This window comes from Dryobates pubescens, chromosome 5 (genome assembly GCF_014839835.1).
Source record: "Dryobates pubescens isolate bDryPub1 chromosome 5, bDryPub1.pri, whole genome shotgun sequence".
NCBI lineage: Eukaryota > Metazoa > Chordata > Aves > Piciformes > Picidae > Dryobates > Dryobates pubescens.
In genome coordinates this window covers 35,674,748-35,818,926 of record NC_071616.1, presented here as the reverse complement: position 1 = coordinate 35,818,926, position 144,179 = coordinate 35,674,748, and the positions used below count along the sequence as shown (strand labels likewise).

At 44.7% G+C, this 144,179-nt stretch overlaps 3 protein-coding genes across 4 annotated transcripts in view; 2 read left to right on the top strand and 1 right to left on the bottom strand.

Moving 5' to 3' along the window:
* Positions 1-9,974, top strand: part of VASH1 (vasohibin 1) — a 13,181-nt gene extending 3,207 nt beyond the window's left edge. The window contains exons 2-7 of the mRNA XM_054162003.1: positions 2,216-2,304; positions 3,347-3,403; positions 4,448-4,522; positions 5,607-5,988; positions 6,348-6,460; positions 6,986-9,974. Of these exons, the coding sequence (XP_054017978.1) occupies positions 2,216-2,304; positions 3,347-3,403; positions 4,448-4,522; positions 5,607-5,988; positions 6,348-6,460; positions 6,986-7,058 (789 nt within the window). The 3' untranslated portion in view covers positions 7,059-9,974. The remainder of the gene's footprint in view (positions 1-2,215; positions 2,305-3,346; positions 3,404-4,447; positions 4,523-5,606; positions 5,989-6,347; positions 6,461-6,985) is intronic.
* A 6,624-nt stretch (positions 9,975-16,598) lies between these two features.
* ANGEL1 (angel homolog 1) lies at positions 16,599-27,683 on the bottom strand. Of its 2 annotated transcripts, XM_054162002.1 has the most exons (10): positions 27,542-27,682; positions 25,459-26,046; positions 24,709-24,935; positions 24,024-24,093; positions 23,181-23,614; positions 22,102-22,228; positions 21,122-21,232; positions 20,263-20,332; positions 19,686-19,849; positions 16,599-18,821 (listed from the first exon to the last, which is right to left on the bottom strand). In XM_054162002.1, the coding sequence occupies exons 1-10, from the start codon at positions 27,603-27,605 to the stop codon at positions 18,652-18,654; spliced, it is 2,025 nt and encodes a 674-aa protein (XP_054017977.1). In that variant the 5' UTR covers positions 27,606-27,682; the 3' UTR covers positions 16,599-18,651. The 2 variants fall into 2 exon arrangements, with proteins under 2 accessions (XP_054017977.1, XP_054017976.1); XM_054162001.1 differs by lacking the exons at positions 16,599-18,821; positions 19,686-19,849 and having other exon boundaries at positions 20,246-20,332; positions 27,512-27,683.
* Positions 27,684-29,983: 2,300 nt separating this feature from the next.
* On the top strand, positions 29,984-93,320 carry LRRC74A (leucine rich repeat containing 74A). The gene is given in 18 exon segments (XM_009909386.2): positions 29,984-30,031; positions 30,257-30,296; positions 30,299-30,349; positions 34,980-35,090; positions 36,327-36,502; positions 37,089-37,196; positions 38,313-38,409; positions 38,828-38,877; positions 39,671-39,752; positions 41,405-41,490; positions 41,831-42,025; positions 43,607-43,702; positions 48,370-48,513; positions 49,624-49,731; positions 50,338-50,423; positions 51,641-51,695; positions 64,245-64,318; positions 93,158-93,320. Coding segments are annotated over 18 exon segments (1,770 nt in total).
* The last annotated feature ends 50,859 nt before the right edge of the window (positions 93,321-144,179 follow it).

Sequence of the window (144,179 nt, the reverse complement as noted above, 5' to 3'; positions counted from 1 at the left end):
CATCAATCTAAGAGGAGGGTGATGCAACCCCTCCACAAAGGTGAGAAGTGACCAAGAGAGTTCAGTCAGTCTGCTAAGCCTGGCAGAGTTATGTGCTCTGGGGAATCTGGGCTCTTTTCCTAGCTCTCTCTCCAGCTGTCACAATAACTAACAGGAAAGCAAAATAGACCTGATTTTCTATCTTTTGTGTTACCAATAAATTCCTCTTTGCTTTCTGGAGGATTGTGGAGACACCCTAATATTTATAGCCCTTCTGAGGTCTGCAGCAGATGATGCTGGATAAGAAATAAGTGTTAAGGTCTCCCATCCTGTCAGTGTGGAACTGAAGGAGGGAGACCTTATTCCTCTCCTCCTGCTTCTATTGCCCCATTAAAATGCTATGGACTTGATGCAAAAGAAACTGTAGCCCAGTCTGGGCTGCAGGCCCAGATCTCAGAGAGAGAGCACACTGTACTTTCATCAGTTTAATTACTTGAGGTGCAGGAGGCTCTTCTACATTAACTAGTCCCCTGCTGAACTGGTTGCTATTACTATGTCTCAGTGTTGCACAGGCCTTTAAGGAAAAGAGAAGTAGCTCCCCAGAATCATTAGTCTGTGCAGTCAACATGCACTTAATCCAAGCACCTCCACTCAAAAATCATGCAAGTCTGCATGCTGAAGAAATGAAACAAAGTTAAATAGTCAGGCTGCCCTGGTTGTTACTGCTTGCATTGTTTCTGCCTGGAAATGATTTCCTATGACTCAGTGTGTCAGCTCCCAGGCAGCTCACAAACTGACTCAGCTCGTGCAGTTCTAGAGATGGCTCCATCCCTGTGCTGCTCTCTGGAGCCTTCCATGCTCCTGCTGTGGCTGAACAAACCCAGTTTCACATCTGCTCCTGTGCTGTCTCCTAGAAGTGTGCCAGTCACACAGAGTACATAAATGAGACACCAGAGATGGCAACTGGCACCTCCAAGAGGTGCTAGGGAAATGGGTACCAGTGGCCAAATAGTGTTACTTACTTTTTTTTTTTTTTCCTTTTCATGTCAAAACATGGGAGAGAAAATAGATAAAGACTGAGTTTAGCTCAGTGTTTGCTTACTGATGGTGTTTGGAGCTAGTCTGAAAAACACTTAGACATTATGATTTCCAGAGGCAGTGACAGCTCCTCTCTCAAGGTTAAGCAGTCTGTGGCCCCTATGCTGTGTTAGGCACAAGCAGAGTGTAGCTGTGTGGCAAACCAGGGCAGGGAAATGATCTGACTGAAAACTACCCATACTTGCTGGCTTGGCTTCAGCTGGTTCAGGTGCCTGACTTGGTTTACTTGTGCCAACCGAGGGAAGAAGAAGGAGGTATGGAAATGAGTAGCCAGAGAAAGGCACATGGAGGGTGGTGAGTAGCTAAGTAGCACTACTGGCTATAAAATCACGGCCAGCAGAGGCAATTATGCACAGCAGCATGGAAGATCTGTTTCTGACTCATGCTTAGTTAGCTGTGGATAGCCCATCTCTTGGGGAAGTCTGGGGAGGAACTGAAATGCTAAAGCCCAAACTGCTGTGAAAAGCTGCAGTCTGGTGTCGGAGGGGTACATCCGTGAGCTGTCCTTCAGAGGGAAAATGCTGGGCTGTTTCTCCAAGTTCGTCAGTCACACCAAATTTGTGTCTTCTCCATCATATTCATCCTGTGGACAGAACCCTTCCCTTTCCTTAAACACATTTCCTCGGCTGATGACAAGTGTGCAGTTATCCCCTGTGGAGCAAATGGTGAGGAACATCTGACTGAACCCATAGGCTGAGGCCTTAGAATGGGAGACCACTCTGAATGGTGAACTGTCAGAGTCATCCTCTGACTACATAATTCAAAACAATGGGCACTGCAGGGCAGAGGGGAGTTATGGTGCTGTCAAGTCTTTGTGTTCTAGTCAGTGCCAACTCATCTGGGATGCCAAGAGGTAGTGAGGGACCTTTATATCCTTGCTTACAGGGCTGTTGTATGCTCCAATGGCTTTGGGGAAACATTCTCCATTTTCCCTCTCTCTGCTTATATTTTTGTTTTGTGCCCTCCAGTTTGTATACTCAAATGAGGCCAAGGTCCCTCAGGTGATAGCTTTCCAATTTGGGCAGTAAAAAAGGCTTGGTTTCAAAGGAGCACACTCCCTGTAGCTATGTGCCACCAAGTTCAGCAAGAAGGTGGAAAAGTTTGGAAGTAGTGACTTATGTTCTCCTTCCCATTTCAGATTCCTATACCAAGTGTGCCTGCGTTCCAGCCGTCCACCCCCATCCCTGAGCGCCTGGAAGCTATACAGCGCTACATCAGGGAGCTTCAGTATCCTTTACTGTTACCTTAGCCACTGGTATGGTAACTCAGGAAGAGGGAGCAAGGGGACATTCTTTGCCTGTGAAGAAAAGGTCATTCTGTTCTACATGATGGGGAACTGAAACCTGCCCCCTGAAAACAGGAGGCTGGATTTGGGATGGTTTGTTTTGTTGCTCTGTTTCTTTTCTAACTAGTCTACTGTCTGGTCCTGTTCGCTCCTGTAACAAACAAGTATGTTGTCAGGGGCCTTTTTTCACTACTCACCCTTCTAGTCAGTGACTTTACAGTACCAGGTCTTAGATGGACTACAAACTCTGTCACCTCACTGTTAAGACAGTGATGAGCTGTGGTGATGAGAAAACTTCTGCTCAGGCCATCCTACTTGAACACTCTTCTCTGTAGCTGTCTAAAGGACAGGCAGCCACCTTGGGTTTGTGCGTCTGGCTTATCCTGTGTCTTTATAGGCAGAGCTGCCAGTGGGACTGTGTACTGGGAAAGAGATTTCTTCATCTTTGTTGTGCTGGACAGCAGGTATATGCCATACAAGCACAGTCTAATCTGACTGATGAGACAGAGCTAGCTTTGGCTTCAGCCCTAAAACAATGTAAGAGGGCAGAAATTTTGGCACCTCTTGCCCATCTAAGGTGGTCATTCCCTAGACTGAGTCCCAGACAGCCTTAGAATAAGGTACTGTGAAGGTTTCAGTGTTCAGTGCATTCTGTGCAGACCAAAGCAGCCAAACTTTATTCTCCCCTGGTAACTGGAAAGCTGAGCAGCCCATGTGCTGTCAGCATGGACCTTTGAGAAATGGATTGGAAATCTGTGTGTGAGCAGGAGAAAGAGAAGAATTGACAAGATGGAAATACAGTGGAAATAAGAGGGGACTATAAATGGGAGAAATGCAGGACAGGGAGGTGGGGACTTTCTTGCATTACTGTTGTATTTGTGAAATCATGACTTTGCTGTGACAAAGTAACATGAAAGATCTTCAGACAGGTTTTCTTCAAAGTCTGCTCTCCAAGCTGCCAGGCCCTTGACTCCTTGCCTCCAGGTACAATCACACTGGGACACAATTCTTTGAGATTAAGAAGAGCAGACCTCTGACTGGGTAAGTGCTGGCAGCCCCTACAGCATTTAATCCTTGCCTTAAGATACTGGAGCATTGTTACTAGGCTCACTGTTAGTTGGTTTGGTTTTTTCCCCTTTCATCCCTTGGCCAACACCTAGGTGGCACTCAGGCCTTCCAGTACGGCAGCTCCTTTCTAGTTTAGATGACTTTATTATCTGTGGCCTGAGGCACAGCTCATCAGAGCTGTGTCTGGCCTTTCTCAAGGATGAGTAGGTTTTGTTGCCTCAAATCAGTAAATGCAGTAAAATAATGTAAATATATTTTAAAGATGCCCAGATTCTGCTTGGTTCTAATTGGAATATAACTATATAGACTTCTGGTGGATTCTGAAATTAGGTCCTGCCCTAAACAAGCTTCTTAAAAGCCAAATATATTTATAGGTTTAAATAAGTCAAAGGCTCCTTTGAATGCCTTTGCAGAATCTAGGCTCATACTTTGAAGGAGAAGAGGGATTTTCCTGACTGCAGATTCTGGGAAGAGCTGTGCCGTGTAAGTTCTTGGAGATAAGCACCTGGTGTTCACTGACTCTCTTGGCCAAAGTACTGAGAGTCTCCCAAGACTAGCTTCTTACTCTTGGTCCAGTCCATAGACTTATGCGACCCTAAATGTCTTGATCTGTAATCAGTGCAGAGAAGAGGGTTTTACTGTGCTTGAACCTTGTGAGGCAAACATTGCTGACTCTTGGTCCTTTAAGGCTTCTGCTTGCTATCACATTGGTGTCCATCCAGAACTCACTGAGCCAAGTGCTGTGATCTCCCTGAGAACAGAGGTTGGCTTAGTAGGCAGCTTCACTGCAACTCACTAAAAGGAGTTTCTTGTAAGCAGCAACAGCATGTGGTAGAGACCTAGTTTGGACTTAGTATCTTCCTAAAGAAGATATTTTCTTCTGTTCCCTGTCCTCAGTGGGTCACCTTCTCTCCTGCAAACCTACATTAGATATATAGTTGAAAACAGCTGAACCACCTGTACTTGGACACACAAGCCCTCTAACTACCCTCGTCTTTCCCTTGTCCCACTCTGCAGGCTGATGGACCTGGCCAAAGAAATGACCAAAGAGGCCCTGCCAATAAAATGCCTGGAAGCTGTGATCCTGGGAATGTATCCTTTCCTCTTGGAATTGTACATGTCTGCCCATCCTTGGGTCTCTTCTTCTCTCTTTTCCTCTTGGAATTTGCATGTCTGCCCATCCTTGGGTCTCCTCTGCTCTCTTATGATGCTTTGAGGCTGCTGGTGGTACTGTTACCAAGGCTCACATCCCTTTGTTTTCCCATCCCAGTTCTCCCCCAAAACCCCACCAATAATATCCAAATCCAAGCAGTTCTCTCAAAGTATCAGAACTAGTTCTTTAGAGTTGCTTCTCCTTCCCAGGAAGGGTGATGCTGCTTTGGATAATACAAGGGAATAAAAAATGAATTTAGCATCTAATGAACATCTAAAGAGGGGCAAAAATATTAGCTAGAGTTAGGTCAAGAAGTCCTTTGTGGAGACCATTGTTTCCCTACTGCAATGTTGCCTGCACGTGTTCTACATTAAAGTAAGTTAGGGAACCTCCCAACATCTAATTCTGGAGTATGTCACTTGACTATTGTGTGTAACACTGCCTGCCAGCTTAGGCAGTACCTTTATTAATTCTAGACATGTCCCATCTTTACACATCTTTCCTCGTTATCTTTCAGGCTTAGTATATGTCACTCAGGCTATAGAGTCCTGATGCACATTGACAAAGCCACCTGGAGGGGCATAGATGGCAAGTGAAGGGTTCAGAAGGGTAGTCTGATGGGTGTTTTGTTCTGAAGGTTCCTTGGTTGGTGTGTTAAATAGTAGCTAGTCAACAATTGAAACAATGTCTTAATACTACAGCATTACTAGTTTGGGAGCTATGGAATACAGTGCACTGAAGTGTTAGCATTGCAACTTCTGCATCACAGAACTGCCTTGAAATTCACTTCCCTTTGTTGACTGTCTTGTTGAAGAGGCCAACTCTGGTTTCCCCGTGACCCTGCTGAAAGCAGGGCAGCTTGCAAGGAGCTGGACTCTTGATTTGGAGAACAAATGCTGCCAGTGTGATGCCTGCATCAGTGGTGAATCTGCTGAGCAGGCTGGGAGGGTTTCAAGCAGGAAGGAAACATTTTGTTAAGAAAATGTTATCACTGGCTGTTTCCTGAACAGTGGCTGCCATCAGTTACCTCACCAACAACATGACCACGCTGGACCGTTTCCCCATCAGCTTCAAAACCCACTTCTCAGGGAACTACTTCCGACACATTGTGCTGGGGGTGAACTTCGGAGGCCGCTATGGGGCCCTGGGCATCAGCCGCCGCGAGGAGCTCATGTACAAAGCACCTGTCTTCCGCACACTGAGCGAGCTCATCTTTGACTTTGAGGAGGCATATCGCCGCTGCTGGCACACGCTCAAGAAGGTGAAGCTGGGCCACTGCGTGTCCCATGACCCACACAGCGTGGAGCAGATTGAGTGGAAGCACTCCATCCTGGATCTAGACAAGCTGACACGGGAAGACTTCCGCAAGGAGCTTGAGAGACATGCCCGCGATATGAGGCTGAAGGTGAGCAGCAAGGATGGAGTAGTTTGCTGCTGCATCTGCTGTTTTGCCTGGCTGGTGGCATGCTGGGAGAAGGAAGCGGCAGGATGATCTCCTAGATGGTGGTGGACTAGAGGGTGAATTGGAAGCTGGGGGCACTTTTCCTTTGTATGCAGTCCCCTATTGGACTTCCATGCAGTACTGCAGTTGCAATCAGCTTGGACTGTGTACAGTCCTTGGAGCCACAGCCCTAGTTTTTTCTAGCTTCTGCACTTTTGCCTTGCTTTTGTGTGTTTTATTCTCATATAATTAATTTGTGTTTTCTAGTTACTACTTGTATTGGTTTTCTGCTTATGTTGCTCTTACCTTAATTTTTCTGGCAGATTGGGAAAGGAACTGGGCCATCATCTCCCACCAAGGACAGAAAGAAAGATGTCTCCTCCCCACAAAGAAGTCAAGCCAGCCCCCACCGGCGCAACAGCCGTGGGGACCGACGGTGAGTGGGGTTGTTGAGCAGAGGACCCATCTGCAAAATCTCTGCTTTGCTCACAGACTCCACCTTGATGTCTGGTTTGGGATCTTTCTGATATCTTACTGGGGTTCTTTGTAACAGGGAATACTTCTCTGACCAGCTGCTTTCCTCCTTAGTCTGTGCCTTTATCATTGCTTGGGGAATGTGGGGACAGCTCTTCCATTGTTTCATTGGCAGGGAGAACAAAGGCAGTTTAAGTCTTGGCTTAAACAGGGGTCTGAGCTCTGGTGTCTCATAGACTTGTGCCCCAAAAGGATTCCAAAAATGACACTGCTGTCAGTGAGGGTGTTTTCCTGAAACTGACCTGGGGTACCAGAGTGGACTTCTTACTCTTCCTAACCTGCATTCTCTTCTGTGGAGGTTGCAGAATAATCCTGCCTTCAGTAGTGTAGCATAAGTATGAAGTTTTCTTGTACCTTTTCATCTGCTATTATCCATATGTGCAGCATCTCTGAAGTTTCTAAATAGTTCTTCCCTCTTTGTTCACAGACCATCTGGTGAGAAGAAGCCCGCAGATTCCAAAGCCATGCCAGACCTCAATGGGTACCAGATCCGAGTGTGAAAAGAGCTGTGCCACGTGTGCCTGTTTCCACAGACTTCTTGCTGACCACAGATGGGACCTGGACCCACCTGCAGTGATTCTGACAAAAGGGACGGGGGAGCAGGAGCAGAACAGTGCTGACCTTCCCAGGTACTTCCTAGTGGGACAGCCCCAGGGCTGGATCCCATGGGTCCCAGAGAATTCACCTGCCTGTTTCTGGGAGAGGTGTCCATCTCAATTCACTGAAACAAGTATTTTTAAAAAAAAAAAATAAAAAAGGTCTGTACATTGGTGGGAGTTTGCTGCAGGAAGAATATGAAGGTAGTGGGGTCAGCAGACTTGCTTTTTTTGTGTGTTGACAGCAAGTAGATGAAGCATCTTGTCACCAGTACTTCTTCTGTCTGCACAGAAGTCTTCAACCCATGCAAGGCCTGCAGGGCTGAGGGAGAAGTGATGCTGAAATGGAATGTCCCCCACATCTTGTACAGAAACTCCTGGTTTTTCTTTATGAACACTTTGTTTAGCATTGCCCTCCTGAGAGACAGAGCTGAATTTACTCAGCCTGATCATACAAGAGCCTCTTATCTGGAGAAATGATATCTTATGTGTTTAGTCATACCTATTTGAAAGCATTTCATTGTCACTGAGGGGGCAGACAGTGGGGTGATGATCCCCTAACCCACTGTGATGCTGGACAGGTGTTGCTGTAAGTCCTTTTGTGGTTGAGTGGGTCAGGATATGCCTGTGCCACTGCCATATGAAAATAGGCAAAGAGACCTCAATTGTCCCAGGAGGCAGGGGCAGGTAGAGACTGGTGGGAAACCTGAACTTGGAGTCATCTCTTCATAGTCCTTCTAACTTCTAGTGGCTGCTACTGTGAAAGCTTGCAGAAGGCACTTCAGTCACTCAGGTATGAGTTAAAGAAGGATTTAATAATGTGAATAGGTTTTACAAGCTTTTTCCATTTCCACAAAGATCTTGCTCCTTCCTCACTGTAGTGTTAGTGCTAGGGTTACAGACACCTGTTGGTGGAAAGCCCTGCTCAAGTGATTGCAGCTGCTTTCTTGACAGCTCAGCCTGGAGCTTCCTGAAAGCAGTTCCCCACCCCAGTCCCAGAGCTGTGCTTGTGTTCTGGCTCTTCAGACAGCTGCAGTATTCAGCAGCAGCACTTATGCTTGCCTGCCCCAAAGGGCTGGGCCAGGCCTTTCTGCCTGCTTACAGCCTTGACCCTTCCTACGCTTCTTTTCAGGAGAGTGTTGTACTACTGATTAAGCAGTGTAACGCTTGTCAGAAACCTGGAGCATTGTCAGGCCTCTCTTTGAGGCCTGGGGCCTGGAAAGAGTGGGACTGCCAGAAATCAGAACAGCATGGGCTTGATGTGATTTGGATGTGTGGATCTGGGGGATGCAAAAAACTCGTGCTTGGGAGTGGGAGTATCCTTGAGAGAAAATGAGCTTTGTTTTATCACAGCACTGACAAGGAGCTTAAACTTCCTAAAATACTACATACTTAGTTTTGTTGGAATTGGGTTTATTGTTTCTGGTGGTGTTTTGCTGCAGTATTGCACCCTCATATAAGCAGTGCTATTTTGGTGGCAGAGAATGGGTTCTTATCCCCAAATAAATCAGCTCTTCTGCTGAGTTAAAACAGTGTTAATCCTTGAAGCACCGCCCACAAGCGATTTAACTCAGGCCTCACAGGTTCCTAATTGTACATTCTTAAGTGTGATGTAACTTGCAAGGATCTATATCTGTACCACTGCAGGCTGTCCTTCCAAGCTCTCTTTGTAGTGTGGACTTTTCTGCTACAATGTACAACGGGGAGGACAATCCCTAGGGAGGTGGCAGAACGTGCTGCTGATCCAAGGTAATGGTAATCCAGAAGAGGATGCCAGTTTTCCACAGTGCAGTGCAACACCTATCCTGTCCTTTGCACTCCAACTACATACAGCAGTTTGAAATCAGCAGAAGGGAGGCAAGCATCCATTTGAATGTGTCTTCTGGTAAATTTTGTGTGGCTGTAAATTAAGACATATACTGTCTGGATGCTGACAGTGATGTTAGCTGTAAAGGTACCACAGTTACCTGTAAATAAGATGGGTCACTTGGAAGCCACAAACTGCCTTTGCATAATGTTTGCTACATGCAATGGACTCAAGAGTTCAGGTGCCACTATGAATCACATGATAAACAGAAGCAGCAGCGAGCAAGGGAGGCCAAGTGCCACATTTTATTACAGTGGATTAAATCCAGAAAAAAAAGATGACAGCCAATTAAATGAAAGTAGGATGCATCCTCACCATGATTTTGGTTGGTTGGTTAATTCAGAGTAACTGGAAAGCTCTTGAAAATAATTAGTACCTTTATAACCTTTGATGAGCCTTTTTAGATGGAAAGGAAGAGAAGTATGTTGGAGGGAGGAAGACTTCAAAGAAGATGGGGCAAGTGAGGGGTCAGCTGCAAGCTAATAATGCTTTCATGAGTGGAGGGCAAAAGGGATGCTCAGCAGTGTTAGATCATAAAGTTGGAATGGCTTAAAACAAAATGCTTTTCTTTGACCTGGTAGTTAAGCACTTTCCTGCAGGATGTAACTAAGGCCAATATAAAACCAAAGGAAGCGGATGTTTAAGGAATGAATGACAAGTAGAGTTTAAGGTCTCTTAATTCTCAGCTATAGCCAGACAAGGATATTATCTTTCAAGGTTTAGTTGTACTATTATGTATGTTAGGAGGCAACTCTTGTGTATCTGATGATGACTTCTCAAGATGGACACAGTAGCAGACATGAGCCCTCCTCTAGGGTTACTATTTCAAGCCTTTTACTATGTCTCTCTGCGTGGTAGAATTCCTGCCCCTCATGTTTTCTCTATCTCCAGATCAGCAAATGGTGCAAGAAACTGGAAAATGACCAAACAGTTGTTCCCCTCTTGTTCTTGTGCCCCCCCCCTCTTTGTTACATGATGAATCACTTCAGTACAAAGCTTAACTTCCTTGCTAACAAACAAGACAGCATCGTGGCCCTGCGTTGCAGAGGACTATTGCAATCCAGTTTTATGCTGTAAGAAACCTGAGGGTACAATGAAAGATGAACTTCTGCACTTTCACTTCTTTCCTCTCTCATCTACCTGCTCTGGCTTCTGGTCTGTCTGCCTTTAACCATAAGGGAAAAAAGGCTGGTGATGAGTCTTTCTCACGTCTGCAACCTTTAGAGCTACAGAGAAGGAATGAAAATAAGGAACTAGATTGTAACTCATACTCAGTGCCTGCAGAACAAACAAGGTGAATCTTGAGGAGTCTTATTAGATGTTTAATGTTAAATATTAATATGATCCCTCATGTAGCTCTGGGGTGTAAAGTTCACTGTTCAGTAGGTCTCATCTGTTCTGCAGTAAATGTCCTTCTGAACTCTGGAAGACAACTGCATCTATGTACGAGGAATGGATGGACGCTGCCTATGTTGTATGTGAAGTCTAGGTGGGCTTTAAAAGACTTGAATAAATGCTGACCTACAAGCAAACTATTTTAAATGTAATGCAAACCCTGAACTAAGAGTTCCTCTTTATACTTTTATGTATACAAGTCCCTTGATACCTGGCCAACTGCATTTTTTTAATGAATGAATGGATTGATGAGCAAAACCTTCTGCTACAGTGTCAATGATACAAACTTCAGTTACTAAAGAGCAGGTGGGGTGTCCATCAGTTTGTGACACTCTAGTCTTCTTTTTAACTCTGATATAAAATGAAAGTGTCTTTAGGAACTTAAGGTATGTTAGCAAGTGTTTTAGACGGGAGTGGAGTAGGTTTTTTTTCAGTTGACTATCTTACCTGTGTGCCACTGTATGGGTCAGTACACAGTATGCTTTCATCTAACAGAATAAATTACTCCAGAATTGGGGTTGAAACATAGGTTTTGTTCATGCAGGAGTTGTATTGCTGTTGTCAGATCTGCTTAACATGATTTTTTTTCTTTCCCCAACTATTTCAGGTGAAAGCCTTAATCAGGTGCCAGCCCCTTAAGATAGGCTCACATGTGCTCTTGTAGACCGGAACATGACTGTCCATAAAAGTGCAGAGTTTAAGAAACCATAATGAAGAGAACAATACTCCTGTTGCCAAAGGGCAAGAGTCTGAATTACATGGTCTTGATCATGCTCTAGTGGCTAATCACTTCAGGTGCTTGCTTAAGCCTTTGCTTAGAAGGAGCAAGTGCTCCTTCTAAGTGAAGTATTTCAAATAGTCCTGATAATCAGGCACTATATGTAAGCAGGTGGTGCCCTGTGTCCCACGCACAGTGTGTGTGAATCTGGCTGAAATAATACCACATATTCCAGTGGTCTTGCACTGTTGACAGCATTAAAACTTGCATTATGGATTTTTAACTCAGCCTAAGAAAGCAAGTGCTATTCCAGCTTGACCTTTGCTCTGCCAGAGCAAGGTGGAGATGGTGACTCTACAGCCAAGCTGAACCCCTTCAGATCTTTAACATTTTTGTCTGTTTTTCGAGCAAGTGTTTATTTGTATCACAACCAGGCTCCTTCAGGTGGCCTGGCCCTGTCTGCTCAAGGGCAACTCAATTTAGGGTCAGAATGCTACTGAGTCCCCTGTAATCTCTGCAGAGCAGAGTTTCCCTTCAGGTCTGGGTTGAGATGGTGCTAGCGGGACCAGTGTGTTCCCCTTCCATGCACATTAGTATTCTTCTCTAGCACTGACAGGGTGCTCCAAAATCATGTACATCTTTATCACTGGTACAGCTCAGAACTAGGAGATGGAAGGTTTATTTCATTAAGAACAATCTCATGTGTGTCTTTTTGTAATCAATCAATGTGGTTCTGCGTTCTTATGTAGCCAACACACAATTCCTATCTAGATTTTAGTTCTTACTGCACTTCCCATATCCCTCATGTTGATACTTCTTCCTGCTTTCTTTTTACACTTAAGACAATAAAATGCCCTCTGTACTGTTCTCAGCTTGTGCAGAGAAAACAAGATGTCTGTACTGTCTGTCCTTCCAATTTAAATTTCCCATTGTTGGTCAGCTGCGAAGTCAAAGGCACAGCACTGAGTGATGCTATCAGACAGATTATATATAGATGCCCTGTACTAGCAACATTATGCAGATGAAACAACCCTCCTTCTGCTTCAGTCATCTAACAGGTGAGTATGTCTGTACACACAGGCTAAAGCTCACCTCCTCTTCTTGGAAGTGCCATCAATTGGGCTGGATGGAAAAAAAAGAGCCTGTGGATACAGCACCAGAAATTTCAGTCTTGATGCAGTACTGTGAGGGTTAACTGAAGTGTCTGCTCACACTGCTCTATTCTTCAACATATGATACAGTCTCCCCTCCTGGCCTGAAAAGCAATTCTACTTAAGCTCTGTAGTCAGTGGCCTTCCAAACCAATGACTTCACCAGGACTTCACAAGACAAATGCTGGGTTAATACATGACAGTCAGCTGCAAGATTCAGTGCATTTCCCCAGCAAGGGGGATCCAACTTTATTCAAACTATCATCTTTCAGGCATAACATACCCCTTCTCTCTAGGGAAATGAGTAATAGCTTGAGATCAGGGCCAGGCTGTAGGCAAGCCAACAATATGTAGAGGAAAGGAATAAATATCCTCTAACCTGCTACTGCAAAGAGGACAGCCCATGCAGTAGTCCCTTTTAGCTAAGTTAATTACATGAACAGCTTCTGCCCAGAGGGGAAGGAATTGCACAGCACCTAGCAGATGGTATGAAAACATAAGAGGAATGCAGCCCCTTCATAAGCCTACATGGCCAGTTTTCAAGACCAGAAGCTGACAACAGACTTCAGCAGCAGTCCAAGGCTTCTTGCTCCCCTAATTAATACTTTAAGCTTATTAGCCAAAATGACATTTAAAAAACCTAAAATGCTGTGATTTCTGTAAACATCTACTTCAGATGCTTGCTTGAAAATATCCTCTGCTCCATGTCTCACAGATTTTTTCTAAAAGTCTGGTAACTCCTAAACCCTGTATAGATGCATAGTGATTGCTAGACAATAGAGTGAGAACAGCAGAACTTGGCCACAGCTGAGATTAAAAACAAGACCTTCTGTTCCCTCACAGATCAGGTTTTCCCTCTGCTACTGATAGTTCCTGTAATTCTAGGGTTTTTAGCTCAATTAGAGATTATGCTACTTGTACCTTCATGAAAAATCTTTACTGTGGAAAGGATGCACAACTCGGTGAGGCTGTAATAAAAACAAAAGAAGAAGCACAGATAGTGTGCTGAGAAGACCAAGACTACAAATCTTAAAGCTCTCACTTGCCTAAAAGCATGTTGGGGACTGGACTAGATGACCTTTGGAGGTCACTTACAACCCAAACCATCTATGAAAAAATCCACTGATGCGTACCATTGAGGCAGAGACTGCAGGATTACAGAACAAAGATGTGTGCCATGCTGTGGCTAGCAGGCCATTAACAGACTGCAGTTAGCTCAGCTGAGTTGGCTTTCCTGGATTATATTTTTATTTTGGTAGAGTAGCTGCCATTCTACCTCCAGTTTTACTATGGAAGAAGAAAGGAGAAGAGGAATAGCTTTCGAACAACTACCAAATTCAACTACACCCAGTTCAGGAGTAATTCCTGGAAGTGGCCCAAACTGAATAAACTTAAGACTGCTGTAGAAGGCTTCCCATCCAGAAAGAAAAAACTAAAAAGCTAAATAATACTGTTGAGGCTTTAAGTAAATTCTTTTTTGTGCATAAAAGGAAAAATTGAATGGAACAAATGCATCTTTTGTTGTAGTACATGCCAGCGTCTAGTCTACTCCTCCCATTTGCCACCTCAGCACCTTGAAACCTGCTGTTTGTCTAATCAAAGTGAGGAAAAACTTTCCAGCTCTTACTATGCAGCATTCCTTTTCCTTTAGAGCACAAGAATATGCAGTCTAGACCTAGAATAAATAAATACAAAAATAAATAAATGGAAAGAGCTTCAAGACTAGAATGACATTTTCAGTGAAAGCTGCAGGATAACTTGTCAGAAGAAGCCAAACTTGTACAGCTGACAAAAGGAAGGAGCTTGAAGCATGCCAGATGTTGCATTAGTCATCTTGGCTAACATCATAGCAGGTAAGTTCTCTACAAAAACTCAGTATCACGCTTTGAAACACGATGCAGTACCTTCAGTGGCAGCAATGGCACAGATTGCACAGTTCAGCGCAAGAGTGCTAGGGGAAGCACTTCAGGCCAGGCAGCTACAGTCAGGTAAGGAGCAGGTCACAGCCAGCAATTCAATTAACTTGCACAGCTGGAAGCCTGCTGAATGGAGATGGTATCCCACTTCATGTGCTCCTCCTTTAGATGAGCCACAAAAGGCTTCATCTAGATTTGGATGAACCACAGATATATCTGCAAATTCCTAGCAGTACATCCAGTTCATTGCTGGGGTGGTGGCACTGGGAGAAGAAATTGCTCTGTAACAACATCCTGCTTTGCAGACTGTTTGCCAACACCAGTCTCAAATAGCATTAGAAGCAGGACATGCACCTTAACTCACAGTTAAAAGAGATTCTCTGAGATGCTGTACTGTTATTAGATACTCAAGAGAAAACAAACTAAGGTCAAGTATATTACATAGTTCTGTGCTTCACAAAGCATGTGGCATACAGGGCAGCAATAATAAATTGTAAACCTTTGTTTTATATAACAAGAGTTATTCCCATCTAAGCATTGGATTCGGAGCTCCTACCCTTCCCACTTAACTTTTCACGGGTGAAGGAATCCACTACAGGTTGACACTATTTAAATATTGAGTTTATAGTAAGACTTAACCCTGAAGAATTCCACCTATAGCTTTTAACTGAAGAAATACAGCATAAAAAAACTAAACCATCAGTAACTCAGAAATTTAAATGGATAGGGCAGTTCTGGGAAAACAGCTGCTGGAGAGATACCTCATAAGGAAAGACATGGAGAAAGATGACCTCGAATAACAGCCAATTTTCATTTATTAAGAAAAAGAAACTAGAGCAATCATATTGTTTGCCACTCCTCCCATCCCATGTAGTGGGGGAAACTGATTATAAAGGGCATTTTCCTGAAGCAATGAACTTAAACTCTTGAGAAAGTGAAGGAAGTCCAACTCCTATCTAAACAGAGTAAGTAACACAGCAGCTGTGGTGCAGTCCAAGCTGCTGTCAAATACGTGTTTGCCTCCACAGCTGCACACTCCTGGAACTTAGGAGACTGGTATTAGGGTATGTGTACACATTGCAAATGGTCTTTGGTACTCTCTGCCACTATACCTTCCCTTTCTGAGTACAGTGGATATTCCTGTTGTTCCCCTTTTATAACCATTTAAAGACCCCTCTGTAATTCATCAGAAAGCTATGCTAATGACAACTAGTCATGCATTTAGACCAGGAAACTGTTAAGAGATACATCCAGCAGCTCAGTTCTGCGCCCCACCACAATTTGCTCATTACCAAAGCCTCTTACTATATCACTGTGTGCTATTAAAGCACCACAGAACATGTTACTTTCTCCCTGCAATTACACAGAGTTACTATTTCATATGTAAGGACTCTTTCTATCCATCTCACCTCCAAAATTCTACACTCCCACAAAGCTGGAGGCATTCACAGGTCTCCAGACCTATCTGATATTAACTCTAGAACACAGCGGTTTTTTAATTGCCTGCAACAAGGGATCTACATCAGAGCTTCAGGGACAGTGGTCAAAACAACCACAGCAATCAGCTCTTCAACTCTGCCTTTGTGTTTCTGAAGCTGTATGCAGTCACTAGCAATGGTCCTACATTTCTGCAACAGCTTCACCTACGAATGTCCAAGAAACAATGTGTGAGCCAGGGCTTCAGGAGCTGCAGGTCTCTCCAGGAGCCTTCTAAGCTTCAGAAAGAAAATTCAGACTTACAGGCAGTCTGAGGTTCCTCAGCATGATTCCATGTCCAGTGTTCAATCACATAACCACTCCAAATTCATACCATAATATTTCATGCACTGAGAAAGAAAGTACTAGCTTGATCTGTGGAACATTATAGCTATAGCTGGAACCTTAAAACCACCCTGAGATTTCTTTTGGGTAACTTGCACGAAGGTAAGTCAAATCTTTGGTTTAACATGGAAGAAGCACTTGTGATGTTGAAGCACAGCTCCTGCACCTGTTACATCACAGGACTGGCAAGGTGCTTCAGCCAGTGCAGGGGAAACTGGTTCATCTGATAGTGCACTATGCACCCTCATGGGTCTCAACAAGTAGGGCAGGAGTGCTGCTTTCATGCAAGCACCACGCCCCCACCCCTCAACTGACCATCAGATGTAGCTAGCAATTACAACTGAAGCACGCAGCCAAAGCTGTAAGTGCCAACACTGTGTCACAGTGGGGTTTTTGTTTTGCTTTTGGTTGGATGTTTTTGAACCTTTAGTGTCTTCCAAGTTTCCTATTACAATGTTACCAGCAGGTAGGAGCTACCTGCAACCAGACTGCTGCTTTATGCCAACCTCTTTGCAAGCCTGGCAGGAAACACAGTTCTCAACCAATTTCCCTTTCCTACGCTCCCTGTACAACACAATCAATTACAGAATCAGAACAGAAGTTTTTGCAGAAATTAGTGCAACTGCAGATAAACAGAGGCACAGAAATGCACAGCTCTGCTTCTCTCCCTATGTACAACCAGTACCACACCCCCTGAATGCTGTTCACTTATACAGACTCGTACATCCCAGTTGGGGTAGGAAAAGCCATTCATGTATCACAGCATCTGGCAAGGACAAGAAGGGAAGAGTATGCAGCCCTTACACAATCACAGAACACAATCCTCACACGCACACACCTTGCTTCTATAGTTTACAGAAGTAAGCTATAGAAGACCAGCAGTACTTGTGTTGTCTGGGAGGAGGGGGAGGGTTCCTGAATGCAAACCATTTTGCAAGACAAGCCCAGTGCCAAATAAACTACCTCTGGGATTTGAGGATGTGCTGGGAGACAAGAGCTAAGCCCACTTCTTTCCTCTCTTCAACCCTCATTATCTTATGTAGCTCATTTGTCCTCTCCTCTTTCACGTCCCAGCCAGCAAAGTCTTGCTAAGCAAGTCCTCAGATGGTTCAGCTGCCAGAGGCACAAGGTGCTGCCATGACTTTGTGGGTTTTACTTTCAGATTAGAAAAACTTTATTTTTCAAATTAAGAAAGTAACATTTAAAACACAAAAGTCCCCCAACATAACTCAGGAAGAGAGAACAGTATTTCAAGTCTCCTTGCACCTTCCCACACAGAAAGCAGAGGCGGAACTGGATTTCCTTGACCTGTTTGTGAACAAAAGATTGACAATGTTTCTGCCCAATACTGCTTTCATCTCTCATGGAAAAACCAAGCATCAAAAGCCAGCATGAGCTGGGGAATATGCCCTAGAAACACGTACATTTCTGACAAAAGTACACTGATGGGACACCATACATACACTGAGATCCAAGCAATTGACAGTCTGGCTCAAAGTTACACAGCCTGCCTCCTCCCTGTCAAGGGACAGGAGTCTGTTCTATAGGTTCTACCTACCTAAACATGGCTGGCTCCAGAAGGCTGTAGTATGAACTTCAGTCTGGCACAGGAGGATGCTACAGGTTGGCTGACCCCTGGAAGGCTGAATGGAACAGGGAGGTCACTGAGAAAGAGTAGGGCAATTGGCAAGTATCAGCTCTTCCACCTGATGGCTCTGCTGCCTCTCACGTGTATTCCACTTTCATATTTCTTTTGGGACCTCCCTCAGCTATAGTCTTCCGGGGTTGTCATGCCTTACAGGACATTTTTTTCTACCTGATATTCACAGGGATGACAGTAAATATTTTTCCTACAAGTGCTAAACTAGGTACTGTCCTCAGACTGCTAGAATGGAAGGGAGCCTTCCCCAAGGCCTCTAGGCTTTTACTGCAGGTCTACAGTTCCTGTGGGTGGATTTGTAGAACCTCTGGCTCCATTCCTGACAATCCCATTCCCTGGTCCATTAGTCAAAACAGGCAGCTTTTTGTAGAAACTGTTCAACTAGGCAAACCCTTCTGCCAGCAAGGCAGCCCTTACACATTATTAAGTAAAAGCCATTCCTAAGCAGTTAGCAGAGCCAATTCTCAAAGGCAACACAACAACTAGCCCTGGAAGGACCATACCTTACAAACTATCACTGGAAATTAAAAGAACCATTGTTTTGGTGTGAGAGAATGTTGGTGTATACACCCCCTGCTCCTTGGCAGCAGTTAACTAACCAGAAGTAGGCAGCATTGCCCCTCTCTTTCCCATCTCCTTGACAATCTCACACAGGGACAAATAAACAAGGGATTTATGTTGGTTCCCGCAGCACTAACACAGCTGCTAAACAAAGCAGTGGCACAAAAATCCCTTCAAGAGATGTCATGTCTGACTACAACTGGAGGCCCACAGCTCGGGTTTGCAGAGATGCACAAAATACCAAGCAAAAAGTGCTTCAACTCTCCCACCCCTGCTTTTTGTGAGGGTGTCAGGGGAGAAAGGATCTTCTGGGGCATGATGAAGTGTTTTCTCACAAGCAGATTGTGCAGTCCAGAGCCTCAACTGCTGTACTCAGATCAGCTTTTCTTTAGGGAGAGGGAACCAACACTAACCCTCTCTGATGCTGGAGATCTCCAAGCCAAAACTAGCCAGCAGGCAGAGATGATCAGATGAACAAAAAGGATTTGGTAAGCCATTTGCCGACAACAGAACATCTTCAGAGAGAAGGGAAAGGCGGCCAAGCAGCTTCAGGGCTCCATCCTTGTACAGCCTACGACCTGACAAAGAAAGTTGAAAAAGCCATCAGCCAGAGACTGGTGCTGCAGATAACTTTCCACACTCACAGAGGGATGCTTGTAAATGCTTTCCTATTTTTTTCCTGGTGAACAAAGACAGTCTGGTGAACAACTGGTGAACAAACAGTGCATGCACCTTTCAGCCTAGATGTGAAAGCAGTGAATATTCTATAATACTGCTGGTCAATGGTTTCATAAACTTGCAGGCAGGGAAATCAAGTATGTGCTAAATTCACCAGGCAGTTGGTTACAGGGGATGTCCTTTTCCTGGTACTAAATCCTAGCAATAGCTTCAGATTCTCCCCTGAGGAGAAATTCATCTCTTCATTCCAAACCTCCCACCAAAGTTGATTCTGACATGATCCAAACCAGCTCAAAGAGTTGGTTGCATTTACATGCAGTCTTTCATCAACAGAAGTCCTGTTTCAGGCAGTTGAAAGGTGGTGTCATTGTAAGGTAAACAAACTGACCATTTTGTGAGGCCAGCATGTGGTCTCAGTTAGACCAGAAGTCCAAGCCTTGAACTTAAGACCCAGCACTGCCCATTAATAGGGGCACAAGTAAGATAGTTGCACAAAAGAATGGAATCCACTCTGTTCCAGCTTCCTCAAGTCTTCATACACCTAAGATAAGTGGCAACAGTTTTTCCACAGCACTTTCCAGATTTTCTTCTCATGATACCTGAACAAATGTTGCTTCCATTTCATGCATTATTTCACTCAAAGTCACACTCTCTAGATCCGCCCTAGCTTAACAAAATGCAGTGCCCAACACAGGCTGCATTCTGCCATGCCTCACAGCCCTGTCCCAATGTCACAGGAATAAGCCCCACACTGCCACACTCACCCCCCCTGTTCCCATTCTCCACAGGCTCTGCTGAGTAGAAGATATAATCAACGGTGGCTCCAAGCCCCATGGGCATTGTTGTGACCTCTGGGCGTCCCCTCTGTGGCAGAAAGTGGCTGTAGACAGATGTCAGGTTGAGGCCATGCCGCATAATGCCTGAAGACCTGCACATGAATAGCCACTGTTTACCAAGGAAGGAAAGAGAACAATGCAGTGTTCAGTCCTGCAGTCACAGCTGAAGTTGGATGTTCCCTTGCTGTTCCAACTGTCCAAATTGTTTCTACTTTGTGAACACGTAAAACACAGTCTTTCAGAATTACTGACTTCACTTAGACCACAGACAAAGTAGACTGAGAACTTCCTTTGTCTCTAACACTCATGCCCTTCATTCTTGAGCTCACCAATGTAATGCTGACAGAACAGTGCCCAGCTTCTGGGACAATCCTGGGTGGATCTGGCTCTTCCAGACAGCACTCCTTACTCTCTTCCACCCTCATGTTCATTTCACTCTTTACTTCAGGCAGATTTTCAGTGCTCAGGAAAGCAAGACTGAGCCACTGAAAAAGCATTGAATTACCTTGGGACAAATGGCTGGGGATCTGTGTCTTTCATCATGGCAGCAGGCTTGGGCCAGTGTACAGGGCATTCTGCAAAGAAGCAAAGAGATTCCAGCCAGACCTACACAGATCCTGGAATGGGCTGCTCATCCCAAGTTTGAAAAGATTTCTACCAAGACCAAACAAATCTTTTTGTCCATGAAGAGCAGATAGCTTCCAGTCACACACACCTTAAAGAAAAATATTCAGAAGGAAACCACAGCTAACCCCAGCTAACAGGAACATCTTGAGAGAAGATCAGTGCAAACAATGGAGAAGTCAGGTTCTGCCCTGCTAAGAACATGTCCTTAAAGTATACAGTACTATTAAAGCTCAGGCTACTTCAACCTTTGCTCTCAAAGGAAAGCTCATTTGCCTTAGCCTACAGCTTACTCAAAGGATGTCTAGAAAGGCTGAACAGAAATTGAAAGAGCAGAACTAGCCATGCCACAAGGCCCAGAGGTCAGTGTCTACTGGGTATCGGAGACATCTATGTTGTGACTTTTGCAACATTAGAGTCTACCAGTTTATTCTCCCTTAAAAGAAAAAAAAAACACAGCAAAAAACTCCACAATCTTGAAGCAGAAAAAGGAATTATCTCTGTATATATTTCAGTTTAAAAGAAACAGTCTCCAAACGAGGCCTCAAAGAACACAGTGAGTGTGCATAAGCATGGTGAGATTGTACTCCTCTGAGCTTTCACAGAATCTACCAGTACTGACACAGCCATAGAAGGCACCCATCTGCCTTCACCCTTCCTCACCAAGCATTACCTCCACCATGCATTTGTATCAAAACCAAGCTAGGAGAGTCACAAGCTGAAAAATCTCCCATTAATACCTGGTTTAGCATCTGTCACACCTTCCAAGAGGATCATCTGTGGTGGTCGTTCACAGGCAACACTGCAAAACCGAAACTGGAGCAGGAAGTCCCGGCTGTACTTCCGTCTGCCTGCAGGGAAAAAATACAAGTTAGAAGAAGAAAATAGCTACAGCAAAGTCCCATCTGCAGGGAACATCTGCATGTTCTTTAGACCTTTAGATCTCCTTAGATTGAGACAGGGTTCTGTGCCTGATTACTCTGATACCGTATGAATGTCAATTAATAACCGAAACGTAGAGCAGATGTGCAAATGTAGAAGAATGGAGCATAGCAATTGCTGTCCCTTTAGTTAATCCAACAGTCATGGTAAGCACCTTGATGAAACAAATTAAGAATGCCCCCTCTAAGACACTACAAGTTCAAGGGACTTTTAAGCAGATCAGTTAGAGTGTAAGTCAAGAAAATGTCTGCTGAAGAAGAAAAACAGCTCTAGAGATTAAGCTGAATACAACTTCTACATTCAAGAAACTATTTAGTGCAGGCTCCTTCTTTTTCCTAATCCTCTCCAAGGACAGCAGAGAACAGTCATGAGTGTAGCTAGGCCCTTAGGAATGATTTCCTAATAGTGGTGTGCAAATACTGCCCAAAAGTGCTCCCACCAGCACCTGCAGCTAAAAGCCATGGCTGCAGAACATGGTTTTAAACTGCACAAAACCGTAAGAGTGGGAATGTGTAGAAATCTTATTGTGTAGAAACACAATAAGAAAGAATGTTTTGAGTTGGAAGGTCCCTTTGAAGGTCATCTAGAGGGGGGAAAAAAGGTAGAAATTGGGCTACAGCAATAGACTCAGAAAAATTTATTACTATACCAAAGAAATCAATAGAGGAAAATCTTTGCTGCCTCATGCAACAGATGCCCATGCTACTCAGAGACAGCAAGGCCCACAAACTCTCCATCCCCAGCAAACTCATCTTCCTCAGTGCACAATGGAGCTCACCTAGTTTCTTTGGTTGACACAGGGTGGCATACTGGCAGTTGTCTGTTATACCCAGTGAGCTTGGCCACAGTGGGGCCAGCAGTTTCCGTGAATGCAACTGATGAGAAAAATCTTCCTGACCAGACACCTGTAAGGAGGCCAGAAACAGGAGAAGAAACATCAGCAACAGAGTAGAACTTCTGCAAGCTATAGACGATATAGGTACATACACTTGTCAAGAGAAGACAGGAGAATGCCTTCATAGAAAGACATGAACTAAGTTAGAGCTAAGCTATTCAGAATACACTGCAAATATAAACCTTCAGCTGTGGGCAACATATACAATTAGCTAAAAGTCTTCTGGTGTTCCTCAGGGATCAGTATTGGCTCCATCATTGTTCAACATATTCATCAGCGACCTGGATGAAGGAATAGAGCATACTCTCAGCAAGTTCGCTGATGATACGAAACTGGGAGGAATGGCTGGCACACCAGATGACAGAGCACTAGAAAAGGCTGTCTTGAGAGGTTTTGGAGTCTCATTCACTGGAGACTTTCAAAACCACCCTGGATGCATTCCTGTTTAACTTGATCTAGGTGTACCTGTGTTAGCAGGGCAGTCAGACTAGATGACCTTCAGAAGTTCCTTATAACCCCTAGCATTCTATGATTGTATGATTTAGCTTGAAAAACACACAGCAAGACATAACCACAAAAGACTCTAGCATAGGTGCCCATTTCAAACTGTTTTCATATCAAACATCCACATAAAATTTCAGTAAGTCTTGATGGACTTGTACTCCCTACACTTCCAGTCACCCAGGCAAAACACATCCATAGGAAGGAAGAACCAGGACCTTAAATTAAGCAGTCTGTTAACCCTGGTCTGCATCAAGAGAAACCAAAAGTGCAGTGGTGGAAACCACACACGCATTTTCCCACTTCCTTCCCCAGCAGCACTGGAGGCATTGGGGAAGACTGCTTGAATAACCAAACACAGTATTTGCACTTTCTCCTCAGGAGGGAAACAATACAGCCATGCGTTTCTCTAGCAGCATACAATAAAGAGGCACCCAATCCCACCTCTGGCTGGCACCTACCTTCCAGGCTGGCATCCCTTGGTAAGAAAGTTCACCGTTTCGGATGAATTTGTAGAGTGGAGAATCAGGCACAGAGTTCAGGTCTCCACACAAGATGACAGGATAGTAGTTGCCTTCAGCAGTTTTTGCAATCTTGTCAATCTCTGCTAGCAGCAAGGCCATCTGGGCCAGTTTGATGTCTCCCCGACGGGGATTGAATAACACATGAGTGTTGGCCACACACAAAGGACTGACTGCCTTCAGGTGTGGGCTGTCTGGGAGCAGAGGCTGGAGCAGTAGCACCAAACCCACATTATCCCGGTTGAGGACATCCAGGCCAGGACGGAAGTATTCTACGGGGCTGAGGCTGATCAGCTGGAACCTGTTGTGCTTATAGCACACTGCACAGCCATCTGTCTTCGTCCCGGTTCTTCGTTTATAGAAGCATGCAAAGCCTGCAAAGAAAACCCCATCTACTAAATGGTTTGTCCAGTCACTGCCTCAGGCTCTCTCCATCAGCTGGGAGGTTCAGCATGTCTGTGTCACTGTGCATTTAGATACAGCACTATGCCCAATTCTGTTCCAGTAGTCACAGTTTAGCATTTTTCATTTTTCTCTCTCCTTGTCCTTCTAGGACCCTCTCAGTTTTGTTACACTGATCTCTCAACTCTGAGAAAGATCAATTACAAAAGAAAGGGTAAGGGTCTATGTAGACAGTTCGGAAGTAGGGCCAGCAGCCACCTGACAAACAGGAAGAGCTGTCTCAAGAACAAGTGCCTTGAAGATATTAAGCAGGAAGCATGAGCTGGATGTACAGACCAGTCCCAATTGCTGGAGGTACAGACAGACAAAAGTAGGACATACCCATTGCCTTGAATGTCGGTTCCAGCTGCTCCCAGTAATGGTTCTCTTGCACTTCCTGGAGACACAGAACCTGGAAGGAACACAGAGACCTCACTCACTCCACCAGTATTGGCTAGTTACCTTGTTTTGGGGAAGGAAGAAAGTGGAAAAGTGCACTCACATATCAACCCTGCAACCAGAAAGGTCACCACTGCAACTCTGTCCTGTACTTTCCAGATAAGGAGCAATAACTTTCTGGGTGACATTAGCTTATCATTCAGTTTTCCAGTGAGGAGGCAGAAGTTCCTTCATCACACAAAGAAGACTCAAGGAACAGAAAAAGTCATGAAGTCCTCCTCTATGCAGGCTTCCCCTCCTATGCTGCCTTATAAACCTGGTGCTTTCCTCCCCAAATGCAATTATCTCTTCTTCCTCTACTTCTGCTGTTTAAAGACGTTAAGCCCTCCTATCAAAGTATAACTGATTTCTGCAGTAACACCATCAAAGCAAGACAGTCACCCAAAAAAATGTATGCATAAGGCCTCAAACACTCTGAGAGGAATCAGTGTCCAGTTAACAAGCAGGTAGGATCTTCCCAGGATTCCCCGCCTCGTCTTTTTGTTTGTTGGGGTTTTTTTAACTTGTTAGATCAGACAAGGAATTCAACTTTTGGATACTGATGGGAGGAGAGCTCAGTCATACTTACATCAGGATCCCAGTGCTGGATCTCTTGCAAAAGGTTTGGAAGGCGATAGTTCCAGTTCAGGATGTCTTGATGACAGTGTAGATAGAGATCAAGGCCCTGCTCTACCAGGTCCTGAGCCAGGATGTTGTAAGACATGACTCGAAATTCAAAAAGCGGCGTGTTTGTTGTCACCTGCTCTAGCACACAGGGCTGCACAGAAAGATCTTCCCAATCTCTCCACAAAATCTCTGTATGTAAGAGACAAAAAGCCAAGTTACAGCCATCCTGGGTACCCTGCTGATACTTTTGTTGTCCAGGACCCAGAAAATAGTCATTCTCAGTCTCTAAGCTATTTTAGCTTCTGGGCAAACCCTCACCCACTCTGGCTTTTTAGGTGCTTTTTCTGGATGCCTTTGGATAGTTGTCAGTGAGAATGGCGTAACAGAAGGCCTGAGTCAAGCATACTGAAGCCAACCAGTGTTTGGGTGCCTTTTATGTTATAAAGCCAGATCTTAGGAATGGTTTCTGGGAAACAAACACATCCTGATGTTCAGATCAGAGGGTCTAACAGCACAGAGACTACTAGCTGTGAGTAGCATTCTCTCAGCAAAAATTCACTTTGTTTTTTTTATGAGCAGATCCTGTCAATTCAGTATGGACAGGTACTATCAGTGTCTTAATGACAGCAAACCCAGACACAGTAACTTGATCACATTCACTACAAATGAAGGTCTCAAACCAAACATTAGATTCAGAACTATTACTACTGACCATGGTAGGGTACCTCTGTGGGGAGAGGACAAAGTTGTACTGCATCCTGAATGGGCCAGCCTGGGGGCTCCGCAGGCACTGTCTCCATATCACATGCTAAACTCCAGGCCAGCACAGCTGGGTCTTCATTCTGCACATCTACACTGACAGTGGCACAACCAGCTATCTGGTGATCTGTCTGTGGTACCACAGCTGCCCAAGGGGCACTGCCTGCTACAGCCACCGCTTCTTCTGCTGGTTCAGTCACTGCATTCTCTTGTGGTTCTGAAGAAGCCAAGGTGTGTAGCTCTGTGAGCTGCTGACCAGCACACTGGGTGATTTCTGGAGGTGAATTCAGGTCACTGAGGCTAGTCATCAATAACTCTGAACCTTCTAACCAGTCACTAGTAAGGTTAACTGACACTTTCCCCACTGCTGGAGCACTCTCACTGGCTGGCAAATTCCCTGTTCCTTCCTTCAGCCACTGCTGGAGAAGGGCTTCTTGCTCTTCTAGGATCAACCTTCCTCTGGTCTCAGCGAAGTCACCTTCTATCTGGGTGGACGTGCTCTTCGCCAGAAGCACATTCTTTTGACAGGTAACGAAAGCATCTGCCATTTAAAAACAAAGACAACAAACATAAGACAGACAAGAAATCCTTTCCCACTCACTCTTTTCCTTTTCTTAGGCATTTGCTGTAACTGTAACCCTTCAGGATAGCAACTCGAGCAAAGTTATAGCCTGAATAACTTCAGCTGCCTCCTCCTGAACACTAGACCACAGTCCAGTTCTAGGTATTAGTCACTGAAACTATACAGAATGGTAACGGCCTTAGCAACTCTAGGGAATGCTGTGCCACAGCCAGTCAGCAAGCTGTAACAGCCAGCCAAGCTAAAAGGCCTGTGGAAACAACCAGTTCTCAGAAGCACATGTAAAGGCACAGAAGTCAATCTCTTGTAGATCATCACTTGGAGCAAGTTCATTTCCAGGGGTTGAGTCAGAAAGTAATGGCTAGCTAAGAGACTCAAATACATCACAAGAATATGCTGTAGAAGAAAGACTGTTCTGTTATTAAGAGATGAAAAATAAAGACACAGAGGGACCAACATGTGCAGTTAAAAGTCTCATTAAAGAGAATATATACACAGAAGTAGTACTGGTAAGAATTACAGATCACTTGATGACTGACATCTGTGGTAGAACTCTGCACAGGCATTAGTTTCCTACACCAGCAATTTTTGTTGTCTACGAATCACTTTTTCTCTATTGTGTCCCTCTGACAGGCAGTCTGAGCAGGCACATACAGGAGTTAGCAACATCCATGTACCTTTTATGTCAAGGCTTTCTGTATGTCAGACATGAAGCTTCAAGAACCATACTCTGTAGATTTTTTATTAAGTTCATGAATATCAGAAACACCAATGCACTAAGGCACTACTTTTGTACGCCACTAGCCAAGCACAGCTGTTCCGAGTCTGTTGTTACAGGATGCCAGCTGAATTTGACAAGAGTCAGCTAGCTGGTCACTACAGTCACAGGCCTGGGGAGTGGAGCAAGCAAGAGGGTAGCTTTACATCAGCATAGCCACCAGGGACAGTGAAGTAGCAGCAGGATCTAATAAATTAAGTGAATACCGATATATGCAAAGCAGAGCCCATCCGTGAGTCACCAGTAGGTCCTAGGTAAGTGACAGACCTCAGAGCAGCCCATCTCCAAAGGCCTCCTCAGAGCAGCAGTGCAACTCCGAGGCAGGCGGCCCGGGCCTCCACAGAGACCGCAACCCGCCGCCGCCACACAACAGTGTGCCAACAACGCCAACAATGTTGGTGCCTCCTAAAACCCAGGCCCCGCGCTGCCCGGGGCGGCGCGGCCCCGGCCCGGCATACGCGTGCCCACGCCACCTCGGGGGGCAGGCCCAGGTCCCCACCTGCCCACTCCTGCTGCCTAGGGCGAAGGGAGCTACGGGGCACCCGGGACGACACCGGCTCCCAGCAGCTGAGGCCCGGCCGGCCGCACCCCCAGCGAGGAGCACCCGCGCCCCGCCCATCATAACCTTGCCGCCGGCTTCCCCCGTACCTCGCTGCCGCCCGCCCCGGGCCGGGTTACCTAGGAGGGCTCGGAGAAGCCGTGCCGCCGGCAGCAGCACGTAGCAGAGCACTGTAGCGATCATACCGCCCGGCGCGGCCCGGCCTCCGCCGCCCTCAGCCCGGCCCCAGCGAGGCGACGTGCCGCGACGCGCAGGCCTCGCCTCAGCAAAGACCTTGCGGCGCGGCCTCCGCCTGAGCCCCTGCCGCCGCGCAGGCACTTACCGCGCCGGGCCGGTACCGCGCCGCCACACCGCAGGGCTGGAGGCCGGCTCGGGTCTGACCCTCCCAGTACGCTGCTCAGGGGCCACCCGCCCCCGGGTGGCTGCGGAAGGCACGTGGAGCGGCCCCGTCACCCCTGCTGTGGGGCAGGAGCGCAGCCGGGGCGCAGACAGGGCGTAGCCGAGGCCTCGCCTTGCCAAGGCTCCTCAGCCTTCGGGTGTCTGTGGCAGGGCCGGGCCTGGCAGCACTGCTGTGCCCTGACGGGTCGCGAGTTGTGACCCTAAGCAGAGTGATGTCAGCCTTACTCTACAGCACCCTGAAACTTGTGTTTTCAAACTGAAGCTTTCGTGCCCTGTTCTCCAGCAATCCACACAGAAATGAAAATGTCCAGGTTACTTTTTTCCCCTGGAAGGCCACCAAGCAAATAAAGCTCTGTTTACTCCAGATGAGTTAATAATTGCACAGGCTTTTCCAACACAGTTGATAGGTCAAGGTTTTGCAAAGTGCAGCCCCTGTTTGGACAAAAAACATTTGACCTGGACGAAATACCTGTCGGGAGCGTGTGCGGCACACAGGTCATCACAGATCTGCAAAATGGTTCCCTCTTACCTAGGTATGCACATGCTGTGGCCTCTGCAACTTAAGACTTGTTACATGTTGAAACCAGACAGTTTCATATGCAAAGAGAAGTCCTGGCTGAAGACCACATTTTTAACGTTTCTACTTGGTGCCACATTCAAATGTATACGACATCTAAAGGCAAATAGACCAAACTGAGCCCTGCTACAACTTTTTACACAAAACACACACTTCTAATGCGTGGTCTCAGTAGCCTTTTCCCAAACTCCAATCTTTTAAGATGAGCACTTACGATGAAGTCAAGACTCATGTCATCACTGCCTCTTGTGCTGACTAGTGCTGCCTTGGTGATGACCAACTGCTGTCTCATGGGTTATACTTACACAAAACACTTTTTGAGGGACAACCTGCCTCTTACCCTATTTGTTTATGGTGATTAGCACAATGGATGTCCACAGCTGGGATCTGAACTAATGTTATAATGTATATAGATAATAATCCCACCAGTCTCCTTTTCAGATCCCTGGTTATGAAACACCACGGACTACAGACACAGTGACTTGTCTCAGATCTCACATAAGTCTCTGGTAAAGCACAGAACTGGAATGTGGTCTCCCATCTTCTGCTGCAGTAAGCAAACCTCTGGAAACCATGAAGGATATTCTCCCGAGGAGGGATCTGCAACATTGAGGGCTGGGGCATTTAAAATAAGGCTGATCTTTGAAAGAAAAAGATCTGAGAAAGTATCTTTCGAACCAACCCACACCAGGATAATTAGAAATCTGAGAGGAATGTTAGCTGATACCACAAACAAGTCTCTGGATAGCCACAGTTGTTTGGCCCCACACTTGAAAAAATATTTACAAACATTGGCAATAAAATCAAAGCTGGCAATGCTCATCTGCTTAAGGGTCAGACCTTCCACTGGCTTTTGTAGCATTTTGTTCTGTATCCAAATGTAACCCTACCATGGGGTCTAATGACTGGACTACTTCAGAAGTTTATGTAACAGGACTTGAGGAATGAAGCTGCTAAAAATACTCTGTCCTTGGGAAAATGGACTTTTTCTTCCCTTCTGTATAGCCCACATTATACAGTGTGTGGGCTACATGAAGTTCAAACTGCACAAAAGCTTATGTTCACTGAGCATCATCCATCATGGAAAGATTTCTGAGTGTATGTATTAGTTCTGCTCAACTTTTATCAGAAAGCCTCTTCCATTGCAGTTTTGTGTTTAGCCCCTTATGAAAGGTCACAAAGCCCTCTATATGAATAATGTCAAATCATAAGCACTGGACCAATTTACACACCAATAGTAGTCGGGCGGATAAATGATTATTTGATTTGAGGCCCCGTTAAGTGTTGACAAGTTTATAAGCCACACTTTACTACAGACTGTGCTGGAAATTTGGCAGTAGGGATGTCTGAATCCGTTCAAGACTAAAGCAGTGAATACACTCCTTCTACCCTCATCTCCTTTCAGACTGCAACTGCTGCAGTCTGACTTTCTCATGAAATTGCACAAACTGGAATATGAACTCAAAGGAGAGCAGAATTCTTAGCAGCAGCCTGGCCTGACTTTCTGATACATTGGTCGGGGCTCACAGCCAAAACCACAGCTGCTCTCTTCTCAGTTATCAAGAGCCAATGGGATCCCAGAGCCATGGGGTTTCCAACGCTGTATGTCACCCCTTGGAGTCAGAAGGTGCAGGTGAGGTCACAGAAGGACAGGGCGGGGAGACAGGGCAGCTGCAGCCTCCACAGGGCTTTCTCATGACACCTGCCAGTTCCTGCAAGCAGGAAATTAGATTCTCCTGTTCATAAGCAGTATAAATCAAGAACACAGACCTTAGAAGTGGGACCATTCCTCCCAGTGATGTTTCCATTTTAGCCAAGTGCTTTTTGTATTTAGGTGTGAGGAACTTACAAGGTCTAGGAGGTGGCTGTGAACTCCTTGTTTACAGAAGAGAAAAAGCAAGGGAACCTGCTCCTGGTGGTGACACGGAGAACGAGTCTGAGAAGGACACAGGTGCAGTGTTTAGTTACTAGGAAACTTATTTCAGAAATAGTCAGAAATAGCCAAAGGAAAATCACCAGCACCCAAGAGGAACCACTGTTGCATCAGGCTGATTACAAGGTGGGAAGGCTGTCATTCCTGAGGCCAGACAGCAATGAGAAGAAAGCTGGTGAACAGAGATCCAGGGTGCTGGTGCCCAGATACAAGCTGCTGTCAAGCAGCAGCTGGGAAGGAAAAACGCATCAGAACTGCGCTTGCCTGTACCAGCTTGCAGGCAGCTCCACTCAGATGGCCCTAATGCCCACAGGAGATGTCAGAGCTTGGCACCTTGTGAGACCAGATTATGTCTGAGCCTTCCATCACCCAGGACAGGCAGGGCATAGAGGGAACAAAGGTTTTGTGAAATAGCTGCTCAGGCAGTGTATGTACATCGCAGAGTCATGGTCCATGTCTGCTCACAGGACTTTGGCCTGACTTCCTAGCTTAGCATAACAGTTCCTCTCAAAGTTCAAAGCCTCCTTTGGTCTGTCAGTCATTACAAATCAATTTCTGATTTTCCTTCATAATGTAGTTGCTGTAAGGTAGTCAGATATGTAGGACAATTTCTGTCTTTGGTTCTTGTTTTTCTGTATTTAAACAGAGTGTAAAGAGAACTTATGAAGTGTTATGTAAGAATTTTCCATAATGATTGTTGTCTTTCATCAGATATTTTCCCTTGTTTCAAAATGACATTTCTCTAAATATCCTTTCTCATCTTTCTGTAGAGGTGGCTCTGGTTGGGTGTGTTTTTTTTCTGATCCTGAAATAATAATTGATTGCCTTTTGGGGATTAGTCCCTTTCAGATAGCTTTTCTGCAAATGAGCTTTCTTGAAACTCTTGAAACTTTCACTACTTAAGTGTGATCAGACAAAATTAACTACCTGCTATCAAGCCCAAACAACAATATTTAAATTAGTAATTCTTACGGGGTTTTGACAGTATTAACTTTAAAAATATTATCACCAGGAAGTACCTCATCAGTTGACAGTTGGTTGTCATTTTCCCTTACATATTGAATTAAATAGTTGTAGGTAAAAAAGATGGCTCAGTTTGACTGAGAGTACCAGGAGAACAGTATAATTGTTAATCCTTCCTTATTCCAGAGTGTAATGGGTTGGGGCAGATCCCCTCCCCACCACAGGCAGAAATAACGACTCAGACAAACTGATTGCAAAAGTAGCGGAGAGTTTAAATAGAGAACAGTGAGTGTGCACAAAAGGAAACATGGTGACAAGAAAGAAACCAAAGTAAACCCAGAAAGACTCCAAACCCCACCTGAGGGTGCATCCAAAACCCCCAGGGCTCCTTCTTCCCCCTCCCTCTGCTGGGCTAGTCTCAGCTGGCCAGGCCTGAGACTGCCCATCCCCCTGTGGCCTTGGGCCCAATCAGGCCCATGGCCGGGAGATCTCTCCCCCAGTTACCAAGTCTCGGAGAGGGAAGGAAAGAGGAAGTGCCAGACCCCACCGCAAAATTTATAGTGGTGCAAGGGATTATGGTAGAAATACCTAATTTCCTGAGTCCACCCACTGGGATGGACTTCTGGACACAGGAAACACCCCTGTAGCAGAGGGCACCCAGCCCAAACTACGACACAGAGGGAAGAAGTTGTCAAAATGCCTGGTTGTTTTGCCTTTTTCTTTGTCTGAATTATTTCTATTAGGATGGAGGGGGAAAAAAATCCCACAAATATCTTAACATATTTGTTTATCATTTCTGTAGAAGTCTTTTGATATCCCCAGTGGCATGACTTAGGAGATAAAGATTTGATACCTTTGATTACCTGATCAAGCCAAGGCACACACAGGTTTTTTTCCAAATCACAATAAACAAAATTCTCCATTTTTCAATAAATGACAACATTTAGGATATTGTATTAATTGCTAAATACTTTGCTTGGATACAAAATCATGTCTCATAGCTCTTTCCTCAGCGATTCCTTCAACACTTAATACTGTCAAATTAATATACCCATATAGTTTGGCATAGCACTGCACCTAACTGATTCCTTAGAGGATGTTAACTAATGCTTATATCTGAGCATTCACAGTGGTATATTTTTGTCTGCATACTGCAAAATGCTATGTTTCACGTTATGAGTTGCCCCAACTGAGCTGTTGTTCTTGTACTTCTTATGCCAGATGTTTAGAATGAAAGAAGTGAAGACAACCTTGGTACCTTCCTTTCACAGATGAAATTCCTTAGTACATATCAATTAGATTTTATCTTGGCAGAGAGGGAGAACAATTTATTAAAATCTTCATCTGGCCTTTACATCAATCACTTCTAAGAGAGACTAATTCATTAGTTCAGCAGCACAAACAAGGACCTTGTTGCAGTGCTCGGAAAAAGATAAGAAACATTTTCTCAACACCACAGAGCTGCTGAAGTATAAATTGCTGGTGTGATTTAATGAATATTTGTACAAAACAAATGAGAGGACATAAAGCAACATCCCAGAGATCAGGCATTGCTAACCTAGCACAAGACAAGGGATTTGCAGTGTTCTGGATATATCCCTCACAAGTCATGCATCAAAATGCAGAGTGAACTCTCCTCTTAGCACCTGGTTCATGACTTGTACAAGCCATGCATGAGGCAGGATGACCACAAAGCTGTATCTGCAGCCCTGACACCTGGAGAAGGGAAAGGTGATAAAGGAGTCTCACAGAATCACAGAATATATCTGGTTGCAACAGACCTCAAAGATCATGCAGTCCAACCTTCAACCCAGCACTGAAGGACTGACATTAAACCATGTCCCTAAGAGCCAGGTCCAGATGGTGCCTGAACACCCCCAGGGATGGTGACTCCACCACTGTCCTGGACAGCCCATTCCAATGTTTGAGAACCCTTTCAGTGAAGAAGTATTTCCTAATATCCAGCCTGAACTTCTCCTGGCTCAGCTTGAAACCATTTTCACTAGTCCTGTCTCTTCACATCAAGAAGGGGCTGGCCCCCTCCTCACTCCAAACTTCCTTCCGGTAGTTGTAGCAAGTGATGAGGTCTTCCCTCAGCCTCCTCTTCTCCAGACTGAATAACCTCAGTTCCCTCAGATGCTCCTTGTAGGTCATGTGCTCCAGGACCTTCACAAGCCTCGTTGCCCTTCTCTGGACATGCTCCAGCACCTCAATATCCTTCCTGAGGTGAGGAGCCCAGAACTGAACACAGTACTTGAGGTATGGCCTTACCAGTGCTGAGTACAGGGGAATGATCATCTTCCCTGTTCCTGCTGGCCACAGTGTTTCTAATACAAGCCATCTCCAGACCCATCACTTTCCACTGTGCTGGTTGTAACACCAATAATCAAGATTATTATCATGGGTTTTGTACAGCATTCCTACTCTGTTCTCCAGAGTAGGAAGTATATTTCTATTGGGATGTCCAGCACTGTAGGACTATTAAACAAAGAAGATCGGTAGATACTGTCATAATGTCCCGAATCTGTGGCTCTGCTTGTCCCACGAGTTCTTTACATAGGATTTAGACCTATTTTTACTCTTTCTTTTGTCTTTCTCACACTAAACTGATGCAAGTAAACCCATCATTTGAACAAATAAAGTCTGGCAGAAGGAAAGGTCTTAAGGAAGGAGCTGCAGCTGTAGCTGTAGGACTGGTTGAAATGCAGTGACGTGTGTGCCAGCTGGCCAGTCTTTCCCTCACACAGGTCTGAATGAGCAGCCAAACTGCAAGCTCCATGTCACATGTCAATGCTGTGACATCCAAGAAGGGTACAAATTTACAAGGTCAATAGCCTGCAGCTCTAAAAGGAAATAATGAGTATGGGAAGAAGGTGGTAAAAGCAATGACAGGGTATGAAAAGAAAGATTCAGAGTCAGGGGGGTGGAGGGCAGTGTTATGCTATTAGCCAGAAATTATTTTGTCAAAATTACTCTTAACTATTTTTTAATGCAATTATTTATTAAAAAAAAAAGGAATTTCCCAAATTCTTTCCCTCACTCTAAAATACATTATGAATTGTAGGCAAGAGAAGCCATATCATCTAGTTACACTCAGTTCCAATATACTGTAGCATTCAAATGCTTTCTCTTCTGCCAAGCTTGAGGAGTAATACAAAGTATTCCCAGACTGATTGCAATGTGTCTGATTGCAATGTGACTGATTGCAATGGTGTCCTGCCCGTTCCTTGAGGAAGTGTGAGTCACTTCAGGAGAGCTAAAAGGAACTAGCATGGATTTGTGGGGAAACAGGATGAAGAAAGAAAATCTGCTTTTCCTGGTGGGCTCAGAAATTAAGAAAGGGGAGAAAGGCAGCTCATGAAGGAATGAAGAGCTAATGCAGGACAACTGAAAGTCCCCCACACATGGGCTACAGAATCTGGGCACAGCTCTTCCCAATAGCTGCCAGGCCATGGCCAGTCTGCAGATCTGCAGCTGCAGAGTGAGCCCACTAGGGTCAGCACCACTTGTATGCAACCCACAGTGCGCGGTTCACGTGAAGTGGGGCTGGGGAAGGAATGCTTCCACAGCATGTTGAAGAGGGACACAGGTTTTGGTGAGAACAGTGGGAGGTCTGTCACATCCAGGGAATCATATCTCTGCTGGCCTTACACTGACAAAATGAATCTGTTTGGTTTCATGACAGATCAGAATGAAGAGATGTCCAAAATCAATGAGTCTTTGGAGTCTGTGTCGCGGACTGATGCCTTAGCAAAGAAGACCACAGAAGGGTCTGACACCGACCTAGAGGTTGAAGGTGAATGTTTTCTGACCATCTGCCCTCACTAGCCTTTCCCTTACAGTCAGAACTGTACCTTCCAATTGGTATATATCCAAAATGCAGACAGAGGACACAACCCTGACAGAGTCCTGACAGCCACATGTTACCTGGCAGTTGATAAAGGTGAAGGCAGATGAATTTCCCTCTAAGAGCTCTCCCTCTGAAATCAAGCATTTTCCTTTCACTGTTTTCTATACACCATAACTATTCCTTTGTTCCTTTTTCTCTCCTCTAGTCCTTAATAACCCAACACAACCAGCCCAGCCCAATGCCTGGGCAGCGGCAGCTTCTCCCTTTCAGCTGAAACCAAGGATAGGACTGAGGCCCTCTTTCTGCACTCCTGATGAAACACTGCATAGCAACTGCAGTTTGTGTACTAAACCTTTGCCACAACTGTCATAGGTTTTTCTGGTTGCTTTCCTCTTATCTTCTGCCTCGGGAAGTCAGGCTAAACTCTGGCTAAACAAGTCTTGCACTCAGTTTTTTTTAACAGTAGAATTTGCTGTAATTCAGGATGAGAACTTTTAAACTTGTTATAAGTGGAAGGAAAATCAAAACCCATAAGAATGCAAGAACAAAAGACTGTTTTGTTAAAGGCCTCAGATTGAACTGGAAAATGGCTTTGATGAGAGGGGCATTTGTCTTGAGGTCAGACCATTGAATGCATATAACAACATGGAGAAATATGAGCTCTAAGTACAGGGTTTGATGAAGGAATTCCAAATGACAGGTTTTTGTGGAAATACAGCCTCCAGCTGCACTGATACATCTCACTGCAGCTGTGTCAACAACACCCAGTGGCCAAGATGAGAATGCTAGGATTCTTTCTGCTGGTTGTAAGCCAAAATGTTCTGAGCTGCCCTAGCTCTGCTGGCAGTATCAGCTGTGTGCTTCAATTAAAATTGAAAAAAAAGGTTTAAATGTTTTTGCCTGATGTCAGGAATTCTCAATTACACCAAGAAAGGTTTAGTCACATTGCAGACTGGTGAGAAGATGCAGCAAGTCACTGGATGCCAAGTGGAGAAGCAAGGAGGATTTATTAACTCTTGGAGGTCTGGAGTAAAGGGATGGGGAGAGCCAGGGGACAATAACCCTCTGAGAGTAAAACCCTACTGTTGTTGCATAGTATTGTATAATTTTAAGTTATTTAATTTATTTAAAGAGGTAGGAGGACCTGAATGCACCACTCATCAATATACTTTTTCTCCATAGATTCCGAGAAGGCCTCTGCAGACATCACAGATACAGAGCTGTACTTGGAAGCATGCAGGCTGATGGAGGTTGTGCCTGTTTCACACTTTATTCAGAACATGACCAAGCCTTATATAAACCTGAACCACCATGGTCTAGGACCCAAAGGTGCCAAAGCCATTGCTATTGCTCTGGTGGTGAGTAGCAAGTAAGATTTTCCAGAACAATTGGCATTTTAGCCCACTCTCAGTCCTGGAAGTCATTACTGAGTATACAGCGTGGGAGAAAACCTCTATATATAGGAGCTTCTAAATCCCTACACAGGAAAACCTTGTGTGGCAGTTGCTGGTCTTTGCTGGAGTTACATCCAAGAACAAACTGATGCTCCTTCTTGAGTCACAAGTCCTTAGTATTCCTAATTCCTACAGGGACAGAGGTAGGGCTGGAGGGATTATCTTGCCCTCCGGGTTCTGCTACACTCACCAATGGACAGGCTGAAGATGCCTGAGTTGGGGCTTGAATCTGAATCTAGGTCTCCAGGCTAGCAGAAAGCAGCAGAAAGTCCTACCCACTCAAAACCTCTCCATAAAGAGCATATCTTTTGTATGCCAATTCCCACTGCCATGGCTATGTCACATCCCCTGATCACCATCCTGCTCAGGACTTGTAATGCTTTCTGAGATTTGGAGGAAATACCAGCGTCTGTTGAACTGAGGAAGCCATCCCCTTCATAACTTCTCAGCAGTTTTTTGTGTGTTTTTGTTTGCCTTTGTCTCTTCCCAGTCCAACACAACTGTCACCCATCTAGAGTTGGAAGACAATTGCATTCAGGCAGAAGGAGCCATCTGCATAGCAGAGATGCTACGAGCAAATTCTACCCTTCAAGAACTGGTACCCAATTCGACCTAATTTATAAGGAAAATGATTGCTCCCCAAGTTCAGTTGTCTGAAAGAAAAACAATTCATTGCCTTATAATTTTTACCAAATAGCCATTGTTCTCATGCAAAAACATTCACATCCCAAAAGTCATGATGTTTTATGCAGCTCTCCTTTTTTAAAAGACAAGCTCTGAAGAGCAGGTGTGCATGTGGTGGCAGTCTGGTGAGTCTGAAACCATTCTCTTCATTAGCAGATGTGAAAATAATTACCATAACTAAGTCTTTCTAGTTCATTCTTAGCCAACAGAAAAAAAAAACACCAAAACAAACACAGAAATTTTCCTTCTCCAACATGACATGGGGAAACTTCTCTAAATAGATTAAGAGAATAATGCAAAACTTTCAGATATGAACTAGTAGGAATGTTCCTTCAATCTGAAATTGGGGTATAAAAAGTACATTTTGATAGGCCATGGGATCTGTCTTGCATTGAAGAAAAGATTCTTGGCCAAATGCCTCTTGGCTCACTGATGACAAAGACCCATGTGAAACTGATGGCTCTAGGACTTTGTTCATGTTAGGAAGGATACAGATTTAAACATCTCACAGAATCAGAATCACAGAATGTTAGGGGTTGGAAGGGACCTCCAGAGATCGTCAAATCCAGGATCACCTAGGGTAGGCCATGCAGGAATGCATCCAGGTGGGTTTTGAAAGTCTCCAGAGAAGACTCCACAACCTCTCTGGGCAGCCTGTTCCAGTGCTCTGTCACCCTCACCATAAATAAGTGCCTCTTCATGTTGAGGTGGAACCTCCTGTGTTCTAGCCTGTTGCTCCTTGTCCTGTCACTGGGCACCACCTAAAAGAGCCTGTCACCTTCATCTTGATACCCATCCCTCAGATATATATAGACATTGATGAGATCCCTTTTCAGCCTTCTCATCTCAAAACTAAACAGCACCAGTTCTCCCAGTCTTCCTTCATAGGAGAGATGTTAATTCCTGTCTGGCTGACACTTGTCATATTGCTTGTCTTGCATTATCCCTTTGGTATCTTGGTCATTAAGAAGACATAAAGCTGATTCATTCTTCAGACTCATACTTCTCATCCTCCCTTCTTTCCTTCCAGAACATCTCCAATAACCATCTAGACACAGCAGGAGCTGAAGCCATTACCAATTTGCTTTTGGATAACCTGTCCTGCCTCCATTCTCTTCGGCTCTCAGGTGAGCAGTAAACACAAAACAATGATGGCAGTGGAAGTGAAATAATGTGTTTCCTTCCAGTCTCTCATGCTGAGGATATTAGTCAGACTATGGGCAAAATTAATCTCTCAGCCTTGTCTCTGATGGGAACTCAGAGTAACAGTGGAAATCTAGATTTATAATGACATGATTAAATATTTGGACTGCTTGGCCTTCAGCACCTCTGAAAACCAGTCCCTCAGGAGAAACTTAGACTGCTGGAGTGTATTCCACATCTTGGGATAATTCTGCTCCAGTGAGGTGGAATAGCGACCAATTTTTTACAGCCAGGTATAGGCCATGATTAACTGGTGGTTCCCTACAAGCACAGCTTCCTGCAGACTCCAGCACAGCACCAAGGGAGACATCAGCACACTGTTAACACTTTTTTCTTCCCCAGGAAACAATTTTGGAGAGGAGACTGCACCATACTTTGCTGAGGCATTAATGGTGAGTTACCTGAAATCCAAGGCCTTTTGCAGCCCTGGCTGTGTAATGACTTTCTCCATCTTGAAACTGCCACTGATTTCATATGGTTTCACTTGGCAATGGCCATAATATTTCCTGGCATAATTCTGCTAAGTGCCTCTTGCTTCAGAAATTAGAGAGGTTGGGAGGACACAGAGCAGCATGGACTGTGTTAACATTTTCTCAGGACAGCTGTGTGAGTCTGGCTGAGAAACCTTCAGGAGTGTGTAACAGAACAGCAGAATGACATCTGAGTGACAAGCACATTTCAAAAAGCACAAGTGACCCAAATTCATACCACTTTGCAATTCTCCTGTAAAAATGAGATGCTTGTCTTCTCTGGTTAGCTCCTGTCTCAAAGACCCTGCATTATTTGTCTCCACCAGAAGCTGTCCTGAAGCAAGGTCTCAACCTTGTAACAGAAAGTGCTCTTGTTCAGAGTACAACAGTGGGAGTGAAACAGGGGCAGGGACAGAATTGCAGGATGTGTTGCAGGCCAGACTTGAACTGTGTGAGGAGAGTTTGTGTAACACAAAGTTCCATTGGTTGTGCTGTTTTGAGAAGGTAGTCACTGTGATGTTGTATCTCTGATAAAGCTCAGTTTTGGGACACTGAGTGCCCCAGTCTCTCTGAGGATGATTGATCCCCCCATGCACTGAGGATTTCCATGTGTCCGATACCCCTCTGTTTCATCCTCATGTGGGGGCTTTAGCATGGCAACTGGTTGCAGCTGCCTGGAAGATCTCATTGTTTCTGCATATTTGTCTCTCTTTAGAGTAATTACCAAATGAAGGATCTGGACCTCAGCCACAATGATTTCTCTGAGAAGGGAGGACAGCTATTGGGACAGATGCTTGGTAACTTATGACTTCTGCAAAGCCAGGAGTACAGGCACTGGGGGCCTTGATGGCATCAGCTCAGTGGACATATATTTTCTTCTCCAGCAAAAATGACCCATGACTTGATGGGTAGTACAAAAGGCAGGGTGCCCAGATTTCAAGCTTCCTGCCTGGTCCACAGGCTCACCCTCATCACCACAGGTGACCACAGCAACTATGACTGATGTATCAGAACACAAATGCAAAAAGAGAGACCACCGTAACAGAGCAGTATGTGTCAGTGAGAAGGGAGCTGAAAGAGAAGTCCCTCAGGGAGTATAAATCAGAAAATTGCATTTTACTAAAATCTAATAAGATCAGAACTCTTGTTTGTTTTAAGCTCTTGATTACTAAGTTCAGGAGTGATTACATTTTTCTTAAGCAGCCCAAACCCTAATGTTTTGAGCCACTGCACAACAGCTGCAAAAGAAGCAGATTAGAAAGAAATAAAATTAAGCTGCTTAATTTCTTTGTTCAAACAAAGCAATATCCAGAGTATGCTAGCATCCCTGGAGAGGGAAAGCAAGTAACACAGTTACAGTAATCCCAGGTGCTAGTAGTGCGCTGGGAGATTTGCATGAGTGTCTGACAGCTCCTCTTCCCTCAGTATGTCCAACACACTTGCTACCATAATGGCCACAAGCCTGTGCTGTGAGCATTCAGTGTTCCTTGAGCTTTTCAGTAACTCAGTGCCTTCAGTTTAATTAACACTTTCCTTCTCATGGCTCAGTATCTCCACTGATGTGTATCTCATTCCACCTCTTTAAAAGATGGATCAATGAAAACAAGATACTGTGTCCCTGCCATGGACAAGCCTGTAGGCAATGTAGGGATCAGTGCTAAAACCCATGACCTTCCTAGCCTAGAAAAATACCTCTCCGACATTAAAGGTCTTACAGCCCTTTTCCTTTCAGCTCACTAGAGGCAGGAGCAGCAGAGATTACTGCAGAATCTGTTATTTCTATGGTTTGTTTCTTAAAGGAATATTTTTAAGTCTGCTAACTCACCATCTGCCTCCACCCAACCTCCCATCCATGGAAAATCTGGATGAGAAATTCTCTCTGAGAATGAGATGCAAGTGTTGGCAGCAAGTCCTACCCCTTCTCAGTGTCACAGTAGACACAAATGAGTTCACACTTACCCTGCTCTAAGTAGAACTTACACCACGAGTTGCGTTATGCATGTGAATTGGCACTGGCACATATACAGCTCGGCACAGCTACCATATGAAGCCAAATTCCTCTCTCCTGCTAATCAAACATATGCAAAGTGAGTTCGTGTGTATTTTAGATGTGGCAGGAGAACCCAGCCATTTTTCACAGTGAGAAAAACAGACAGTGTCTATTAATATAGGAAATACTCCCTCTCTCTACCTTCCTCCCTCACAACTTATTATTTGATTAAGCCATAAAAAAAAACCCTGTGTTCCCTTCCTGCTTGTGATACACAGCCCATTCTCTGTTCTTTGGGTGCTGTGGACAGCAAAGATGCTGTAAATACAGATTCCTCCTACTGCAGTCAACAAAGGCTAATCCTGAATCCCCAGCAAACTTTCTCTTAGTCTGTAAGTAAACCAATAGTTGTATTCAGACCACTCTTCATGAGCTAACATCCCACTTTCTCTCTCCTAGCCATCAACACAAGACTGGAGATTCTGGACCTGAGCTGGAACCATCTGAGGAGGAACGGGGCAGTAGGGCTGGGCACAGGTCTGAGGGTAGGAATGACCATAGTCATTGTGATACCTTGTGCAGTTGTTATTTGCTTGAAATAATTACTGGGAACTCACATCCCTGAGTTCCATGCAGGATTCAGTAGCTCTAGCAAGTCTCATACTACTGACAGTGACAGTCAACACCAGGAGAAAGACTCAAACAAAGATTAGGTCTGGTGACTTACATAGATGGAGAGACCCTGGTGACATTGCAGAGATGCTGGATTCATTGGGGCTGCCTGAGTGTGATTTAAGGGATGCTCCTGTCTCAGGCAGGCAACCAAGGTAGAGTGGTACAGGTGATGGGCATGCAGTAGCTAATATCCTTCTTTTCTCCCTGAAGAGCAATAGTGCACTGAAAATACTCAACCTTTCTTGGAATGGCATTGGCAACCAGGGAGCAGTGGCCCTAGGAGAATCTCTCAAAGTCAATAATGTGCTGGTTCACCTGGACATCAGCAACAACCAGATCTACAATGATGGAGCCAAGAAGCTCTGCAAGGGCCTTGAAGTCAATGGAAATCTCAAAATCCTGAAGGTAAACTAAAGCCCAGGCAGGGCTGAAGGAATAAACAGAGGAAGTAGAAAAATCAGAGTCAAGAGGGAGAGAAGACAGAAGCGACCTGTCTGAACTAGAACTGGAAGGAAACTGTGCTGAGCTGAAGGTGTACAGAGTGGATAAAATGTTGGGAATTTCTTCCATAGCACCTACTGTTCCCCCCAAAGATTCCCTAGGGTCTGGGCTGGCATAACCCCACATCCACTATTACCCCAAAGCAGTTGTTTCTGTCATGCATCATCTCAGTCAGGTGAGAGCTTAGGCATTCAGATCTACACAAAATGTGATTGTGAAGGTACCTACATGCACATGATGTGCTTTTCAACCTGCAGTTCACACTGCAATGTGCAGGTGGGCAAGAGTGTGCCTTTCTCAGTATGTTCATGATTTGCTCTAAGTTTACCCAAACACAGGATCAACTGTCATTGCCATGTCAGGGCAATGCCACAGCACAGCCTAACAGAGAGAAGTATTATGAAGCACTTGAAAAAAGAAAACTGAAACTGTTTTCTAGTAAGATAGGATTCCATAATCGTGGAATGGATGAGCTAATGACCAGCCAAGCCAGCTTCAGGGTTGAGAACTAACATGTCTTCTCGATCCAAGATCATTCTCTAAGAATTCAGCTCAGAAAAGTCAGCTTGCTTGCAAGCTGCATTCTCAGCTATATCTAATGTCACCATCCTGAGATCCTGATGATGGCAGCATGGCAATTGAAGGGTATCTTTAACAGTGTTCATGTGCATCTCTCTTTGCACACCCCTATCCTTGTAAATCGCTGCAACCACGCCAGTCTTTGGGACTTCTGTTTCAGATTGTGTAAATAAACGTGGGTTTTTGCCTCACTCTTAAACTGGCTTGAGGTAAGGTTGCTAGCTCATACCAAGGCATTCCTTCTCTATGTAGCTGCACAGATCATCCTAGGAGCAAAGACTTAAAGGAGAACATGTCTTCTGCTGGCCTGTGTTAACCAGTAAAGTTTTATTTCAAACAGTGGGAATGGGGAAGGCACATGAAGTCCATGGTAGGGGTGAGGTGAGGTTCACACACTAAGAGATGCACATGGCAATGCCAACCCCATAGTGTCAGATTGCTAGACCAGAGGCTGAGCAGCCTCCTCTCTGATCTGCTGTGCTGCCAAGAGGAGCCAAGGGTGTGGGAAATGTCCCAGGGGGTATACGCCCTCCAGAGGCACCCTACTAGCAAGCACACATTCAAATGCAGCCCATTGCCAGAGCTTCTCCCCATCATGTGACTCAACATAACCCACATCACATACTCCTGAGTGGCAGATGCACAGGATCTGATTCGTGGAATTTCACAGAAAGAGACAGAGAGAAACTGAGAAGACAGCTCCACTGGGAAGCTGCATTGGGAGTTTTGTGAGATAGAGACAAGAGACAACAGAGATATCAGGCAAAACCATTGAAATGTACCACAGTTACACTGCAGCCTTGTTGAAGAATGGAAAGAAGGGGTCATCCATGAGGGTACAGCATGCTTTCTGCCAGGCATGAAATCATCACTCTCACCATGTCTGGATCTATGTCTCTTCTACAGATGGCAAATAATCCGCTGACCTTGGAAGGTGCCACAGCGCTAGTCACATCTGTTAAAAAGAACCCAAACTCCGTGATGGAGGAGATCAACATCTCAGTAAGAGCCTATGTGCTGGAAAACCTCCAGGACCATACACTAAACTTTTTTAAGAACAGGGTGAAGCACAGAGCTGCCCTCTTCCAAAGCTGTTTTGAGAATTGCTGTTTGTTTCATTTATGCACAACCATTAATAAAAAGGGACTACAATTTGACAGCCCTTCTAGAACCCTTCTAGACCTTTGGTTAGCTCTAGAGACAGGTGTCTACAGTATCATCACATTTCAATCCCTTCCATTTTGCAACAGCAGAACAAGAACAAGGAGTGAATTCCCACTGGAGGATGAAATCTCTTCATAACCTGAGCTGTCTCCCTTCAGGGGTAGCCTAAGATCCTAGATACTCTGAAGTACTTTGATACCCTGTCAGTATGTATGAGTAGATGGATGCTTTAAGGCATTGAAAGCAAACCAATGTACTAATAATACTATTATTAATAATAATCATAATAAATTTAAATGCAAGGGGGAAAATACCAAAAAAAAAACAACAGAAAAAATGATGAAAGGCTGGTATGGAAGTTAAAAGAGTCCAAATGTTAGTATGCTAGTCCATAGCAAGTCAGAAGCATGACACATACTGTTGTAACATCATGTGCTGCTTCTAAAATGGGAGAACCAGAAATGCCTCCTGAGCTCCCGAGTGAGGGCAGGCATTGCATTGCAGACAACCACTGAGGAGAGACCTGGGCACACATCAGTCTACTCCTGACTCTCCCTTCCATGCGTTTGTGTTTCATGGGAGCAGTCACAGAAGGTGTCAGGGGCCTCAGGGCACTCCATCCGTGTTTGGGAGCACTGTCACTAAAGGAGAGAGTATTTTCACAAATGTTAGATTTGGGACTTGGAATGGAAATAGTATGTTCACACCTGAAACAAGCTGGAAACAAAAGTCTATGGGCAATTTAAGAGTGTTTAAGTCACATCTGGATGTGTTTCTTTGTCCTGTGGTTGCTGTATTGAAGAAAGAAACTAACCAACCCAAAGCAGAATAAATAACATTCATCTATGGTCTCTCCTGAGAGTATCGAAGACTTTCTACAGAGATCATCTGAAGAACAGGCATTCCTTGAGGGCAGAAGATTTTTCTTGCATAAATTAAGATCAAAGAGAATTCTCTGCCAAATCTGCAAGGAGTCAGGCGTCATTCTGCAAAGGAAAACTGAAATGGGCTGTGTGGGAGTACAGGACTTCATTACAGTATAGTGGTTCTGCTGGTTTTACTCCTGATAACCTAAACAATGCATAAACCTGGAAAGAGTAATTAGTATTTTAGCTAAATTCTGAGAAATTAAAGAAATTATTGAAATGTGTTTATTGAAAAGGAGGCACATGAAAAATGTTGAGGCCAGGGGCTAATTAACAGTAAGAATCCTCAGTCCAACCTTAATCTCACTATGAATTCCTGCTCGTTAGCATTAACAGATGCTCTCTTCACCTTGCTCTTCAAAAAGCCTGAATTACCTGGCATTTCACAAGAGAAATGGTCAATGGCATACATTTACAGTGACATTTCAGTATCCCAGTCAAATGCTTGTAGGCAAACATCTCATCTGACAGACTTCATTCCACCTGTGATGTAAGGAGTCTTGCATTTCAATTCAGAGTATTTGCAAATATACAGCGTCAAAGATCTGTTACACTGTTTTAAACCTTTAAGAAACTAGGAAACTTAAAGGAAAACATAAACAAAACCCACTTCTGCCTGGTTTCCCAAATGATAAATACTTACCTTGACCAGAGAAGGGCTGCGAGGCTGGTGAGAGGCCTTGAGCACAAGTCCTACAAGGAGAGGCTGAGGGAGCTGGGATTGTTTAGCCTGGAGAAGAGAAGGCTCAGGGGACACCTTATTGCTGTCTACTACTACCTAAAGGGGAATTGTAGCCAGGAGGGAGTTGGTCTCTTCTCTCAGGCAACCAGCACCAGAACAAGAGGACACAGTCTCAAGCTGCACCAGGGGAAGTTTAGACTCAGGGTGAGGAGAAAGTTCTTCAGTGAGCGAGTCATTCGTCATTGGAATGTGCTGCCCAGGGAGGTGGTGGAGTCACCATCCCTGGAGGGGTTCAAGAGGGGATTGGACGTGGCACTTGGTGCCATGGTCTAGTCATGAGGTCTGTGGTGACAGGTTGGACTTGATGATCTTTGAGATCTCTTCCAACCTTGGTGATACTGTGATACTGTGACTTCTGTAAAATGAAGAATTAGTGTGTCTGTGAGAGGAATTTCAAATAAAGTGAAACCTCTGCATGGGTTTGACAGCAGTAGCAAAGGCAAAGCCATAGAAAGGCACATTTTAACAATAGTTTTGTGCTTCTGACAACATTTCTGAGCATGACTGTTCCCCACATTCTCTTCATAAGCTACTCTTTAAAGGGGTTCAGCTTGCAGGTGCTGGCAATCAAACATTTTATAGAAGTTGTGAATCAAAACAGCCAGCACACGCCTGTCTTCACCTTCACTGCAGGAAAGGAAATGCTGTTGCTTTTCAGCTGTTGCTGTGTTGTTTTTCTGGACTGTGGACTGTGTCAAACATGTAGAAATGCACAAGCTGGCTCCCTCCAGGTGCCACCCGACCCCAGCACAGTTAGGGCAGACACAGAGCTTTGGCTATGCTATTTCTGAGGCTGCACTGGCCATCTGCTGACTTTCTCATGGGACTAAGCCCAGGCTGGCAAGCCTTGGAGAGAGCTGGCAGCCAGGAGACCTAGATCAGCTCAGGACTAGGTCCCTCTGCTAGAGCGCACAGTGCAAGGATGTCTGAACAGCTTCAGAGAGTCACTGCACCCATAAAACCCTTGGAGCTGAATGAAAGTTAGCAAACTCAGCCAGACCCAGGCTTGTTCAAGACTGTCTGTGAGTTGTAGCAATCAAGACCTCCCTGCACAGTTGATCATAAGCTTCTAGATGTATCTGAAGAACAGTGGATCCACAGCTTCTAACAAGAAGCTGCAAGAATGCATTGGGAACCTCCCACAATGACAGAAAACAGAAACTTTGAAGAATTCCCTGAACTGCCTGGAAATTTCCAACAATTAAGTATGTGCACAACAAAATTCTTGAACAGTTCCCCTGTCAGCATGGGTATGAACAAAACCATATTCATGCTTTTAAAAGACCAGTCAAGGCAAAGGCAAATTTGTCATCACTTAAATGTAGAAGAATAAATTATGGTAACTTCAGTAATATTTGCATTGATAACTTGCTTTCTAATACTCCAAAATCCTAAATGAGGACACTGGGCTACTGCCCATTCTGTATGGGCTCTGAAATGCTGAGCTGTCACTACTCTGTTAGATATTCTCAGGAAAAAATACACATCAGGTATGCTGACTGGAGCTTCCTGTTAGGGTTACATGATGAAACAGAGCTTTACCGAAGTTCTTTCCATCTGGAGACACCTGGACCCTTCTCAGATAGGTTTAGCTTTCTTTTCTGAGCTACAAAGCTACCTTGTTGGAGATACAAATCCTTTTAGGCCTCGAATAATTTATTATTTACTTTTCTATTTTTGGAGAACTCTATGGCACATTTTGGCCATTAACTGTTCTACTTGCAGTCTGCATCTCAACTGAATGGAGAGGAGACCTATCCAGAACTGTCTCAGGGATGAACATGAATCACCTGAACCACCTAACACTAAATGTCTTTGGTATAGACGTTTACCTGATGAACATCTAGAATCATAGGTTCATTTAGACTGGAATAGACCTTTAAGAACATTGAGTCCATCCCCTAACTCAGCACTACTTACTCCACTCCTAAGCCATGTCCGTAGGCACCACATCTGCATGTCTTTTAAATACTTCCAGGAATGCTGACCAAACCACTTCGCTGGGCAGCCTTTCCCAAGATATTAGCTTCTAATTAGCCTGTTTGACAACTCCTTTTTGAGAAGTTTTTCCCAATATCCAACCCAAACCTCTCCAGGTGCAACTTGAGGCCATTTGCTCTTGTCCTATTGCTTGTCATTTGAAAGAACAGACTGACCAACACCTCAGTACAACACCAGACCCTTTCAGATAGTTGTAGACAACAATAAGGTCTCCCCTCAGACTCCTTTTCTCCATGCTAAATAGGCCCAGTTCCCTCAGCTGCTTATCATAACCTTTGTTCTCTAGACCTGTCACCAGCTTTGTTGTCTTTGGAGACACTCCAGCACCTCAATGTCCTTTTTGTAGTAAGGAGCCCAAAACTGAGTGCAATAAGAGGTGCAGACTTGCCAATGCCAAGTACAGAGGTACAACCACTTCCCTACTCCTGCTGGCCACGCTATTTCTGATACAAACCAGAATGCTGTTGGCTTTCTTGACTACCTGGGCATGCTGCTGGCTCTTGTTCAGCCAGATGTTGATCAGCATCCCTAGGTCCATTTCTGCTGGGCAGTTTTCCAGACACTCTTCCCCAGTCTTCCTTATCTACCTTGCATTAAGCTACTTTCTACACAAATTGGTAGACCCTTTTCTGTCTCAGTCATTGGAAAAGATTAAAAAGAAGACATCTTTAGGGTCAGGCTTCCTTGGGATTCCTGAAAGTGAAGAGCAGAGATAGGAGGCAGCACCACCCTTAGGACAGAATGGTTAATGTTGACTTTAGATGAATTTGTGAATGCAAACAAGTCCTTGTTGTTCTTTGGGCATCCACACTGACTGCACTTTACATTCCTCTTAGAATGTGTTGGTGAATGAAACTTTTGTCAAGTTGCTGGATTTGGTGTATCAAATGCATCCTGAACTAGATGTCATCTACGGTGAGGTCGAAGGTCATATCTCCAAGATCCCCAAGCAGCATCCAAATCCCATGAAAGTGATTCAGGTGAGCTACTGAATTGGAGCCCATAGCTCCACTGCACATAGTGTGCACGTTCCAAGCACTTGGAAGGATGGAGGTTGAAAGGAGTAAGCTGTCACAATGTTCACATATCTCAGACCATGCAGACTGACTAAGCAAATCCTTTCATTTTCCAGAGGAGCTAATGTCTTGGAATCTGAGGGCACGGGGGTAAAAAAAATAGAATCTGATGAGATGTTTGCTTGCTGTGTAAAACTGATTTGATTTCAGGTTGGATCCAAATGATTATCCATCATCATCACAAGCCCACCTCAATAGCTGACTTTCACAAAACCCTTCACTGGCAGTGGTGCTTTAGCATCAAAATGAACGTGCTTCATGCAAGTAGGATATGGTATTATAAGCGAATATTGGCCTAAATTGAAATTCCTTAGGTCTGTAATTTCTATGGACAGCAGCAGATGGTGCTGTCCTCCCTTGCTGGAAGGCAACGCAAGAACTTGAGCAATGCTGACTTAAGTAACACTTTCGCACTACCAGATTCATTGTTTCTTAGCTGCTGTGCAAGTTTTCAGCTAATCGGGTAAGACTTTTCTGTATATACAGATTCGGATTAATTTAAGCAAAAGCTTAAACTGGGGCTGTTAGCTTACACCAAACAGCACTGCTGCACTTCACAGCGAGTGACACACCAGCGTGCTTTGCAGTTTTTAACAGCCATTATGGTGCTCAGATGTGGCCTTATTCAAACAGACAGGAAGTGAGAGAAGAGCAACTAAAGTGATCAGATATCCCAGGGAGACAGTCTCTGGATTAGACAGCCTAGCCAAGCAGTGGCTGCTGGGATGAAGAACAAATAACCATATGTAGTTGTCAGAAGATGCAGGTTTACTGCTGAGCCTCTTTTCAAGGTAGGGGGAGGAGAAGGAGGTATAAGTGAGAAGAATGGGATTAACCTGAACAAAAGGATTTTGTTCTGACAATAGGCAGGCTGCACAAGGAGTTAAGGACTCTGTATCTCAGTGATGGGCTAAGCAAAGGTAGAGTGACAGATGGAAGAATGGGGGGAAGCTGGAGGCAGGTACCAGTGCCTGTTTCATGATTATGCCTATGTTCTATCTCTGTTTCTCTTAGAAATATTTGAAAGAGCACAACCTACAGCTCTGGGACTTTTTTAGGAATATTGACAAGGATGGAACCATGAAGATCCCTGTGGCAGCCTTCCGGAGAGCCATGATGCAGGTGTGCCTCTGAAAGCACAGCCAGGATGGCAGGGTACAGCTAGCTCTAGGGAAACATCTCTGTGGCAGTACAGCCACCGGCCAGCCTTGCTGCTGATGTTATTCAGGCTAAAAGGCTAAATTCACCCACTGCAAAGGTTGAGCCCTGAATGAGACCAACAGAAATGCTGTGGCAGCCAATAAATACTGAAGATGGAATCAGTGATAAAGGATCACCTTCAGAGTGCCACAGATATGCAGGATCATGATAGATACTTATGTCTTACTGCTATGGGAAAGTGAAAATGTGGCATTTAAACCCTTGCCTCCACACACCGAGTAGACAGCTCTCTTCCTGCCAAAACCACCATGGTGCTTGGGATCAGCAGCAATGGGTCAGCCAGCCATGATGCTCTTTTAGGAAAAAAGGGGTAAAAAGTCTTATTGGAATCCTGGAAGAGCAAAACTGTCTCCCCACAACCATTCTGGGGTTTTTTCTATCTCTTCATCCATATATAATCCAGGCCATCTGCTTACCTATTAAAAGATGACCAGCCCATAGTCTGATATGGAGGATTTTTCTGCTTAGAAGTACCTTGGTTTGTTAGCATTTCTCTTCTCCTCTCAGCAATCAAGCATCCCACTGGATCGAGTCCAAGTTGGGGAACTAGTACGCAAGCTAGACCACAATCAGACTGGGTTTGTGGACTATAGGTGAGTGAGTGACTCAATTTACTGCCCTGGCTTGTCTTTCTTTTGTTATCTGGACTCAACACAAAATGAACATAACCTCATTCAACTTAGCAGGTGGAAGGACATATGGTTTTGGCCAGTTAAGTAAAAAGTAAAACACCTTGTATGCTTGGAAGCTCTGTAGAGTCAAACTAGAAGTTAGTTTTGGTTTTCTGTTTGGTAAACTTGCTGTGAGTGTGCAGGGATCTCAGAGCTGAAAGGCATTTTCATTCATTCATTCTCATAAGCCTGTGTGAAAAGCATTAGCTCAACGCTGTCCTCCCCATGAAGCCAGAGCAAGATTTGCAAAGACAGCATATCTGTGCCTTCAGACCTTTTCCTCCATCCTCAGGGAGTCTCTTCTTTTTGCTTCCCTCTGATCCTTCTTCTTTGGAGACCTAGTTTTCCCTGGAAACTTGCCTTCAAACCACAGAACTTTTCATTCTCTTGAATATGTCTCTTCCTTAGTGCCTGTAGCAATCATGTCCAAGTTCTGAGAGCCTGAGCAGTCAGCAGCAAACTCCTCAGAGGTTGTCAGTTGCTGCAGGCTAAACCGCTTGTCATTGGACCCAAAATTCCCCCTAGATTTTCAGTCAGTTCTAACATGTGACTCATCAGCTGAAAGCTCTCTTAATAGTGCCCAAATATTCCCATCTCTCAGCACACATTCATGGTCTTAAATATATGCTGCAGTCTGGTCTTGAGGCCAGAAGCAATGAGTCAGTTTTGCAAATCTCTTCCCCACTTAGCCTCCTAATGTTTTCAAAGAGAAGCAAATTGTTTTGTTAGGACTGGTCTTTATTCCTTTGCCTACAGTGGTGCTGTACTAAAAGCATCTGTGCTCAGATCAGAGGCTCCCAAGTACTTCAGGCACAAATTATGGCACTGTGTTTAAGTAGTAAGCAGATTAGGAACTGTTGAAACCTAATGGCCTACAGAGACTTTATTTGGTACCATGAATGCAGGGGAATTGATATGGAGTGGGAAATAGATATCTACTGCTTATCTAGTTTCTTAACATGTTTTAGCACTGCAGCATGTATGGTAATGGTAATATTCACCTTGTGACAAGAGTTAGAAGAGCTGTGACCTTTGCTGCCTTTACTGTTCCCATCTTGGGCTGTTCCCTAAACATCCTCTCAGTAGCTTTAAGATATTTCACTAGATTAATACTATCTCACCTCCTTCTTTTCAATCAGTCACTTAAAAGAGCAGAAGCTGGCACAGAAGCCTGTGAAAGGAGAAAATGAGGAGGTAGAGAAGAGAGAGACAAAAAAATGAAGCAAGGTTGGTCAGACAATGAAAATTTGTATGAGAAACACTGGAAGAAAGCTCAGAGTGGCCCTGGTCTTGTGGAGGCTCAACAGTGGGGTGCTCTGGTAGTCCAAGTTATTGAATGAAGAAATAAAGTTGATGTTCCTCTACACAGCAGATCCTGATACAGTCTGGTGCTTCTGTCCAAGGAAAGACTGGTCCTTTGGACCTGGTTACTAAATCTGTCTTGCTCTGTATGCTGAACTTACTTGCAAAGGTAGAGACAAAAAGAAGGAACTGGAAAACTAAGACACTCTCATATATTGTTGTTGTCCCCTTTTGAGGAAGAGCACATGGATGAAAACTGAAGCCCTGCAGACAACCCCTACCAGACTTAGCAGTTCTGACAGGGACCTTTGCAAAAGGAGGAAAATGAAACGCATTAGAAACTGCAGCTCATGTTGCTTAAAAGTTATGGATAATAGGAATGTTATTTAATATCTCCATGGGAAAGAATATGCTGGAAGGATGGAAGTCATAGAAGCTTTTAAATGGCTTAGATACTGAACTGCTTTTTTAAAACAAACACTAGAAAAATGTTGCAACAGCTCTCAAGAAGGACTGAAATCCTTGCACATGTTAATAGTTAGAAATAAATACAATTTGGAAAATGTAAAGATGTACAGATGTGCAGAGCCACAGGAAGTACATTTTGCCACGTGAGCAACTGCCGAGATGGCAAGAACCTTGGAGACCTGGGAAATGTGGGCCACTTTGGGAAGACCAGCCTTCAGTGGAAAGGAAAAGGGGAAGCTAGTTACCAGCTGCTAAGTCTCTCTTTCCTAGCAAAATTTCCACATGGCTTTGAATTAGAGCTCAGGTAGCTTCAGTGCTTCAACGCTGGTCAACATGACTGTTGACATGATGATACTGGGATGACTACTCAGTAATCTTCTTCAGTTTGCTTTAACTGATTACCCCAGCAAGTCTGTGTTCTCTGATGCCTGTGAGTCTTCCAGAATTTACATATGACTGCAGTCAGTGTCCCTGTCACATATGGAACATGTGGGGTTTGAGATGAAGAATCACAGCAGCAGAGAGTTTGAGATGTTGGGCATGCCTGCACATGCAGGCATATGACACTGTAGGGGTTTCTCTTTCTTATTCCTTTCCTGATCATTCTTAAATGTAATTCGCATTTCCAGACTGTTCCTAAGCACTGAGGCGTGCTTTCACAAAGGTGCACACCAAACCCGTGGAACTCACTCCCAAACACTAAGGCTCAGGGAGGGCAAGCCCACCATTTCACAAGCTGAGCTCACTCACTCCTAAGCAAGCCCTGCTGACCCACTCCTCCCCTCTTGCTGTGCTTGGCTTGAAGTCCATTGACCATCTCTTCACCGTTCACTGGCAATGCCAACGCGAAGGATCTATGTCTCTCTCCCGACCTCACCCCCACGAAATCCTCTTTTCAGGTATTTGTTTGTTTGTTTGTTTCAGTTTAAGAGGCATACAATGTAAATACCAATGTGCACGCTGAGAATTAAGCTTAGGGAGCTGGGAACACCTAGCAATTTTATAAAAAGGTAGTGGGGGGTTTTGGCATGGCCTGCAACTATTGCTACCTGACAGAGAACAAGATTTACAGCCTCCCAGATTTCTCCTCAGAAATTAGGCTCTTGGTTTAACAGCAGGCAGATGTTCTTCAGTCAGTTCATCTGGATCAGGGGTGAGAAGTTTCTCACTTGCTTCCAGACTGGAACACGTGAAAGAGAGAACAATGAGATCTCAGGGTATCTGATGGCAGACAGCGAAGGTCATACTTCACTGTCAATACAGCAGTGTTTGTTGTGCAGAAAAGGGTCCACGTTGGAGTAGCATGTCTATAACTGTTAAATATTTTTGTCTTCCCACAGTGTCTAGGGTTAGTGTTGCCTGTGCTACACATAAATCTTGCTCTGATGCAGGCTGCTGTTGTGTGTTAGTCACGCATTACAATTCCGCTTAGCTTTGCACAGAATGGGCTGCCCAACTAAACCGATTTGTCCAATTATCACCCTGAAGATTCTAGATTAGCTACAGCCATCAAAAATCTTCTGCAAGAAAACAACATAATCAGATGGGTATTGGCCTGCAGCAGGTGTTTATCTGAGTGTCCATTTAAACTCCAGACTCAACAGTGACGTGGCAGCTAGATTGTACCTTTACACTGGGATAAACCTCCAGGGAGATTGGGAGATTCAGCTCTTACAGCTGGGGAGCTTGAGCCAATTTTCCATTCCAGAAGGTCTTGATAAATAAGAATTATCTACTTTTGACGAACACAAAACCAAAAGAGACTGAACCTCTGGGAGCAAACTAGGTGTAACCTTCTGTCCTAGGAGAACTAGTGAATATTATAGCTCTCTCACGCAAGCAGTGTGGTGGAGGGATGTAATTGCAGTTGGTATTGTTGCAGAGTCTCTCTGAGCACTCTGAGATCAATAAAGCTTTTTCAGGCTTGGTGGCTGCATTTTCCCCTTGCTGGGAACTCAGGGAGAAACTGTGGTAGATACTGAGCAGGAGCAGTTGGGGAGTGAAACATTAATTGCTTTGCTGATTCTGCACCTGTGAAATGGCGCAGAAGGAAAAGGTTTGGCCAGCATAAATTAAGGCAGCTCTGAGACTCATCTAACATACTTCAGGAATTCAGCCTGCCAGCACAAAATTAGACAGTGCAGAAAGCTGGCTAAACATAATCTCTGCATCTTCCATAACTTGTGAGAGTGACACAGCTGAGTGACATTGTCAGATCTCTTCAATATTAAAAAGAAAGTAACACTGTTTAAGTAATGAGTTTTGAAAACACAACATGCAGAGTGCTTAGTGTTTAGATGATCCCTTGGATCTTTTGCAGGGGAAATGTTTTTTTGTTGTGGATCTCATCCAGCAAAATGAGACCCAGCTGAGACTGACTTCCCAGGCACCACTGCAACACTTAGGATACCACATCTTGCATTAAAAAAGACACCACTCGTCAGCATCTCTGGCAATCTGAGGGTAAGTATAAGGACTAATGTTATATGCCAGCCTATCTCAGCTTGTTCACACTGAAGATCTTTGATCTGTCTAGCTGAACTGGCCTAAAGGTTTTTGGCTTTACTTTCAAAGGAGAACTCTCATGGGTTGCTGAAATGGCTACGCTGATAGTAGTCTTCATCTTTTAAACTTACATCAATAGTTCTTTGTTCCGGTGGCCTCCCATCCATATAATGAGTATATCAAAAGGCATTCAGTGTGTATCAGTGGACAAATGCCTTATGCAAAGGGGCATCCTGCAGCCATGCACAAAATGAAACATCATGGGACTGGGAGCAGGCCATGCACAATGCATCTACCTTTCAGTGCAACTGAGATGCTTAAGCCCCTTGTCCACGAGTAAAACCTCACCTGGATCTGTCACAGATGTGTTACAGAATCTGAAGAGATGATGAAGTAAAAGTTTACAAGGTCAACATTTAATTTTCTCTGCATGAGGCAGCAGATTCAGGTCATTCATGCTAATGGTTTTTGCAAGAGACTGCAAAGGCCAAGATCAGGTCTTGAAAAATGTATGTTACTCTTATCTTGGTGACTCCTTATCTATTTCACAGGTTTGTAATTCAGAGAGATCAGCCAAAGGATTGAATGCTGAATTTGGCCCACCAGAAGAATGCAATCAACTCATAGTTCATTCCTTGCCACACTCTTTCTTTCAGGCTGCTGAGATGGCAGCTGGACACATGCCACAGGCTGGACAGATTGCTCTGGTAGCCTCTTCTGTTTCAGACGCCTCATGAGGACTTTAGCTCATCCATAAACATGCTATTAGCTGTGCATGTCTCAAGAGACAAGTACACTAGCCTTCACAGCCTCACAGGAAGGGGTGTATCTTATCATGTCATGGGAGAACAAGGAAATACTGTCCTGCCATATAACCTTATTCACAGGATCCTCCTTCCAGGAAACTTGACTGTGTGCATTCCCTGGTGGTCTCTGCTACAGGCTGATGTCAGAGTGGCTACAGGCTGGCTGGAGAGCAGCCAGGCAGAAAAGGATCTGGGGGTACTGGTTGATAGTAGGCTGAACATGAGCCAGCAGTGTGCCCAGGTGGCCAAGAAGGCAAATGGCATCCTGGCCTGTATCAGGAACAGTGTGGCCAGCAGGAGCAGGGAGGTCATTCTGCCCCTGTACTCAGCACTGGTCAGGCCACACCTTGAGTACTGTGTCCAGTTCTGGGCCCATCTTTTTAGGAAAGATGTTGACTTGCTGGAATGTGTCCAGAGAAGGGCAACAAAGCTTGGGAGGGGTTTGGAGCACAAGCCCTATGAGGAGAGGCTGAGGGAGCTGGGGTTGCTTAGCCTGGAGAAGAGGAGGCTCAGGGGAGACCTTATTGCTGTCTACAACTACCTGAAGGGAGGTTGTAGACAGGTGAGGGTTGGTCCCTTCTCCCAGACAACCTGTAACAGAACAAGAGGACACAGTCTCAAGCTGCACCAGGGGAGGTTTAGGCTGGATGTTAGGAAGAAATTCTTCACAGAAAGAGTGGTTGGCTCTTGGAATGGGCTGCCCAGGGAGGTGGTAGAGTCACCATCACTGGAAGTGTTTAAGAGACTGGATGAGGCACTTAGTGCCATGGTTTAGTTGATTAGATGGTGTTGGGTGATAGGTTGGACTCGATGATCTTGGAGCTCTTTTCCAGCCTGGTTAATTCTGTATTCTGTATTCATTTGGGGTCATAGGATAAAGTGGTCATATGATGGAAAATCTTTCCAGAGTATTATCCTCCATGAGTGACTGAGATCTGACCTGATCTAATCATGAGCCTTCCGAGTAAGGGAAAGTCAAGCCACTTCAACAGGCCTCTTTGCCAGTAGTTTATCCTCACTCTATCTTTGGGGTATGGGACTCAGTTACACTGTGTGCTGAGAAGTCTAAGCGAGGGCAATTAGAGGCTTATTGCTGTGGTACAACTTACAGCATAGTGACCATCCCTCCCTCTGAGTCACCATGAGGGCACTGATGCGACCACTCACTGGCTTCTGTCAGTGTGTAAGTGCCTAAGGAGGACAACGAGTGTCTGCAGCAGCAGCAGCAGCAAAACACTTGCTCTCTACCCTAAAGCTGCACCTTTGCCTGCTTTTCCTCGCTTTCCACCTAGCAGAGGGCGCTCCGCCCTCAGAAGTGGGTCCTCAGCTCATTTCCTGCGATGGAGCTTAACCACTAGAAGGAAAAAGTCCTGCACAGAGACACACATACACACGCCAGGAGACCAAAAAAAAAACAACCCACCAAACCCAACCCACCAAGCTCAAAACAAATGCGCGATACCCTTGACAATCCAGCCAGGCAACGGGCTTGCCAGCCAGGGTGTGGGGGCTCCGGGCCTGCCGGGCACAGGCAGCGCTGGAGTACGACATGGCTGCTCCCATGCCAAGGGCACCCTCACCCTCTCCCTCCCTCCCTCCTGCCTGGGATCGCCGGGCGGTCTGGCCCCGCTGCCACATTATTGTGCAGCGCAGTGGAAAAGCCACAAAGCGAGCTGCTCTCTGGGGGGGTGGAGACAGACACAGGCGGAGTCAGGGCTCAAATTCTTGAACCTTTCACATCCTTTCTGTAATTTGAAACATACTTGTTCCCATTCCAGAACCCGTTTTTTTATATATATATACACACTTCTTTTCTTTCTTTTTTTTCTTTTTTTTTTTTTTTTTCATTCCTTCCTTGAGGCTGTGGAAATACGTTCAGAGGGAGAAAACAAAGACCAAAAAAGAGAGTGAGAGAGGCAGAGAAAGAAAGAATGTAAGAAAGAAAGAAAGAAGGAAAGAAAGAAAGAAGGAAAGAAGGAAAGAAAGAAAGAAGGAAAGAAGGAAAGAAAGAAAGAAAGAAAGAAAGAAAGAAAGAAAGAAAGAAAGAAAGAGAAAGAAAGAAAGAAAGAAAGAAAGAAAGAAAGAAAGAAAGAAAGAAAGAAAGAAAGAAAGAAAGAAAGAAAGAAAGAAAGAAAGAAAGAAAGAAAGAAAGAAAGAAAGAAAGAAGAAAGGAAGGGAAAAAAGCAAGCCCACCACTTATCAGAGGCTCCAAAACAAAACAGAAACGTGAGAGCACAGCCCTCCCCAGCACAACTGCCTGCGGGCTCAGATTTCCTCCCTTCAGAGGGGTCATGGGTTTGGAACGCAGCTGGCCCTGCCTGCAACAAGGAAAAAAAATCCTCTGCAAAAACGGCATTTGCCTCTTTGGAGGCTTCTGGTGTTCAGAGCGGGGGAAGCCATTTGGGGCACTGGTTTGTGCCCTTACAAAGGAGAGTCATCTGCAGCGAGTAGTTCCTCCTCCACACTCTCAGCCCCTTCCACCCACCCTCCAAGCTGGCCTGGAAAGGAAGGGACATCAGCATGTTCCTCTCCTATGCACTTCAAGTCATACACCTATGAGCACTCCTTCCACAAGACCGTCACGTGTTTAGTGTGGGGTGTACACGTATGGGAGAGGAAAACTGGCTAGTGTGCACTCTGAAGGATTGTGGATGTCCTTAATCTCCTCAAAAGGCAGGGAGAGGCACAGAGCAGCACAGGCCTCTCACTCTCTTGCATCAGCCAGGCCGTCACTGACCACTCCTTCCCCCCTGGGTAAACCACAGCAGGTGACTGTGCCGGTGCAGCAGGAATTTTGTTTGCTTTGTGTGAGGAAGTAACAATTACCAGCGACACTAAGCGCCACCTCGGGTCAAAAGTGACCTGAAGCTCTTGAGTTCCATACAAGCTGTTGCAGGTCAGGTGTCTTGTCAGTCCTGGAGCAGGGCTGCTATGTTGTCGGAAGGAGCACCTACCCCTCTGCCACCCACCCTGGGACTCACACCCTACTCTTTCAAACCAGAAAAACAAGTGTGAAGGGAAAAGCTTTCATGTTTCGTTCCCACTAGCATACGTCTCGGCTGCGTTAATGTGATAGCATTAGGGTTACATGGACAAGGATATAGATGGGTGTGAGCAACCCTTAAGGGAGGTGTGAGGTTTTCCAGGAGAGAGTCAAGTGGGCACATGTGCGTCACCTCAAGCAGCTGAATGACTGCCTCACCAGGAGACACCTCTGCACCTGGTGGAAGAGTCATCCAGTGGGAAGGGTAATCCATGGGCATAAGATATACAAGCTGTACACCTTCCCTGTCACAGTCACTGCTCTGCAGCTAGAGCAAGCTGGGGAAGTCAGCGAGTATTTCTGTTTCCTTGGGTGCGTACCTAGAAAATGAGGAGAAGCAGGAGTCTCTGGAAGACAGAGATGGGGCAAATGGTGGTTTTGTGGTGGGTTTTTTGTTGTTGTTGTTTTGTGGTGGGTTTTTTTGTTGGTGGTGGTTGGTTGTTGTTGTTTTTTCCCAAAAGGGACAGTGTGAGATTTCAGGGTTTCCCCATAGCCAAGCAGTATCTTTCAATCACATGCCCTGCATAGGACAGCAGCCAGGTTATGCCCACCAGGGAACTCCTTTGCTTAACCCAGCTCCTGGCTCTACAAGTCATCACACTGGTACTGTGCAGATTTGCAGGCAACGCCACAAAGCCCATATATGCTTAAATATTTCACATCACACAGCACATGCTGTTCTGTCTGCCTGCAACACTGCAGCATTTGGGCTTCCTCCCTTCAAGGAGAGAAGTATCCTGATGGCTTAGCTGGGTTTAACCAGACACTCTCGAGACAGTCTTTGTCTCTGAAGCTGGACATTTGGTGCTCACAGCATCTTCAGGATTGCCTTCACGGGAGCCATCCTGCTCAGGACATCCCCTCTATCTCTCTGTGTCCATCCTTTGCCCTCAGCCTGGATTCTTGCTTTTTAGCTAACACAACTGCAGCATGGAATCTTGTTTATCACATTCTATCACTTTTTGCAAATAAGCCTTGGCTACAAATACAAATGCTATGCTGACTTTTTCTTAGGCATTCTGGATACTACAGGGTGGTAAGTGCTCAGTTCAAGCCCGTGTTGGCCTTCCCCACCCTTCTCTAGACTGTCATGTAAACTCCATTGCTATTAAATATGAGACAAGACCTTAATTAAACTTAATAGTCAGTGACTTCTGGGGTGCTACCAACTTTCTAGACATACCACGTGTGATTCACTGAACTAGATGACAGTCTGAGTAATAAGTTATTTCACCTGGTCATATTTATCAGAGCTGGTTTATCCTGCCTTTTTCACAGGGATATGTGTCTCACAGGTAGCAAGCAGGCCAAATGAAATCTGTTTCCAACAGTCATTGCTCTCTGCAGTTCATTTTCACTCTGTTGCAGCTCCGCATACTTAGTTCATGCCCTGGTTAGCTGCAATGAAACAGATTATCTGATTCAAAGACTTTTGGAGGAAGATGCCTAGATTTCTTGGGGTCATTCAATGGACAAACTGTAGATAGGAATTCCATCCTAACACAAATGATGTGTAAGAAGTCACGGAGAAAAATCAGCACTTGTCAGTTTTCCAGAAAGAAAAATGTCCCAGAGCATGCTCTTCCTCCCTGGCTGCTTTCCTGTACCCATTACAACTCCCAGGCACCATCTGTGGACCTCTGCAGAGCTCACAATCCAAAGCAAGCAGCATGCCAAAGGTAACTGGGCCAGAGCCTTAGTCTGCAGTTTGTTACCACTGTAATGTTGGGCACCACTGAAGAGGCATTCAGCCTTTCAAAAAGGTAACTGAAAAGCCCCATAACGTAGCGAAATCTCTGTGAGATGCTGGCTAAGAGAAGTGTCCTACACATCTGGTCGTAATTCAGAGACAAGTGCCATTTGAGCCACAAGGCAAAAGCTCCTTAGCTGTTCAAACTGGGGACTTTTGTCTTTGCCCCTCTATCAGATCCTAGTCATAGGAAATGTGGCTGGGATAGACATGCCACAATAACTGTAGGCAGATTGAAACCTTCTGGTTTATAAACACCAGCTTGTACCTAACTTCCTTTTACACACTAAGCTGGTTATTCATTGCTGAAGTGAGTTTGAGGAAGAGAATAGGACAGCAAGAGAAAACAGGGCATGGAGAGAGGCAGCGAAGAAGAAAAGACTAACATGACCTGGAAGGAGAAAGCTGAGGCTCTTTGTGCTGACAGAGTTTTGCAGGGGTTAAGAGGAGACATGTTGTAACAGGCTGGCTGAAGGCAGAGTGGTGCTGGGAGATGGAGGGATGCAAAAGTGCAAACATATGGTCTTCAATGACTTCATTGTCTGTGCAAAGGAGTATGCGCTGCTTCTGGAGAGGTGAGTGTGGGGGACTGCTTTAGAAGCCTCATCTCTGCTAACCTCTATAAATTGGTTCCTTTTGAAGAGATAAGAGCATGAAGGCAGACTTGAAATGAGGACAAGAATCCTGAACTCAGCATGAGTTCTAATTACTTGTCCCAGATGCAGGTTGGGACTCTGTTTCAGGCTCTGGAAAACCAAAAGAAAGATTTTAGCTACACAGGAGAGATCCTCCTGCATCCCTGCACAAGACAAGCAAGGTGATCTCTGGGTGACAACAGGGTACAGGGAGGGAGGGATTCTTGAACATCAGTCTCCCTTCTGATTTGCAATGAAATGTAAGTCTGTTTCTCCCGCTGATTTTATCTTCCTTTTTAGAAAAGGATGCAAATAAAGCTGAGCTGCCTCATAGCTTGTGGATGTCTGTACTATACTAAACAGCCCTCTAAGGAGAGGAGCAAAAAGAGGCTAAAGGACTAACATGAGTCTTTGTGAGGAGCTGTGTCCATGCCAGGAAAGAGGGTAATCCACAGTTCTGCTCCAGTTCTCTTCCCCAGCCTGTTCCAGTGACTGTGACTTTTGTAAATCCCTGTCCTGGGGCTAGAAGGAAGCAAGAGCAACAGTTCAGTTTGTTCTAACAGGACCAAGCCCTGCTTAAAAATACTGGGAAACCTCCTGAGTCAGCAGCTCACTTGCTCCTACTCTTGGAATAGCTGAGATTCCCGGACACAGTAACTTGACTCGACTTCTGGCTCAGGGCAGCCACTAGCTGAAAGGCAAAATAAAATCCCCTCCTGGCCCATTAACGAGGCCTATTCTGGGTTCAGGAGAAACCAGTCTGACTGATGAACTCCCCTGGCTCAGGGGCTCTGGCTGGGGCTGGAAGAGTTATTCTTTCCTTATTCAGCAGACAGGAGGATGTTAATGGAGAGCATATGGGAGGGGAGGGAGCACTGTGGATATTGCTGGAGGACAGCCAGACTGCATCAAAGCCCCAAGAAGCCTATTCTCCATCCGGGCAATGCAAAAACAGGCAGTGGAGAGACAAGAAGTCCAGCTGTGTTATGGGGGAATTGGTAAAAAAGCCCTCTGCCTTCCCCAGCTTTTTTACTCCCACTCCAAATGGGACAATGGGGCAGTATTGTCACATAGTCCTGTAGGCGTGGTATTCATAATGGAAACCTTTCTGGGGAAGAGCATGCCTCAGCCAGGCACCCTGTTCTGAGAGTCCTGCCGTACAGACTTCAGGGAAGCAAGAACTGCCTCTGTGCTTGTGAAGTGTTGTCTAATTTATGATGCAATAGAAATGATGAATTACAGCAGTCCTACAGGCTAGAGATGGAAAAGCCCTGTTAACTCCTCCAACCCATCTCCCAGGGCTGATGCAGGACTGTTGCCTCTCACACATTTCCTGTTCCTGTCTGGACACGTTTTGAACGAGCAAGCAGTTGAGATTCATGTGTTTTTCACTTCTTAATTCTACTTCTAAAATAAACCTCAATGTGATTAATGTAGTATGGATTACCCAGCCACTTGGATACATCAAGCAGGGTGGAACAGGGTGCTTCAAAGGCAGCCCACATCTGCCTCACCTTAAAGATAAAATGGAGGACTGGCTAGTGAGGACTTGATGGCAGCCTGAACTAAGAAGCTTCCTGTCAAATAGGAGGGCAGTTAGAACCATTTCACATAAAATCGTGTCCTTTTTGGCTCCTGATGATCTGCTAATGTACCCCTGACTGAGGCAGATTTTGGGCATCTATGATGCTTGGCCTTGCATCATTCACCAGAGCTTAATTAACTAAGGAGCCTGGCTTGTTTAGCCTAGCAAGGGGGGGATGTAATTGCAATCTATAAATAAATACTTCAGGGGGTGAATACATGGGGAGGAGAAAAGAGCTATTTAAAGATAAAGGACAATGCTGGCACAAGAACAAATGGGTAGAAACTAGACATGCATACATTTGGGCTGGGGATTGTCAGGTTTCAAATGCTGAGAGCATTGACACTCCATGAAGGCCTCCCAATGGATTTAGTAAGGCAAAAACCTGATCTGGTTTTAAGAAGCAGTTAGAAACATTTACTCAACTGGTTGTATGATACGGCTGGTTGTGCAAGCAAGGAGCTTGCAGAAGGAGTGTCTTGAGGTTCTCTGGGCTGCAGTAAGTACAGGGTGCAGTAAGACTAATAACATGTGAGAAACTGCACTTTCATTGCATAGCAGGCAGATTATGAATCCAGGTAAAACTGGAACCTGAAACTACCCCTTTTCTGATGACTAGGCTGGCCAGCTTGGTTCAGAGAGGTTTGTGGGGGCTGGAGGAGATTATCAACAACAGTCAGTAAAAGGAGTCTGATTAACTTGTGTGAAAACACAGGCAAGAGAAAAGAAGAAACAATGATTGGTTTCCCTGTGAGCAGGTTGAGGTTGGGAAGCCCATAGCTCTGTTTTGCCACCCTCAGAGGCAAAAAGATCTCATGAGCCAGAAAACCTTCAGCAGTGAGAACATCTTGTCATGTTCTCCAGTAGAGCAACAACTCAGCCTGACCTCAGCCTAGGACCAATAAATGGTGGTCCTGCACACAGTAATCCTTCTCCATGAAGTCATTTGCCAGACAGTGAGTGTCTTTCCCTGTGGCTATCCTGAAAAACAGTTAGCGTAAGAGAGACCTTGACCCATGACTAAGGAATGATGGAGGGGCAGATGTCCAAATGTTAGCTGCCTTAACTGGAAGCTATAACAATAAATCACACACTCCAGTTTACACCACCAGTACAAACAAGATAATGGACCTTATACCAGAGACAGATCTGGTGTAATATAGCATTTTGTTTCATCCTGCTCCTGCTGAGACTAGAGGGACAGCCAGCAGAGAAGAGACAGCTATACAACTGGCACAGACCTCCCTCGTATTGAGGGAATTTTCCTGTGGGATTTTCCTGCCTGTTTGACTTCTCTCTATGCTCCATAACCAGTGCAAAGCAAATTTAGCAGAGACCAGAGAATCCATCTTAAAATGCCTTAGGGGGGATAGAGAATATGGTATAAATGGAACTGCAGCAATGTCTCTTCTAATTCTTGTAATCTGTCACCTAGCTGCAGCAATGATAGGTGCTTTAGAAACCCACAGACAGTCTAAGTATGATTTGATCACATTAGTGGTGGCCCATGCATCAAAAGATTCAGAGGTCTTATTCAGAAAGGCATTAAAATAAAGATGGTTGTGCTTCCAAATCACTTTTGTCTGGGAGGATATCTCCTAAGGCTGGCTTTACTCCTGACATTTCTCATTCTTTGCTTTCCTTTACAGATCAGAAATACAACACGAAATGCCTTGTCTTGCTATTTTCATCATTCTGCAGTCAATCTCAGCAGGAATCTGAGGTAATGAGGGTGGGAGGTGATGAGCTGAGTCAAGTCTGAAATATGGTTCCTTGCAACTAGAAGGATGTAGATGTGGCTTCTGTTTAAGTCACCAGTTCAGGTCTTTTTGATGCTGAAAGGTGACAGCTGTTACACGCTGTCTTGAAATGAGGGAGAGGGTTTCCATCCAATTACTGGCTAACTTTATGCAGTAGTCTAGGAAGCTGAGAGCAGCATGAATGAAATCACCACTACACTGGCTGGGGAACAGCACAAAGGGGAAGCTTGTCCTGTCACTACTGGCTTTTTCCTGACTGTGTGAAGCTTAGACATTTTTCATCTTCCAGGTCTAAAGTTCTTGGTAATCTTCATAAAGTTGAATCGACTTTTTAAAATAGGAGAGAAGGTGAGAGAAAGGAAAGATTTTTCTTTGAGGGGGGCTTTTGTTTGAGATGCAACCAACAGATTTTTTTCCTTTGACCTCCCAAAACTGAAGAGAATTTATTGGTCATTTTCACATTTTTAACTGACATTCTAATTTTCTTCACAAAAACACTTCAAACATAGAGAACCTCAATAAATCTCCAAGGCACACAGTTAAAAGTGTTCACACAGGCTGTAAAATTGTAACTCTGGATTTGTACAATTCATGCTTATGGTCACTCATGTCAGGCTTTAAAGCATCCACCACTTCAGCCATCTCAGAAAGGCAGTAAATCTGGATTATGCATTGAAAGTGCTTAGGGAGTCTGGGTATTTGCACCAATGAAATGCCAAAATATTTTACTGACATGCTCCATTTTTTATGATCTTTTACTATGAGTTGGTTGGGTTTTTATGTGTGTATATACACTTCTCTCTCTTTTTTTCTTTCTTCCTTTCTTCCTTTCATTCTTTCTTTCTTTCTTTCTTTCTTTCTTTCTTTCTGCTGACACGTTATATTCTGACTATTGTTAGCTTGCAACAGGCAAGGCCTCCTCCAGTCAAAACAGGAGTCTGAACAATTTCACATACGTAGCACCCTGGGCAGAAGAGTGGAAAGCTCACAGATATGTGCACAACCCAGGCTGAGTATAATTAGAGCTCTGTCTTTGGAAGCTCTGCCAATGTCACACACAAAATCTGTGGCTGTTTCCATAGGAGTGATTCATTGGGGTGCTGCTGCTGCTAAAGAGTCTGTGTCAGTCTCCAGTATCCCCACACAGGGCCAGAGCTACGGAAGTGAAAGGGGTGACTCAGCAGGGAATATTTATTCTGTGTCAGAAGCACTTTAAAGCAGCTAGAAATGTAAACTGAAGCCTCTAAGGGGTGCCCACCATATAGTGGATTTAAAAGATATCCAAGTCAACTGTAATACCCAAAGCAATGCAGTCACTTTAATGTAGCTCTCTCACTGGGCTCCTTACCTTCTCTTTTGAATGTGTACATATAACACAGCCACATTTCTTTCCTGACCCCAAATTAGCTCTCTTATCTCCTTTTGAGCATCTCTGTATGATACTGCTGGTGCTACACAGGTATCACCAGTAGCTCTCTCTACTGGAAGGGTACCAGGAGCACATTTAATTTACAGACGGAAATCGCTTACAAATGGCCAAATTCCTTCTGGATTGACAATGAAGTCACACAAAACTGGTGCAGAAAAGATTTAAAAGTCGTTAACTAACTCAGATCAAGCTCATTCAGACTAAAGGAGGAGCAAGAGCATGCTCAGGGAATGCAGATCCCACCCCAGCTGCTTGGAGACCCTGAAACAGGAAAATGGCATGAGGTTTCTGATGCTGTTTTTAAATAGCTCATGGTGTTACAGTCCTGACTGCCAGGGCACTAATAGCCTCATTGGAGTTCCTCCCACCATGTCCATGGCCCAGGACCCTGTTTCAGTCCACTCAGGGCCCTCAGTTGCTGCATCAGCAACACCATAGAGTGGTGGTCTCCAGCTCCTGCTGTGGGGAGCTGACATTGCAGCACAGCCTTGGCCTGTTCCCATCTCTAGGGAGGTGCCTGATGCCCAGCACTGGGGCTGCTCTGGTGCCCCTGGCTGGCATGGTGGGACAGGCCTGGTCTGGCAGCCCAGTTCTGCCTCCCCATTGGGTTCAGAAAGGACAGACTCTGAAGATGACCAGCTAATGCCACCCCTGCTAGGCTGTAAAGCAAAGCCAATTTAATGATCATAACCATGGTCTCTCTTCTCCTCCTCCTCCGAGCAAAGACTATGTACTCAAAGGCATAATTGAATATTAGATATACATTTAATTCCTGGCAGAAACAGGAACTGCTTTGGGATTTGAAAGGCCAGCCACCCTCTTCTGCCCCATGAGGAAGGCTTGGGTTTATTGTATTGTCCATTCATTCCTCTGATGGCACTCACTTCTTGCTTTGTGTCCTTTTGGCAAGTATCAATATGCTTCTTTCTTGCTATAGAGAGGATACTGTGAACATGACTTCCTTCAGACTGCTGCTCGGCTCACCTTTTACTGCAGTGTCTCCATGAATTAGGTACCAACTCTAATGATTTAAAGATAGTGAACCCACCACGTTATGGTTTAATTCTTATGTATTTACAAATATTTGGCATAGCAAGTGAGACAAATTCAAACAAATTACATTCCTAACTTTGTGTCTCTCGCCAGGTATGATGTGGTAGCTTGTCTCCACATCCTAGGGAAGAGTTAAAGTATCAAGCAGAAAGTCCAGAGATTAGGAACCATTAGAAAAGCCCAGTTCTGACAGATTATTGCACTAGAGGTAATGCAGTCCACTCTCCCTTGCTCTTCCTTCTTAACTGTTCAGTTAAATCCAAGATGCTGAAATGATTTAGCAAATCAAACAGCAGATCATGACCGAGGTGCTTTCTCCAAGCAAAGGAAGCCTAGGCCAAGCCAGAAGCTGTTCTGGTGAGGTTTAAGAGGGGGGCATCAGGTTTGCCCTAAAGGTCTTTCCATGCAGAGCTGGGTTGTAGATCATTTCATCTTTGCCAGTGAAAAGCCAGAGGAACATTATACTCACATGATATTATATATCAAAGCAGTGACACAGATGGAAGACAACCATGTTCAAGACCTACAGTATGACAGAAATGTTTGACTAACAACATCATGTGATGAAGCCTTCATAAAAGAAGTATACTATGGCAGCAGCAGAGCCACTAACTCTTAGGTGCAGCAGTTAACAGCAACAGACTTGCCCTGTGGGGAAGCAGCCTTGTGTGCTTTCTTATGGCATGTTTGGGTGCCATTAAAAATAAATCCATACTGTGGCAATGGCAAGGAACACAGAGGTGGTTGTAAGGGATCTGTCTTTATTTTCAGGCCATAGCCATACAATCTGGGCCATATGGATGGTAGATAAAGTCCTGTGGAAAATTTCATTCTTTCCAGTTGCTTCTCATTACCATTTGCTTTCAGTAATTTCAAGGAGTACTGTAGCTGCCTTTTCCAAGTCCCTGTCAGACTTTCTTCCAGACAGAAGGATTCGGGTGGCTTTAGCTGTTCCATTTTTTGTCCAAAGAAATCGGATTTCTTCTACTACAGTGTAATGAGGGCACTGTGTCCCCAGGAGGGACTAACTCTCATTTCCTGACCCAACGCTGGAGGTAGGTAAGTTACAAAAATAATTCTGCAGTCTGTGGCTACTGTTGCACATTGGAGCTGGCACTCCTAGGAGAAGGTTTAGAAATGAATTGCCTGTTTACAAAGGAAGCCCAGTGTAGTCAGGACTGGCTTTTCCATAGGCAGCAGTACAGAGGGAGTCCTGCAGCACTACTAAAATAATAGGAAAAGTAACAGGGGCTGCTATGGGAATGAGTTGTAAGCATTCATAAAACCCAAAGGAGGCACTGATTTTGCCAGCTGCACAAAGGCAGCCGTCGCCTTCTCCGTCTGGCCATTTGGGGAGTGGGCAGCAAGCAATGCATAGCCAGCCATCTTACTGCAAGTTAGACACAAAAGTCCATGTTTTCCAAGTAAGAAGGAATAAAAATGTGTTGAGCAAAAGATTTAGTTTCCCAGTGTCCATGGGGAAATCAACAGACAATGGGAAGCAACATAAAAAACATATACATGAAAGACTGTTATTTAAAACCAGTTGACATAGTCATTTTCTGTGGAATCTGGCTGACTGCAGCCAGTATTTAATTCAAAAATTCCTCAGGAATGAAGGTCTTTTGCAGGCCAGCTTTATTTGGCTGGGGTTGGGCTTTGCTTTTTCCCACATCCCGCCTGCTGAAGTTAGAGGTTGATGGCAGAGAGCCTGATTCCTCTGCCTCTTCCTCTGCTGGACACAGCCAGACAGCATCATCTCTTTTTTTAAACTCTCTGCTGAAACTGCTTTATGCAACAGAAGCTGGAGGGGGGTGCAGAGAAAGAATGGGTTCATCTGCTCTCCCTTCTGAGAACAGAGCAAAAAAATTACTTGAGGGATGATCCATAAGGAGTCAAAGTGGAGTCAAAGAAGTTAAAGAAACCACAGAGAGTCCAGAATGGGCTATGTATGGTCCCATGGCAGTAATGGCTTTCCTGCCTGATACCTAGCAAACCAGTAAGTGCTGCAAAAGAGGCTTTCTCGGATGGCAGACAACAGCAGCAACACACTTGCTGCTAGCATTAGACAAAGACAATTAAAATAATGACAGATCTAAAGAACCTTTTTCAAGCACTTACCAAAAAAATTAGATGATTGTTTTCTGCCCTCCTTGACATGTGCAGTTGAACTAGGGGCACTTTTAAACTCTGGCTTTACAAATGAGGGGTAGAAAAATTAGTCCTATTCCAATTCCCAGAACAATGTAGCAGGTAGAGAATACAGAGCAGCTTGATGTGTTTGAGCTACTCCCTTGCAGAGCCCCTCATATGGCAGTAGTAAGGCGGCCAACCCAAACCCAGCCTTAAAACAATAATGCACCCCACTACACTTCTCTCTCTTGTAGACTTCACTTGCTCCCATTCAGGGAGGGAGGTGCAGCTGATACAGCAACTCCAGATGTGCTTTTTCTGTTCTTTGCAACTGTTCATCAGAAAAACAAAAAGCCTGCGTTGCTATGGAGACAGTATCTCTGGCACCCCAGTGGGCGGCAGCAGCTTCCTGGCTGTGGAGAGACACCCAAGGCCTGGTACTTGTGCAAGCAGGGTGTGCTCAGAGGCAAAGGGTTCAGCTTGGATGACAGGCACAGCCTCATGGCCAAAAAAAATAAGACAGTGGTGGATTTAAGGATCTGAGGGCTTTACACCTGAAACGTCAAAGTGAGACTAAGGTGAATTTGGTGGCAAGCAAAAGCTGTACACACCCCGAGAGGCAGTGCACAAAGAAAGGCAGTAGCCTCTTTTGAGATGAAAACAATTCTAGATATGATAATACTAGGAGCACTGGAGATACTAAGCAAGACATTTTTGCAGAAGGAGATATTTTATTTTTCCAGGAAAGAAGTGGAAAGTCCATCTTTTGAATCATTTAGAACTTATATCTGCACTTGGTAAAGGAAATGATCCTCTGTTGGTCCCCAGGAGACACATGAAATGAGACCAATTAAGGCTTCTCTAAGTCTAAATCTGAAGACTGTGCAAAGACATACTTTATCCTTATTATATTTGAAAGTGAAAATGAATAGGGTGTGCCCCAGATGAATTAAAATGAGGGCTTGTGTTATGTAAAAAGCCAGAGCAGATGATCTGTTCTGCCCTTAAAATCTCTGAAAATATGAGCACAGAGTTACCAGACCAACTGGGAATATCTGTTTATGAGGGCCAGTCTTAACAGTGTCCACTTGATGATGCCTCAAAGGACAGTGAGAATAGCAGGTAATCCATCTGGCCATGAGTATACTGTGGAATACAGTGCAAGAAATTTCCTTGAACCAGGGGAGTGATTTGTAAAACCTGAAACTTCTATCTAAGTGTATGCTGCATTTACCATATCTGACTGCCACTCCTTTCCCAGGCAGACCCTGGCAGTGATCTGAAATTATTCAGATCATTTTACAGCCCAGATCAAATAAAAGGACTGCTTTCATTCCTGGCAGAAACCATCCTAATGGAATTCACAGAAATCACTTGAATTGTAACAGCGTTACACTGACTCTGCGGCTCTGCAGTGGGCAGTAGGTCAGAGAGTGCACAGAGCAACCCCACTAATAAGGATTAGACCATGGGATTGCTAGAAGAATTGGTTTTAAGGTTGCCCCACAGCATAGATGTAGATGTGACCTTCTGGATGTGCTCACAAGAACCCTGGGAAAGGTCTGGAGTGTTGCCCACTCTTGTCTAAATTTTCCACCCCAAAGCAGTTTTGCTTCATTACTGTTCAAGAAACTGAGAACGGCTGTTGACAGGAAGAAGCCCTATTAGCAGAGACACCCTCCTGGAGGTGGTAAGGAACAGACATTAAGCTGCTGTCTAAATCATGCAGCAGTCCAGCTGGCCAGGGCTTATTCCTCCTGACATCTGCTTTCTGAGGTACTGCCATCCATATTAGATTCCGTCAAAAGCCATTTTGCCACCAAGCTGTGTAGCTTCCTGAGACATGAGTCGCTGCAGGGGGCCCCCAGTGCCCTATCCATAGGCCTGGAGATGTGACATCCACGCCAACAGCAGAGATTGTGAGGGTCAAAACACCTTTCTTCAGAAGCACTGGAGATCTTCCCTCCCATGGAGACGCTCTGCCTTTGGCTGGCTAAAATGGCACAAACTCATCATTTGCTATTGCAGCATGAGAAATGCTGACACTCATGACATCTGCTCCAAAGCTATCTAACTCAGGAGAGTGTTCCCACGGGGGTGCACATGCAGAGGTGTTGCACTGGGGGATACTGTCTCAGAGAAGTCCAAGGTAAACTGGATGGAGTTGTGAGAGTGAGGAGCAATCCCACAAGCCAGTGCTGTTTACAAATGTTCATCTTGTTTTCAAATGTTCACTTCCTTTCCTGGTCCTGAAATAAGGCATGGCTCTGCTGGAGAGCCGCAGTGTTAAACCATGTTCCAATTTGATCAACTTAATTTTGCTTCCTAAATTTTCTATGCCATAGATGGTTGGATGCAGCATCCTGCTACTTCAGATACTGCAGGGTGTTGCTCTCCTCTGTTAAATAACTTCCTTCCTCCTTGCCAGAAATAGCTACATTTCAATAGTGAGTGAATCAATGGTTTGATTTTGTTGTCTGGAGAAGAAACAGTTAATAGGGAGGAGCATCCAGCATGATAAGCTTAACCACTCCACCAGAATCTGCCAGGTAAAAGACATTTTTGCCCAGTCACTCTCTCCCCAATCCTTTCCACTAATCTTTGTATTCAGACAGCCTGAAAGATGCTACTTAGGAGCCCGAAGAAAACAGGAATATTGTGCTGCTGTAAACTGTGTTTTAGACTTTGTAACAGAGTATTTAGTTGGTTTAGAGCTTCTGCAGGCTGATGATGTTCCAGTTCCTCAGGAGTCACCTTACTGGACAGTAACAGAGGCAAAGGGACCAGAGTGGCTGGCAGGGCTACTAGGAGGGCACTGCTGTTGGCAGGAGTGTCTGGGGAAGTGGATGTACCCAGGAAGCTAGTGAGCTGTGTTCTCTTGCTCTAGGGCTGATTTAGCTCAGAGGTGGTACGTAAGACCTTGGCCCCTCTCCAGCTCTAACCTTCCCCCCTCTCTCAGGAATAGTGGCATGGGTTAAACGCAGAAAAACTGAAGAAAGCACAGTTTTACTTAATGACACATGGACATCTACAGCAACAGAGGCAATCAAATGAGTGGAGGTGAAAGGAAGGAGTGAGATAGGAAAAGAGGGAGGGAAGAAGACCATGGTAGGGGATCCTTTCCATCCCTGCTTACAAGGTGCTGGATAATTCATGGCTCTTGTTTACACTGCTCCAGACCACATCACAGACATTCCTGGTTAATGGCTTCCATCTGGAACGGCCATGTGCTGCCCAGCCTCCCCCTCACCATTCTGAGGTCCCTGCCAGCAGTGTCTCCCTAAAGACCTTCCTACCCTCCTGCCTCTCACACACTGCTGTCACCAAGGGGATTGGTGCGTGCGCTGTCTCTCCCTGAGACATTACTGTCAAGTTTCCATGACCCAAGATAAGGGAGCTGGGATAGACCTCAGACAGTGGAAAGCCCTGTTAATGTGGGGCCCACAGGATGTGTTGGAAATGTGATGCAGGGACACCCAGTCATTCTGCACAAGCTCAGCCTGAGTCCAGCAGGGATTATTAGCTCTGGCTCAGCATCAACCCTGCTGGACCTGGGCTGCTTCCCAACAGGACCACTCAAGCATCTCCACATTGCACTTCCCAGCAGTCTGGGTTTGGGAGGGTTTATTAGCTTGGGCACAATGCCAGACATGAGCTGCCTTTCTGAATCTGTATAGTGCTTGAACTAAGAGAGCTTCACTGTGCTTAGAGCACAGTGGAAATACACCTGCTTGGCTCTAAGGGAGCCCAGGTCTGGCCAGGTTGGTGGTAAGTCAGGTTTAACAGGCCACACTGGATCCAGCAGGATTTGTGTGAAATCCCTCTGGTATCTTTGCACAGTAGTTCCCAGCCCTCACAGCTCCAGTACTATGGTTTGAAACCAACCCCACTGCCCAAGGCAGGTCAGGCTCTGCATTTTGCAGAAGTGGCAAAGCCACTGAACCAGTTCTAGAAGCAGTGTGGCCATTGTTGCACAGTGCAGCCCAAAGCCTTTATTTCTGAGTTCTGTCAGACCTGTCCTGGCTTAACTTTCTCTGCATCTGCAGTGAAGAGTGAAGTGAAAAGACAGAGCTGTGTGTAGGCCAGGACCAGTACAAAGAGGATGCTGGAGGGCAAAAGTGCACAGTGGAAGTGGAATGGCCGGAGGAGACAGTAGCAAGGAGGGACTGATGCAGATCTGGGTAAGCTGAATCCAGATGATCTAACCCTCAGCTGGCCCAGAGGACAGCAAATGGGGCCTGAAAACTGAATTCAGACTGTCATGATATGCTGAAAATTCTGTGAAGTTGGATTCAAACCCAGGCTACCAGAGCAGTTAAAGCTAATTTATTTACTAAGTGTCCTACAAGGTCTTGGAGGTGTGGTCATGGGTTAAAGGGAGAGACGCTGGAAGATGAGCTCCTCACTCTGCTCTCTTTGTTTCTGTCATGGTCTCTCTCTCAGCTAAGCAATGCATTCCCAGCATCTGTCAAGTCTGATCTGCTCAGAGCTCCAATGAGAGGCAGGCGAGGAGCTGAGATGGGAATGAAACAGATTCCCGGTCCGTGACGAGGCGCTGAAACTCCTCACTGCGCCCCACACGGGTTGCCCTGTCATAAATCATCGTTTGTCAAATTCAATAAGCATCTTTAACACAAAAGTGACGCTATCTCCTGGGAGCCCCAAGTGCCTGAAATTCTGCACAGATGTGGAAATACCAAAATATGAGGGAAGGGGGGAGGACAGGGAGGAACGAGTAAGTAGGACAGATTTCACATGGATCCATGCTGCATCCCCATCCCCCTGCCCCTCACTCCACCACTGCACATGCAGCTATGTACACTGTCTTCCTGGGAATGCTGCAGACCCACCCCTGGCACATGTTTTGTATCCACTAATAGAAGGAAGCAGGCTGTGTATGCAATGCAGAAAATCCATTCACTTTGGGGGTCCCAAGCCTACCACAAATAGCCCCCACGCTGGCCTGGGGACACAGGGACAGGAGAAGGCCCCTAGGCAATGTCTTCCTGCTTTGGACAGAACAGGTCATGGGGTACACTTCATTAGAAATCACGCCGCTGCTGTTTCCATTCCCCCAACAGCAATATGAGAGCTGGTCTCAGTTAGACACCCCGTCCCTTATTGTGCAACAACAGGAGACAGGAGAATAGGGCCACCTCAGGGGGTGCAGCTGTGAAATCTCAGTCCTCGCTGAAATGCGCTGCACGGCAGCCAGTGCCCGAGCCCCGCACTGCTATGAAGAAAAGGCTGAGTAGGTGCTGCTGTGTGCACCGGAGCTGGAAGCGAGCTCCCTTTGTGTGCATGCACTGCACTGCACGTCAGCCATACCGAAAACACTATGGATAAATAGGGATACATGCAGCCCTGACAGCCATTTTGTCTCCCCTGCAGGAGTACAGTGCCTGTCTCCGAAACGTAAAGTGTGGATCTCTAAAGCTGTTTGAGCTGAAGTAGCAGACAGGGGATAGAGACTAACATCCTCTGCAGATCAGACACCCCATGGACACAGATCATGACATGCCATCACGGCTAGCTGAAGCTCAGCCCAGCTGCCCAAGACGCATCCCAGATGAGGTCCTACTTACCTGACACACACTAGCCTTACACCTGGGCAGGGGAAGATAAAGTTCTGTTGAATAGCTGCACTCGAGGGCTTTAGCAACTGGCTTTGGGCAGTGCAGCATTCCCTGCCTGAAAGCAGGCTCACAGGCACACTGAGCTGCTTGGCTTTCTCTGCACCAGCTTGAACACACCCTTGTTGTCAATGAATCATTCAGGTCACTGCAGACAAATCTCTAACCACTTATCACCATATATTCCTTCTAAGATATGTGTGCTACAGAGCAGCCATTTTAGAAAGAGTGTGAAGCTTTCTGAAACCTTTTACAGAGGCTATTTTTAATGCCTCTACTTGCTGAGCCACACAGATACCCTGATACCACAAACTGAACTGCTGAAGTTGCAGAGGGGCAGTATGAAAACACATCAGAACTCCAAGGAAGCGTTAAAAAGATCTTCAGTAGATAAATACATCTTGATTTTGAAGGTCAGAGTATTGATCTATCTGAAGGCTAGAAATGAGCACTTTATACTGCACTTGTGATCCTCCCCTTGCTGTTATTATCATTATTGGCATTATTTCCACAGTAGCAACACCTTGGGGACCTGTTCAGCATCCAGATGCCATTACACTGGGGATAATGGACTCAGTTGGAGAGACGTGATGAACAGTGTGATTCAAAACTAAAGCAAAACTATATATGACAAAGCAAGCACAGCAAATCCTTGTGAGTCAAGCTCAGTGCTGCTGCAGCCAGACTGCTCCCAGCACCCAAATCAGGCTGCCAGAGGGTGGTAGGATCTCTGTGCTGTATTGCAGTCCCTCCTGGAACCAGGCTGTTGATATACTTGTGAAGTAATTCCATCCTGTAAACAGCACGTATCAACATATCCACAGATCTGTGCACCAGAACTACCTCTGGGGCTGCTCCTCAACATGTTCCTTTCTTTTTTAACTAAGAAATTTTGCACAAATGAAAAGAGAGGAATGAGACCCTTTGGAGGCAGGCCCCAATGTCCACCACGGCTCTGACAATGTGCCTAATGCCAAGCAGTGCAGAGGAAGAAGCCACTTTACTCACAGGCGAGTGGGAGGCATGTGCCTGTGCACTCACTGCAGGAACAGGTGGGGCCTGCCTGCCCGGAGCTCCATCTGCACCCAGACAGTGAGGGCAGAGCTCGGGCAGCCGCTCTGTGCACGGAAGATGGCCAGGCCTGGCCAGGCTGTGCCCGCTGGGCCTGCCGCACTCACCTTGCCGTGGCACACTTACCTTCTGCCCTGGCAGCTCCAGAGCTGGCACTGCCATTGAGGGCAAACACGTTTCTGTCTCGGAGAAATGCAAAAGGTCTAATTTTAACCTAGTGGACATGGGGGAGGAAAACCAGGGAAGCACGGCAGGACAAGTTGCTGCAGAGGCACTGGAAATTCCTGGGAATGGGGTAGCTGTTGAGGCAGCTACCTACGGATCACATTTCTTAGCAGCGGTGGGTAACCTTAATTAACCTAAGGAAGCTAGCTTGGGTGTGGCTCTGTGTTCTCCACAAATCCAGTTAGGATGGTATGCCCAGAGAAAACTGGTGAAAGACAGACTATGGTATTACACAGGTCAGTTATTTCAGACATGGAAATTATTATCTGAAACTAGGGTGGTGGGAGCTAATCTTAAAGTGATATATCAACACTTTCCCCCACCATAATTCCTTGGCAAAAGCTTTCCAACATGATAAAGCTGTCTCCTTTTTCTTTTTCCCCTGAAGGGAGATATCAGACTCAAAGACTGCTAGTGTTACAGGTCTGAATCATGCCTACATTCAGTCTTAGACCAGTTAAATTCTGCTTGGTGAGAGAAGTAAATATTTTTCTTTAGACTATCTTACCAAGGAAAAAAAGCTTATGTGAGTGTGCTGCCTGCACAGCTCTCTGTTACCTTTTTAACACTGTGATAACTTGCAGTCTAATTCACAGAATTCTCAGGCAATTAAATCCCAGGAAAAATCTCCTGCAATAAGTGTCACAAAAATGAATGGCTGGATAAAGTACTGCAACCCAAATTAGTGTCTCCACAGAGGGGAAGGGAGATAGAATCTAACTGTGGTACATTCTGATAGCAGACAGCTGACCAGTCAGCCTGCCTGTTGTACTGGTGCCCAATCAGCACGCAGGCAACCTGTGTATGCACAGTTACTACTCAAACGGTGTGTTGTAAAGATGTAGAGGTGACATGAGCTTCTGCACAAGATAGGGAGAAGGGCATGAGTCTACAGAAGATACTGTCAGAGGCACCTGTTCAAAGCTTCTTGGGGGTCTGCACAGATGAAGGCAATCTCAGTAAAGACTAATTGCTAAATTCCTGAGTGTCCATAATTCTGAAATTAATGCAAGAGGAGAAAGGAAAAGATGCATGTAAATATGTTTAGCACATGGCTCCACCATTAATCAACAAGGTAGTCATATCATATACATATCCATATATCTGCTCACATCCTTCATTTCTGCTAAAACCCTAGGGTACCAGTAGTAGAAGCTCACAAACACAAAGCAAAGCTGTTAAGATACCTTTACTGCTAGACAACTCCCCGACTCATCCATCATAAATTGAAGCTCCTATTCCTGCTTAATCAATAACCTTGGTAGTAGACCCTGAAGGTCAGTCATTGCAAGTTTTTCCAAGCTGGGGACAAGGGCAGCTGTGGGCTCCTCACTCAAGGGTCCATTCTCCTGCTATCTGATGCACAAATCAGTTCAGATAGCCTCGGCAGTATATCCATACCCTCACACACAGCACAGACACACGGAATACTTGCAAACACACCGCACGGGAGATAAAGCTAATAGTTTACATGCAAACATACGCCCAGACATGTTCCTTCCTGGAGCTGTCCCCCTCCCCCTCGTGCTTCACATATTATATAAGCATTTGATTCTGTAGTGTGCTCCGAGGAAGGCGGCATTTTGCCAGATTTCAAAACGGCCTCATTTATCACCTAAATCCCCTATGAAAGCTAGGGAATAAGGTTTGTAAAACAGCCCAGATGCATCTACATCTTAATAGCTTTTGTGTGTGCACAGTGCTTCAATCTGTGCTTGTGAGCAGTGTGTATTTCTGTGATTTATGAACTCTCTCTCTCCATCTTACTTGGTGTATCTGTGTGTGCCTGCATTTCTGTCTAATTGTGTGCCCAGCACATAAAACCTCCTTCTCTGACTACAGTTGATTACATCACATGCAGGTGAAATTCTCCCTGTGAGTATCTCCCATTTTGCAAATGTGATCTGTAGAGGGAACCTATTTATGCTGGGGTTTTGATATCAGTTGGCATACTTCTGTTTTTGTTACAATCACCACTTTAGTGCTGGCTCCTTAGGCAGTGGAGGCCTCTATTTCTTCCCTGTGTTGCAGGGATTTCATTTCGCTGCTATATATAAGAATCCTGGTGAAATAATTAACAGAAGCCTCCAGAGGTCTGGTTATGAAAACAAGGCTCCATGTGCCAGCTTCAGAGGAACCTTGTACTCCTTGCAAACCCCTCCAGGCAAGGAAGATATTGCAGCTGAGAAGGGAACATAACCCAGGGTAAGGAACAGAGAGCATTGAGGAGGTCTGTTTCTCAGTCCCTGAAAACAGCTTTAGCAGAAAGCTGGAAAATGCAGCAAATTAGAAAAGGAGGTTCCAGATGGGATCACAAAAGAAAAGGGCATTGGTTCCATCGACAGTGAAGATTAATTTTAAAATAACATTAAAAAAAAAACCTTCAAAAGCATTTGACCTGTGTCATTCTAGTGGTTCCAACCATCTCTTATGTGGAACAGAGAGAACACTTGAAAATTCCCCTTCTTTCGTCCTTTCTTTGTCCATTTCCCTTTCAATTCTTCTGACGAGGAACTGCTGCTGCTGCTTCTTTCCTCCCCTCTCCCTCCCCCTGTCTGCTGTCAGCCATTTCACTTGGCTTTTTCTGCTTTTGCATTCACCAGAGCTGAATTCAGTGACAGCCCCTTGGCAATTTCCCTTTGCTGGTGACTCAGGTAATTGGATCTGGTGCCTTGGGGAGCTGCCAGGCATGATGTCACAGCTCTGCAGAAAAAAATACCCTATGTAATTGCTCGATACACTAGCTAATGTCTCATCCTGGTGGAGGGAGGAACTCCGAGTTTGGGGGTTGCCAAGATTTCAGAGACTCAGGACTCTGCGGTCGAGGTGAATAAAGAATTCTCTTTATTTTTTGTTTACACAGGCTCGTGCTTGTTTACTACATGCTCGTTAACTGTCCCCTGAGTGGGGAGTCTGAACGTTCATAACAAACACTGAAGACCGTTTAGGAAGAGGGGAGGACTGTGAACCTTTCATTAAACAAAAGAAAACGGGGATGAAACATCAATACAGCACAAGAATTAACAGCTCTACACACAATGGTGTAACTCTATACCAGGGTTTATTCTGCCCTTTAACAACATTTGCCTACCAACATTTAAATGCACTTCGATCCTTCAATCCTTCCAAGATTGCGGGAAGCTGTCTCTCTCTTCCCAGCTGCAAGGAGAGGATCCAGAGGACAGGCTAGGAAGCAGAAGGGGTCAGCGTTAGTCTCAGGTATTAGAGTGTATCTGAAATCCATTAAGTGAAGCAGCAATATGAGAATGAGCTAATGGGTGACTCTTGCTAACGCACTAATAAAATGGAACTGGAGGTTTCTGGCTCTCCCCTTCACTGCCCTGTCTTGTTTGGAAAAGAAAGTCTCTGGAGTTCAGTATTCAGAAGAAGCTGACTGTTCCAATTTCTGCTTTTCAGATGTTTTATGTTGACCTTCCTTCTTTTGCAGACTTAAGGAGTCTGGCCAGCAAGGATCTGGCAGGGTGAGATATTTGGGCCTCAGCTCTCTTCCCACAGTTCATCTGCAAGCTGAATCCTTTGCTAAAGCTATCGATCGCTTTGCCAAAATGAGGGGATGGGAGCAGGAGAATTCAGAAAGGAAATCTTTGATTGTCTTAACTGGAGGAAACATCTACCCCAAGCAAAATTGGACCTGGTTGTAACAAGGTGCTTAAAAATGTCTCAGAAGACCTCACAAGAAAATCGAAGCCTTCTGTCAGATATGTCCTGCTCTGGAACTCCAAGGTGAACAGACGGGTTTGCGCCAAGAGTGGTTTTTTGTCCTCTCCGCTACTGCAGCTGAAGTGATGTTGAATAACTTGGAAAACTCAGCAAGTCCCGAGAAGCAATCAATCATTTTTTGATAGGTCACCTTCTCCAGCTAGAAGCAATCTGTCCTGACTTTCCACCATGCTCTGCCCAATTCAGCAGATGATAATAACCATTCCACTGGGCTGGTTCTCACACAAGCACAAATATCATATTTCTCAGCTCTCTGTCATAGCTGTTTGTTCAGGCAGGTCACCAAAAGCTGGACTAGGTCTGTTACCATATTCTCTAATAGCCTTTTATTTCTAATCCTGCCAGTCCAGGCCATCCACTCGTCTCCTGTGGCTTTGATGAAAGGATAAAGTTTCCAACTTTGCTGCCTTAGTCCAACCTTCCTGGAATGACTCACTAGTTTTGATTTCTTTTTAGATGTGAGACCTGTGCAATATTCAGACTGCTGTGGGTGGCTTGGGAATTATCTTAACAGAGTCTGGAATAAAGGCAGGAGGCTTTCAGTTCCCATTTTTCCAGACTCTCACCTCCTCACACTCTGCCTCCAGATGGCATGCTGGTATACTGGGATCTAAACGGTATCACAGCTGCAAAAACCTTAACGCTGACGGCACCGCTCCACTTCTGGAGAAAATGTTAGAGGTCTTGCTGGGGAGAAGAGGCCACACCTGTCCCTAGCCCCTGCTTAGGACCTCAGATGTCCACATGAGTTTAGCTCCTGGCTTATCCCACTCAGAGCCTGGAAGCAGGGCTGATCCCAGCAGGATAAAAGTTCAGCTACCTAGTGGGGTAGTTAGGAGGGCCCAGCAATGGTCTTAGGATTTTTTTTAAGATTGAAAAAAAAGAGGGAGGGAAAGGCAAACGACCTACCCACTCTCACTGCCATTAGTATTTTCATCACTTCTGTTATTAGGGGAATTTAAGCACTAAGTGGAGAAGCAATTTGCTCTGGAGAAGCCATTTGCACAGAGTCTGAGGAATCTCCCTCTGTCCCTCAAGGCTGCAGAGGGAACTTATGCAATCTCCACTGACAGTTCCAGGACTACACACACAACTTTCCCTAGCAGTACATCCAAAAAAATAAAAATCATAATTTTTTTAAAGGCAAAGTCCCTATGCCTCTATGATTTCTGACATAAAACACATATCCACACATTTTTTTCCTCTCAGATTTCCTCCTTGGATCACCTGAGATGCTCAGGCTAGTCATTCACAGATTATTTATTGCTTCTGATTTCTCCCCCTGAAATCTTCTGTCAACCAACAGAAGTGGTGTATGGATATAAGGACCTGGAAGTACCAAGTGTAAAAAACCACTGCTGTATCATGACAAAGCAGCAGCACAGCAGAGAGGTTTGAACACCTTGTTTGGGAGCTGATGTGAGCACTGAGAAAGGTATCACTAGCCGTAGAGCATACAAGCTATTCCAAATGGAAAGAGCAGATCCAAAGGCAGCCTTGGCCAACTGCCCTCAAAAGCATTTTAGGAGACTCCAGTCTGCCAGTCTGAAGGCAGGGTCAGCATATGAGCACCGAGATCAAACCACTAGATAGCCAAAAAAGCAAACTGACTACACACTCAGCCCTAGGGCAGAGAACAATTGCAGCAGCTGACTGCTTTGGCAAGCCCAGAGATCAAAGAACAAAGCATTATTAATTACTGCCATTATGATCATTAGCATAGTACCCAGTAGTCCTGGTCATGGACCAGTACCCCACTGTGTTAGTCAGTGTGGAAACAGAGAAGAAAAGAACCGGCCCTGCCCAAGGAGCAGAGCTTAAGTATTAAATGGCTACAATGGGGATGGAAGGAACAAAGAAGCAACAGTGCCACAGGGAGAGGAAAGCTGCTGTGAAAGGGATGCAAACCAACAACTGCTGGCTACTGCCAGCGCTGCCTCTGCATTATCTGACAACCAGCAGGTTTGCTTAAAGGTCTGTACAACACACTCTGGTTCTTTTAACTCAGTGAGGTGGCACATATAGCTGCCAGATACTGATGGTTTGTCTCTTGAAACACAGCAGCTGAAGACATTTTTAGGTTATTTGAAGTAGAGGGCAGAAGAGCTCTCCACCTGGAAAAAACCTGGTTGAACTCTGGACAGTGCAGGTGCTCTGCGATGTCCTTCCCAGACTTTCCAGCACATGCTGCCTGCTGTAACGCTGCCCAGGAAGGCAGAGGGTGACATGCCCCTGCACCAGAACAACTGTTCCTGTGTCACTTATCTGTTTCACATCAATAACAACGTCCATTCTAGTCTTAATAACAGAGAGTCTATGTTCTTCCAAATTTTTCTAGTCAATGTTATGGCTAACAAATGGTGATATTTTTGATGTTCCTATTGTATATCTCCGTGAACAGCTTACATTTCAAACAACATTTAATGTAACTTCCCCATCTCTAGTCTCATATTTTCCTGTCAGGGGCCCCATTATCCCTTTGTCACCAGTGGAAAAGATGGTGCCTCATGCACACTGTGACTTACTCAGAGCCACAGGGCCAGCCACTGGTGACTCTGGAATTCAACATCAGAAGAGACATGACTGTCCACACTGGGTCTTCCAGCTCTGGGCAGAATTCTCCCATCCCATGTGATTCCCTTATAACCACATCTGTGAAAACGTCCTGCCTAAAGCTTCCTTTTAATCCTTCTTCTGATGTCTCCACATTCTTATCTTCTAATGGCCATGCTTGCATTTTGTTCATTCTCAATGTTCTTACACCCTCCTCAGATGGTGATTTCTTTTCCCCTTTTATGAAGAGATTCCAGCCACTTCTTGGAAATCTCTTTATTTTATGTACCCCTAAATCAGATTGTCAGATAGAGCCTATACCTCAGCATGCAAACTTCTCACCAGCTTTAAAATATTTATCACGACAGTATCTCATGAAGGAGGTAGATACTGAAGTATTTTGAAGCTAGGAAGTGGAGGACTAACCACAGCCACTAGACAGTGGTAAGCATTCATGGACCAAAAGTCAAGGGCTGAAATCATGAGATATTTTCAAATACTAATGCTGCTGTTCATCTTCTAAATCTGATTTCTGAAAATATTAAGGGCTCAGTTCTTCTATCCTTTGTCTTAGCTGTGCTAAGGCACATAGAGGACAGGGAGGTGATTTGAGACAGACAGCAATGGCTTTACCCACGGGCAAGTTCTGCCTGATCAGCCTAGTGGCTCTCTATGATGAAGTGACTACATCAGTGGACAGGATATGGCTATCACCTGTCTGGACTTCTGTAAAAGCTTTCATATGACCCCCCAGAACGCTCTCTGTAAATTCAAGAGAAAGGGGTTTGATAGGTGGGCTGTTCAGTGGATAAAGAATTGGTTAGGTAGTCACAACAAGAGGGTAATGGTCAATAGCTCAAGGTCCAGATGGAAACTGGTTACAAGTGGTGTCCCTTAGGAGCCCATACTGAGATCAGTACTGTTTGATATCTTCATCAGTGATATAGACAGCAGGATAGAGTACACCCTCCACCTGCTTGCAGATGACACCAAACCGAGTGTACAACTGATGTATCAGAGGTATGAGATGACATACAGAGGGACCTGGACAAGCTTGAGAAGTGACCCTACGTGTATCTCATGAGGTTCAACAAGGCCAGGTCTTCAGTATTAAGACAGGTTGGGGGATGATGTGATGAAAAACAGCCTTAAGGAGAAGGACTTGGGAGTACTGGTGGATAAAAAGCTGTACAAGAGCTAGCAATCTGCACTCAACACAGAAGGAAGGCCAATCACATCCTGGGCTGTATCAAAAGAAGTATGGCCAGCAGGTCAATGGAGGTGATTCTGCCCCTCAGTTCTACTCAGGTGAGATCTCACCTGGAGTACTGTGTCCAGCGGTGGAGGCCTCAGCACAAGAAGGACATTGACCTGCTGGAGTGAGTCCAGAGGAGGGACACAATAATGACCAGAGGGCTGGATCACCTCTTCTACAAGGGCAGAGTGAGAGAGGTAGTGTTCCTCAGCCTAGTCCTGAAACTCCAAAAGCACAGTCTCAATATTGCAGCAACAGCCTGAAGAACAACTGCACAAAAAGAGACAGCCCTATGCTCTCCAAAATTTCCACGAGGAGATATCCCACCTGACTTAGCAGTTTCCTCCCTGAGGTGACCCACAAGGAACAGGTTTGGTCAGTAAGGGCAACACTTATTTGTATAACACCCCTTTTAATCAAACCTTTATGTGCATTGCCTAAATACAGTCTCCAGCTGGCACTTCTGGAAGCAGAAAGCTAAGCTAGGTGGACCATGAATTTGACCCAGTTGGGCAAACTGGGTTTGGAAAACTGTACAAACCATTTACATATATTAAATACATTGTTACTGGATTTGGTTAACACAAGGACATTTAAATCCAGATAAAAGGACATTTCTTTTTTCTTTTTTTTTAAATAGCAACCCATGAAACCTCAGCTTTTTAATAAGCACTCTTTCTTCCTTTGATTTATACTGTACTGGAATCATTCTCAATATGTCTCCTTTAACTTCCTGATGCTGCCATTGGTAATGGTGTAGGAACTGCATGTTGGCCTCTGCCATTGGTGTGTACAGACCACAGGTCTGCAGACATTTTTTTATGAATAGTTCCAAACAAAGGGCCAAAAAAGTTTCTTCCTTCAGATAAAGGCTGCAGGCTTTGTCCCTAAGGTGTCAACTGCCTTACCTGGTCACTGAAATATCCCAGCAGAGGTATGGAATAAGGACAAATCAGTGTGTGTGTGTTAGTTTATGGGATGAAAATGAGAAGCTGGATGCTGGATACATTTAGAGCCCACATGGTCTGGTCATGTGAGTAAAGATGATTATGCACGTCTGGGAACAAGACTATTAAAAGAAGGAATGAGGAACTTTCTGAGGCTGGCAAGCATCTTGACTGACTAGCTACCCAAAAGATTAAATAAACTGCTCACCTCATGCATTTCATAGTCAAGGAAACAGAACAGCATCCCAAAGGACACTTCATCTTCCAGGATTTCATCTCACCTACTTTGAAATACATCTTATGAACAGGCAAGCTGCCCTCTTAGCACAGAAAGATAATGCTAAGTGAGGTTCATGCCACCCTGAATCTTTAATTTTGTTTTCTGTGTAATGAACTTCAGAATAGCAAGACAATTTTTGTGCATTGGAGAAAATCATCTGATGTGCAGAGATACTTACAAAGATAAACACTGTGTTTTGTGTGGCTTTTGGGCTGCTCAGCCTGGCATTGGTTCTGTGAAACTGGGAAGCAGTGAGGTATAAAAAGAAGGTGGCATGACCAATACCAAACAGTGCAGAAATATAGAATATCCTGTCTCACCAAAACCTCTTGACATTGTTTTTGATGCAGTTACAAATTCGGTTGATAAAGCAACGGGTGCTGATAAAATATATTTAGATTTTGGTAAAGCAGCTGACTGGCATTTGATGAAAAACAGCAGTACACAAATCAGCATTGCCTTTATTCAACAATTTCAATTCCCACTCAATGGATATATCATTAAAAAAAAGTAACTGTAAATGAAGCATCATCATTATCTGTGAGTCACTCTACCGAGCACCTAAGAAATCTATTTGGAGTGCCAAACTACTCAATATCTCTATCAATTAACTGGGAGAAAAATAGAGAATCCATTTGTTTTGACAGAAGAATTGGCAGAGAAATAAATAATGGTGGGCCATGGTAGCTACAAAGATCCACCTGGAGAGCCTTGTTAGGTTGGCTTAGGGAAGGGAAGGGAAGGGAAGGGAAGGGAAGGGAAGGGAAGGGAAGGGAAGGGAAGGGAAGGGAAGGGAAGGGAAGGGAAGGGAAGGGAAGGGAAGGGAAGGGAAGGGAAGGGAAGGGAAGGGAAGGGAAGGGAAGGGAAGGGAAGGGAAGGGAAGGGAAGGGAAGGGAAGGGAAGGGAAGGGAAGGGAAGGGAAGGGAAGGGAAGGGAAGGGAAGGGAAGGGAAGGGAAGGGAAGGGAAGGGAAGGGAAGGGAAGAGGAGACCAGGTTGGAAGAGACCTTCAAGATCATTGTCCAGACAGCACGGCTGACTACAGTCAGATGCAAAGTCATCCAGCACAAGAGCTTCCAAAATGGGAGTGCATCCTGTACTGCAGGGATCTGAAAAATACTTAGGGATTATAAGAGGAAACCAAGTATATACATCTGAATAAGGGATGCTTATCATCTGGAAAGGGTTCTGAAGCAAGATACAGGAATAAGAATTGTAAAACGCATCTCTCCATGACAAATTGGGATGCTTAATCTGTTGATTTAAGGTAATTTTTTACAGTCCCTAAGTAGCTACATAGGAAAGAGTTCAGACAATATGTGACTGTCTTTTTAAAGAAAAAGGCATATCAATATTTAATGGTTTAAATCACACACAAGGCAGATTTAGATAAACATGAAAACAGTTCAGCAATGAGATCAATTTTCTAGGATGCAGAAGAATTTCTGCCATTTTAGTTCTGTAACTCAAGAGAAAGGTTAAAAATGTGCTTCCACTTCTGGATCACCTCTTAAATGACTGATCCAGAAACACCTAATGAGGAGCTGTACTTTGCGCTATACCCAGCACAAAATTACCTCTATGATCTTTGTGTTCTTCAGCTGGTCATTTGTGGGACATGAGGAGAGGGGTTGGAGCTGAGTATCCTCCTGACATCAGTTCACTGAGTAAAGATTCAGAATAGAGGAGTACCAAGTTCAGGGCCATTCACAATATGGTCAGAAAGCAGACTGAACCTCTCTCCCGCCTGGGGCTTTGCTGCACAACATCTCTCAAGCCTGATTAATCCTTGCCTATCCTAAACCACTGTCACAATCCATTTGCCATGAATGCCATGGAGATGCAAAGCAGAGCAACACCCAGCTCATGTGCTTACCTATATTTGGTTTACGAGTAAGCAGTTATGTCCAGCGGTAAATTCACCAAGAACAACTCCACGTTCAGTAGCAAGGGACAACTTCCACAAAGTAATGTTTTTCAGAAACTTCATAGTTTAATAGGAGCCTCTGGATTAAGTAAATAATGACTCTTTTCCTAGGGTGGTACATTAACCTCTTGTGGCCCTGTCCTATACCAAACACAACGACCTCTTTGTCAAGAAGTGCAAACATGAATTTAGGAATCTCATCTGAGACCACAAATATTGACCATAGTTACCTGAGATACAGATTTTTCATACTTCAGCAAATGTGCAGCTATTTCAGTAGCAGAAGGCACAGTTCCCATCTGCTTGAAGCAGACTTTGGTTGCCCATGACAGCGCATGATTTGGCTGGGGAAAAAAAGTGGCAGAACTGCAAAGCCTCTGACTTGTGGCTCTTGTGCCCTTAGTCATTGAGTGGGTGACACAGTGAGAGCTGCAGCCATGGAATCACAGAGAAGCTGTTGAGGAGGGAGAAAAATAAAACTGCTGTATGGAAATGCATCAAAGATTTGAAAGTAACTAAGGGGGGGTGGAGGACAGGCCAAGATTAAGGGGTGTTAGCAGTTCTTGTGTTTGGGAAGATTATTTGTGTATATGTGTGTAATCCTCTTTCTGTCAGAACACTTGACGAGTGTGTGACATGAAGTGTGTGTGCATTTGTGTACACACAGGAATTTCTTCTGTCCCCTTTTATGTTTTATAGGACCTGACTATGACAGTTATGACTGCTGATTTGAAATCACCCTGAATCAGACACCACACAGCCCTTTGAAATGGATTTGTCTTCACATCATTCTGATACTGGGATTTGATACGGACTGGAGGTTTTTTGTTTGTTACTGCTGTTGTTGTCACAAGCTCCAGCACACATACTTCAGTTCAGTCTCCACTCTCTTGTGTGACACATAACACTCAAAATGATAAGTGTGTGGCTACAGGTTTTGCCATTGAGAATCTGGGACAAGACATCCAGACAATAATCAGTTTTCATCCCTAAGACTGGCTGCAACAGAAAACTTGTTCCCCTTGAAAACTGTCTTAACTGATCTTCCCTTCAGCTGTCCAGACTCCTGTATTATGCTTGTGCTATACAAAAAGTCTAAAAATCTAGTATCACAGACAAAAAATATGTTCCCTCTTCCACAGATATTGTATTTGCAAAGTTTGGTCACATAGACAATTTTTTAGACATGTTCTTGTGCTAAAGACAGAGTTGGAAAGGCAAAGCTTGAGGTATAAATCTTGCCATAGCAGCTACACAGAAACAGGCAGCTTAGGAGTTTGAAAGGCAGCACAGGCTCCATCCTGGTCTGCATGCATACAAAAGCCTTCACTACCCTATGGTCAAGCCAGGAGAGAGGCTACATCATTTTGAGATATAAAACTACCTCATCTCAACTGGTTCATGTGCTCCTGCTCTGAGTTTATAAGAAGGGTTATACAGGGCTACTGAAAACAGCCTTACAGAATTGCCATTTAATGAAAACAAGTAATTAAACAGGAAGTAAAGACATGTAGGACCAGAAGGGCTCTCAGAGACCATTCAATGACAGTGTACCTTAACAAGTGCTCACAGACCTCTGTTTAAACTATGCTGATGCAAAGAATGAGATGCCACTCTTGCCTTCACTGAATCGAGGTTTGGCCATTTCTCCAAATCACTTACTTCCTACTCCAAACTGCTTACTGAGAACTCTTCCTTTAAAATGTATTTCCACAAAGTGTGCTCCCATTTCACGATGATTTAATTTACATGACATTTCTTCTGTGTGCTTAGACAAAGGTCAGATGAGACATTGTTGAAAGCCTTACTGAAATCCAGACATAAATACCTATTATTTTGCCATTCATTGTTAGGCGGTTACAATGCCAAAAAGGGATTTAGATTGCTTTGACATTATTTGTTCTTAACAAATGAACCCAGGTTGTCCTTGATATCCTCTAGGTGCTTATGAATTGATTATTTGATAATTTATTCTGGTGTTCTTTCAGATACTGAAGCTAGCTCGCTTGCTTAACACGTCAAAGTCTGCTTTTGCACCTTTTTAAGCTGGGTGCTCCCCTGCCCTCTATTAATTCTCTTTAGCCTCTCCATACATGTATTAACGCTGAGCAAGTGATTAAGTACTCTGCTCCACAGTGATGCAGCAATCAACCAGTATCTCACAGTCCACTGAGACACCACTTGTTAATATATTCCTGATTTAGAGCCCTGTTGCGTGTTACTGAATCCTGCGAGTTGCTATGCCTTCAGAAACGTCCTCTGCTCGTTTATTTTAGAGCAACAGTCAAGTTACAGTTTCAAATTTCTCTTTAAATGTACTGCAATGTGGTCTGTAAAACTAGATCTCACTAACATTAACATTCACCAAAGCATTTTGCAATTGAATCCTTGCTGAGGAATGGGGATGCACCACGATTTTGCACGCGGACTACTTTATACATGGAAGAGAGAAGGAAGATTTAGGTGGATTATAATAGAGTGCACCAAAAATACAAACAGATGGTCCTATCACAGGTGAAATTAAAACTGCTAACAATTTTTGCAAAAAAAATCTGGAAAGGTAATTTGTCCATTGGTAAGGGTGAAGTGCTACAAAAAAAGCACTCTCGGGCTTGTACTGTGCCAGGAGGCAGCTGGACAAGGGGATGTAGCAGATGTAGCAGCCACTGAGCTACTGTTAAGTTAATGATCAGGATCACAGGATCACAGGATGTCAGGGGTTGGAAGGAACCTCCAGAGATCAGCGAGTCCAACCCCCCTGCCAGAGTAAGACCATGGAATCTAGTGCAGGTTGCACAGGAATGTACCTGGAGTGACATTGGCTATCCTCCAGTCATAGGATCATAGAATCATAGAATCAATAAGGTTGGAAAAGACTCAGAAATCATCAAGTCCAACCTATCACCCAACACCTCATGACTAACTAAACCGTGGCTTCAAGTGCCACATCCAATCCTTTTTTGAACATTTTTTTGAACATAGTCCTCAGGCACCTCTCCTGTTTGCCATGATTTTGCAAAAATGATGGAGTGTGGTAGAGGCACAACATCAGCCAGCTCTCTCAGCACTCTTGGCTGCATCTCATCAACGCCCATGGACTTGAGTATATTCAATTTATGTAACTGATCCTTAACCCAGTCTTCACTGACTAGTGGAGAGTCTTCCCTCCCCCAGTCATCGTCTCCTTCATCTAGGGTCTGGAATTCATAAGGGAGTTCAGTCTTAGGAGTAAAGACTGAAACAAAGGCGGCATTCAGCAAGTCTGCTTCCTCTGCATCCTCAGTTGTCAGGGCTGCCTCCTTGTTCAGCAGTGGGCCCACACCTTCCCTATTCTTCCTTTTCCTACTGATGTATCTGAAGAAGCCCTTCTTGTTCTCTTTAACTTTCTTTGCCTGTTTTAGTTCCAAGAGGGCCCTGTTTTAATGTTAATCAATACTGTGTTCTTCTATCACAAATCAATTAATGACTAACTACCCTTTTCAAAACCTTTATGACACTGATCTTAAAGCAGTGCCATGACAGTTCCAAGAACCACAGTCCTATGAAGTCTCTTGGACTAAAGGTTTGTGCGCCTTCAGAAAGGATGCACATGGGAATGGAGATATCTCTCCCTATGCCAGACCCTTTACTCTGCCATTAATATAATCTCACTGGGGCCCTAAGATCTGCCCAGTATCTGTAGATATCACAGTTGTTTAGTGTTGGTACACTGTGTGATGTGGCATGACCTTGGAAAAGAGTCCATCACTACAGTGCATTGGAGAAAATATCCATTTAGACTTGCAGGATGGAAATAAGAGAAAGGCTAAAAATTACATGACATAAAAGTCTTGAGATTTAGGATGCAATGTCACATGCCATCAAATCAAATGTTCTTATGAATAACAATAGAAAACAGCTGGGAAACCTGTAACAAAGGACTTTATTATGCTTATACATTGGACTCAAAGTCTGCACAGGGTTAGGTTGGCCTAGGTCGTATAAGCAGGGACATCACCTATATAAGCATCTCTGCACTGCAGGGAATTCTTTTCTCCATGCACTCATAAACTCCACCTCAGAGTACGTGAGAGCAGAGCAATGCTTGGCATCCCACTGGGCTGGTTTTCTTTCCCATGTCTCAGGAAAGGTAAAATCTTTTTCTTCATTATAACTGATTTGTCATTTTCAAGCTATTTCTTTCCTCACTCCCTCTCTCTCACTGCTATAACTCTTTTCACTCATGCTTTCTTTTCATCTCTTTCTTTCACCTTGTTTTTTTCTTTGCTGTTTTCAGATCTGTCCTTGGTATAGCTAGAGAAAGAAGATTTCATTCAAGCAGAATGATCTGTAAAGCCATGACCCTGCTGTAGTGAATGCCTTGGCTTTCGTTATCACAGGGTTCAGAGGAACAGCGCTATCAACATGTAAAGAAAGAGGCTTTCCTAAGATATTCTTAGATAGTTTCACAGAAGGCCTTGAAAAAAAATGTCAAGACCTAGAATCGATGTAGAAAATATTGGGGGGAAGGCTAGGGTTTCTGGGGCTCTTCACATGACTTCTTCAAAGTCAGAGGAAGCATTCATCCATGACCATCTCATATGAACACACACTCCTACAAAAAGAAAGGATCCATTTCACTGGCTCTCTAAGTATCAGTTGTGTCTGTGATAACAAAGCCTTGCTGAGGCCAGAAAAACAAATCCAGAAGTCCTCCTCCTGTCTGTGGGTTTGAAGGAGGTTGGTTGTGCTGCCAGCAGCCTCCATACCATGATCAAGCCTGAACCTCTGCTGAGGACCATTCAATATGTCATGGATAGATGCACAGGCAGCAGTTCTTCAAGGGGCACTCTACTGTCTTGTTTGAATATAGCAAGTCTGATGCCAAGTAGTAGCATGGAAGATCTGATTGCTCCAGAGATGGTACTCACAGGACTGGCTAAACAACAGCATAGCTGAAAGCAGAGCAGAACTTGACCTCTTCTTCAAAGTGTTAACACTTCCTGTCAGCTGGAGCCTAAGTTGCTCCCAGGCATTTTTCACTAGCTGTTCCAGTCAGAGAAGACATGGGTCTGAAACACAAGTGATGACCAATTCTTTATAACACCTATAAGAAGTCTTGTGATACCAAAATGCCCTAAATTGGAGTATAGGAGATATTAGTATCTTTAGTTCAGCTGAGCTTCTGCAAGCAACACCTAACAAAGCTCCCTGTGCTGTAAAGAGCAAGTCACTCTAGGGGCATAAAAGCACTCATGGTTAAAAAAACCCACCACAATTCAGATGCTGTAACTGCAGATATTTTTTTAAGGACAGCATGCCCATAGCTGTATGGAGTGGAGAGGATGAGCCTCACCATACATGGCTTTCACTATCCATGCAGGCACACTGTCAGAGCCCTTACTACAAGGCAAATGCAGCTTCCAAATCTGTGTATGCAAGTAATTTGAAAGCTAGTGTATGCATGGTTTTTATCCCCTCTGTTTGCTGTAACACCCAAAACACTGAATAAATTCAAGTTAGAAAAATCATCTCTAATCCCATTTAATCTGTCCCTTTATAGTCAGTAGAGTGGCTTCTTACAGTGAAGTCCCCAAGCACTTTTTCACTAGCACTTTCACTGTGTCCCTCAGGCTTTTCTTATATTTGATGTAACAAAGATTACCCACATCCACTTTGAGCAATTTAGAGTTGAATTATTTGTATATTGGTATGTATAGGATTTCTTACCAACTTTCTCAAAACAGCAGATTAAGTTTACTCAGGTCTGCATTTGGCTATACCTACATCTGTCTACACAAATGGATGTTGTATGACAAGAGATTACTTCTGTGCTGATTTGGTCAGAAGTGGTTTTAACTGTACTACTGACCTTATGCAATATGGAACCACAGAATCATTTAGGTTGGAAAAGACCTTTAAGATCATTGAGTCCACCTCTTAATCTAGAATTGCCAAGTCCATCAATACTTAAAATTCTCCTTTTGGAAAATAGCTACAGATGCCAATTCTTTCCTGCAAAAAGGAGACATTGATTTGAAAACTGTCCTTTTCAGGATCCCAGAGCTCCTGACCTGAATCAGCCCTAAAATTATGTTGGCTTGCTTGTTTGTGAAGACCACCTCCTGCCACACTGGACAAAACCAATTCATTGCCTGATGGGCCTCCCCCATCTATTTCTGCCCATTGCTTGTCTCTTATATTAGGCTGTAAACACTCTGGAGCAAAGACCTCTTTTTTTTTCAGTATTAGAGTATAAATTGGTCCTCATTTATGGTCAGGACTCTGAAGTGCTACTGGAAAAGAAGTGACCATGACACACAAGTTCTCTGAAACATCATTTGGCAATTTATAATTCTGAGCTTAGTACCTTAACAGACGCTGGATAATGAGGAGCAGGGAGGCTGGGCTCTGGAATTACTAGTTTTATTATTAAATGGTGGAATGATGAGTTAGTTATTCATTTGCAATCAATGATGTGTGCAACGTCAGAGAGGGAAGACAGACCCCATACCCTAAAGCTAGATGTGAGTGGAAGGATCTAAAAGCCTGAATACATCTAGCTTGTTGAGTGTCAGATATGGAGAAGGAAACAAGGGTAACCGCAGCGTCTGCAGGAAGCGACTACCTGAGGCAGATAAAAGGCAGGAGAATAAGATTAAACTGATGCACATGAAGAAGCGCTCTCTTTCTGAGCAATATGTGAGGCTGCAGAAAACTCTCAAACTTGACAAGGCTTAATGAGAAACGACATTAATTTCTGAGCCTCAGAACTGGGAAGTGCTCCCTCCCCTGCTGACTGAACTTATTTATTCACTGTATGAAGGGAACAACCCAACACTGTCCCTACAAGGAGTGCAAAGCATAGATGTTAAGCATATTCCTACATCTTAGTGTCTCTGGCTCTCTGATCTAAAGCAAACATGATGAAATACACAGAAAGAAAGCTGTACAGAACCAATGCCGGGACTGTTCACTATTTAAAACATCTCCACGAGTGGGTGACAGAAGTTCCCTGAAAGTGAGGTAGGTTTAGCCCTGCAAAAGAAGCCCTGAGCTATATAAAGCAGCTGCTACAGGGCACAGCCTGCCCCATCTGCGTATCGGCACAGCCACTCTGGTTGCTCATGACCAGCAGGCTGTGTTCTCGCTCCGAGCTGGCCCCAGCTGCTGTTCCTTGCTCCTTTGACGTGTATGTGTGTGTGTTACATGACTATAGAAGGAGCAATCAGTCAGCTCCCAGGAATCTTAGCAACAGCCGCGTCCCCAGAAAAGGCTTGTAGCAGCTGGAGTGGTGATGACTCAGCAGCATGGTCTCTCTGGCCTCTTGCTGATCCCTGGCAAGGACTGCAGTCCAAGTTCTGGCTCCCTTGTTTGGGTCAGTGCTTTCTTGCTGGCACCAGTAGATGAATTCCTGGATCCTGCTGCCCTTGGCGTTAGAAAGCAACCAAAAAGGAGCTGATAGCTGGAGCCAAAAAAAAAGGGGGGAAAAAAAAAAGGAGAAAGAAAGAGAAAGAAAGAGAGAAAGAGTGAAAGAAAGAGAGAGAGAGAGAAAGAAAGAGAGAGAGAAAAAGAAAGAAAGAAAGAGAAAAAGATAAAGAAAAAGAAAGAAAGAAAAGGAAAGAGAGAAAGAAAAAAGAAAGAGAAAAAGAGAAAGAAAAAAGAAAGAGAGAAAGAAAGAGAAAGAAAAAGATGAAAGAAAGAAAGAAAGAAAGAAAGAAAGAAAGAAAGAAAGAAAGAAAGAAAGAAAGAAGGAAAGAAAGAAAGAAAAGAAAGCAATGTGTTTTAAACAAAAAATTTTTAAATAAACAAAAATTAACAAATCCCACAGAATCCTATGAGTACATTATAACAAGGGGGACAAATGGTGGAGCTCACCCATGGTACATGTGTAGGGGAAAATGGTGGCAAGTCAGGCAGCCCACCTCCCTGCAGTCCCTTGGGAAATAAATCAGATTGGTGGGGTTGGGGCTTGGCTGGAAACCATACAAAACATGGCTAGAAGGCTTGTTTATTTTATGTAACAAGAGTTTTGAGAATGTGATGTTGAGTAACTGTCGACATTTCACCTAGTTTAAGTCACTAGTGCAGTGAATCTGTCTGGCCTCCAGTTGTTTTCGCCTCCGAGTATAACATATTTATATCGCAGAGCTTCCCCACCCTCCTGCAGCAATGTCACAGAGGAGCGAGGAGAGGGACTGAGATTTAGGAGTGAGGGGCCAGGGCCGCCGAGTGTCTGCGCGGCGGGGAACCCCGTGCTGGGGTGGCGGGAGCTGGCGAGGGGTCGGTGGGGATGGGCAGAACGGCTGCAGAGGACAAGGGCAGAGCGGCTGCGGCAGTGAGGCCCCCGAAGAGCCGAAGGGGGAGAGAGGGGGCAAGGAGGGGCCGCAGGAAGCGGGGAGGGGAGCGGGGAGCGTATGTCTGGATTTTTTTGGCAAAGGGCTGCCGGGAAGCTTGCTGGTCCTGTGCCAGGCTCCAGCGAGCTCCGCTTTGCCCCTCCCTTTCACGAGCACTAAAAATTCGCCCTGAAACAAAAACATCCGCGTGTGTGTGTAACAATCTGCCTTCTCAGCAGCACTGCCGCCACCCCGGCATCGCTGGCCTCATTTCTGGGAGCAGGAAATGAGTAAACCAGAAATGACTTGGGAGGAGGTAGGAGGGGTCGCCCCGCTGCCCGGCGATGGCCGCCTCTCCTAGCCGTACAGCGGCTGGGGTTGCTGGGAGGTGGCCGCGCCTTATGCAGATGTCGGGGACCTCAAATGTCTGCCGGAAATTACAGCTCATGTCGGGTGGGGGGAGACGTGCGTTTCCCCGGCTGGGGAGCCCAGCGGGAGCCCCTCTCTCCCGCCTTCCCCCCCACCCCCCCGCCTCCAAGCTGGGGCCGGGAGCCCCGGCCCTCGCCAAACCCAGCTCGTAAATCAGCTCGGCAGGAGAAAAATACACATAGGAAAATGACTCGGGGCAGGGAAAAAAAAAGAAAAAAGGAAAAAAAAACCACAACCACAAAAAAACCCACCACCGCAAACCAACCCTCGCCCGGCGTGGTTTGCGGGAGGGCCGGAGCCGGCCGGTGTGGGCCGGCCCGGGGGTGAGGCCGGCGGCCGTGCCCGCGAGGCTCTGCGGAGAGGCGGGGCCGGCGGCCGCAGAGCCCGGCCGGAGAAGGGACGCGGAGGTGCCTTCGCACAAGCTGCTCGGACGAGGTTGGCCTCCCCGCACCCTCTTCGGGGTATAGCCCGAAGCGTTGCCAAAACAGACTGCGCGATCCCTGCGCCGCGGCGGGCGAGGGCGGCAGGGACCCATCCTGCTCGGCGCGGGTGGCAGCGCAACGCTGCCAGCCTGCAAGCTCAGCGCCGTGGCGCGGCCCTGGCCGCCTGCCATAGGGAAGAGAGCGTGCCTCGCTCAGTCCCGCAGCCTGGCGAGCGGCGAACCTCGGCAGAACGCTGGGAATGTAGGAAAGTGATCTGGGTGTGCAGCAAAATCGGTTACAGGAGTGTGTTTAAGTGTAAGAGATCGCAGCAGCATTCAGATGCCCTGGTCAATGTCTGCCTGAATAGCTAGAGCAACATCTCAAATGCCGTGCAACAGCAGAGAGCAGGGTGCTTCATGGTGCGATTCCAGCATTACTCACCCCACAGATCAGGCGTTCCCCACCCAGTTACATACGACCAGGAAACTGTAGCCTGTGTTGCTCCCCGCCCGGCTGAGCGGCTGCCCTACGCTATGGTAACCACCAGAGCAGTGTGTGTCTGATGAAACAACAGGGCAATGTGTGCTTAATGAAGCTCCACTGCTTTGTGGAATAGACAGGCTTGGCTGGTTCAGGCTCTCGGTTGGTGTCATGAATGTGTGTTCCCTCTTGCACATCTTGCTATTACTTAAAATTCCGGGTAAAATTGAAATCCTAATCTTGCTTCACACTCATGCTTCACCACCCTCCTTAGTATGCTCCACATCCAGCCTAGCTCCTGTGTGTGGCTACATGTTAACAATTCCTCACTCTTTCTTATTCCATCCATCCTATCTGTGGACAGACGTTTTCATCACACTGAGTATTCACAATGTCTTTCTCCTATAGTCATCATATCAAGGGCTCTGCATCGCTCATCTTTATTAGTATAACATTCACATCCCAGGCACCTCTCCTCCCTGCAGTACATGGCAAATGGAGCTACAAAGGTCATCTCTACAGCACACTGTCTCATCTCGTTCCCATCTTGAATGTATCCACTACTTCCTATTTAACGCTGAGTTTAGGAACTTGTTTTAATGAAAGTCACCTGTGCAGAATGGCTCATCCATCTTTTCCAGTATGTTTCTCACTTTCACCTCCACTAATAATGTGTCATCAGCCCTGCTAAAATCCACACGCTCTTTTCATGTCATCGCTCCAATACATACCTCTCCACCTTTCGCAGCAGCATCTATACCTAGGTTACCTCTCTGCAACTAAAATAGTCTGGTTTCTTACAGGTTTGTATTTCATTGACTCTAAGCAACAGCTAAAGCCTCATCTTCTAAGTGAATGTTTTTAAGAGCTGCAACCTGTGAAAAGTCTGAAAAAATATGAAATCCTATTGCAACCGTCTACTGAGATGAAGAAAATGGTCTTCTCACAGCTGTTTATGTTAGTGAAATTAAGTTATCTGAGCCAGCTTCTCATCCATCCAGTCTTCTTTTAGCTGACCAATGCATCAGAAATTATACATGCATCTGACAGACATATGATGCCACACACACCTCACCTTCCAAAGATCTTGTGATCAATAAGCTTGCTTTCTTTGCAAAACCACAGATAAATTGTGACTGCAAAACCATGTGCTGCTTCTCATTACAGCCCTTCTATCTTAATTGTTTTTCTTTCACCATTACTCTGTGTTTGCCTTTTTAGATCTTCTGCTCCTGAGGGCAGGAACTGGGCTGTCTTCTGTGTCTGGAAAGTGTTAAGTGCCTTATGGGCATAACAGCAATTTAATTAGTTAATAAGTACTAACAATTTGCATTAGTATCATGCTTCCTGCCATGTCACATCAGACCAGAGCTTCAGCCAGTCAAATGGATCCCGCTTTCTCATGGTGCTCTGAATTAATTGTCCCCCAGCGAGGCCAGGGCCTCACGTGTGGTGGTGGTTGGATCCCCAACCCCAGTCTCATTTTGCAAAGCCTGTCCAAGGCTTGCTTGTTCTGAATGCATCCAGGCCAATTTCAGATCTGAGCTCCTGATGTATAAGGAGATGCTCCTGGCTAATTGATCTTGGTAACATATCTGACTGAGTGAGACTTTGCCAAACTGTTCAGAGGAAGGGATGATGTCTCTGTAATACTTCCAGCATGGCAGTATTCTAGAGCAGGCAAAATAGAAGGATGAAGTGGGACTGCTCACTGACCCCAGTCTTCCTATTCCTCCAAGTACTGGAAGTAGAAACTTCCTTGCACCCAGCTGCCAGTGCCTTTCTTATAGATGTCTGTTTCCCCTTCAAAATGTAGTATTTGCTTCCCTAATGTCATGCAGTAGCAAATTCCACAGTTTATCCTTCTTCAAGGAGGGATAATCTGTACTTGATAACATCAAGTGATCTTTTACATCCTGTATCAATCATATTGAATTATAAGGAACACTACAAGTCTCCTGGAAGGGTTTGATGGCTTTACTGTGGAAAGAATTAGGAATGTGAGACTTGGGTGAAGAATTTCAATTAAAAGGATGCCAGCAGGACCCCTGAGACAAAGTGGACACCTGTAATATATTTTAAGAGATATCTTTTATTTGTCTATCTTATATTGCATACCCCTACACAAAGCCTCTTTGTCTTCCATTTCAGCAAAGAATCCTACACTGAGCATCTGCAGATGGATGATTTGGCACAACAAATAAGATATTCAGGAGGGGGAATATGGGCTACTCCTTAAAAACTGTTCATTTATCTACCGTTTGGTCTTTGTAGCATGCCTGTCATCCTGCCAAGGAACAGAAAGGCAATTTCAGGCAGTGGAAGCAGTATGAGGGAAGATGGGACAAGACTGTGCTGGCATTTGGGAGAATTATGGCAATGATGGAAAGTGCTGTAGAACTGGGCAAAGCCAGAAATTAGACCACTCAGCATATGCAGCTTCAGAGGCTTTCTACTGGGAGGTGACACTGAGCCTGTTCCATAGCAGGTGGACTATGTTGGACTCAGTGCCCTCAACAGAAGTTACAAGGGTGGTGTGAAGACATGAAAGAAAAGTCTAGTGCACCTGATGTTTATGTTAGACTGTCCCAGGGGTTGTGTGAGATTAACAGCTGGTAAATGATGGCATACTTGGCGTAAGTTCTCTGTTGCTGCTCTAGGGCAATATATAAAGAAAAAAATGTGGTTCTTACTAAGGTATAAACTGTAAGAAGGAGACCTGCATTTTGGATTGACAGGTCCTCCTTCATGATTGGAGCATGACCTAGTTGGTGACTGAGATATCTGTTGTTCATAGGCAACGATTCCTCACAAGCAAGTCAACTAAATGGACAAAGTGGATGATAAAGTGGAGCCAAGAACTGCACTGTCCTCTTCAGAGTCATAAAAACTCATCTCTTTTACAACTGCTGAGTGCTTTGCCAATACCATGCCAAGGTGAGAGCAGTGTGGGAAAGAGAAAGATATTGAAAAGGAAAATAAATGGGCCAGGTAAACAGTGCTGCTGCGGCAGCTGTGGTTGTCATGGCAACAGGGGTGAAGAAGAGGAGGAGGAGGAGGAGGAGGAGGAGAAGGGAGGCAGATTGATCGATAGTCCTATGCTGGCTCATCTGGCTTCCATCCACGTGCTGCTACAGAGGGAGAGAAAATCAAAGAGCCACATGCAGGGTGGCTGGGGCTCCGATTCGATACAGGGCAGCAGCTTGATCAATAGTGCGCTGGAAAGTGGGTAATTGACTCCCCTTCTATCCAGGAGAAAGCAGTGCAGCAAGAAAGAAGTGTTTGTTAGCTGTTGGTTCTCAGCTCTGCTTTATCATCCAATTTGTTCATTTAGGTGATTTGTTTATTTGCTTGCTTGAGATACCCTCCTCAGTCCGATTTCTCCCTGTACCTGTCAAAGATGAGCATGGCTGCTGGAGCAGACAGAAATGCCCTCAAGTTTCTGAGTTGTTTTCTCTCTCCATTCTTTGGTCATAACTGGGGGCTTTATCTCACACTGGCAGAGGTTTTGATGGAAGACACTGGAAACAAGGACAACATTTTCTTACGGGATTTACAGAGCTGCTTTTTCTGTCTGAGTCTTGAGGAACATAAATACAGCTCATCTGAATGCAAGGAGCACAGTAGCCCCCCCCCCCCAATGAAACAGTTATGTCTATTTTTGCACCTCACAAACCAAGTTAATTATAGGGAGAGATTTACAACTGTCATTTTTGTAAGTCTGCCATTTTCCAAAGGAGTTTTCCACAGAGGATGAATAGGTGATGCTATCAGAAAAAAACAAAAAAAAACAAAGAAGGAGAAGAAAAGGTGGCAAAGGAAAGGGCAGGAAATCAGGGTATGCTGATGAGACAAAAGAGTTCCTTCATGGAAAGCATGTACTCATGAAGCACTGAGAGGAGATGGTGTAGGCTGCTACTCCATTTCTACCTAGACTTGGACAGGGAGCCCTGGCACAAAGTACCTGCTTGACCCATAGGCAGGCAGTTCTGCATTTTGTAAACAAGCCTGTACAATACAACCAAGTTCATTCACCCTCATGCTCAGTAAGCTGCTGCAGGCATTAAAAAACCCCAAATGAACAAACCCCAAAACATAATGGAATATGGGTGGCAAAACCAGCTCTTATGTTTTATATCGTCTATCAAAGCAGGCAGCACAAACCTCCCTATCAGCTCCCTTCAGCATAAAGATCTTAACTGACTTCAGCAGGGTAGAAACAATGCCACTCTGTGTGGTGTAACACCCATCAGCAAACTGAACATAAAATGGTAAATTTTGACTCCAAGATGCTCTGGGAGGCAAGGACCATCTGTTTGCTCTAGACTTGTCTATTGTCCAGCTTGCTGGAGTACTGGTCTACAATGAGCATTTAGGCATATAGTAATATTAAGAGCAGTAGCTCTTATCCATTGCTAGATAATTGATATTGCTTTGTGGTATGGCTTTGTGGTATTGCTTTAGGGTATGAATAAGAAGAGGCCAACGCACCAGAGTATAACTGCCTTCAGTTCCCTGGATTTTTCTCAGAGCTATCCCATCCAAATGTACTGCTGCTCAATTTTATTTAGCTTCTGAATTAAAAATGAAAACTCAGTTGCTTGGAATTCTGCTTCTCTTAAGTTAGTTGGCTGCAGTCCAGCTCTTGAGGCTTGTGCTTTTAGGGTCTGATCCAAATCCCAGAGAAGTCACTGAAAATCACTCCATTGATTTTAATGAGTCAAATCACTGTGTGAGGAGTATGCTGTCATCTCTCAAGGCCTCCTTTTATTATTTCCTTTTCATGCTTTGAAGCACTAGCAGGTGTATCTCACAGACACTGGATGTAAGTCACAGTAGGAAGAAGGGGCTGTGTGAGCACAACACCTCCCTGTTGCATAACCTAAGAGATGCAGGTTATATCAGGTGATAGTAACAGGGTAAGGACTACAGCTCTCTTCACTCACCAGTATACCTGCCTCTGGAAACATGTACAAACCACCCAAAGATGCCTCCTTGCCCTACAAAGTATTTTCCTTTGGTTCCTTTGTGAGTGGGAAGATAAGAGCTTCCTCACCACTGGGCATAATTTATGGCAGAAATAAAGAGCAGGATGACAGAACAGCTCTAAAGTAAATTACTGAAAATCTTCACCTGCCACTTCTCCAGAGGAAGCAGGCAGGTGGGCAAGCCAGTATCGAGTCTGACTAAAAGTCTCAGAGGAACGCAGTAATCTCTTCTAGTCATAAAGGAACAAAACCTGTTTGCAGCACCTGCAGGCTGCTTCCTCTCTAGAAGGAAGCCGGAAGGTTGGACAAAATATTAGACAATGGAACAGCCTGTAGTCAAATTTGCACTTGGGCAAAATAAATAAAAGGACATAGAATACTCAACATTGCTATCAAACTAAATGCCTGGACTACCTGCCAACAGGAAGCATATCTGTTTGCTGAATCATTCTGCCTGACACAGATGGGGAAAGTAATGGGCTACATGGAAGACATGGGAAAGGCAGGATGGATCCCTTACACACCAGTAGGGCTCCAGAGCATCAGCTTAGGGAGTCTTTCTGTTGAATGTGCAAATTCAAGGGCCTAGCTACTAAAACGTAGTGTAACTTCTGGGAAGAGTGAGGTAATTCAAATACTCAGTGAATCTGTGTTCAAGGGAATGATGGAATGCACAAACAGCCTCTGTCTTTCTAGAAAAGAGCCTTCCTTAAAGGTCTTTCTGAGGCTACATGGGAGCTGTAAAAGGGCACTGATGCACTTTCACAGCTGTATCAGGGGGCTTGAAAATTGTGCAATAAAAATTCTAATCACTTATTAAATGCCACTTTCCAGGAATTTGTGCAGGAGCCTTCCTGACTCGTCCCCGGAGCATGAACAATAGGGATAAGTCAAGCTCTCTCAAAGGACCCCATCTTCTAAAAAGTGAGAAAAAACCCTGCAGTTTCACACTGGATGAAAGGTATCAATGCTTCTGTTCCATGGTTCATACAGTAATGCTTACCCGAGGCCTTGAAACGTGGATTATAAAGCAAATCTGGGAGTATCTAGCACTGAATTGTCTGACTGGTGGTCTGTAGACTAGGATCAGGCCTTGACATTTTGCTTTAAATACCATCTTGGCAACAGAAGAACTATGGAAAGACGATTAAGGAAGCCTCTGAAGGCCATTTGTTAGTGCATTCCTGCAGACTATAGCCACAAGCTTTACAATTGCTTTTGTGTTAAGCTAGGAGGGGGAGGATAAACTGGGAGGCTGCTTCTGTGTTAGCAGGTCATCACAGCATCCACAAGGCATGTGAGAGAAGACAGTAGTGACTTTGCATCCTTTAGCACCAGAAAAAGTGGGTACCTTGGTAACAACCTGGCAAACTGTTCTAGGGAAAACACAGAGAACAAAGAGCACATGGAAAGATCACCTGCTTTTAGAAGAGTGGGTAGTGAGCATGAAAGACTGAAATCCTGGGCTTTGTAAAGCCCTGCTATAACTGATACAGAACAGTTCCTGGGAAGGTCATCGCAGCTCAAAGATCCCCCTCAAATCCAGAAAGTGGGGCAGTGGCTTAATTCCATTTGCCTCATCCCCAAGAGTGACTTGTGACCTGGAGCTCTCAATACATCCAGCTGAAACTCTGTTCCTGTGCCTGAACAAGCTGCTGCCTAAATCCTGTGTGTCCTACATTACACCCAAAATGTTCACAGCGCCTGAAGTATCTGACTTGACCTTAGAGCACCCTCAACCTGAGAAGCTGGGCCAGCGCCCATCAGTAATGTAACTTGAATTCTAAGCTCTGGTGCTGCAGAGATGCATTGCTGTATGATTAATGAATGCCATTAAACCAGAGAGCCTCTTCAGCCAGCAGTAAAAACTCAGGAGAAATGCCAGACAGCCACAGTCAAGGGGCCTGAACCAAAAAAAAGAAAGGCAAGAAATGCTTGTGGTTTAAAAAAAAAGTGACTTTCAGTCTCCTTTCAGGAGTGCTCCATTCTAAATTGTTCATCCACATTGATCCATTTTAAGAAAGTTGGTAGGGCTGCCTATTGCTAGCACAGCTCCCCAGGCAGGAGGAACAGCCTAAGTACCAGCAAGGACAGGGCATGACAAAAGAGCCAGTCAACATCGGTGCTATTCTTAACTCCTGTTACTGGCAGATGGGTAAAGCCTGGACATTTTGCCGATGCTACCTCGGGTTCTTTCAGACTCAACTGATCAAAGAGGTTAATACAAAGAAAAAGAAGGGAGCATGCAGCTGGTCATAACATCAGATATGTTAGCACACCTGTTCCGCTGCTGATGGTATCCTACACATGCAAGAATTTGTAGTAATGAGCCAAGGAAAGTTAGCTTCTACTTGTATTCAAAATGCACAACAGTTAGCTCACCTGAAGCAAACACTGGTGATTATTTGGGGTTTTACAGAGCCACAGATACTTGAATATAGGCAAGAACGACTATATCTGACTTCTAGTAACAGCACAAGTTAAAGAGAAATTTGTGCTTATTAAGTAATTCAACTTCCAGTCACTTGTGAATTTGGACCCTTTTCTCTGGATGAATGTTTGATGATTTCTAATGCCATGCGAGAGGCCAGCTGCTCATGCCAGAGAGGATGCAGCAGTCAGAGGAGCCTGGGGAGAGGGCAAAAATGCAGCTCAAAGTGCCAGAAACCTGGAGAAAAGTAGGTAGCAAAGGAGTGTGAGAAGGGCACACCCCTAAACCATCAGAACTGGAGATACCTCCATCCCTGTACTGCTACATGGATGTCTTTAAAGCACAGCCAGTTCCCATAGCAACAGAACCTGCCAGAGTTGCCAGCTGTTGGGCTGCAGCTCCTGATGAAAGTAAAGAGCAAGGCTGAACTCCTGCACTAACCCAGCCCCATCTCAGGCTAGCTGCACAGCTCTCAGGCAGTGCTTTCCCTGTAAGCAGGAAGGACAGGAACTCTTCACCTTAGACCCCAGGGAAAGCTGGATCATCTGAACAGCAGCTCATGGCTTGAAGCAATGCCGAGCCGATTTCTGGGTTCCCAGGAAATGAATTAATGCTGAGCTTAGCATGGTGTTTTGGGACAGGTCAAATGACAGAACATGCAAAAGTATGTTCTTGGCAGAAGGCAACAGAGGGATTCCTGCTTTTCCTTCCCCTTTCACCTGCCTTCTGGCTTGCTTTTCACCTAGTACTACTTCTCTGCTCTTGATTTTAATTCTTATTCTCCCTCCAGGGCTCCAGCAAGATCTTCTGTTTTGCAGGCACTATGCCAGTGAAAACTGATGTTTACCATCTCTAGTAGGGTTCATTTTCTTGCTTTCACAGTTCACACTTTCCCCCAGAGAGAAAGAAGTTGTGGAAGTGGGAGGCTGCCATTAGCAGGATTGAATGTCAGACACCTGAGAAAGCTGACACTAAAGAAGTGATGGAGGCAGTTCATCATGAACAGGTGGCTTACACGATAAAACTTCTAACATTCAATGCTACCCAGCCCCAGGCTGGCAGCTTTGGTAGAAAGGCCAGGGGCCAAATGGGTCAGAGATTGGCATCTCTTTTGAGAGCTTCTTCTGGTGCTGCAAAGGCTGCATGCACACTCGCACCTATGCCTATGCCTATGCCTATGCCTATGCCTGTTTCTGCTCCATCTCTGTTGCCCTTTTATCGGGGCTGTGAATCTCACATCTTTCAGCAGAACAGAATCCATCCTACACCAAATACAAGGAATGAAAAAATACAGGGAAACTGTGAGGTTCTGATAAATAGACATTTTTCAGGAACAATTTCATTTTACTGACTGTGGAAATGTATGACAGATCTGAGCTCAAGCAAATCAAGTGGACTACTCATTCCAATATTGTGAGAGAAAGCAGCAGCAGCCAGAGAAATGGAAAGATCGACAGTTAATTGGAAATGTTACATCTGCTGTTTATGCAAAAGGCATAAATATTTATATCCTGAAGGCTGACTTTTGGGTTCGCTCCTCAGCAGGAAGAGATTTACATTTTGAATAAAGACTTTTTTCTTTCTCCTTCTCAGTGAACGTGAGCAGTTTATTATTCCTTTAAACAGGAATCCTTAGCCAAGTCTTCCAGTCCTGTCAGTTACATGCATGCAGTTCCCCTTGGCTTCAACACAAATTACAGGTATGTACAGATTGCAGCATCTGCCTCCCTTTTTAATAGACAGAAGGAGAGTAGCGAGACTGAAACAAAAGGGCAGGAAATGTGATCGTAAATGGAGAAGGCAAAAACTGCAATGACAGTTCAAAGGCACCTGAGATGCTGATCTGCTTTTATAAATCTGCTTTTGGTTAGAAAATAAGGGTAGTCTGCACCTTGAAAGTATGGAATGATTTGATAACATTAGCTCTTGATACAGAGCAAGGAAAGAAACACATTGGATTAAGCAGCCATCCCCATAGTGTGATGGGTGAACCAGCTAACAAAAGTACTTACACATGCAGTGGTTCTAGAAAAGCCAAGGAAATCTGCTGCAGTGCACAAACAACAATGGAAAGTGTCTTACTCCACAAACCATCGTCTGTCCTATCTGGCCTGCACACCTCCTGCTTCTCTTCACCTTTCCTTGCCCCTGTGCTTAATTGAGACAGGCTTCATCTCCCCACTGTCTAGTCCCATAGTGCTGTGCCAACTGTGTTATCCCCAAATTGTCCACTCTCGTATCTTGTGGTCTGCCATCCTGCTCACCTCTTCCCTCTCATTTCTGTGGGTTTCCATCCTTGTCCTTCAACTCAAGCTTCACCTGCTCTCCTGCTCACCTTCTCACTACTTTTCATTTTACCGCACACTCAGCTCTAGCATTTTCCCACTTCCCTATCATTTCCCAATTTGAGGCTTTCCTGCCTCACCTTCCCTTACTACTCCATCTGTTCCCATCAGCTTCTCACTCCATCTGCTCTCTTCTCTTCCCCCTCTGCTCGCTTCTGTCTTCTCTCCCAGTCTCAGCCCTTGTGTTTGCCCTATTACATTCTCAGGAGACCCCAAATCCACACATCTCTGTGTGGATGATGAAGCCATTTGCCTTCCTTTCTTCTACAGCATAATTGATTTCTCATTTTAATCATTCTCTGTGATTAACTGTAACATTAAAGCTTAAAAAAAAAAAAAAAAGACAGAGAGAGAGAGAGATAAACAGCAACAAAACACCTCAGTGAAATGTAGGATGTTATGGATTCCTTTGTTAAGTACCTACCAAACAGGTTGGCCCATCTATCCCTGAAAGCCAGAGCACAGGTCACAGTGTTGCCAGGCATCCAGCTATTGCCTGAGATTCCCAAACTTGAGCATGGGACATCTCAAACACTGAGTATTGCTCCCTGTATAATGATAAAAACTATGCCTCTTGCAGGGACTAAAGAGTCTCCAAAGATATAATCTCATTATTTGAAAGCACTTGTATGGAGAATGGTTAGCTTTACAGAAGGAGAGCACACAGCAAACGAGAGGGATACCTGACTAGAGTACTAATTTGTGCCTCCATGGTACAGAATTACCAATGCAGGGCATTCGCATTCCCAAAGGGTCAGCAGACCAGGCCAAAGATATGGTGGAGTTTACTTTCACCTCCTTTCTAACAATCACTGGATCACTTCCAATGACTTGTCTCTCAAAAATGTCAGAAAGGAAAAGCACCAAGATCATGAGAATGTGCATTTTCCTCTGCTTTGTTCCTTGTTTCTGAGGCCCTAGAATTTCAAAGCAAGATTTTATTTTAGTTTAAGGGAATTTTTGTGTGTGTTTTAAAATGATTTGTCCTCTGGGACTATTTTCCCTGGCTCTCATCATTTCTGTTTCTATGGCAACTACAGCTGGCTCAGATGTGTTGTTGCCATGGCAACTGTCTGGTCCTCCTTTCAAACGATGCAATGAAACAGGAATGATATTTGCATCCCCAGTGCTGTATGGAACAAATCTTTTTCACCACTCATGGGGAAGACATAAGACAACTGTATAAAATCAGCACAAAATCCAATCTAAATCCTCTCAGAGAAGGTTTTAGACAGCTGGTGATATGAGAGAATTGCAAAGAAATTCAGCTTTTCCATTCATGGGTTTAGCAGGGAGGGGGGACTGGCACTTGACTGGCATTTTCAAAGACTGCTCTGCACAAAGCAGTATGCTTGGAAATACCCACATGGGAAGAACACAAGATTTACCAGGAACAGCTAATTCGCATAAAAGCTATCACATCTTGTTTTCTGTAAGTCTTTAAATGACATGTTGAGAAACACATGGTGAGATGTAACTTAGTACATCAACCTAAAGAAAAAATCAAAGCTTGCATTACTCATCATCATCTCCGAGGATATGGCCAACATAAGATGTCTGGGTCACTCTTAGATGCATACTGTTGCTGAATAATTGTGCTTTCCTTTAACTGTCCATCTCATAGCCCCCTTTCTGCATGTGTACCCCCCAAATACTGTGAAAGAGATGCCATGCCTGGTAACAAACCACAAGACACCGTAACTCTGGAACAAGAGGTGTGTTTCTTTTCTGTGACATTAGGAAAACAAGTGACAGTGGTATGATTTATCATGTGGGATGTTTATGGGCTTTATTCTTTTAACTTCCTCATGTCATCTAATGTGCCTGACTTGTTGTCTTTTATATTTTCCTTTTTGCCATCTTGTTGCTAGTGCAGGGGCAGATTGGGAAGGAGACACAGACAGGCTGCTCCACAAGGCTCTGCTGGTTCTGTACTCTTCCCCCTTGTCTTCTATAGTTTGTAGCTGTCCTAAGGATTATGAAGTTCATAACATGGAAGGCTTTGGATTGGAAGGAACCTTTAAAGGCAATCTAGTCCAACCCATCTGCAGTGAGCAGGGACATCTTCAACTAGATCAGGCTGTTCAGAGCCTGAGCTTGAATGTTTCCATGACATTCCAGGTTACGTCCCTAACATAGCAGGTTACAGAAGACAACCACAATGGACTGAAATTGCACAGTATACAATATTTCCTTCGGGAAGCAAGGAGTTGGCACATATCTTTTATATTACCAGCAGCTGTCCCTGTGCTGACCTGGGTTTTGTCATGCTGGTGGGCTGAACACAACCTGTTGCAGAGGGGTGGCTGAATCTAAATGTTCTGCTTTGCCACGTAGGCACTGTCCCAGCTGCCTTGCTTGCAACAGTTGCAGTCCAAAAGACTGAGTTCCTGAACTGATGCAAGGCTTTGAGGTGAAGTACCTTTGGTATGGTTCCCATCAGCAAAGGCTGTTTAAACCCAGAGCTGTTAGTAGAAAGGAGTAGGAAGGAACAAGAATAATTAAAAGGCAAAAGTCACCACAGGCTCCAGGCAGCAGCTGCTAATTATGCATCTCCAGTGTACAGGCCTAGCAGGCCTTCAGGCACAGGGCATATCCAGTGGCACTTTATTTTTTAACGTTTTGCCCTGTAACTATCCATTCACTTCCACTGTTGGTCCCATTAGCCAAGAGAACACTGTAGAGAGTCATGAACAAATCTTGTACTGCCTAATGTCAGAAGAAGATCATTATCTTTACTAGGTAGTTGAGACACATAGGAAACTTGCCTAAATGCAAGGGCTGGAGCTGGAACAAGGGGGCCTTCTGCTTAGCCATCACACCCCTCTCTGAAATCCTGGTGCCTTATCACTTCATTTTGTGCATAACACACTTCTGCCATCCAAATGCAGTAAAAGGCTCAGTGTGTAAATAACAGTTCAAAATTAATTTCTGGACAAGATGCTGAGTTCTGTGTGGCATTCCTTCCTTATTTTGGGGATACTCAACAAAACTCACCTTTCACTTCGAGAATGATAGAATCAATATGCTTCGCCATCATTTATGTTGGAAGGAGGACCATAATACAGCACTTCTTCAATTACAGAAGATGGAATCAATACATTTCACCTCCATTTGTGTGGTTAAGGTCTAAGTCAGCATGGTCCACCCTTTATTTATAGGGGTGGCCTCAATAAGCTCACTTCCATTTAACACGGGATAGACTAATACGTCTTGCTTTCACTTATGGAGGGCAGGAAGGAGAGAATCAATACAGCCACCATCATTTATTGGGAGGGATCTATAGATCTCACCTTGATTTACTGTGGAGATCAATATCTCAACCTTCATTAAAGTAGGTAGCACATTGGACTGAATAAGGTTCAAAGCAAATTGACTGGATATGGCTGTCCATGTATGTAGAGATGATTCAGCATGGCCTTCATAAACATAAGGATTGAACACGATATGATTCACCAGCTAACACAGTGATGCACACAGGTCAGTTCAACATTAGGTCTGCAAAGATGAGGACAGGTTCAACACACAGGGACTGTGGACTCTGCATGGTAGGCTTTCCTGACACAGAAGTGTGCCTGTGCTTTCCCATTTACGAGAGATGCTAATTCAATCTAACTTTATATTTCAGCACATGGAAGCCTGGATTCGGTGCAATACATCTTCCTTTACAGGAGATGTTCTCAAGATATTTCTTCATTTACAGAGAGAGAGAGAGAGATTTGGTGGAGTTCTTGCTCATTTACCATAGCTGAATTCACTGCTCCTCATTGTGCTTCATAGGGAGGTAATAAGAACTGTAAATTAATTGTAGGAGTAAAGAGTATGATGTATTCCAGCACCATGACATTGTGGCAGCCTATCTGAATATCTGAGAAGGAATTGCTTCTTTACAGCTCCTCAGAGCACAGTGAAGCAGTGGTGGTGGGTATACTGCTGTGGAGAAAAGGGAAGATGGCATGCAATCCCAAGCAACTCCTACACCAGGTCTGCTGCTGGCATGCTTTTTCTTTGCAGCATCACACAGTCTGCAGAAATAGCTGATCTCACTGCGGTTTAGAGCTGCTAATTCATGCCTAAAGCTTGTTGTCTTTGTCTCCAAAAGACACTAATCACTATCCTTCACACCTTCCTCCCTCAAAAGAGCAAAAAGCTCAGCTGAAAAGAGTGTAACCTGTCCTCTCATCACCTATTAAACATCCGCCTTCCCAAGACTATTTGCTATGCCTGGACACCACAGCAGGAAACCCTTCGTATTTAGGCTACTGATTTGCTAGGAGCTCAGATTTTCAGTGACCAGAAGTAAATGCTAGCTGCTGCAGCCAGGAGGTTGCATGATAGAGTTAGGGGGGCATCAGTTCAGTTCCTGGGGGAGATATGTCAGAACAACTTAGGAAAAAATACAAACCCAAGTGCCCACCTTGCTGGGTTTCTCAGCAGGAAGCCTGTGGACTGAAAGGACCCCAGAGATTGAACTGCTCTGTCACTTTTCATCATGTGCAATAGCTACATGGCATACAAGCACCTGCAGATCCCATTTCAAGGTGAAGAGAGAAAAAGTAAATAGAGGGCACTTTAATATCACCATAGAAATAAAGTGTATTGAAAATATGACATTCCTTGCTGGCCTCTCCTTTTTCTTGGGCACTAAGAGGAAATGGGGAAATGTGAGGTGAGGAACCAAAGGCAGACTGGGTTTGACTCAGGCTCGCTGCTTCTTTTGACTGATGAAAGGCTGTAGCAGATTTCTAGGAAGCAGAAGGTGGAACGTGCCTCTTCCATTCCTGAAGTAGCAGGCACATTTATTTTCATAGCTGCATTGCATCAGCATCACTCCTTCTCCATGCTGGCTGCCTGCAGTGCTGTACTTAAATCTGCAATAGGGCTTTTCACAGTCTGCCCTTTTGTATGCTTCTGGGTTAGCTAGGCAGACAGGCTGAACGTGACAATGCCTATTTGCACGCAACTTCACAAAGACTTGCCTTCTCTTCCAAGGCTCTCATGTCTTCCATACTCTTTTGCTCAAAGACCCTGCCTCTTTCCTATTTCTGGGATTTTTTGGGGTGGTTTTTTGTTTCTTTGTTTTTGTTTTGGGGTTGGTTTTTTTTTCAATGCAAAGTTTAACATCAGTGTTTCTCAGTCTTTCTTGCTTTATGACCTAATGTCCTGGCTTTGCCCTCTACCTTCCTTCAGAAGCTGTTCTTTAAAATGCCCTTTCTTAGACCTCCAAGTAAGCTTCTCTGTATTGTCAAAAAATATGAACATCCTCTGGGCACCTCCATAAACCTATGTAATGTTGTACTATAGCTCTTGCTAGTCCAATTCAGCAGTAAACTGGAGAAAGAGTCATTCAGTATGACAGCCTTTTTTTCTTCAAACTTCCTGAGAAATCCTCAGCAGCTATGGATGAGTTCCGCTGCCACTATATTTTTGAGGCACACAATGCAGCCAGAGTCTTCCATCACTCCTCAGATGAAACCGTAAACTGTGATTTGGAAAAGGCTCAGACATGTGGAGGGGTTCTAACTGGCTACCTCAGAAGTTATTGCAGATTCCGTCCAGAAGTAGTGTAAAACAAGGGAAGGATTCAGAATACCCTCCTTAGGGCAGAAGTGTGCCTTAAGAGCAGAATGCAAGAGACCACACGGTATGATGATGGGCTTCTTAGAATAATAAGAATTAATCCAGCTCTTGCATGCTGCTTTTTGTGAGAAGAATTCAAAGTGCTTCACCAGTGGCACGAAAATGATGATGCTTGGCCAAAACCAGCCAGCGGCAGGCCCACAAATGGAAACCAGCTGTCCCAAGTGTCCTGGGAGAATGTGCTATTTCCTAGCCATACTTTCTCCCATAAAAGGAGTAAGAAATTAGTTCAGCTTCTTACATGAACCAACCGTAAATAAGCAGGAGGGCAGGTATGAATTCTTTCAGGGGTCACCTTTATAAAAAAGGTCTGGTTTCTGTAGTTCTACAAACCCTTCCCCCAGGTGTAGACAGCAAAGGCTGCATGGCAGAGCTGCTCAGAGTGTGTTCTCCCTCTGTGTTTCTGCCTTAGTCTACCACAGCAGCCACTGCAGTTTGGCCATAACAAGCCTAACCTGCCCAGAAGTAATTCCACTCACTTCTAACGTAAAGCAACACCAACTCCTCAGCTTTGTCTTGGTGTGAGCAGATGAGCAAATTCAGTGCAGTGATTGAGAGGTGTTACTTTGTGATCTGCAATGTATTTTAACACCTTTTCAACATGAGATGACCATGCAGGCTTTTTGCACTCTTTCTATATCTATTTGATTGTGCTTTCAGAAGCTGTAAACAGGGACACAACAGTCTTTCAGTCTTTCTGTCTGCACAGAGCCTTGCTCTGCATTATTCATACATTTCCTTCCTGTTTCACACACTTATGTCAGTCCTCATTCAGGCAAAATTCATGTTAAATGAGTCACGCTTTCTGTCTCTATATGTGTCTTCCTCTTTTTCTCTGTCTTTGAAATTGGAATTAGAGACAAATATTTAAAAAACAAACAAACAACAACCACCCCTGTGATTAGATTTCTCTCTCCCTTTTTCCTTCTTCCCTATTCAGTCAGACCCCAGTTTTCAATAGTATTTCTATCTGGTCTCTTGATTTCAATTTGCTTGATGCAGAAGAAAATGGAGGAGAGGAGCCATCATTATTAAAATGTCTCATCATTATTGTCCTGTTATGCACTGATTAATCCTAATTTCTGAGAGACTAAAGAAAGAAAGCCCTCACTGCTTTGCCCCAACAGAGATCTATACTATCTTTTCTTTCTCCTTTCCCTTCCCTGTCCTGTCCTCAAGACATTTCCCCTGAGAAGCTTTCACACCTATCTTAGAGCATCTGAAGGATATTCATGACAATTGTTCCAATGTCTTTCTTTGCTGGGTGCTGTGCAGTTCTGTCTTGATAATTCCAGTATTTTATGTTCATAGGGGATTAACAGAAGTGCCAGCAAGAAGGCATGACTTGTGGCATTCTCTATAGAGTGATGAATCCCAGCTTTGTGGTTAGACTTTTCTGAGTTACATATGATGCAGATGAATGCCTTAATCCACAGTTGTTTGGCTGTAACTCTCCAACATTACATCAAGAGATGATTGAGCTGCTAATAATAGGTTGAAGGAAGCAACCAAGGAGAATGGCAGAGCTGGCATGAGTCTATTTGATTGCTAGGGCCTGTCTTCACTGGCACATTGGTTTGCCCCACAGGGAATGATTTTAGATTATCATGTATGCCAGTGTCCAAGAATGCACTTTTCTGTCTTGATGTGGCTAAGAGGTTGCAACAATTCCTCTCAGAACAGAAATCCCTACAGTCATCCATGAATTTTTTCATGCTCAGCATGCTCCAAAAGCACTACATCAGGGGATGTACTCTAAATATGCTAAGAAACTGGAACTACTGCAGAATGCAGATGACTGCCAGCTAAATAGACTTTCTCACTGGGAACTACCAGTGCTCGCCAAGCTGCAGTGGGTGGCCATTGCTTTTCTTCTGGCCCACATCAGAGGCTCGCAGGGAAAGTGGAGACACACCACTGAAGACAGGTAGCTTGAGTCTGAGAATGCTTTCAGTGATACAGACAGTGGTTTTCAATTACAGAGTTTTGGTTTGTGGAGTCTTTGTAACACTTTGTGGAGTCTTTGTAAGGCTGCTGAGAAATTGTCCTTTGTAAGGATTTTCAGCATGGGTACTTGTTACCTAGAAATGGAGCAGCTGTGGCGTTTTGCATTGAGAAAATTTGGGATATTGATAGTAAATGCTCTTTCATCTTTCTCATATTGTGCCTGGGTAAAGCCTTTAGAAACAATGGGAACATCTCTTGGTGGTCTTTACAGTTTTGACACCTGTAGGCACATCACAGTGCTTCTCCACATTAGCCCGTTTTCTAGCGGCATCAGCCAAAGGAACCTGTCTGTTGCCAAGAGAGCTGTGTAACTGTGAAGCAAGACACAGCAAAAGGTATAGGAATTCTTTTACCCTTTCACATACCAAGAGGACTAGGAATTGTTTTATCCTCTCCCAACCCTGCCCCATTCCATGCAATTTCATTTTCAGAGCAATGATTATCCTGACAGCTTGACTAAGCTCACCTGGGCTTGCCCTTGCTGGACTGAATCAATTAGTCCTAATCTGCATTGCTCATGATGCACATTTCTGATGGCTTCTTGGCTCCATTCAAGTGTGGGATCCTCTTTTGTTGGGTTAGGACCAGATTCATACTGATCTCCAGCAATGGGTGGAGTAGTTTCTTGGCCCTGCCCACATGTGTGGTCCCTACACCTGGCTGTTTTGTTGGGGTTAGTGAGGAACACTGATGTTTGTGATGCTTTATCTTTTCCCTCATCCCTTTTTTGCGTTCAGAAGCCCTCCAGGGACCTAAATCCATCTTTCACACTGAGAAGCAGTGCTAAGGAAGGGGAGGGACTGCAGCCCGATTTCCAGGGACTGCACTGCTCAAAGGGACTGTATCCAGGCAACCTGCTTCCCCTGCCTGAGACAAGCACACACAGCTGGGACTTTGGAAAACTAAGAAGCTACTGTAAAGAGTGGGCTACAGGGAGGAGGAGGGGGAATATGCTGCAGGGTGGAGAGCTGTGTTATTTTGAGCAGGTTATTTCTGCCCTGGCATTAGCATGACACTGGGCCCAGATACAGTAGCCAGTGGAGCCACCCAGTTGCTCCAGGTCCCCACCAAGAGAAGGGAAAGGAAGCGGTTTGCTCGTTCTTCCACAGGACCTGGGTGGAGAAAGGCCTGCCCTGCTTCCTGTGGGAGGAGGAGGAGAGTGTGCTGTAACCCTGCCTGCTTCCCAGGACAAGGAGAGGAGAAATCCTGCATTGTCTGGAAAGCTTAAATCCTGCACATGTTAAGAGGCAAAACCAGAGATGCCATGAGCCCTTGGAGTGCTCTGTATTCAGCAGCCGAACACCTCGGGAGATGTATTTATTAGCTCACGGGTTTTACTGCATGGGTGACAGCTACATTGCATTCTACTGGCATCAAGTGCAGGTGACATTTAGATCCTGTATTCCTGCTTTGACCAAGATCCTAGGATTTGGGCCCAGCTTCAGACCTTCTCATGCTTTACCAGCCAGAAGTCAGGGTGGGCTGCCAGCAGCTCTGCAAACACAGGAAAAGCCTCTCCATGGTGGCTGTCCCAGTTCTCTTCCCTAAAGACTAAGACCTGTCTTATTCCATGATGCAGCACCCTCACATGAGCCAGCTCTTCACCCTTCACTTGCAACTCCCATCTGATGGGAAGATAAGAAATCTGTCCTCTGAGTGGAGCTGGCTACATGCCTTCTTTGGATACCCTTAGTAGTAGGCCACGCTTTGCTATATAGGGACTCCCCAGGGGAAAAGGAAGCCCACAGCCTTTTGGTGAAAGATCCTCCCAGCTTCCAATCCGAGGGAAGTAAAATTGCTCTCTATTTATGTTTCCTCTTTTTCTCAGTCATGTTCCAACCCTGCACATCCTCCTTCACCTTGCTCATTCCCTGTTGTATACTACAACTCTCTTTATCCTATCTGCCCATCTCTTTCCCTCCTCTTCCTTCAACCTCTCCTCTTTCCTCCTCTGACTCCTTTGCATGTTCTTTCAGATCTGAGCTCCATCACCCAGCCTGCACGAGCTGGCAAGCCTGCTAAGTAAGCATAGCTGGGTTAGGAGGGGGTCCTGCCCACGGCGAAGGCATTTCCTGACCTTTCAAGTGCCTCTCTCAGAGGAGTACCTCAGTCGCCTGCCCTTTGACTTTTTTCAGTGCATTGTAACCTGTGACTGAGAATCTCTAAAGTGCCGTTTGCCAGGAGGAGAGACATAAGCTCCGGGGATAGTGGGTGTTGGGGGGCTTCGAAACAGCATTAAGGAGCTAAAAATAACCATGGGTCAACTCTGAGTGAGCCTCAGGCACTTTTTCCCCAGCTCCCAAGCTGATGCTGCAGTCAAAGAAAGGACAAGCAGCCATAAAGAATTCTGTCTTCACAGCAGCTCCTCTCCCTTCCCTCAGGGCTTCCCTGATGCCAGGACTGGGATTGCTACACTGCTATAGAAAAAGGAAAACAAAACAAATGAAAAGGAATCTGCCCCAGAATAACCCCTCTGCCTACTGGCACCAAGTCAGCCACAGAAAGTTTTGTGAATCAGAGATGTTAGGCAGGAAAAGACCTATTAGTTCCCATCAACTCTCCAACCAGGGAGGTGGGAGAAGGAGTGCCAGATCATCCCCTCCGGACTATTTCAGTCAAGTATATCGATACAGGAAGTTCTCCTTAGACCAAACAGAAAGAGTACATAGCTCACAACAGCCTCCATTTTGAATACAGTAGCACTGTCACCCTTCGGGAGTTCATCCAGGTCTGATTCAGAGAAGCATATAGGGATGAAAGATGAAGATGATAAAACACCATGACATAACATCTGGTGTCTGCTAAGATCTAACTAAGGAAATGAAAAGAAAGATAAAGACTCAATATATTTTCATTGTCCTACCCAAGATTTATCTAATGGTTTCACCAGCCTGCATGAGCATCAAGGAGTAAGAAACACAAAGCAGAGGCAGGTGTTTTTAACATGGCTGGGGGGATGACAGCGCTACTCATTTGAATACATTACAAATAGTATTTCAAATATAAAGATTGCAGAGGCCAGCACTCAAAAAATAAAGAGGTGAGAAATGTACATGCGTCAACATCATCTTTCACTCTCATTGCCCTTCCTTCAGACCCCAGCCTGTTCAGTATATCAGTCCTGAACTATTCAGTGAACAACGATGTCATCATCCTTCCTTCTAGACCAACTAACTGATCCAAACTCAGATTTCCATGTCTAGTTTGTCTCTCCGGTCTTTCCACAGCCTGCGCTTATGGACGAGCGGTTTCGGAGCATTAGACGGCTTGATGATTGTTTCAAATGCAGGTACTGCCAAAGACAGTGATGCTCACTGTGCTGGCACATTTCACAGCTGTAAACTGACCCACAAGAAATGTCAGCATGCAGATACAATGAATTCTGCTCTAGATTCCATAAGGCAGTGCTTCCATGATTGCATATGCTTTTCCCAGCTTCATCAGTGTTCCTGTGACCCTTCCGCTGTCACTCATGTACTTCCTCATCCTTCCTGCTATCTTTTACACCATGCTCTTGCCTGTCCCTGCCATCCAACTGAAAGCTTCTAGAGCACTTAAGGCAGGAACCAAAGGATACTAGACAGGTGGAGAGGATGGAGGCAATAGAGAAGCATGATCCCATCGATTTGCCTTGCATGGTGCTGCAGGCTGGGATTCACTGCAGGATTTGGGGAGCTTTGTTCCTGTAACTATATTATGAAACAAAAATATATCAGCAGCTTTTCAGTGGGGAGGGTAAGCAGGTGAAATCATCACAATTTTTGTGAATTCCTTTTCCCTGGATGGTAAAATGGGGAAGAACAAAATTTTCTAGAGAATTGGCTACTTCCCGTGTGTCATCAGCCTGCTGAGCAATGTACATTCACAGAGGAAAACAGTCTCTGCACAGGAAATTCAAACAAGCTAAGAATTTCCATCTCTCAGAGCAAGGACATTCTCACTGTGTTCCCTAAACTCTCTCCTAATGGCCCTGCTGACACCTGTGCACATCTACTGATATGATATAAAGGTGAGGTAAACTGGACCAAACGCATGAAGGGATTGGGGGACTGAAAATCTACCTAGTGCCCCTCTTCAGGTAGGGCTAGCTCGTACAGAGCATGGAGAAGGGAAAAAAATGGCCCAAGAATCATGAGGGAAGCAATAAGCTATTACAGCAAACAGGCCTAGAGAGGATCCAAGAGAAGGATGTGGAGTCCCTCATCAGAACGCCTCAGAAAGAGTTCAGCTAATATTTGCCAGGAATAGTGTCCTGCTGGGAATGGGGAATGAATGGGATGATCTTCTAATCCTACCTCCCAATCCTGTGATCAACCAACTAAACTCAGGCACTGGTTTAAAGAGTAGCATGCAAGATGCTCTTACAAGATACTTCCTGAATCTGTTTTCTCTTGTGTTTAAAGAGAGTTTTCTAGCCTTAAGAAGGTACTGATTGGCATGGCTAGGGAAGTGAAAAGCTGAAGCCAAGTCTGTGAGAAAAAGCCTAATCAGCAGCAACTTTATTTTCAATTTCCAGCACCTGAGATTGGAAGGCAGTCATTCTTCTCTAATCCAAACCAGCCTTTTCCCACTGCAAACTCCATTAAGATATCACCCTTGGCTTTTTTCAGAAAGGCAACCTGAACTGTATCAATGAGCAGCTTGGTGTCCAGCAGAGAAGTGTGACTCATTCTGTCTTTGTCACAGTCACAAAAGCCACGATAGGACGTTTTGCCCTTGATGGCAGGAAACAGGAGAGGATGACCCAGAAGGTCATCCTAGAAAAGCCTTTCTTCCAGTCCTGTGTTCCTTGCCCAGTGAAACGGAGAGAGGAACAACATACTCAACGTTGAGAGAGAGGATCAAGAGACTTGCATTTGTCCCTACCTTGCCACCGTCTGTGTAGAGTTTAATGCATCCCTTCTATTACTTCACCTGTAAAATACAGGCTGTAAAATGCACTAAACACAAAGAAACCGCAGAAATCAGTGAAGGGATAATTATGTATCTCAAGAACAAAGTATGCATTTTTAATTAACTGAAGGGCTCTTTATTACCATCAGCCTCTATAAAGCATTTTGATTGTTTGGAAAGAAACATATAATGCACAGCAGCTCACATTGTTGAATTATTAACTCATTGTACTATTCTATATGACAGCACATACATAATGGGCCAGTTGCTTTGGTTCCTAGGTGAGGAATGCACGGTATTGAACTGAAATTAATGAAATCAAATACTTTACACTTCATACTTCTAATTAGAAATGCTACAGATGATTTCCAAAATTATATTGTTAACAAAACAACATATGGCTTGCCTTGTTCACAAGCTTTTCAGTGCTGCAGTTGGTGATGCAGTTTGAGATCCCCAAGACAAAGGATGTTACATAAATATCAATGCAAAAATATTTCAACAGTTTCTGTCGCCAGCAAAAGCCCCAAGGGTTGCTGCATACTTAGCATAGCTGTTTGTTTATTGCTTTTACTAGTTTTATTATCACTGCTTTAAGAAGGCAAAGTAGTGCAACATATTAATTATGATTACAGATTCTCTGGTATATTTACTTTATGGTGGGGACTGAATCCCAGTGAATATCCCCCAGTTTGGATAGTTAATTTCTACCTTCTCCCACATCCTCTCCAGTTTCAGCTGGGTATAATCTGATTCCTCCCTTTCTTGAAAGATGATGCAAGTACTGCTCTGTACTGTTAAATAATTGTGAGGTTCAGCCCTAAGAATTACTGGATTTCAGCACTGGGATAAACAATTTCTATATTTGATTTGTAATCACTTGGTATATTTAAAATTAAAATGCTTACCTAAAGAGTTACCTTTCAAGTATCTACATTTAGTGATCCCTATCTCTTCTCTTTTCATTTCTTTCTAGTTCAGACCCATTGGTCTAACTGGGAGGGAGGGTTCTAAAATCAAAAAGCAGCTTTAAGCTACTTAAACACTTCAATAATTTGGAGACTAGTGGAGTGCTAATTTAGCTCCTGGTCATTGTGCCAGTGGCATCAATCACCCAGGATAGGGCAGAGCTAGGAAATGATTCCATGGAACCTGCAGATTTGAGCCTGCATGGGACAGAGGAAGAGAAATCATCTGCTAACCTAAAAACTGGGAAGCACAGTTGCAGGTTGAAAGGGGAGCAATTGTAAGAACTAAAGGCTTCTGAAGGCACTTTTAAACTGCTGGTTTGAGAATCAACTGTGATTTCCACAGCCACATCTACCAAACTGGACTGAACCACCTCCAGCACAGAAAAGGCCTCAGGGAGGAGATGAAAAGTTTAATTAATACTTGTAAAATGCTTTGAGACCCTCTGATGGAACACACAGGAGAAGAAGAAAGGCTTAATTATTTTTACCATTGATATTAGGGGTGTTAACTACTTTCCTTCTTTTTGAGTTGGGTCTGCTCTGCCTATGGTATCTCATACCAAAGAACAGCTGGAAAGACATAGTGAAGTGATAACCTCAAGGATTTGGCTGGCAAAAGTGTCACTGCAGTTGGACAACATAATGTCAGACCTGCCATTAAAGATGAACTGGGCTATGGCAAAAGCACACCTTAAACCAGCCTCTGAACTGTGCCTTCGTCTTCTGCCACAGCAGTCCTGCCACAGCAGTTCTTTTTCCCTTTACATGATTTTGCAATGGGAAATGTAGCTAATAGGTAAGTGGCAGCAAAAAAATTCTTACTGACATTATCAGAGCTAAACCCTTGAATAAGCATGAGGAAATATTGGCTAGCTCAGCAGAACAGGAAAACAGACTCCAGATCCTTTCACCTCCATGTCACCAGGTTCAGCCCAGTCTAGATTGATTGTTGCAAAAATGCCATTTGACAGCTTTTTGGCACTCTGGACAAAATGAACTGGGCAAGGGAAGGATGGAAAAATCTCAGCCCTGAGTCCCACTGGGACAAGTATCAACACCGCAAATGGCACTGCCTGCCAGCTCAGAAAAGAGGCCATTGCATTCTTCCAGGAGGGCAGGAGGAATAATGTCAGGGCCATGTAAAAGAAACTTGTCCTGTCCTGCCTGTACCTTTTGGCCTCTAAAATTAACTGAGTGCCTTCCATCAGAGCAGAGGAGAGTCTGTGGGTATCAGCCAGACAGGGAGAGTGTTATTTGCAGGCAGCTTCCTGCCAGCAGCTGCTTTTAAGAGTGTGCCTTAGGAAAGGAACAGAAATTACTGCTAGTAACAATCTGTCAGAACTCAGTGTTACTAAAATACTTCTGCACCCCAGTACTGTATTCATCCCTAATTTGTTTGTGGCGTGAAGCATCGCTCATGTGGGATAAAACATGGCTAGAGAGAGGAAATGAAAGGATCTTGAAGTTACAGTATCTCAGAGTTACAGTATCTTAGACACCTTTGTGTCCTTCCTATGATTCCTGGGCACTACCTTGTCTTGACATTTTCCTTATGATACCCTAAGGAAGTGTCCCTTCAGGGGTTCTTTCAAATACTGCAGTCAGCATAGGTCCTGCTGCAGTTGCACAAGTACCTTACATCAACAAGTCTGGATTTTTTTAAGCAACTGTGTTTGGCATGGCCATGCGTGAGCCATGTGGTTCTGGTACTCCTAAGTGGGGGAGAAAAAAGCATAGCAGCTGAAACTTTCTATTCCCTCACAGTGAGACGGCTGTGTTAGCTTGCAGCTGTCAGTGCAGTCACAAGGCCCATGTGAAGTATAATGTCTCAAAGAACAACAGTTACCATAGAATATGTCAGTTCTCTTTCTGATAGGACTGCAGGACCACCTCAGAACAAAGCAAAGCAGCAGTATTGCTGGTATCACTCAGAGACTGAGATACTTCTCTCCCAAAAGCGAATTTTGGTCTGGCAGCTAGATTGAAAATCTAACACTAAGAAAACATGAGCAGAATCCCACGAACCAAGAATTGAAATAGTGGCATGTCCTACAAGCACATGGTCTGGTTCTTTTCTCCTCCTGTTCCACTCTGCCATCAGAGAAAGGGATCTCTGAAACCTGTCACTGAAAGATAACAGAGGTAAGTGAAGCTGCCCCAAACTTTATCACTTGCAGTGAAGTGATAATCCACCTTCTGACATTCACTAGGAAGGTTAAATGAGTGAATAGAAGGAGAATTCAGCCAATTCTTGTCTATGGATCCTTATGGGACCCATATCTGATTGATTATATGTGTTATGTGGGTTGCCCTGTTTTTTCCTACAAAGCATATGACCACAGCAGCAAAGCCTCTGAACTTTCTTGGCACTACAGAAGTTCAAACCTGAGCAATTCAGAACCCATTATTTCCTTGCACCTGTAGTGATTTGAGTCCTGGATTGAATGGATTTACCCTTTGTGAGATGACAGGATGGCAAAATTCACTGGTGAAAGTTTTGAAGCTCAGGCACAGAAGCAGTAGTCAGGTACAACCGAAGTGCTGACCTCTGCCATGTCAGAAGGGGAGCCCCAGGCACATTCCTTAGCCGGAGCACCTGGATGGCCACAGCTCTACAGCCACCTTCATGTGCAGGCATACAACCCTGCCTGAAGCCCAGACTACAGTTAGGGCCCTTTTATTTGACAAAGCATTGAAGCATGGAGGAAGACAGACCCAGAGTCAAAAGCTATTTAGACACATAATGACACAGATAGATGCCAGCTAGTATTTTCAGAAAGCACTGGCAGCTAAGAAATCAGTAAAAATCTGCACTAAATCAGCCTACAACTAAGCAGAAAATCACAGGGGTCAAAGATGAGGAGAGGTCACTTCAGGAACAGCTAGCTGCTGGGTGTCAGCTGCCTCACAGGAAGCACCTCAATGCACACTCATCTCCTTTGATAAACTCAAGGTAGTGTGAGGCAGCTTGTCCATCAACAGAAGGGAAATGAACTGTCTCAAGTTTAGTGTGGCATAAAAAATGTAAGTGAATATGGCCTTGCTAGTCTCTAGATCCAAAGACATTTACAAGCAGACCATTACAGTTCCTGGGGGGGGGGGGGAACAAACAAAAAAACAACAAAAACCAAAAAACCACAACACTATGACCTACTTTCACCTTCATTGACCTCCTCCTTCCTTAAACTTAAGTAGATACATTCACTTGTTGCTAGGCTCTCAGCAGCAGGATTTGAAATCCAGAGGTTCCAGTTATGCTCAGCAAAGGAGCATGTTGTGGTGCCCTGGACACAAAGACCACATCTCTCACCCCTACCCTCAAAAACAGACAGGCCAACAGCTTGAATGCTTCTGCTGCTCTTAGTTGAGCTCAGCTTTTGTGAAAGCCTGTAAGCAGAAAGACGGATCTCCAAGCACCCAGAACAAAGCCCACTGGGGGCTTCATGGGTCACAGCTAGGCCTTTCAGGGCTGGGGGCACCATTGAACTTTGGCTAAATCAGATTGACCAGCTCACTGTGAAGAAGGATAATATGGTAGTGTCTGAGGTACCAGGAGATGGCTATACAGTGGATGAAGGTGAGGCTAAAAAAGCAGATGTACTTGACCTCCCTTCCAGGGTCCTCTGAGGACTTCAAGCTCACACCCTGTTGAGAGCACTGGTGACCTAGCCTCAAAGTTGGGAAGGCAAGAGGAGATGCACGCGATTTTAACAACAAAGTGTGTTTGTAGTTCCACTAGAGCTGAATACGGGAAATGTCATTGTTCACAGCATGGGCCATGACCCCCACAGCCTGCTTTGGAGGCAGTGACCTCTGCCAAACGGTAACAGAACTCAGCTCTTAGGTTTCAGCTTAATCCTGACCTGCGGCTCCACCTTTTAGCCCTTGGCTTCCCAAATCGCTTTGACAAGACACTGAACTCCTGACCTATGGAATCCTCTTTTATTCCTGTCCTTATCCCCCTCTGTCTCCATCTATCATTTCATTGCTTGAGCTCTGCCAAAGCCTCTCATTCTGCAGACGTGACACTCTTCTTATTCCAAATCTGAGTGTTAGTATCACCAATACTATTCTCACCAGTAAACTCTGACCATCGCCAGCTCCACCCCAGCAATGCCTGGTTTTGTTAGCCATACTGATGTGCTAAGCTACACCCCTTCCAATCTAAAGTGCCTCTGCTACTGCAATTCAGGACTCGCCCTTCCTCCAGCTGTGTTGATGCACCTCCCTCCTAAGAGACTCTCAGCATACTTTATTCATAACGGCTACAGCCTGCAAAGATGCTGAAACAGGAAGCCGAATGACTGCTGTGCGACCTTGGGAATGCAAATTCCATGTGTTTGCAAAGTCAAAGCAAGCCATTTCCTTCCCCAGTCCCTCCTCCCTCTGCAGGCGTGCAAGCCACAGCTAATGGGAAAACACACAGGCCCACACAAAGCTTTGTCGATGCTAATTGCCAGGAGCTGAGGCCCAGTCATCCTGTTGACTAATTTGTCAGCCGCTGCTGACTCAGCAATCTGGGGGGACAGTTTCTCTCGAGTGCTCAAGTGCATTGGGAAGTAAATGGCTCTTATTGTTCTTTCCTTCCCTTCACTCCCGCTTCTGTATTTGTGGACAATTCCTGCCCCGGGCTTGACCTTGGCTGCAGCAGTGACTAGAGGGCTGGGATTGCCATGGCTGGTGGGCCTCTCATTAAACCCTAATGGAAAGAACAGGCTTAGTGCTGGTAGAAGAACCTGTGATCTGATCTGGAAATAGCATGTGCCCAAGCAGGCCAGGGCTGAGGAGCAGGCTGACCCGAATTATGCATGTTGCATGAGAGAAAGTTAAGTGAGATCAACAAACTAGGTACTGCCTGGAACAAACATCCCTAAACATGCCTGAAATGTGCAGGGCTTCCTCACTGAGCACTGTCTTTGCTTGAATGGCAGATCTGGGTGCAAGCCCGGACAAAAGTCCTCTGGCCAACGGGAGAAACTGATGCTGGTGAACTGCAGATGACACAGGAAGAGGCACAGGCATCCCTGGGCCAATGGTACTGGCAGGAAGACAGACCTGCAGCTGCTCCATGCAGCAACATGCAGTTCTATACAGTTGTGTGGCACTTGTCCCACACCCTGGCAATGTAAGGACCTGTTTCAGGAGAAGTTTACCTTAAAATGAGAAATAGAGAAAGCAGAGGAAGAGACAAAAGACAGGGTCAAGTGGAATTCACTTTTCTCCAGATGTCTCATGAAGAACAGTGCCCCAAAGGGCACAGGTGGGACAGCCCATGTAGCACACACTCATCTACTCCAATGTGCAGCTGACAAAAGCATGTATGTTCCCTCACTGCACCACAGTTGCGTAAGCCCACACACAATTCTATAGAGCACACATCTACACAGAGGGAAAAATGCTGCAGCATGCTAACTGAGAGCCCACACATACCCATTTCTTTGTTAGATGGGGCGTCTGTATGGGCATACCGGTGTACAGTATCTTTGCCACAGGCATACCCATTAGCCTGCCCAGGTCTGCCCATGGGCCTGGCTCAGTCCATCCCTGACTGAGTAGTTCTCTCGGTACTGTGAAGCTTTGACTCATCTGATAGCAGCAGAATGAAATCCTTTCTGGGAGACTGGCAAGCAGAGCTCATTTCTGCAGTCACTGTGGAGGGAGTGCTATGCATACATAATGCCTCTTGGCAGAACAGTACGGCCAGGGATTCTGTTGGAGTTTCGTCTGGAGCCAGTTAAATAATTCATTATCAATAATATTGTGAATTTTGGCAATATTTGCACTGAATAAATATTCACAAAAACGTTTCCATTATTTAGCCAGCTTTGGCTCTGTTCCATTCCATTTAATACACAGCTCTATCAGACTTTCCTCCCAGGTAGGAAAATGAGCAGGATCCCGTAAGATGCAGTAAGTTTTCGCCAGTTTTGCAATCAGCAAGTGGCATTTATCTAATTGTCTCTTTGTAAGAAAGAGCTTTGCTATGCAATGTTTTCCTAGCCAGCCTGGGAATCCCAAAGGTGTTTATTAAGAGGCCTGGAAATTTACAGTATTTACATCTTCTGTCTCTGCATTTTCTTTACATGCTTTGGGGGTTAACTTCTCAGAAATAGCAATTTTTCTCCTTTTCATTTTGGCCTGTATGCCCTGCTGACTGTAAACTGTTTTGAACAAAGGACTCTTCTTTTGGAGAATATACATGTCAATACCATGAGTGGGTCCTCTGAAGAAAGCAGACATGTTTCTTTCAGGGTTCATGTTTTGAGAAAGCCCTAGAAAACAAGCCACCTTCTGTCTTTCTCATGCTACCAAACCAGATATGAAATATAACTTTGAAGGATAGTCTGCTTTCTTCTAAACATCCTCAGTATAGCCTGCTCTGTTCCTGACTTGAAGGAGTCTAAATCATTGTTAGGCTGTTAAAGAATGTGCTTTTATCCAGGCTTTCTGAAGTTTACCTTCTCCATCTCTTTCTGTTCTCCTCAGTTTAGTTACAAATCTCTTTCCTCCTGGGAATTTCTCTGCTCTGCTAGTGAGTCCATGTCCTTTTGTATAGCTCATAAAGAGCTCATGGACTCCTGAGAGGTTCAGAAGTCTGTAATGAATAACTCAAAAAATAATCATTCAGCTGTATAAAAATACTGAGATGGTCTAATTTCTATTGAGGACAAATCACACAAATGGTGGCCCTCCTAAGCCAAACCCATTTCAAAATAGGATTTTCCAACAAATCACTGGAAGACTTTTTCAGAGATAAAAAACTTCTCACTTTTCAGACATCTCCTTTATTAAACGCCTCATCCATTTCATTACAATCTCTCCATATTAGGCATAATACCAAACACTAAAATATATCAGACAGAGAGAAGAATGAGAGTGATGAAGGTGGGATCTGAATTGTCCCAGAAAATTACTGGATAATGTTAAATTGGACTCATGGCCATAGTCCCATAGAAGTGCATAGTTATCACAGAGAGGGATGGACCTCGACTATCCTCTGTGTATGCATTAAGTCCATGGAGAGAGGTGGCCTTAAACCACCACCTTTAGTGTCATCAGTCATGGAGTGCTGGGTCCTCTAATGTAAATTAGAGCAGCCCAATGAGTCTCACTAAAAGGGCTTGATTTTTTCTAGAGATTTTGTACATCAGTCACACACGTGTATAGAATCAAGTCCCTTTACCTTAGATGAGTTCACATAGCCTGGAAGTAAGACATGTGCCACAGCACTTCTCTTTGTCAGGAGTGAGATACTCCACAAGTTAGTCTGGGCCTAGGCTAGGTACCTATCTATTCATCACCACAGCACTGCAGCCTGCATCTGCTCAATCAGCTTCAGAGAGTGAAAGCAATAAGCTCCTTGAACTGCTGTGTAAATCAAGGGTTAGGGCAGACCAGACCCGTACTATCTCTTATTTGTACTGCAAAATGTGTTCCAGTTTTCCAAATGAGTGTGAGCTTGTGTTTCTTTTTCAGAGAACAGAGGATGTTTCTCTAATGCATGAAGAACTAATGGAAAAAGAAAACCATGCCTTTTTTATTTTAATGTGGGTATTTTCATTTTGTCCATGAAAGAAAATAGCTGCATAACCATCAGCTTCTCATGTGGAAATTATGATTGCTATCAAAAAGTTGGAGCTCAACAGAAAGAGATGAGGACATGACCCTGAAACACTACAGTCTTTTTCTCCTCTCTTTTTTCTTCCTTTTTCTTCCCTTTTCCTCTGCCTCTTAGTCCAACATTCTCTTACTTTCTCTTCAGTCAGAATCAAAGATTTCATTAACACAAATTTTAGCACTGAAGACATCTCCTGTAAAAGCTGGGCAGGTTGAATTCAGAGCTCTATACCTCCTACTTAACTTCTGTTTTAGTTACTGCTGGCATATCCTTCAGTCTCGGCATAGGATTAAGTACACAGGTTACCAGATGATTCTGTCCACTCAGTATAAAACTGCATCACTGGCTTCCCACATCTTTTCTCCCACTTGAATGAGTGGCAGCCTTTCCTTCCTCCTTTTTCCACTTGTGATAGCTTATCCCAAAAGACTTAAGTAGTGCATTGTTCCCTTTCCCCAACCTGAAGAATGAAGCTGCTAAATTGTGTACATAGGTCCCATTCTGTTCTGTTCTGTGTAAAATTAAAGATCTTTCCTGTCTGAACAGGCTTACAAAATCCAGTTCTGCTGCTGCTGCCACAGAGTCTAGGAAAGCCTTGAGGAGCACAGACCCAGCTCTGCATAAGGAGCTTTTCTGAAGGAGGGAAGAGGGGCCAGTGCAGATCCTGCAGATTTAGGAGACAGACAAGCAGCTTCTCATGAAAGAAAATTAGGAATGTCACTGGAAACTGCAAGGGCACCAGGCTTCACAATCCCTTTTCCAGTACTAAACAAAGAATCCCTCAGTGTCTCCTGCCACTTCCCAAAAGAGCTCCAGTGAATCACTAAAGAGCAACACAAGACACTTCTCCTTTGGGTGACCATGCTTCCGGTAGCACAGTGCTGGGGAAGGCTGAAGGGTCAGCGAGAAACTTCCACTTCTGGACGTCAGCACTGAAGCAGGGACATCCAAGCTGCACTGCGTAACTGAATCATTTGTCCTACCCCACCAGTCAGAGGAATCCATCCAGGAACACTATCTAGGCACCAAAACAACACTAAAACATGGGATATGTTGGTCTTTAAAGCTCTCTTACCCTTCAGTTCTCTCTGAGGGCTGGCTTTTTTCTCCTGATTTTCCCTTCCACTCTTGGTACCCTCCCTGTGTTCCCATCTGGCCCTCTCTTTATGGGACCTTGGACACCCTCTCACTGCCACTGGTTTGCCATTTGGGGTCAGTAACACCAACCTCCATCCCACAGGGTGATATTTGTTGAATTCATGTCTACAAGCACTTTAAGGTCCTCTTGTGGCCTCATTAGATAATTGGAGATCACTATTTTGATTACTATGGTCTCTCCTATAGGCTACTTCTCAGGCTCGCGTCAGCATGACAGCCTGCCTAAGGCTCTCGTGCCCTCTGTGCAGGGACATGATGGCTCCTGAGCAGAGCCTTCCTTGCCCAAGTTATTTCTGCATGACAGTTGTCACAATCTAGGCTCCCTAAATCCAGTGCAATCCAGGAAGAGGCAATTCCTCCTCTGCCTGCCCTGCTCACAGCAGGTTGTCACCTACTCTGTGAACTGAGTCAGATGCTATGCTGCAGCTTTGCTTTTACTTGGGGAATTACACGCTAAGATGGTTCCTCCTTCCCATCCCCCCTCTCTCCAGCCACAAAACCAAGCAAATGCATGTGAGCTAATCCTGTGCAGAGACTTTATTAAATAAACACAACTGGTACTGCTGGCTTGTTTGTTTGGGGTTGCTTTTTTTTCCCCTCTCTCTTGCATTTGCTATCTTTGGAAAGCTAATCCTCTGGAGTTCACCCAGCGATTTCAGTCACCTCCAAATAACACTTACTAATAATCTTAATAAATCCATCTTCCAAGCAGCAGCCACTACTGCCTGGCACTGAAGTACACAGAACACCTCAGCAGCTCAGCTTCAGCTGACACCCTTGTTTATCTTGAACAGAAATGAAAAGGAGCACTTGCTCCATACATTCCTCAAATCTCCCTGAATGACTTTTTTTGGGTGGTGTGACTGAACACAACGCTGAAGAGGAAGGCAGTCAGGAGGATGTGACTTGCAGGCTTCCTCTCTTCCTCCACCTGCCCCGCTCCAAACCAGCTGCTGAGCACTTCTCACACAGCTGCTCATATCTGGGGTAAGACAGCCATATTAGATGCATGTGTATCCATAAACACAGAGAAACTGCTCGATTTCTAGGGGGGGGGGGGGGAAGGCAGAAAAAAAATGCTCCTCATCAAAATAATGGCCCTAATCAAAGCAGGGGAACCTGGGGACATATTCTCCACATTTTTGGTGTGCAGTCTGGTACTCATGGCAAGAGATGGGGTGCCAGGGCATTGAAGATCTGTCTTCATCTATTGCATTGACTTTGTGTATGCAGCTGGGACAAGTAACAAAAGCAAAGATCCATCAGGCATAAAGAATGGACTTTAAGCATTGCATGTGTCCCAGTCCAAAACTGCAAACCTAATTCTCTCTAGGTTCTGCAGCCTAATTTAAGGTTCCTGAAAACTATGCAGGGCTCTTGTTTTTATCATTGTATTTCTCCCCAGTGGCTGCATACTCTCATGTCTTATGATACTGAGAAGCTCAGTGCTGATCTCATGCTGAACCTGCTTCCTCCACTTTGCTCCCAAATAACTTAAAGTTGGCTCACAAGTTCTTTCCAAATGAGTCTTCACACAGAGACTCCTTCAATAAGAGTCTCTATTTCCTTCAAAACAACTCTGTAAGAGGCACAGCTCTGCCTAAGTATTATTAACATGTGGTGCTACTGATGGGAAAATTAAAGACCAGTGTGAAAAATTACAAGTTTAAAGCAGACAGACCAGTGGCACATCAGGTACCAAGGCAGAAAAAGCACTGGAGATTTCTTGCATCTGGATCTTTAGTCTGCACAGACAGAACCCTTTGAAGTTCTTTAGTTTAATTATTTAATCACAGCTTATTATATACTCTGAAATATCTGTATGACAGTCATTATGCATATTACCACTCTAACTTATCTGTATGCCTCATTTAGAGTGGCTGACACTAGAGGCAGCTTCCTTATTGTGCCACCAGCAAAATCCAATGCTTGCTGCAGTCTGGCTCCACTTTTTCTAACTGATTGTCTGTATTTTATGTTTCACAGAAGGGAGGAAGCTGTTAGGAAAAATGCCAGGGTCTTGGCCTTGATTACACTAATTGAGAAATGAGGTGGGTCCAAGCCTCCACCAAGAGAAACTGATTGAGAAGTTTATACCACTGTTGCCCTGTAATACTGGAACTGGCATTGCAGGGGATGGGCAGAAAGATGGAATCCTATTTCTAATACAAGCTCATCCTTACTTACTGCCATCTCTTCAGAGTCAAGGCAAGGTTAAGCCAGACACTAAGAGAATTAAGAGGTTTGCAGTTTTTATCCTACATTAACCACTTGGCCTCACCTCTCCAAGCACCCAATTAGTATTTTAGCAGCTAAACCTTTTTCCAAGACCCTTGTGAGCCATTGGGGAACTCTAGATTTTGGGGAGCTTATTTTTGTTCTGCTTCCCTATGTTGCACTCTCTGAGATTCTGAGTGCTACAGGCAGGGGCCAAATGAAGGGGGGGAAGACACTAAACTAAACTGCCCACAGGAATTTGCTATGTTGAGGCCCACTCTAACTTAAAAAAAAAAAAGGGGGGTGTGGGGGGTGTGCAAAAAAGGGGGAAAAAAAAGGGAAGACTATACAAGAAACACACTATGAAAGGGGCCTGACTCTGCAGTCAGGATAGATTACATTTAAAACATTTGTTACAGGAACAAGAGTTTGAAGTCTGAGGGAGGAAAAAGTAGAGAAAAGAAGTGGCTGTGAAAAGGAGACAGAAGACCATAAACAAAAGCATTCATATTTCTTCATTCATATTTCTGAATTGTGAAGCCCTTTGTCAAGTAAGACATAAATGAAATGCAAGCTATCCCTACATTTTCTTTCCTCTTAGTATATAGTAAAGGCAAATCCATTGGTGCACAGAAAGAAATGCAACTCCTACACTCGGAAGGAAAAAGACTGAGCAATGCAGACAGGGAATGACATAGCTATGGAGCCACACAGATGCATACAGGCATACAGCCACGGATACACAGTGCACACGGACGTGAAAAGGAGCACCACCATACCCATGTGCGTGCAACAGACCCCCGCAGGCATCAGGAATAAAAGCAGCAATAAAATCTCTCCTTTACTAGCACTCTGCACTACCAGACCAGCTTCACTGTAAAGCAAAGGAAAAGCTGCGCTCACTGTGCCTGCCAGTCTGTCATGGCAGCCTGCAAAGGCTGCTGCACGCTCTCTCTCTTCCACCAGCCTTGAGTGCAGACACCCATCTCGGCCAAGCTCTGTCTGCTGTCAGAACTTTTTACGCGGTACTAAAAAACTCGGCCAGTTTCGTATGGTGAAAAGGCTGAAATCACTGCCTCTGACTAATCTTCATTTTCTTTTTAAGCTCCCCTCCCCCCTCCCCTTTCTGATGGAGCGCTGATTACATGCGGCAACGTGAGGCACAAAGGCAAACTGAATTTTATGTATGTGTACATGAACCTACAATCTCCCGATCAGACCAACGTGTGCTTTTCTCGATGACAATGTTGACACAGATCCTGAGTGTCGGGTGGCAAAAGCTGCAGCCAGTTTCCCATAAGTCTATTTCTAGCGCAGTGCAAGCACATGAGCATGGGGCTGGATGTATATTTAACTCCACATGTTTTAATCCAAAGAGGTCAGGAAATAGCAGCATGAATGCTCTTGTTGTGGCAGATGGGAATGTGTTGGATTGCCCACATTGTCAGGCAAGGGGCCCTGGGCCTGGAGGTAGTGCTGACATCATTGTCTCTCTCTGGGTTTTGCCTGGAGCTGCAGACATAGAAAGCTGTGCAGGCAGTAACCCTTTCCTGGCTGAGCTCCCAAGTAGCACGCTCTTTCACAGTCTCTTCTTTGTCGCTGTTTCTGCAGTCCCAGCCAATACAGCCTTCAAAGAAAATTGCTTTGGGCCTGCTCAGGCTCTGATAGTTCCCTTCCAAAATAAATGAATTGTATCAGCTCTTGGGGCAGCAGGTTAAACTTAACGTAATGGGAGTGTGTCACCTTGGCTGTGGAAAAATACAAGCCCCAAAAGAAAGCTCTGACATTTATCTTTCAAATACACAGATAGGAGTGCACAAGGACACAAAAACCTTCTGCTATAAACACCCCAATCTACAAAAATTTAAGAACTACATAAAAACATGACATTTAAATACCCTTGACTCAAGGCAATTGCACAAACCCAGAAAAAGAAACAGGCTCCAGCCTCTGCACCTTCAGTGCTTCCAGACAGTTTTGGACCTTCAGATAACGGCTGAGGAACATGGCCCAGTTATAACTCCACTCTGCCATGCAGGCACCCCTGTTTCTGACCTTGTGCTCCTCTTTGCCCACCCACACAAGCTATCCCAAAACACCTCAGCAGGTACCACGATGTCAAGAGAGCTAGCAACAGCTTCCAGGGCACTTGGCACAACAGCAGATCAAGTGTTAGGCTTGCAAAGAGGCTATGGGAGTGTGCAAAATAAATCCTATAAATCCAGACAGTTAGAGCACATGTAAGTATCACTGTGCTTCGTGCATTGCTACGTGGTTTTCAGGCTCTTTGACAGTTTATCTCCACCATCCAGACTGATGTAACAGCAATTTAGAGAATTTGAAGCAGTAGCATCCACTCAGTAGCTCTTGGGGATCTTTATAAACCCCTTTTCCTTGTACATCAAGCCCTTTGCTTCACCATTCTTCTCTGTGGTGGCATAGAAATAACCCATGAAAAAAATTGATTTTGGAGGAAAACAATTTGATTTTGTATTTGCACTTTTCCACTGAGAGCAATCCTCTAATGATTTGTGGTCATTTTCTCTTGCTTGTTCCTTTTTATTCTAGCAACATTAAAAAGAGCCTTAAAAAATACTTGCTCACTGTTCGAGTAACAGAGAGGGACTAACTCCCCTTGCCCCATTAATGCCAGAGAATCCCACAAAGCACACTGACCTCTCCTTCACTCCCCCCTGTTCTGCCCAGGGATTATAGCAGTCCCAATACAAGCTTGTCCATGCATGGGCTGTGATTCCCAACCACTGCAAGATCTTTTATAAATGTAATTTCAGCCTTATCCACATTTCCTGAATTCTCTGTATTCCCACCAGACTTTTGATGCAAAAGTAACCAACACTGTTAACTCTTTGGGGTGAGGATTTTGCATTTGTACTTATCTGCAGATGACCCTAGAGCGATACCGTGTACAGTGGTGGGGTGTATGTGTGTGTGCATTCAGCTGCAGAAGGGAGTATGAGGAAGAAGACAAAGGTGGTTTGAAATACAATGTATTTAGGGGGTTTATAACTGGATTTGTGAAAGTGGGAGATGAGACAGATCCTCAGTCTTACCTGCAGCTCCTCTGCAGTATAAATTCACCACTGTCTGAACTCAGGGCTATGCGTTTACTCTTCACACACACACCTTTCCTCAGACCCACGTGGGAAGAAGGGTAAAAGCAAGGCATACGCTGCTACCTGCTCTCCTGCAGCTGGGACTGCAGCAACACTGTTTAGACATAGTACATCACTTTGGCTCCTTCTGCTCTGATGAGAAACACATTAGCCCACAGATAGCTCAGAATTACAGAAGTAAAAAGGTAAACTGGGGGACACTTTCTGTCCCTGTTCTCCTATGCTGCAGTAAATGCAAATTCAGCTCATCTGAACTCTGTTCCCATCTGTTTAATTTGTTTTAGAGTGACATTTATGTGACTGTATCCAACTAATTCATCCAGCCTGCTCTGTGTAGCACACAGTTTGGAGACACAAACTGACATGTCAGATGCTTGTATGAATATTTACACACACACAAGATATGTGCAATGAGCATGGTTTCTGTCTGAACCTATATCACTATATCACAGATATGTTCAGACCTCTCAGGTGTCTCCTCCAGTGCATGAGTCAGCAACAAGGCCTCTGATGGTGACTGGGTCCATGAGATAGGAGAGACTTTAGCACTCTACTAGGACTTGAGGTCTGCCTTTTAGCAAGACTGCTTTGAGTACGAGGGGCTTTGTATTTGCACATCCTCTGGCTGAAGCACAGCATCATGGCCTCTCTCCACACTGCATTAGGCATAGCCCTTAAAGAACTATTGATTGTCCACATTCAGTGATTCAGGTGATGGAGAAGACAGGCCATTATGAGATGCTAAGAGTGCAGGCTGCAGAATAGCTTGAGGCTGGAAACAAGGTGTTAGTCCAACATGATAGATCTCCATTAGATGGCATTGGCAAAACATTGTAAATCTTGGAGATCACCAGTCAGCCACAGAAAAAGAAAAAAGAAAAAGAAAAGGAATAAAAAGGAAAAATAAAAAGAGAAAGAAAAGGAAAAGGAAAAGGAAACAAGGAAAAGGAAAAGGAAAAGGAAAAAAGCTCTGGTGACTGTGCACTCAAAAGTCTTCCTTTCTAAGGTCCTGTCTTAAGTACAAATACCACTCCACATACCTTGGATTTGTATTGCAGACCAGGCCAGCCTGATTGGGTTGCCTTCCTTTACCTGCTGCCACTAGAGGAGTTTAACCCGTTCCCCCGGGGCTCAGGGCAGTGTGCCACATAGGCCCAGTAAGACAGCAGTCAACAAAACGTACTCTGACATGTTCCATGGACATGAGGAGGAACCTGCCGTTCCCGCAGCACGGATGAGCATGTGCCTGGGGCTTGTGTGAGCGTTCCGGTGGTAATTCACACGGTGCGGGTTCATTTGTGTGTGACTCTCCACACAGTAAGCGCAAGGAGCAGTTTCTGCTGCGATCACCAGAGGAATTCTTTTTCTTTTTGCTAGGAAAGGGTTAACCGGAGTGCCCTTGCTGAGCTCTGTGTCTCCTTGCATTCCAGGGTAAATGGTGTTTTGCAGAGCCTGGTTACCTATGGCAACAGCGGAGAGGAATATTGCGGGCGAATCTTCTGAATCACAGGATTTACAGCCCATATGTTTATTCTGCAGTGAAACACTTCCAGCCCTGCCTCTGATGTGAGCTGGGAACCGCGAGAGGGCTTTGCAGAGCCAGTTAAAAGGCAACGTGAGCTGGAAGCGAGACATTTTTAATCAAAGGCCAGGTTCAAAAAAGAAAAACAGTAGAATCAGAGGAGCCTCCAGAATGAGCTCCACTGTCACGAACCACACCTGTACTCACACGCCGCCACCATTAATAATCTCCACACGATTTCGTGGCTACATAGTGGCTACACAGTAAGTCCCCGAATTTCTACTCTCAGACTTGACTCTTGCACAGCCACCCCGGGCAAAAGAGCTACACGAGGTACTTCCGAAGCCGGCACGGCCCCGGCACCGATCCCTCGGCCGCAGCAGGCTCCGTAGAAAGCCTCTCCGCGGCCTAACAGCACCGCGGTCCCTCCTGAGCAATACCTGGGCTGGGTTCTGCCTCGTAGGCAGCAAGCATCAATGAAAGCATCTGCTTTAACTGTATGCATGTCCTGCTGGGTTACAGAGAGCTGTAGGGATGCTCTTCATAGAGATGTATAAAACTTGGAGTAGATTTTTTTTTAAATGATCGCAAGGGTAGCAAGTGTTTTAAGCCTGTTAATTATTACACATATTTATGGCATTACTTGAAAAACAAGAGTACAAATACATGCTTTTACATATCATTTTGAAATGCCGATGGCTTCGCTGAACTAACTGCATCTCATCTCATTCCTTCTGAGAAAATAAGCAGTTCCAGGCCTGGCTAAACTGTGGTGGGGAGATCATCTGGGAATTCAGGAAGCTAACGGCACAAGCCAAGGAACTGTGGTTGAACACTTGAGCAAAGATTCATTTCACCTAACTCTAACCCTCTGAAGTCAGGAATCTGGTCTCAGCTCCCTCTGTAGTCAGCAGAGATAAATTTGATTGTTCAAAGACAACTCATAACATCTAAGAGAAATACCTGCATGGCTGAGCATGTGCATGCAGGTGCATCTCATGGTACTGGGACAGTAATGTGATCCCGGTACAGGCTGACAGCAAGTCACTGTAAACACACTTAGACAGACACATCAGACCAAATTCCCATGGAAACATCCAAGTTATACTCTTCTGCCTGGAACTTGAATTCTTCCCTATGTTGCAGCTTCTTTACTAAGAAATTCACAGTGTATGGTACATATTAATCTAGCTGTCTCAAAGAGAAGAAAACACTACTGCAGCTATATGAGGAGCTGGACATTTTGCAGGAGTCTGATACTCATTTTTGGAAGCACAGAGGTAGGTTGTTGCAAACTGTACTTGCTGCAACCTAGAAAGAATTTGCCTTGCTGATAAATATTTAACAGTCACAAAGGACTGATCTGCAATGCCTTGTATGGACACTCTCTCAATGGGTTTGAAGCAGTACATACCGTTTTTACAGGGCTTCATTTCCAAATATACCTTTTTTTTTTCAGAAAATGAAAGCACATCTAAAGTACAAACCAGTGAAATTACAGGGTTTCTGTGTGAGTCCTCAGAATTCAGAAATGGGCACATCTTTTTAACCCAGGATTTTTGTTCCATTTGGCTAAAAAGGAAATGTTTCTTTCTCCTATTTTTCTTTCCCTGAATTTAGAAAAGATAATAGAAACTGAGTTTATTGATCCAGTGACATTTTTGGGGGGAATTGCTTTGAAGTGTGGACTAAGATAAACAGTAATTCATAATATATGTAGCAAATGATCATGCAAATCACAGAAAAGGAGAGAGAGGAGGAGAGTGGGAGGAAGAGTTCATCCCTTAGATAGAAAATGAATGGATCTTTAAAACAGGAGAACTGCCAGGGTACCTGCCTGTCTAATCTGTGCATTGGTGTTTGGGTGGGGTTTTTTTAATGCACCCATCTATTGTATACAACCATCAAATACAGCATTAAAACTTGAACTTGGTTTGCCTGCTCATCACTCCCAGGTTCAGCTTGTTTGTTTGTGTGGGATTGTATTGAAGCCCTCATTACAGTATTGAGATCTGAGGGGCAATGGGGTTTGCATTATGCAGTGAAATCACTCAAATTTCAGATTATTTTTTGTCAGAAAGAGGGTGTGTGTGTGTGTGTGTGTGTCGTTCTTTTCGCCTAAAAATAAATGCAGGAATTTGCCTCACTTCTGGCTGAAGTTGTAAGGTTTTAGAAAAAGAACCAGCAGTTCTACTAGCAATAGGAATTTCGCATGGCTGAAGAACAGAGAGTGGAAGCGATCTCTCCTGCAAGCGTGTGTGTGTGCATGTGTTAGTTTCTCATTCTCCACCATTTCCTGAAAACAGGGCTTGGGGAAAAGGCACACAGACACATAACATTTTTCCATTAGCAGAGCAAGCGGGGGAAGGTAATGGACTGGGGGGAGGGGGTAGTAATCAGAGATCTGCTTAGTCTTCATAGAAGGAAAAATGCCTGGGCGCCTGCTTCGCCATAAATTGCATCTGGTAGTTGGAGCTACAGCAAGTTATTAAAGCGACTGCATTAAAGTCATAATTCAGCAGGTCAGCAGTACGCTCTGCAACCCCTCCTCCACCAGCCTTCTCAGCCCCCTTTTCCGAAGGGAGTGAACACCGGTTGCCTGAATCAGCTCCTGCTGCCGCACTTGGTGGCTTTTATTTTCCCCTGGGTGGGGGGAGGAAGAGCAGGGGAGCTCACGCTACTGAGTTAATTTGCTTTGCAGAGTCACAGGGAGATGGTGCTGCCCACCCGGGCCTGGCGATACCGGAGAAATCCCGCTTCCCAAATTTAGCTTTCCCCACACAGCAGCAGGGTGACTCCCTGGCTCCAGGTCCCCTCCTATTCTGTAAGTCGTTCTCCCAGCTTCCTTGCCGGGCTGGGAGAGGCGGGGTGGGGGAAGCAAGATGCCAGAGTGCGTCAGGGACAGGGTTGAAGGCAAGGGAATATATGCTGCTCGTGTGCGATCAGACGGAGGGACAGGAATGGAAACTGCATCCCACAAACCCCAAGATGGATGCCAGAGCAGGGGCTGTAAACAGCCAGCTTAGTGGAAAGCTCTCACTGTCTAGATCAGAAGCTAGCTTGGAGGAGGCAACATTTGTCTCTCATTTTGTGTTAATATATTTGAGCGGCTCCTCGCCTCGCTGTTAGAAGGAAACCTCCCTCCAGATAACAGCCTCCATTTCGTTTGCCTTTATTAAAAATCAGGCACATAGAACATTAATGATGAAAGATTCAGGAACTTTTCTGATAACAAGCTTGTGCATGTGTGATTAAAAAGGGACTTGTCAGGGAAAAGTCCACAAACCCCAAAATGAAAAGGAAAGCAGATTTTCACCTCAGCCGCCCAGAATCCTCTAAAAGCAGTGATTTAATAAAAATTGAGCTGGGTTTTCGTTTGTTTGTTTTATTTTCTTTCATTTTGTTTTTCCAAGGGGGAAGATCTTTCTCAATATCCTCAAATGCAGAAGGCCACAATGACTGGGGTTTGACCATTTTTTTTTGTGTGGATGTGATCTATTTCACCTATTTATCCCATTTCCACGGGGACAGAAGTGTCCTGGAATCATCCTTGCACCCTCAGAAAGCAGTCTGGAGCTCTGCTGTTACTGGCCTGGCTGTGAGGAGCACAGCAGGTCACAGGGTGCCTTCCTTCCTTCAGTTGCTAAATAGTTTTTTAATGAACACTGAAAATGGAACTGCTGAGATGACAAGTAGGTCCATGATGTCACCCAGCAATGCCAGCTCAAGAAAAATGCCAGATTTTCAATGGATGTTCATAAATGTGGGCTTAGAAAATAGCATGCAAGAAGGAGAAAAGTATGCATACCACTATTCCCTTAGCAGCAAAGATTCCTTGCTTAAAACAGACATGCAAATGTGTGCTTTTTTTTCTGCAGATTACATGTGTTAGAGACACTCTGATTTTTCCTTCTGTTTTTCACTAGCAGTATAAATACATACCTTGCAGAGACTCCAGCATGACATTGGGGAGTGGGTTTCTTCTGCTGCCTGGGCTCCACAAAATTGTCGCACAGCTCCCTTGATGCACAGCCACACTTGCGACTAAGGAGGACAAGTAGAACATGCCACTGCCTTCTGGGTCAGGGTTTTTTATTCCCATTGAGATTTTATTATAGGCTTGAGATCCTTTGAGAATTAAATCCACTGCTTGTCTACAGAATAGATAATGGCAGGGCAAGCTTCCCACATCACAGCCTCCTGTCAATGTGGCTCAGCCCTGACCTGGCTACCATTCATGAGTGGACAGAGTAGATTTCATTCTCGGTATCCCATTCATAGCCACTGGCCTTTGCAAACAAGGAGCCATTTAGAATCAAATTTGATTTTTTTTTTTCCAGAAAAGAAACCAACCAGCAAACCAAGCAGGAGCTGGGCTGTGAGCCACTAAAATAATTTAAAATAGATTTCTTGTATACAATGTAGATGGCAACAACTTTTGAGCACCAGTGACTCAAGAAAAGTAAAGAAAGAGTACCACAAGATTAAAATGCAAGCTATCCTGTACCTGCGTGGAGCTGCTCCAAGCTTTGTGTGTGGCCTCTGTTGGGGCACTTTGGAAAGGAAACACTCTTGTCATTTGCAGACTCTCTCTAGTGTTTACTAGTGCAGTAGGGTTTTTTTTAGCTGAGGGACTTCAGCACACAAGAAGAGTGAGCATGTGTTGGGAGAGCTTGTAGGGCTACAAACTTGCCTGTATTTCACAAGACTAAAAAGCTGAAAAAAAGCTTTTGCCCCTGCCTACAAATCTCACCCCTCTACAGCTTGCCCCTCATTCATGTTTGTGCTTCTGAGAATGCAGCAGGTCAGACAAATGCCAGGCAGTACAGCTGTGATTGCTGTATTTATTATTCTGGATACCACAGCAATGAGACAGACATTCCTATGTGAGGTCTACGATTTCCCCCCAAATGTGAGGCTATTAGTCAAGCTCCCATCACAACGTGGAAATAGTAGCCCGCCGTATTTCCAGTATTATTTCTAGCAACAAGGGGGCAGCAGGGAGCCTCGAGCAGAGCTCAGAATCGAGCCAGAGCAGACGAGCTTCAGCGCCTGATTTCCAGCCTCCTTCGGGCAGTGATGGATGAAAGCCCACTCCTTGAGGAGTATGATACAACCAAGCCCCCGGAGAATACTGTGTTTCTTAAGCAGACGGTCTAGGAGTGTCCTGCTAGGTCTCTTCAGTATATCTCATACTCGTTTCTCATTTCTGACAGCACCAATCATCTTTCTTCATCTAGCATTTATGCTGTTGGACTGGACTTGCCAAGGACAAGCTAAGCTCCTCAAGATTTAGATTGTCAAGAAGTCAGTTGCAGATCTTTCATACATGGAAATTTACTTTGCAAATGTACTGGGTCTCACAATTCGAGAGTGTTTTGGGGTAGAAACCACCATTTCAAACCTGCAGGTGCACTCGCACCAGTAGGATAAAAGGCCCACAAATGTGATTTCATTCTTTACAGGATTCACCACAGGGAATATCCCTAGCAAATGCTCACCCTTCTGGCTGCAGGGATGCTGACTGTCCACCTTCCTTGCAGGCAGGTGTACAGAAATCCACCCATGGCCATCTCTCCACATCCTCCCATGAAATGCTGCACAGAGAAACTACCTGTGAAATGTCTCTGGCATTTTGGAAGCGTTTAAAGTGTACAGCTGCAAAAAAAAACCTATTTGCAGGGGCATTCTGGACATGCTTGGAAACGCACAAATGAAAGGCAAGCATGTGGTTAGTGCTGCTGTTCAACAAAAATGTGGAATAATATTGGAAAAGAAATCTGAAGGCAGCTTCACTAAGCAAACTACAGTTTAGATTTAAAGCTGCTGTCCTCTGCAACAGGGCTTCTCACTAAATCACAGCAGCTGTCCCTCCAGTGCCAGCAGCAGCCAGGAACACAAGGAACCATTTCTTTCTGTCTTTCCAGTGTAGAAGCAACACAGGAAAATCACAGAGCAGCACTGAGTCAGGGCTCTGCGGCACAGTAAATTTCTGAGGCTGCCTGGTATTCTAGGCACATCCTTACAGCAATAAACTCCTCAGCATCATATCCCAGCCAGGAGAGAATCTGGAGCAGCTAAAAATATAGCCCCTGCATCTCAAATGCTTGCACACATCAAGCTGCTGCCTGTGACCTCCATCTCCCGGCACACACACCCAAGGCAGGTGGTGATCGGCCTCAGCCCTCAAGGCAAGGACAAGAGAGAGCACTATTCATGGTGATGGGCATTACACACAAATTGTGGAATAAACCTGGGTGTCTGGTAGGAAGGAGGATTTTTCCTTGCCTGGCACATGAGAAGACAGGTGGGGACTACAGTGCCTTGGTTTTTGAGGGGTGATTATTTCTCGTTTTGCTTTGCATAGTGAAACACCCCAAAGATTCTGGCATTAGCAGGCACTATAAATCTCAGGGACACCACAGGTGTGACTGGATTATTTATAGCTCTCCTTTTATATTACCAGCTCCAAAACATCACACAAAGGGGAAAGTAATGAAATCTCCACCTCTCCAGCCATCGCACTCTAATCTGAAACGGCATTTCCAGGAGCCATTTTCACTCAACCAGGGAGTCTAGGAACAAACACATTCTCACCCTCCCACTCACTGTCAGACAGCCCCACAGCTGGCATGCACGTACACAATCACACACATATTCATCCCCTACATTTCTCAGTGAGAAACACAAAACATCTTATGCATTTGCAGTTTATCACATGCAAACATACACATCGCTTCCTTTTCAGTCACGCAACTTCACAATCGCAAACGTATTCTGGGTTAAATTCTATTTTCACTTATGCTATGCAAATATAAAGGCTGAATACTTCCATTAAGATAACAGATTTACAACTGTGTAACTGAGATCAGAATATGGTGCTGACTCTCTCATACATAAATTTCCATAGCTGCTCCTGATTTTTTTTTTCCTCAGCCGCCTCTCTGTGCATTAATCATTCAACATTTAAATCAGCCATCCACTTGCTTCTTTTTGCTTTGTCAATGAAAATTGTTCAGCATTAATTATAAAACTCATTCTCTGCTGAGGTTCTCTTGGCTTTTTTTCATTAGTGGGTGGAAGTGTCGATTTACAGTCATCTTTGTTCTGTCTTCAAAAATACCCTGTGTACCAGCTACCCTGCAGAACACATTCTGTGTGTGAGAGCGCCTGTGAATGTGTGTGTGAGCTTGTGAATGTGCGAGCTTGTGAATGTATAGGCAAGGTTGGGAATGCATGTGCATACATGTGCATATGTAGAAAAGATATGGATATTGTATTTGAATTACAATGTCTAAATGCTTCTCAGCCTTTATTTTATAGTGTGAATTTTAACCACTTGCTGAAGCTATAGATTTTCATCCTAGCAATACAGATGATTTCAGGTTACAAAGCAAAGATTTCCTGGCAACTGCAAATGTGTTATAAATGTAATATCTTTGGCAACAACAATACAATACAGATCTAATTTTACATAGTGGTAAAACCTCTCCAGATTTGCTTTTATAGTTGATAATCAAGAGGATTGGACATTCCTGGTCCAGCACCCTGTGCAAAACCAATGTGAGCACCGCAGTGTGCATGGTAAGATAATAAACCAGTATGCTGTAGCCAACAGCACATCACGAGGCAATAAACCACAAAGGCTAGAGTATTTAGTTTTAAAAGGAAATATTTTAGTGTATGGCCTGAATACAGTAAGGCAGAGGCTGACTAAACTTGTTTTTGCAGATAGGATTTTCACAATTGTGAATGTTTTATTTACTCTGTTACTACAAAGTAGAAACTACTATACCGAGGTGCTGCAGCCAATATTTAACCCATGGGGAGGGATGTACTCAAGAAACAATTCTCTCTTTGGCAATCGCTTATCTTAACAGTTATATAGAAATGTTAGACCACTTTAGCTGCCAACTAGGGATTACAAAATGGGGGGAAGGCAACCAGGAGAAAGCTGCATCTGTCTCCAAAATGTATTGTAAACTAACGTAAAATCTGAGTCAAAAAAATAAAGCAATCTCTAAGATGACAACAAAAAGATGAACAATGCAAATGCTTTTTCCCTTTCTGGGATTCTGGTCTGAGTTTGTCCTGTTCTAGTACAATCACAGTGTCATGCCCTTCATGGAGGCCTTGCTTTGTGGAAGGCAATTGTTCAGGTAACTGGGTACGTGATGTGCCAGCCCTGTCCCGTTCCCTCAGATCTTAACTCTCTCGAGGCTGGTGGCCAATGAAATATGGTGCCTGCTGTACACGCTCTGCACTGCTTAGATGGACTTGCAGTTTCAGTTCAGTTTCATGGAACTGCTGCCCACCACAAAACCCTGCATTGCAACAGGCAGGAATTGCCTCAGTTGCAGAAAACATCTCATGTAAAAGGCTCAGAAAAGAGATCAAGAATGGAATCATAACATTAAACTGAGGAGGAACAGGAAGCTGTCGAGAGGAGGAAGTTAATATTGCCAAAGCTATACACATTTTGTGGAAAACAAGAAACTTTCAATCTCCAAGAATATCCAGCAGTGCTTTTCACTCCTACTGAAAAACTGGAGAACAGAAAGTGTCTTTTTACTCTATGATGGAAGGAAAATAAGTAGAAATTACAGTATTTAGTCAAGTATGACAGCACCTCTCCAATCTAACAGAAGTTGTGCTTCAGCTAAACACTCAGAGAATGAGCTGGGAATACAGCCCAGGGTTTGGGTTTATTTGTTTTATGCAGAGCTCTGCATGTGCTGCTGTGATGAGGTTAGCATGTAAAGAGGCAAGGCACTCTGTTAGTCAAGCAATGCTCTCTCTCTCTCCCACTAATAGAACAGGAGGAGAAAGGTGAGTTTGGTTCTCATTTACATTGAAAGCTTTTTGTATACCTGGGAGCAAAAGAAAGAAGCTCAAAGTCAAGTCTGCATTAGGGAGCCCTTCTCTAGGGTAGGTAACCTGGGAAAGCACTACTGATGTAGCTGGAACTTATACAGGGCAGCCATGCTTCTGTAGCCTCAGGAGCAGGCT

Coding starts and splice junctions, on each gene's coding strand:
- ANGEL1 (XM_054162002.1), bottom strand. CDS start 27,605: ATGATCGCTACAGTGCTCTGCTACGTGCTGCTGCCGGCGGCACGGCTT. Junction 23,615..24,023: donor ACCGACATTCAAGGCAATGG/GTATGTCCTACT, acceptor TTTTCTTTGCAG/GCTTTGCATGCTTCTATAAA. Junction 18,822..19,685: donor GGAGAATGGGAACAGGGGGG/GTGAGTGTGGCA, acceptor TTTCTTTGTCAG/GTCGTAGGCTGTACAAGGAT.